This window comes from Ylistrum balloti, unplaced genomic scaffold (genome assembly GCF_031769215.1).
Source record: "Ylistrum balloti isolate Yb309-2 unplaced genomic scaffold, AGI_CSIRO_Ybal_v1 Utg370898, whole genome shotgun sequence".
Lineage (NCBI taxonomy): Eukaryota > Metazoa > Mollusca > Bivalvia > Pectinida > Pectinidae > Ylistrum > Ylistrum balloti.
The window spans coordinates 147,767-266,087 of record NW_026782510.1 but is presented as its reverse complement, the minus strand read 5'-3'; the positions used below and the strand labels follow the sequence as shown (position 1 = coordinate 266,087).

General features: G+C 35.8%; 2 protein-coding genes and 2 pseudogenes across 2 annotated transcripts; 2 read left to right on the top strand and 2 right to left on the bottom strand.

Moving 5' to 3' along the window:
• Window positions 1-38,898: 38,898 nt before the first annotated feature.
• On the bottom strand, window positions 38,899-64,409 carry LOC132559362 (caspase-2-like). The gene is made up of 9 exons (XM_060223972.1): window positions 64,336-64,409; window positions 61,643-61,875; window positions 60,821-61,067; window positions 50,258-50,349; window positions 49,806-50,009; window positions 48,016-48,235; window positions 46,525-46,698; window positions 43,725-43,834; window positions 38,899-42,106 (listed from the first exon to the last, which is right to left on the bottom strand). Exons 2-9 carry the CDS (start codon window positions 61,775-61,777, stop codon window positions 41,960-41,962), a joined length of 1,329 nt encoding a protein of 442 aa, XP_060079955.1. The 5' UTR covers window positions 61,778-61,875; window positions 64,336-64,409; the 3' UTR covers window positions 38,899-41,959.
• Window positions 56,315-57,455, top strand: LOC132559364 (uncharacterized; annotated as a pseudogene).
• A 5,078-nt stretch (window positions 64,410-69,487) lies between the features above and the next one.
• On the bottom strand, window positions 69,488-75,946 carry LOC132559369 (uncharacterized; annotated as a pseudogene).
• Window positions 75,947-89,555: 13,609 nt separating this feature from the next.
• Window positions 89,556-91,677, top strand: LOC132559371 (uncharacterized). Its single transcript, XM_060223978.1, has 4 exons — window positions 89,556-89,657; window positions 90,449-90,481; window positions 90,681-90,780; window positions 91,195-91,677. Exons 1-4 carry the CDS (start codon window positions 89,621-89,623, stop codon window positions 91,382-91,384), a joined length of 360 nt encoding a protein of 119 aa, XP_060079961.1. The 5' UTR covers window positions 89,556-89,620; the 3' UTR covers window positions 91,385-91,677.
• Window positions 91,678-118,321: the final 26,644 nt, after the last annotated feature.

Genomic DNA, 118,321 nt, shown 5'->3' with positions numbered 1-118,321 from the left:
ACTCAATTAACACCGAAGTCCGTATTGTCACTACAATTGACCAGAGATATATAGCAGTAATACAGGAATTTAGACAACCTGACACCCGTGAAGAAAGAAACATAGCCGAGAAATCTTGTAGTGTTGAAGAAGTGTACATATATAAACTTGTCACTTTTAAACCCAACCAACGAGGAAAAGTGATAGTTTTTGTGTTTACTTTTCAACAAAAATACTCAATTAACACCGAAGTCCGTATTGTCACTACAATTGACCAGAGATATATAGCAGTAATACAGGAATTTAGACAACCGGACACCCGTGAAGTAAGAAACATAGCCGAGAAATCTTGTAGTGTTGAATTAGTGTACATATATAAAAGAGCAAATTAACCAACGATCAAACTTGTCACTTTTAAAACCAACCAACGAGGAAAAGTGATAGTTTTTGTGTTTACTTTTCAACAAAAATACTGAATTCACACCGAAGTCCGTATTGTCACTACAATTGTAATTACAATTATATAGGAGTAATACAGGAATTTAGACAACCTGACACCCGTGAAGAAAGAAACATAGCCGAGAAATTTTGTAGTGTTGAAGAAGTGTACATATATAAAAGAGTGATAGTTTTTGTGTTTACTTTTCAACAAAAATACTGAATTCACACCGCAGTCCGTATTGTCAGTACAATTGTAATTACAATTATATAGCAGTAATACAGGAATGTAGACAACCCGACACCCGAGAAGAAACATAGCCGAGAAATCTTGTAGTGTTGAAGTAGTGTACATATATAAAAGAGCAAATTAACCAACGATCAAACTTGTCACTTTTAAAACCAACCAACGAGGAAAAGTGATAGTTTTTGTGTTTACTTTTTAACAAAAATACTGAATTCACACCGAAGGCCGTATTGTCATTACAATTGACCAGAGATATATAGCAGTACTACAGGAATATAGACAACCTGACACCCGTGAAGTAAGAAACATAGCCGAGAAATCTTGTAGTGTTGAAGTAGTGTACATATTTAGAAGAGTAAAGTAACCAACGATCAAACTTGTCACTTTTAAACCCAACCAACGAGGAAAAGTGATAGTTTTTGTGTTTACTTTTCAACAAAAATACTCAATGAACACCGAAGTCCGTATTGTCACTACAATTGACCAGAGATATATAGCAGTAATACAGGAATTTAGACAACCGGACACCCGTGAAGTAAGAAACATAGCCGAGAAATCTTGTAGTGTTGAATAAGTGTACATATATAAAAGAGCAAATAAACCAACGATCAAACTTGTCACTTTTAAAACCAACCAACGAGTTTTTGTGTTTACTTTTCAACAAAAATACTCAATTAACACCGAAGTCCGTATTGTCACTACAATTGACCAGAGATATATAGCAGTAATACAGGAATTTAGACAACCGGACACCCGTGAAGTAAGAAACATAGCCGAGAAATCTTGTAGTGTTGAATTAGTGTACATATATAAAAGAGCAAAGTAACCAACGATCAAACTTGTCACTTTTAAAACCAACCAACGAGGAAAAGTGATAGTTTTTGTGTTTACTTTTCAACAAAAATACTGAATTCACACCGAAGTCCGTATTGTCAGTACAATTGTAATTACAATTATATAGCAGTAATACAGGAATGTAGACAACCTGACACCCGTGAAGAAAGAAACATAGCCGAGAAATCTTGTAGTGTTGAAGTAGTGTACATATATAAAAGAGCAAAGTAACCAACGATCAAACTTGTCACTTTTAAAACCCAACCAACGAGGAAAAGTGATAGTTTTTGTGTTTACTTTTCAACAAAAATACTGAATTCACACCGAAGTCCGTATTGTCACTAAAAGATATATAGCAGTAATACAGGAATGTAGACAGAGTTTTTGTTGTTTGTACTTTTTAACAAAAATACTTTTAAACCCAACCAACGAATTTTTTGTGTTTTTTTAACAACCAGTGTACATATATAAAGAGTAAAGTAACCAACGATCAAACTTGTCACTTTTAAAACCAACCAACGAGGAAAAGTGATAGTTTTTGTGTTTACTTTTCAACAAAAATACTGAATTCACACCGCAGTCCGTATTGTCAGTACAATTGTAATTACAATTATATAGCAGTAATACAGGAATGTAGACAACCCGACACCCGAGAAGAAACATAGCCGAGAAATCTTGTAGTGTTGAAGTAGTGTACATATATAAAAGAGTAAAGTAACCAACGATCAAACTTGTCACTTTTAAAACCAACCAACGAGGAAGTGATAGTTTTTGTGTTTACTTTTTAACAAAAATACTGAATTCACACCGAAGGCCGTATTGTCATTACAATTGACCAGAGATATATAGCAGTACTACAGGAATATAGACAACCTGACACCCGTGAAGTAAGAAACATAGCCGAGAAATCTTGTAGTGTTGAAGTAGTGTACATATTTAGAAGAGTAAAGTAACCAACGATCAAACTTGTCACTTTTAAAACCAACCAACGAGGAAAAGTGATAGTTTTTGTGTTTACTTTTTAACAAAAATACTGAATTCACACCGAAGGCCGTATTGTCATTACAATTGACCAGAGATATATAGCAGTAATACAGGAATTTAGACAACCGGACACCCCCGTGAAGTAAGAAACATAGCCGAGAAATCTTGTAGTGTTGAAGTAGTGTACATATTTAGAAGAGTAAAGTAACCAACGATCAAACTTGTCACTTTTAAACCCAACCAACGAGGAAAAGTGATAGTTTTTGTGTTTACTTTTCAAAAATACTCAATTAACACCGCAGTCCGTATTGTCACTACAATTGACCAGAGATATATAGCAGTAATACAGGAATTTAGACAACCGGACACCCGTGAAGTAAGAAACATAGCCGAGAAATCTTGTAGTGTTGAATTAGTGTACATATATAAAAGAGCAAAGTAACCAACGATCAAACTTGTCACTTTTAAAACCAGCCAACGAGGAAAAGTGATAGTTTTTGTGTTTACTTTTCAACAAAAATACTGAATTCACACCGCAGTCCGTATTGTCAGTACAATTGTAATTACAATTATATAGGAGTAATACAGGAATGTAGACAACCTGACACCCGTGAAGAAAGAAACATAGCCGAGAAATTTTGTACAGTGTTGAAGAAGTGTGTATATCTACACACGAGAAGAGTAAAGTAACCAACAATCACACTTGTCACTTTCTCAAATAACCAAGGACAAAAAATGATAGTTTTTGCCTAGTTAACAAAAATACTGAATTCACACCGAAGTCCGTATTGTCACTACAATTGTAATTACAATTATATAGGAGTAATACAGGAATTTAGACAACCTGACACCCGTGAAGAAAGAAACATAGCCGAGAAATTTTGTACAGTGTTGAAGAAGTGTGTATATCTACACACGAGAAGAGTAAAGTAACCAACAATCACACTTGTCACTTTCTCAAATAACCAAGGACAAAAAATGATAGTTTTTGCCTAGTTAACAAAAATACTGAATTCACACCGAAGTCCGTATAGTCACTACAATTGTAATTACAATTATATAGGAGTAATACAGGAATTTAGACAACCTGACACCCGTGAAGAAAGAAACATAGCCGAGAAATTTTGTAGTGTTGAAGAAGTGTACATATATAAAAGAGCAAAGTAACCAACGATCAAACTTGTCACTTTTAAACCCAACCAACGAGGAAAAGTGATAGTTTTTGTGTTTACTTTTCAACAAAAATACTCAATTAACACCGAAGTCCGTATTGTCACTACAATTGACCAGAGATATATAGCAGTAATACAGGAATTTAGACAACCGGACACCCGTGAAGTAAGAAACATAGCCGAGAAATCTTGTAGTGTTGAATTAGTGTACATATATAAAAGAGCAAAGTAACCAACGATCAAACTTGTCACTTTTAAAACCAGCCAACGAGGAAAAGTGATAGTTTTTGTGTTTACTTTTCAACAAAAATACTGAATTCACACCGCAGTCCGTATTGTCAGTACAATTGTAATTACAATTATATAGCAGTAATACAGGAATGTAGACAACCCGACACCCGAGAAGAAACATAGCCGAGAAATCTTGTAGTGTTGAAGTAGTGTACATATATAAAAGAGCAAATTAACCAACGATCAAACTTGTCACTTTTAAAACCAACCAACGAGGAAAAGTGATAGTTTTTGTGTTTACTTTTTAACAAAAATACTGAATTCACACCGAAGGCCGTATTGTCATTACAATTGACCAGAGATATATAGCAGTACTACAGGAATATAGACAACCTGACACCCGTGAAGTAAGAAACATAGCCGAGAAATCTTGTAGTGTTGAAGTAGTGTACATATTTAGAAGAGTAAAGTAACCAACGATCAAACTTGTCACTTTTAAAACCAACCAACGAGGAAAAGTGATAGTTTTTGTGTTTACTTTTCAACAAAAATACTGAATTCACACCGCAGTCCGTATTGTCACTACAATTGTAATTACAATTATATAGCAGTAATACAGGAATGTAGACAACCCGACACCCGTGAAGAAACATAGCCGAGAAATCTTGTAGTGTTGAAGAAGTGTACATATATAAAAGAGCAAAGTAACCAACGATCAAACTTGTCACTTTTAAACCCAACCAACGAGGAAAAGTGATAGTTTTTGTGTTTACTTTTTAACAAAAATACTGAATTCACACCGAAGTCCGTATTGTCATTACAATTGACCAGAGATATATAGCAGTACTACAGGAATATAGACAACCTGACACCCGTGAAGTAAGAAACATAGCCGAGAAATCTTGTAGTGTTGAAGTAGTGTACATATATAAAAGAGCAAAGTAACCAACGATCAAACTTGTCACTTTTAAAACCAACCAACGATCAAACTTGTCACTTTTAAAACCAACCAACGAGGAAAAGTGATAGTTTTTGTGTTTACTTTTTAACAAAAATACTGAATTCACACCGAAGGCCGTATTGTCATTACAATTGACCAGAGATATATAGCAGTACTACAGGAATATAGACAACCTGACACCCGTGAAGTAAGAAACATAGCCGAGAAATCTTGTAGTGTTGAAGTAGTGTACATATTTAGAAGAGTAAAGTAACCAACGATCAAACTTGTCACTTTTAAGACCAACCAACGAGGAAAAGTGATAGTTTTTGTGTTTACTTTTTAACAAAAATACTGAATTCACACCGAAGGCCGTATTGTCATTACAATTGACCAGAGATATATAGCAGTAATACAGGAATATAGACAACCTGACACCCGTGAAGTAAGAAACATAGCCGAGAAATCTTGTAGTGTTGAAGTAGTGTACATATTTAGAAGAGTAAAGTAACCAACGATCAAACTTGTCACTTTTAAACCCAACCAACGAGGAAAAGTGATAGTTTTTGTGTTTACTTTTCAACAAAAATACTCAATTAACACCGCAGTCCGTATTGTCACTACAATTGACCAGAGATATATAGCAGTAATACAGGAATTTAGACAACCGGACACCCGTGAAGTAAGAAACATAGCAGAAATCTTGTAGTGTTGAATTAGTGTACATATATAAAAGAGCAAAGTAACCAACGATCAAACTTGTCACTTTTAAAACCAGCCAACGAGGAAAAGTGATAGTTTTTGTGTTTACTTTTCAACAAAAATACTGAATTCACACCGCAGTCCGTATTGTCAGTACAATTGTAATTACAATTATATAGCAGTAATACAGGAATGTAGACAACCCGACACCCGAGAAGAAACATAGCCGAGAAATCTTGTAGTGTTGAAGTAGTGTACATATATAAAAGAGCAAATTAACCAACGATCAAACTTGTCACTTTTAAAACAAACCAACGAGGAAAAGTGATAGTTTTTGTGTTTACTTTTTAACAAAAATACTGAATTCACACCGAAGGCCGTATTGTCATTACAATTGACCAGAGATATATAGCAGTACTACAGGAATATAGACAACCTGACACCCGTGAAGTAAGAAACATAGCCGAGAAATCTTGTAGTGTTGAAGTAGTGTACATATTTAGAAGAGTAAAGTAACCAACGATCAAACTTGTCACTTTTAAACCCAACCAACGAGGAAAAGTGATAGTTTTTGTGTTTACTTTTCAACAAAAATACTCAATTAACACCGAAGTCCGTATTGTCACTACAATTGACCAGAGATATATAGCAGTAATACAGGAATTTAGACAACCGGACACCCGTGAAGTAAGAAACATAGCCGAGAAATCTTGTAGTGTTGAATTAGTGTACATATATAAAAGAGCAAAGTAACCAACGATCAAACTTGTCACTTTTAAAACCAGCCAACGAGGAAAAGTGATAGTTTTTGTGTTTACTTTTCAACAAAAATACTGAATTCACACCGCAGTCCGTATTGTCAGTACAATTGTAATTACAATGATATAGCAGTAATACAGGAATGTAGACAACCCGACACCCGAGAAGAAACATAGCCGAGAAATCTTGTAGTGTTGAAGTAGTGTACATATATAAAAGAGCAAATTAACCAACGATCAAACTTGTCACTTTTAAAACCAACCAACGAGGAAAAGTGATAGTTTTTGTGTTTACTTTTTAACAAAAATACTGAATTCACACCGAAGGCCGTATTGTCATTACAATTGACCAGAGATATATAGCAGTACTACAGGAATATAGACAACCTGACACCCGTGAAGTAAGAAACATAGCCGAGAAATCTTGTAGTGTTGAAGTAGTGTACATATTTAGAAGAGTAAAGTAACCAACGATCAAACTTGTCACTTTTAAACCCAACCAACGAGGAAAAGTGATAGTTTTTGTGTTTACTTTTCAACAAAAATACTCAATTAACACCGAAGTCCGTATTGTCACTACAATTGACCAGAGATATATAGCAGTAATACAGGAATTTAGACAACCGGACACCCGTGAAGTAAGAAACATAGCCGAGAAATCTTGTAGTGTTGAATTAGTGTACATATATAAAAGAGCAAAGTAACCAACGATCAAACTTGTCACTTTTAAAACCAGCCAACGAGGAAAAGTGATAGTTTTTGTGTTTACTTTTCAACAAAAATACTGAATTCACACCGCAGTCCGTATTGTCAGTACAATTGTAATTACAATTATATAGCAGTAATACAGGAATGTAGACAACCCGACACCCGAGAAGAAACATAGCCGAGAAATCTTGTAGTGTTGAAGTAGTGTACATATATAAAAGAGCAAATTAACCAACGATCAAACTTGTCACTTTTAAAACAAACCAACGAGGAAAAGTGATAGTTTTTGTGTTTACTTTTTAACAAAAATACTGAATTCACACCGAAGGCCGTATTGTCATTACAATTGACCAGAGATATATAGCAGTACTACAGGAATATAGACAACCTGACACCCGTGAAGTAAGAAACATAGCCGAGAAATCTTGTAGTGTTGAAGTAGTGTACATATTTAGAAGAGTAAAGTAACCAACGATCAAACTTGTCACTTTTAAAACCAACCAACGAGGAAAAGTGATAGTTTTTGTGTTTACTTTTTAACAAAAATACTGAATTCACACCGAAGGCCGTATTGTCATTACAATTGACCAGAGATATATAGCAGTAATACAGGAATTTAGACAACCTGACACCCGTGAAGTAAGAAACATAGCCGAGAAATCTTGTAGTGTTGAAGTAGTGTACATATTTAGAAGAGTAAAGTAACCAACGATCAAACTTGTCACTTTTAAACCCAACCAACGAGGAAAAGTGATAGTTTTTGTGTTTACTTTTCAACAAAAATACTCAATTAACACCGAAGTCCGTATTGTCACTACAATTGACCAGAGATATATAGCAGTAATACAGGAATTTAGAAGTGAAGTAAGAAACATAGCCGAGAAATCTTGTAGTGTTGAATTAGTGTACATATATAAAAGAGCAAAGTAACCAACGATCAAACTTGTCACTTTTAAAACCAACCAACGAGGAAAAGTGATAGTTTTTGTGTTTACTTTTCAACAAAAATACTGAATTCACACCGCAGTCCGTATTGTCAGTACAATTGTAATTACAATTATATAGCAGTAATACAGGAATGTAGACAACCCGACACCCGAGAAGAAACATAGCCGAGAAATCTTGTAGTGTTGAAGTAGTGTACATATATAAAAGAGCAAATTAACCAACGATCAAACTTGTCACTTTTAAAACCAACCAACGAGGAAAAGTGATAGTTTTTGTGTTTACTTTTTAACAAAAATACTGAATTCACACCGAAGTCCGTATTGTCATTACAATTGACCAGAGATATGGAATGACAACCCGTGACACCCGAGAAGAAACATAGCCGAGAAATCTTGTAGTGTTGAAGTAGTGTACATATATAAAAGAGCAAAGTAACCAACGATCAAACTTGTCACTTTTAAAACCAACCAACGAGGAAAAGTGATAGTTTTTGTGTTTACTTTTTAACAAAAATACTGAATTCACACCGAAGTCCGTATTGTCATTACAATTGACCAGAGATATATAGCAGTACTACAGGAATATAGACAACCTGACACCCGTGAAGTAAGAAACATAGCCGAGAAATCTTGTAGTGTTGAAAAGTAGTGTACATATTTAGAAGAGTAAAGTAACCAACGATCAAACTTGTCACTTTTAAACCCAACCAACGAGGAAAAGTGATAGTTTTTGTGTTTACTTTTCAACAAAAATACTGAATTCACACCGAAGTCCGTATTGTCACTACAATTGTAATTACAATTATATAGCAGTAATACAGGAATGTAGACAACCCGACACCCGAGAAGAAACATAGCCGAGAAATCTTGTAGTGTTGAAGAAGTGTACATATATAAAAGAGCAAAGTAACCAACGATCAAACTTGTCACTTTTAAAACCAACCAACGAGGAAAAGTGATAGTTTTTGTGTTTACTTTTTAACAAAAATACTGAATTCACACCGAAGTCCGTATTGTCAACAATTGACAAGAGATATATAGCAGTAATACAGGAATATAGACAACCTGACACCCGTGAAGAAAGAAACATAGCCGAGAAATCTTGTAGTGTTGAAGTAGTGTACATATATAAAAGAGTAAAGTAACCAACGATCAAACTTGTCACTTTAAAACCCAACCAACGAGGAAAAGTGATAGTTTTTGTGTTTACTTTTTAACAAAAATACTGAATTCACACCGAAGTCCGTATTGTCACTACAATTGACCAGAGATATATAGCAGTAATACAGGAATTTAGACAACCTGACACCCGTGAAGTAAGAAACATAGCCGAGAAATCTTGTAGTGTTGAAGTAGTGTACATATTTAGAAGAGTAAAGTAACCAACGATCAAACTTGTCACTTTTAAAACCAACCAACGAGGAAAAGTGATAGTTTTTGTGTTTACTTTTCAACAAAAATACTGAATTCACACCGAAGTCCGTATTGTCACTACAATTGTAATTACAATTATATAGGAGTAATACAGGAATGTAGACAACCTGACACCCGTGAAGAAAGAAACATAGCCGAGAAATTTTGTACAGTGTTGAAGAAGTGTACATATTTAGAAGAGCAAAGTAACCAACGATCAAACTTGTCACTTTTAAAACCAACCAACGAGGAAAAGTGAATAGTTTTTGTGTTTACTTTTTAACAAAAATACTGAATTCACACCGAAGTCCGTATTGTCATTACAATTGACCAGAGATATATAGCAGTAATACAGGAATATAGACAACCTGACACCCGTGAAGTAAGAAACATAGCCGAGAAATCTTGTAGTGTTGAAGTAGTGTACATATTTTTTTAAAACCCAACCAACGAGGAAAAGTGATAGTTTTTGTGTTTACTTTTCAACAAAAATACTCAATTAACACCGAAGTCCGTATTGTCACTACAATTGACCAGAGATATATAGCAGTAATACAGGAATTTAGACAACCGGACACCCGTGAAGTAAGAAACATAGCCGAGAAATCTTGTAGTGTTGAATTAGTGTACATATATAAAAGAGCAAAGTAACCAACGATCAAACTTGTCACTTTTAAAACCAGCCAACGAGGAAAAGTGATAGTTTTTGTGTTTACTTTTCAACAAAAATACTGAATTCACACCGCAGTCCGTATTGTCAGTACAATTGTAATTACAATTATATAGCAGTAATACAGGAATGTAGACAACCCGACACCCGAGAAGAAACATAGCCGAGAAATCTTGTAGTGTTGAAGTAGTGTACATATATAAAAGAGCAAATTAACCAACGATCAAACTTGTCACTTTTAAAACAAACCAACGAGGAAAAGTGATAGTTTTTGTGTTTACTTTTTAACAAAAATACTGAATTCACACCGAAGGCCGTATTGTCATTACAATTGACCAGAGATATATAGCAGTACTACAGGAATATAGACAACCTGACACCCGTGAAGTAAGAAACATAGCCGAGAAATCTTGTAGTGTTGAAGTAGTGTACATATTTAGAAGAGTAAAGTAACCAACGATCAAACTTGTCACTTTTAAACCCAACCAACGAGGAAAAGTGATAGTTTTTGTGTTTACTTTTCAACAAAAATACTCAATTAACACCGAAGTCCGTATTGTCACTAGAACTGACCAGAGATATATAGCAGTAATACAGGAATTTAGACAACCGGACACCCGTGAAGTAAGAAACATAGCCGAGAAATCTTGTAGTGTTGAATTAGTGTACATATATAAAAGAGCAAAGTAACCAACGATCAAACTTGTCACTTTTAAAACCAACCAACGAAAAAAAAATGATAGTTTTTGTGTTTACTTTTCAACAAAAATACTGAATTCACACCGAAGTCCGTATTGTCACTACAATTGACCAGAGATATATAGCAGTAATACAGGAATTTAGACAACCGGACACCCGTGAAGTAAGAAACATAGCCGAGAAATCTTGTAGTGTTGAATTAGTGTACATATATAAAAGAGCAAAGTAACCAACGATCAAACTTGTCACTTTTAAAACCAACCAACGAGGAAAAGTGATAGTTTTTGTGTTTACTTTTCAACAAAAATACTGAATTCACACCGCAGTCCGTATTGGTGTGTAATCTACACATATATAAAAGAGTAAAGTAACCAACGATCAAACTTGTCACTTTTAAAACCAACCAACGTGGAAAAGTGATAGTTTTTGTGTTTACTTTTTAACAAAAATACTGAATTCACACCGAAGTCCGTATTGTCATTACAATTGACCAGAGATATATAGCAGTAATACAGGAATATAGACAACCTGACACCCGTGAAGTAAGAAACATAGCCGAGAAATCTTGTAGTGTTGAAGTAGTGTACATATATAAAAGAGTAAAGTAACCAACGATCAAACTTGTCACTTTTAAAACCAACCAACGAGGAAAAGTGATAGTTTTTGTGTTTACTTTTCAACAAAAATACTGAATTCACACCGAAGTCCGTATTGTCATTACAATTGACCAGAGATATATAGCAGTAATACAGGAATTTAGACAACCGGACACCCGTGAAGTAAGAAACATAGCCGAGAAATCTTGTAGTGTTGAAGTAGTGTACATATATAAGAAGAGTAAAGTAACCAACGATCAAACTTGTCACTTTTAAACCCAACCAACGAGGAAAAGTGATAGTTTTTGTGTTTACTTTTCAACAAAAATACTGAATTAACACCGAAGTCCGTATTGTCACTACAATTGTAATTACAATTATATAGGAGTAATACAGGAATGTAGACAACCTGACACCCGTGAAGAAAGAAACATAGCCGAGAAATTTTGTACAGTGTTGAAGAAGTGTGTATATCTACACACGAGAAGAGTAAAGTAACCAACAATCACACTTGTCACTTTCTCAAATAACCAAGGACAAAAAATGATAGTTTTTGCCTAGTTAACAAAAATACTGAATTCACACCGAAGTCCGTATTGTCATTACAATTGACCAGAGATATATAGCAGTAATACAGGAATTTAGACAACCTGACACCCGTGAAGAAAGAAACATAGCCGAGATAGTGTTGAAGAAGTGTACATATTTAGAAGAGTAAAGTAACCAACGATCAAACTTGTCACTTTTAAACCCAACCAACGAGGAAAAGTGATAGTTTTTGTGTTTACTTTTCAACAAAAATACTGAATTAACACCGAAGTCCGTATTGTCACTACAATTGTAATTACAATTATATAGGAGTAATACAGGAATTTAGACAACCTGACACCCGTGAAGAAAGAAACATAGCCGAGAAATCTTGTAGTGTTGAAGTAGTGTACATATATAAAAGAGAAAAGTAACCAACGATCAAACTTGTCACTTTTAAAACCAACCAACGAGGAAAAGTGATAGTTTTTGTGTTTACTTTTCAACAAAAATACTGAATTCACACCGAAGTCCGTATTGTCACTACAATTGACCAGAGATATATAGCAGTAATACAGGAATCTAGACAACCTGACACCCGTGAAGAAAGAAACATAGCCGAGAAATCTTGTAGTGTTGAAGTAGTGTACATATTTAGAAGAGTAAAGTAACCAACGATCAAACTTGTCACTTTTAAACCCATTTGACCAACGAGGAAAAGTGACCTTTTATTTTTCAGTTTCCATCACTCCTGAACATTTGTATTGGGTATATCGCTTAGGAAATTTGGATTTTTCGAAAAGTTTCGAACTTTGGTTTCTTCATTTTCCATCACTCACAGGTATTCTTCGATGCTGCCCTATGCTGCAAACACCGAAGTTTTGCTATTTGGATTAATAGAAAAATTAATACAGGAAATTTTTTTCGAACAAAAATACTTCCCCGGTATTACATACCGAAGAAATTTTGTATTGTCAAAAGTAATTGTAATTACAATTATTAGATAGAACAAATTTCGAAAACAGAATCACATAGCCGAGAAGTTGAAGTGCTGTGCTATTACAAACACCAAAAATTGTAAAAAAATAAACTCGTTCCTTTTAGTTACAAGTCGTCCAAACTTGGGTTTTGCGCCTAGGAAATTTGGATTTTTCGAAAAATTTCGAAATTTGTATTCTTCATTTTCATTCACTCCTGAGGCTTCCCCGGTGCTGCACTACCTGCAAATAACAAATTTTCCGAATTTAATGAAAACAAATTTGACAAAAAATATAGTTTTTGTTTAGTTTTCAAAAATACTTTTTATTTTTCATTTCCACACCGAAGTATTGGGTATATCGCTATTGTCATTTTTCGAAAAGTACAATTTTCCATCACTCACAGGTATTCTTCGACGCTGCCCTATGCTGCAAACACCGAAGTTTTGCTATTTGGTGTAATAGAAAAAACAAAAGCCAAAACTTGTTGTTAAGTTTCAAGTCATCTAAACATCTGTATAGGTGATTGCGTCTAGGAAATGTGGATTTTTCGAAAAACCTCGAAATTTGGATATTTCCTTTTCATTCACTCCTGAGGCTTCCCCGGTATTACATCAGCCTGCAAATAACGAAATTTTCCGAATTTAAGTAAAAAGCTAATTTTTTGCAAAACAGATCAGGAATTTTATGATTTTTAAAAAAAATTTAAAATTTTTATTTTTCAGTTTCCATCATTCCCGACACTTTCCTGGTGCTGTCCTGACTTGCAAACACCAAAAATTGTAAGAAAATAAAATCGTTCCTTAGTTACAAGTCGTCCATGTTTGGGTTTTGCACCCGAAAAGTTTCGAAGTTTCTTCATTTTCATTCACTCCTGAGGCTTCCCCGGTGCTGCACTAGCCTGCAAATAACGAAATTTTCCGAATTTAATGAAAACAAATTTGACAAAAAATATAAGGAAATTTTGAATTTTTCGCAAAATTTGACCTTTTTATTTTTCAGTTTCCATCACTCCTGAACATTTTTATTGGGTATATCGCTTAGGAAATTTGGATTTTTCGAAAAGTTTCGAACTTTGGTTTCTTCATTTTCCATCACTCACAGGTATTCTTCGATGCTGCCCTATGCTGCAAACACCGAAGTTTTGCTATTTGAAGTAATAGAAAAAACAAAAGCCAAAACTTGTTGTTAAGTTTCAAGTCATCTAAACATCTGTATAGGTGATTGCGCCAAGGAAATGTGGATTTTTCGAAAAAAACCTCGAAAGTTGGATCTTTCCTTCTCATTCACTCCTGAGGCTTCCCCGGTATTACATCAGCCTGCAAATAACGAAATTTTCCGAATTTAAGCGAGAAATTTTTTAAAAAATATCAGTGTTATGAAGAAAAATTTCGTTTTTATTTTTCATATCCATCACTCCCGAACTTTCCTGGTGCTGTCCTGACCTACAAACACCAAAAATTGTAAAAAAATAAAATCGTTCCTTAGTTACAAGTCGTCCAAACTTCTGTTTGGGTTTTGCACCTAGGAAATTTGGATTTTTCGAAAAATTTCGAATTTTGTATTCTTCATTTTCATTCACTCCTGAGGCTTCCCCAGTGCTGCACTAGCCTGCAAATAACGAAATTTTCCGAATTTAATGAAAACAAATTTGACAAAAAATATCAGGAAATTTTGGATTTTTCGAAAAATTTGACCTTTTTATTTTTCAGTTTCCATCACTCCTGAACATTTTTATTGGGTATATCGCTTAGGAAATTTGGATTTTTCGAAAAGTTTCGAACTTTGGTTTCTTCATTTTCCATCACTCACAGGTATTCTTCGATGCTGCCCTATGCTGCAAACACCGAAATTTTGCTATTTGGAGTAATAGAAAAAACAAAAGCCAAAACTTGTTGTTAAGTTTCAAGTCATCTAAACATCTGTATAGGTGATTGCGCCTAGGAAATGTGGATTTTTCGAAAAAAAGCTCGAAATTTGGATCTTTCCTTTTCATTCACTCCTGAGGCTTCCCCGGTATTACATCAGCCTGCAAATAACGAAATTTTCCGAATTTAAATAAAAAGCTAATTTTTGCAAAAAATATCAGGAATTTTATGATTTTTAGAAAAATTTCGAAATTTTTATTTTTCAGTTTCCATCACACCCGAGACTTTCCTGGTGCTGTCCTGACCAGCAAACACCAAAAATTGTAAGAAAATAAAATCGTTCCTTAGTTACAAGTCGTCCAAACTTCTGTTTGGGTTTTGCGCCTAGGAAATTTGGATTTTTCGAAAAATTTCGAAATTTGTATTCTTCATTTTCATTCACTCCTGAGGCTTCCCCGGTGCTGCACTAGCCTGCAAATAACGAAATTTTCCGAATTTAATGAAAACAAATTTGACAAAAAATATCAGGAAATTTTGGATTTTTCGAAAAATTTGACCTTTTTATTTTTCAGTTTCCATCACTCCTGAACATTTGTATTGGGTATATCGCTTAGGAAATTTGGATTTTTCGAAAAGTTTCGAACTTTGGTTTCTTCATTTTCCATCACTCACAGGTATTCTTCGATGCTGCCCTATGCTGCAAACACCGAAATTTTGCTATTTGAAGTAATAGAAAAAACAAAAGCCAAAACTTGTTGTTAAGTTTCAAGTCATCTAAACATCTGTATAGGTGATTGCGCCTAGGAAATGTGGATTTTTCGAAAAACTTCGAAATTTGGATCTTTCCTTTTCATTCACTCCTGAGGCTTCCCCGGTATTACATCAGCCTGCAAATAACGAAATTTTCCGAATTTAAGTAAAAAGCTAATTTTTTGCAAAAAATATCAGGAATTTTATGATTTTTAGAAAAATTTCGAAATTTTTATTTTTCAGTTTCCATTACTCCCGAGACTTTCCTGGTGCTGTCCTGACCTGCAAACACCAAAAATTGTAAGAAAATAAAATCGTTCCTTAGTTACAAGTCGTCCAAACTTCTGTTTGGGTTTTGCGCCTAGGAAATTTGGATTTTTCGAAAAATTTCGAAATTTGTATTCTTCATTTTCATTCACTCCTGAGGCTTCCCCGGTGCTGCACTAGCCTGCAAATAACGAAAATTTCCGAATTTAATGAAAACAAATTTGACAAAAAATATCAGGAAATTTTGTTTTTTTCATAAAATTTGACCTTTTTATTTTTCAGTTTCCATCACTCCTGAACATTTGTATTGGGTATAGCGCTTAGGAAATTTGGATTTTTCGAAACGTTTCGAACTTTGGTTTCTTCATTTTCCATCACTCACAGGTATTCTTCGATGCTGCCCTATGCTGCAAACACCGAAGTTTTGCTATTTGAAGTAATAGAAAAAACAAAAGCCAAAACTTGTTGTTAAGTTTCAAGTCATCTAAACATCTGTATAGGTGATTGCGCCAAGGAAATGTGGATTTTTCGAAAAAAGCTCGAAAGTTGGATCTTTCCTTCTCATTCACTCCTGAGGCTTCCCCGGTATTACATCAGCCTGCAAATAACGAAATTTTCCGAATTTAAGTAAAAAGCTAATTTTTGCAAAAAATATCAGGAATTTTATGATTTTTAGAAAAATTTCGAAATTTTTATTTTTCAGTTTCCATCACTCCCGAGACTTTCCTGGTGCTGTCCTGACCTACAAACACCAAAAATTGTAAAAAAATAAAATCGTTCCTTAGTTACAAGTCGTCCAAACTTCTGTTTGGGTTTTGCACCTAGGAAATTTGGATTTTTCGAAAAATTTCGAAATTTGTATTCTTCATTTTCATTCACTCCTGAGGCTTCCCCGGTGCTGCACTAGCCTGCAAATAACGAAATTTTCCGAATTTAATGAAAACAAATTTGACAAAAAATATCAGGAAATTTTGGATTTTTAGAAAAATTTGACCTTTTTATTTTTCAGTTTCCATCACTCCTGAACATTTTTATTGGGTATAGCGCTTAGGAAATTTGGATTTTTCGAAAAGTTTCGAACTTTGGTTTCTTCATTTTCCATCACTCACAGGTATTCTTCGATGCTGCCCTATGCTGCAAACACCGAAGTTTTGCTATTTGAAGTAATAGAAAAAACAAAAGCCAAAACTTGTTGTTAAGTTTCAAGTCATCTAAACATCTGTATAGGTGATTGCGCCTAGGAAATGTGGATTTTTCGAAAAACTTCGAAATTTGGATCTTTCCTTTTCATTCACTCCTGAGGCTTCCCCGGTATTACATCAGCCTGCAAATAACGAAATTTTCCGAATTTAAATAAAAAGCTAATTTTTGCAAAAAATATCAGGAATTTTAGGATTTTTAGAAAAATTTCGAAATTTTTATTTTTCAGTTTCCATTACTCCCGAGACTTTCCTGGTGCTGTCCTGACCTGCAAACACCAAAAATTGTAAGAAAATAAAATCGTTCCTTAGTTACAAGTCGTCCAAACTTCTGTTTGGGTTTTGCGCCTAGGAAATTTGGATTTTTCGAAAAATTTCGAAATTTGTATTCTTCATTTTCATTCACTCCTGAGGCTTCCCCGGTGCTGCACTAGCCTGCAAATAACGAAATTTTCCGAATTTAATGAAAACAAATTTGACAAAAAATATCAGGAAATTTTGGATTTTTCGAAAAATTTGACCTTTTTATTTTTCAGTTTCCATCACTCCTGAACATTTGTATTGGGTATAGCGCTTAGGAAATTTGGATTTTTCGAAAAGTTTCGAACTTTGGTTTCTTCATTTTCCATCACTCACAGGTATTCTTCGATGCTGCCCTATGCTGCAAACACCGAAATTTTGCTATTTGAAGTAATAGAAAAAACAAAAGCCAAAACTTGTTGTTAAGTTTCAAGTCATCTAAACATCTGTATAGGTGATTGCGCCTAGGAAATGTGGATTTTTCGAAAAACTTCGAAATTTGGATCTTTCCTTTTCATTCACTCCTGAGGCTTCCCCGGTATTACATCAGCCTGCAAATAACGAAATTTTCCGAATTTAAATAAAAAGCTCTTTTTTTGCAAAAAATATCAGGAATTTTATGATTTTTAGAAAAATTTCGAAATTTTTATTTTTCAGTTTCCATTACTCCCGAGACTTTCTTGGTGCTGTGCTGACCTACCACCAAAAATTGTAAGAAAATAAAATCGTTCCTTAGTTACAAGTCGTCCAAACTTCTGTTTGGGTTTTGCGCCTAGGAAATTTGGATTTTTCGAAAAATTTCGAATTTTGTATTCTTCATTTTCATTCACTCCTGAGGCTTCCCCGGTGCTGCACTAGCCTGCAAATAACGAAATTTTCCGAATTTAATGAAAAACAAATTTGACAAAAAATATCAGGAAATTTTGGATTTTTCGAAAAATTTGACATTTTTATTTTTCAGTTTCCATCACTCCTGAACATTTGTATTGGGTATAGCGCTTAGGAAATTTGGATTTTTCGAAAAATTTCGAACTTTGGTTTCTTCATTTTCCATCACTCACAGGTATTCTTCGATGCTGCCCTATGCTGCAAACACCGAAGTTTTGCTATTTGAAGTAATAGAAAAAACAAAAGCCAAAACTTGTTGTTAAGTTTCAAGTCATCTAAACATCTGTATGGGTGATTGCGTCTAGGAAATGTGGGCTTCCCCGGTATTACATCAGCCTGCAAATAACGAAACTTTCCGAATTGAGGTAAAAAGATAATTTTTTGCAAAAAATATCAGGAATTTTATGATTTTTAGAAAAATTTCGAAATTTTTATTTTTCAGTTTCCATTACTCCCGAGACTTTCTTGGTGCTGTGCTGACCTACAAAACACCAAAAATTGTAAGAAGATAAAATCGTTCCTTAGTTACAAGTCGTCGAAACTTCTGTTTGGGTTTTGCACCTAGGAAATTTGGATTTTTCGAAAAATTTCGAATTTTGTATTCTTCATTTTCATTCACTCCTGAGGCTATAAAGAATTTAATGTAATGACAAAAAATATCAGGAAATTTTGACATTTTTCGTGAAGTTTTAGAAACATTTGTATTGGGAAATTTTTATTTTTCGAAGTATTTTCCATCACTACAGGGTTTCTTAAAGTAACCAAGTAGTCCGTATTGTCACTATAATTGTAATTACAATTATATAGGAGTAATACAGGAATGTAGACAACCTGACACCCGTGAAGAAAGAAACATAGCCGAGAAATTTTGTACAGTGTTGAAGAAGTGTGTATATCTACACACGAGAAGAGTAAAGTAACCAACAATCACACTTGTCACTTTCTCAAATAACCAAGGACAAAAAATGATAGTTTTTGCCTAGTTAACAAAAATACTGAATTCACACCGAAGTCCGTATTGTCACTACAATTGTAATTACAATTATATAGGAGTAATACAGGAATTTAGACAACCTGACACCCGTGAAGAAAGAAACATAGCCGAGAAATTTTGTACAGTGTTGAAGAAGTATACATATTTAGGAGAAGATTAAAGTAACCAACAATCACACTTGTCACTTTCTCAAATAGCCAAGGACAAAAAAATGATAGTTTTTGCCTAGTTAACAAAAATACTGAATTCACACCGAAGTCCGTATAGTCACTACAATTGTAATTACAATTATATAGGAGTAATACAGGAATTTAGACAACCTGACACCCGTGAAGAAAGAAACATAGCCGAGAAATTTTGTAGTGTTGAAGAAGTGTACATATATAAAAGAGCAAAGTAACCAACGATCAAACTTGTCACTTTTAAAACCAACCAACGAGGAGAATTCACACCGAAGGCCGTATTGTCATTACAATTGACCAGAGATATATAGCAGTACTACAGGAATATAGACAACCTGACACCCGTGAAGTAAGAAACATAGCCGAGAAATCTTGTAGTGTTGAAGTAGTGTACATATTTAGAAGAGTAAAGTAACCAACGATCAAACTTGTCACTTTTAAACCCAACCAACGAGGAAAAGTGATAGTTTTTGTGTTTACTTTTCAACAAAAATACTCAATTAACACCGAAGTCCGTATTGTCACTACAATTGACCAGAGATATATAGCAGTAATACAGGAATTTAGACAACCGGACACCCGTGAAGTAAGAAACATAGCCGAGAAATCTTGTAGTGTTGAATTAGTGTACATATATAAAAGAGCAAAGTAACCAACGATCAAACTTGTCACTTTTAAAACCAGCCAACGAGGAAAAGTGATAGTTTTTGTGTTTACTTTTCAACAAAAATACTGAATTCACACCGCAGTCCGTATTGTCAGTACAATTGTAATTACAATTATATAGCAGTAATACAGGAATGTAGACAACCCGACACCCGAGAAGAAACATAGCCGAGAAATCTTGTAGTGTTGAAGTAGTGTACATATATAAAAGAGCAAAGTTAACAACGATCAAACTTGTCACTTTTAAAACCAACCAACGAGGAAAAGTGATAGTTTTTGTGTTTACTTTTTAACAAAAATACTGAATTCACACCGAAGGCCGTATTGTCATTACAATTGACCAGAGATATATAGCAGTACTACAGGAATATAGACAACCTGACACCCGTGAAGTAAGAAACATAGCCGAGAAATCTTGTAGTGTTGAAGTAGTGTACATATTTAGAAGAGTAAAGTAACCAACGATCAAACTTGTCACTTTTAAAACCAACCAACGAGGAAAAGTGATAGTTTTTGTGTTTACTTTTTAACAAAAATACTGAATTCACACCGAAGGCCGTATTGTCATTACAATTGACCAGAGATATAGAGCAGTAATACAGGAATATAGACAACCTGACACCCGTGAAGTAAGAAACATAGCCGAGAAATCTTGTAGTGTTGAAGTAGTGTACATATTTAGAAGAGTAAAGTAACCAACGATCAAACTTGTCACTTTTAAACCCAACCAACGAGGAAAAGTGATAGTTTTTGTGTTTACTTTTCAACAAAAATACTCAATTAACACCGAAGTCCGTATTGTCACTACAATTGACCAGAGATATATAGCAGTAATACAGGAATTTAGACAACCGGACACCCGTGAAGTAAGAAACATAGCCGAGAAATCTTGTAGTGTTGAATTAGTGTACATATATAAAAGAGCAAAGTAACCAACGATCAAACTTGTCACTTTTAAAACCAGCCAACGAGGAAAAGTGATAGTTTTTGTGTTTACTTTTCAACAAAAATACTGAATTCACACCGCAGTCCGTATTGTCAGTACAATTGTAATTACAATTATATAGCAGTAATACAGGAATGTAGACAACCCGACACCCGAGAAGAAACATAGCCGAGAAATCTTGTAGTGTTGAAGTAGTGTACATATATAAAAGAGCAAATTAACCAACGATCAAACTTGTCACTTTTAAAACCAACCAACGAGGAAAAGTGATAGTTTTTGTGTTTACTTTTTAACAAAAATACTGAATTCACACCGAAGGCCGTATTGTCATTACAATTGACCAGAGATATATAGCAGTACTACAGGAATATAGACAACCTGACACCCGTGAAGTAAGAAACATAGCCGAGAAATCTTGTAGTGTTGAAGTAGTGTACATATTTAGAAGAGTAAAGTAACCAACGATCAAACTTGTCACTTTTAAACCCAACCAACGAGGAAAAGTGATAGTTTTTGTGTTTACTTTTCAACAAAAATACTCAATTAACACCGAAGTCCGTATTGTCACTACAATTGACCAGAGATATATAGCAGTAATACAGGAATATAGACAACCTGACACCCGTGAAGTAAGAAACATAGCCGAGAAATCTTGTAGTGTTGAATTAGTGTACATATATAAAAGAGCAAAGTAACCAACGATCAAACTTGTCACTTTTAAAACCAGCCAACGAGGAAAAGTGATAGTTTTTGTGTTTACTTTTCAACAAAAATACTGAATTCACACCGCAGTCCGTATTGTCAGTACAATTGTAATTACAATTATATAGCAGTAATACAGGAATGTAGACAACCCGACACCCGAGAAGAAACATAGCCGAGAAATCTTGTAGTGTTGAAGTAGTGTACATATATAAAAGAGCAAATTAACCAACGATCAAACTTGTCACTTTTAAAACAAACCAACGAGGAAAAGTGATAGTTTTTGTGTTTACTTTTTAACAAAAATACTGAATTCACACCGAAGGCCGTATTGTCATTACAATTGACCAGAGATATATAGCAGTACTACAGGAATATAGACAACCTGACACCCGTGAAGTAAGAAACATAGCCGAGAAATCTTGTAGTGTTGAAGTAGTGTACATATTTAGAAGAGTAAAGTAACCAACGATCAAACTTGTCACTTTTAAACCCAACCAACGAGGAAAAGTGATAGTTTTTGTGTTTACTTTTCAACAAAAATACTCAATTAACACCGAAGTCCGTATTGTCACTACAATTGACCAGAGATATATAGCAGTAATACAGGAATTTAGACAACCGGACACCCGTGAAGTAAGAAACATAGCCGAGAAATCTTGTAGTGTTGAAGTAGTGTACATATATAAAAGAGCAAAGTAACCAACGATCAAACTTGTCACTTTTAAAACCAGCCAACGAGGAAAAGTGATAGTTTTTGTGTTTACTTTTCAACAAAAATACTGAATTCACACCGAAGTCCGTAAAGTGTACATATATAAAAGAGCAAAGTAACCAACGATCAAACTTGTCACTTTTAAAACAACCAACGAGGAAAAGTGATAGTTTTTGTGTTTACTTTTCAACAAAAATACTGAATTCACACCGAAGTCCGTATTGTCACTACAATTGACCAGAGATATATAGCAGTAATACAGGAATTTAGACAACCGGACACCCGTGAAGTAAGAAACATAGCCGAGAAATCTTGTAGTGTTGAATTAGTGTACATATATAAAAGAGCAAAGTAACCAACGATCAAACTTGTCACTTTTAAAACCAGCCAACGAGGAAAAGTGATAGTTTTTGTGTTTACTTTTCAACAAAAATACTGAATTCACACCGCAGTCCGTATTGTCAGTACAATTGTAATTACAATTATATAGCAGTAATACAGGAATGTAGACAACCCGACACCCGAGAAGAAACATAGCCGAGAAATCTTGTAGTGTTGAAGTAGTGTACATATATAAAAGAGCAAATTAACCAACGATCAAACTTGTCACTTTTAAAACAAACCAACGAGGAAAAGTGATAGTTTTTGTGTTTACTTTTTAACAAAAATACTGAATTCACACCGAAGGCCGTATTGTCATTACAATTGACCAGAGATATATAGCAGTACTACAGGAATATAGACAACCTGACACCCGTGAAGTAAGAAACATAGCCGAGAAATCTTGTAGTGTTGAAGTAGTGTACATATTTAGAAGAGTAAAGTAACCAACGATCAAACTTGTCACTTTTAAAACCAACCAACGAGGAAAAGTGATAGTTTTTGTGTTTACTTTTTAACAAAAATACTGAATTCACACCGAAGGCCGTATTGTCATTACAATTGACCAGAGATATATAGCAGTAATACAGGAATTTAGACAACCGGACACCCGTGAAGTAAGAAACATAGCCGAGAAATCTTGTAGTGTTGAAGTAGTGTACATATTTAGAAGAGTAAAGTAACCAACGATCAAACTTGTCACTTTTAAACCCAACCAACGAGGAAAAGTGATAGTTTTTGTGTTTACTTTTCAACAAAAATACTCAATTAACACCGCAGTCCGTATTGTCACTACAATTGACCAGAGATATATAGCAGTAATACAGGAATTTAGACAACCGGACACCCGTGAAGTAAGAAACATAGCCGAGAAATCTTGTAGTGTTGAATTAGTGTACATATATAAAAGAGCAAAGTAACCAACGATCAAACTTGTCACTTTTAAAACCAGCCAACGAGGAAAAGTGATAGTTTTTGTGTTTACTTTTCAACAAAAATACTGAATTCACACCGCAGTCCGTATTGTCAGTACAATTGTAATTACAATTATATAGCAGTAATACAGGAATGTAGACAACCCGACACCCGAGAAGAAACATAGCCGAGAAATCTTGTAGTGTTGAGTGTACATATATAAAAGAGCAAATTAACCAACGATCAAACTTGTCACTTTTAAAACAAACCAACGAGGAAAAGTGATAGTTTTTGTGTTTACTTTTTAACAAAAATACTGAATTCACACCGAAGGCCGTATTGTCATTACAATTGACCAGAGATATATAGCAGTACTACAGGAATATAGACAACCTGACACCCGTGAAGTAAGAAACATAGCCGAGAAATCTTGTAGTGTTGAAGTAGTGTACATATTTAGAAGAGTAAAGTAACCAACGATCAAACTTGTCACTTTTAAACCCAACCAACGAGGAAAAGTGATAGTTTTTGTGTTTACTTTTCAACAAAAATACTCAATTAACACCGAAGTCCGTATTGTCACTACAATTGACCAGAGATATATAGCAGTAATACAGGAATTTAGACAACCGGACACCCGTGAAGTAAGAAACATAGCCGAGAAATCTTGTAGTGTTGAATTAGTGTACATATATAAAAGAGCAAAGTAACCAACGATCAAACTTGTCACTTTTAAAACCAGCCAACGAGGAAAAGTGATAGTTTTTGTGTTTACTTTTCAACAAAAATACTGAATTCACACCGCAGTCCGTATTGTCAGTACAATTGTAATTACAATTATATAGCAGTAATACAGGAATGTAGACAACCCGACACCCGAGAAGAAACATAGCCGAGAAATCTTGTAGTGTTGAAGTAGTGTACATATATAAAAGAGCAAATTAACCAACGATCAAACTTGTCACTTTTAAAACAAACCAACGAGGAAAAGTGATAGTTTTTGTGTTTACTTTTTAACAAAAATACTGAATTCACACCGAAGGCCGTATTGTCATTACAATTGACCAGAGATATATAGCAGTACTACAGGAATATAGACAACCTGACACCCGTGAAGTAAGAAACATAGCCGAGAAATCTTGTAGTGTTGAAGTAGTGTACATATTTAGAAGAGTAAAGTAACCAACGATCACACTTGTCACTTTTAAACCCAACGAGGAAAAGTGATAGTTTTTGTGTTTACTTTTCAACAAAAATACTGAATTCACACCGAAGTCCGTATTGTCACTACAATTGACCAGAGATATATAGCAGTAATACAGGAATTTAGACAACCGGACACCCGTGAAGTAAGAAACATAGCCGAGAAATCTTGTAGTGTTGAAGTAGTGTACATATTTAGAAGAGTAAAGTAACCAACGATCAAACTTGTCACTTTTAAACCCAACCAACGAGGAAAAGTGATAGTTTTTGTGTTTACTTTTCAACAAAAATACTCAATTAACACCGAAGTCCGTATTGTCACTACAATTGACCAGAGATATATAGCAGTAATACAGGAATTTAGACAACCGGACACCCGTGAAGTAAGAAACATAGCCGAGAAATCTTGTAGTGTTGAATTAGTGTACATATATAAAAGAGCAAAGTAACCAACGATCAAACTTGTCACTTTTAAAACCAGCCAACGAGGAAAAGTGATAGTTTTTGTGTTTACTTTTCAACAAAAATACTGAATTCACACCGCAGTCCGTATTGTCAGTACAATTGTAATTACAATTATATAGCAGTAATACAGGAATGTAGACAACCCGACACCCGAGAAGAAACATAGCCGAGAAATCTTGTAGTGTTGAAGTAGTGTACATATATAAAAGAGCAAATTAACCAACGATCAAACTTGTCACTTTTAAAACCAACCAACGAGGAAAAGTGATAGTTTTTGTGTTTACTTTTTAACAAAAATACTGAATTCACACCGAAGGCCGTATTGTCATTACAATTGACCAGAGATATATAGCAGTACTACAGGAATATAGACAACCTGACACCCGTGAAGTAAGAAACATAGCCGAGAAATCTTGTAGTGTTGAAGTAGTGTACATATTTAGAAGAGTAAAGTAACCAACGATCAAACTTGTCACTTTTAATTAACACCGAAGTCCGTATTGTCACTACAATTGACCAGAGATATATAGCAGTAATACAGGAATTTAGACAACCGGACACCCGTGAAGTAAGAAACATAGCCGAGAAATCTTGTAGTGTTGAATTAGTGTACATATATAAAAGAGCAAAGTAACCAACGATCAAACTTGTCACTTTTAAAACCAACCAACGAGGAAAAGTGATAGTTTTTGTGTTTACTTTTCAACAAAAATACTGAATTCACAACATACAATTGTAATTATAGCACCGTGAAGTAAGAAACATAGCCGAGAAATCTTGTAGTGTTGAAGTAGTGTACATATTTAGAAGAGTAAAGTAACCAACGATCAAACTTGTCACTTTTAAACCCAACCAACGAGGAAAAGTGATAGTTTTTGTGTTTACTTTTCAACAAAAATACGGCCTTCGGTGTGAATTCAGTATTTTTGTTAAAAAGTAACCAACGATCAAACTTGTCACTTTTAAAACCAACCAACGAGGAAAAGTGATAGTTTTTGTGTTTACTTTTCAACAAAAATACTGAATTCACACCGAAGTCCGTATTGTCACTACAATTGACCAGAGATATATAGCAGTAATACAGGAATTTAGACAACCTGACACCCGTGAAGTAAGAAACATAGCCGAGAAATCTTGTAGTGTTGAAGTAGTGTACATATTTAGAAGAGTAAAGTAACCAACGATCAAACTTGTCACTATTAAACCCAACCAACGAGGAAAAGTGATAGTTTTTGTGTTTACTTTTCAACAAAAATACTCAATTAACACCGAAGTCCGTATTGTCACTACAATTGACCAGAGATATATAGCAGTAATACAGGAATTTAGACAACCGGACACCCGTGAAGTAAGAAACATAGCCGAGAAATCTTGTAGTGTTGAATTAGTGTACATATATAAAAGAGCAAAGTAACCAACGATCAAACTTGTCACTTTTAAAACCAGCCAACGAGGAAAAGTGATAGTTTTTGTGTTTACTTTTCAACAAAAATACTGAATTCACACCGCAGTCCGTATTGTCAGTACAATTGTAATTACAATTATATAGCAGTAATACAGGAATGTAGACAACCCGACACCCGAGAAGAAACATAGCCGAGAAATCTTGTAGTGTTGAAGTAGTGTACATATATAAAAGAGCAAATTAACCAACGATCAAACTTGTCACTTTTAAAACCAACCAACGAGGAAAAGTGATAGTTTTTGTGTTTACTTTTTAACAAAAATACTGAATTCACACCGAAGGCCGTATTGTCATTACAATTGACCAGAGATATATAGCAGTACTACAGGAATATAGACAACCTGACACCCGTGAAGTAAGAAACATAGCCGAGAAATCTTGTAGTGTTGAAGTAGTGTACATATTTAGAAGAGTAAAGTAACCAACGATCAAACTTGTCACTTTTAAACCCAACCAACGAGGAAAAGTGATAGTTTTTGTGTTTACTTTTCAACAAAAATACTCAATTAACACCGAAGTCCGTATTGTCACTACAATTGACCAGAGATATATAGCAGTAATACAAGTGATAGTTTTTGTGTTTACTTTTTAACAAAAATACTGAATTCACACCGAAGGCCGTATTGTCATTACAATTGACCAGAGATATATAGCAGTACTACAGGAATGATACAGACACATTATACAATAGTGATTACAGAGATACAGATATATTATAATACAATAGTGATTACAGTGATACAGACATATTACAATACAATAGTAATTACAATGTGAAACAGACATATATAATACAATAGTGATTACAGTGATACAGACATATTACAATAAAATAGTGATTACAGAGATACAGACATATTACAATACAATAGTGATTACAATGTGAAACAGACATAGTATAATACAATAGTGATTACAGTGATGCATATTATAATACAATAGTGATTACAGTGATACAGACATATTATAACACAAAAGTAATTATAGTGATACAGACATCGTATAATACAATAGTGATTACAGTGATACAGACATATTACAATACAATAGTGATTATTGTGAAACAGACATAGTATAATACAATAATGATTACAGTGATACAAACATATTATAATACAATAGTGATTACAGTGATACAGACATATTATAATAAAATAGTGATTACATTGATACAGACATACCATAATACAATAGTGATTACAATGGTACAGACACATTATACAATAGTGATTAAAGAGATACATAAATATTATAATACAATAGTGATTACAATGAAACAGACATATTACGATACAATAGTGATTAGAGTGATACAGACATAGTATAATACAATAGTGATTACAGTGAAACAGACATATTATAATACAAGAGTGATTACAGTGATACAGACATATTATAATACAATAGTGATTACAGTGAAACAGACATATTATAATACAATAGTGATTACAGTGATACAGCAATATTACAATAGAAAAGTAAGTAATTACAGTGATATAGACATATTGATACAGACATATTATAATACAAAAGTAATTATAGTGATACAGATATATTACAGTGATACAGACATATTATAATACAATAGTGATGACAGTGATACAGACATATTATAATACAATAGTAATTACACTGAAACAGACATATTATAACACAAAAGTAATTATAGTGATACAGACATAGTATAATACAATAGTGATCACTGTGAAACAGACATAGTATAATACAATAGTGATTACAGTGATACAGACATATTATAATAAAATAGTGATTACAATGATACAGACACATTATACAATAGTGATTACAGAGATACAGATATATTATAATACAATAGTGATTTCTGTGATACAGACATATTATCATACAAAAGTAAGTGATTACAGTGAAAGAGACATATTACAATACAATAGTGATTACAAAGATACAGACATATTACAATACAATAGTAATTACTGTGAAACAGACATATTATAATACAATAGTGATTACAGTGATACAGACATATTATAACACAAAAGTAATTATAGTGATACAGACATAGTATAATACAATAGTGATTACAGTGATACAGACATATTATAATACAATAGTGATTACAGTGATACAGACATATTATAATAAAATAGTGATTACAATGATACAGACACATTATACAATACTGATTACAGAGATACAGATATATTATAATACAATAGTGATTACAGTGATACAGACACATTATACAATAGTGATTACAGAGATACAGATATATTATAATATGATAGTGATTACATTGATACAGACATACCATAATACAATAGTGATTACAATGGTACAGACACATTATACAATAGTGATTACAGTGATATACATATTATAATAAAATAGTGATTACAATGATACAGACACATTATACAATAGTGATTACAGAGATACAGATATATTATAATACAATAGTGATTACAGTGATACAGACATATTACAATACAATAGTGATTACAGTGATACAGACATATGATAATGCAATAGTGATTACAGTGATACAGACATATTACAATATAATAGTGATTACGGTGATAGAGACATATTAAAATACAATACTGATTACAAAGATACAGATATATTATAATACATTAGTGATTACAGTGATACAGAAATATTACAATATAATAGTGATTACAGAGATACAGACATATTATAATACAATAGTGATTACAGTGATACAGACATATGATAATACAATAGTGATTACAATGATACAGACATATGATCATACAAAATAAAGTAATTACAATGATACAGAGATATTACAATACAACAGTGATTACAGAGAAACAGACATATTGTACTACAATACAATAGTGATTACAGATATACAGACATTATAACACAATAGTGAGTACATTGAATACAGACATATTATAATACAATAGTGATTACAGAGAAACAGACATATTATACAATAGTGATTACAGAGATACAGATATATTACAATACAATAGTGATTACAATGATACAGACATATTACAATACAATAGTAATTACTGTGAAACAGACATAGTATAATACAATAGTGATTACAGAGATACAGAGATATTATAATGCAATAGTGATTGCAGTGATACAGATATATTATAATACAATAGTGATTACAATGATCAAGATATATTACAGTGATACAGACATTTTACAATACAATAGTGATTACAGTGATACAGATATATTATAGTGATACAGACATATGATAATACAATAGTGATTACAATGATCAAGATATGTTACAGTGATACAGAAATATTACAATATAATAGTGATTACAGTGATACAGACATATTATAATACATTAGTGATTACAGAGATACAGACATATTATATTACAATAGTGATTACAGTGATACAGACATATTCCAATACAACAGTGATGACAGTGATACAGAAACATTATAATACAAGTGATTACAGTGATACAGACATATTACAATACAATAGTGATTACAGTGAAACAGACATATTATAATACATTAGTGATTACAGTGATACAGACATATAATCTGACAATAGTGATTTCAGAGATACAGACAAATTTCAACACAATAGTGATTACAGTGATACAGACATATTCCAATACAATAGTGATTATAGATATACAGGCATATTACAATACAAAAGTGATTACAGTGATACAGACATATTACAATGATACAGACATATTAAAATACAAAAGTAATTACAGTGATAGAGATATATTATAATACAATAGTATGTGATTAGTGATACAGGCATATTATAATACAAAAGTAATCATAGTGATACTGACATATTGATACAGACATATTACAATACAATAGTGATTACATACATACAGACATATTATAATACAATAGTGTTTACAGTGATACAGAGATATTACAATAAAATAATGATTTTAGACCTATTACAATACCATAATGATTACAGTGATACAGACATATTCATAGAAACATACTATAATACAACAGTGATTTCAATGATACAGACATATTGTATTACAATAGTAAGTGATTACATTGATACAGACATATTATAATACAATAGTAATTACAGTGATACAGACATATTACAATACAATAGTAAGTACAATGATACAGAAATATTCTACTACAATAGTAAGTACAGTGATACAGACATATCATAATAAAATAGTAAGTACAGTGATACAGACATATTACAGTGATACAGACATATTATAATACAATAGTGATTACAGCGATACAGACATATTATCATACAAAAGTAATTACAGTGATACAGACATATTGATAACGACATATTACAATTCAATAGTAATTACAGTGATACAGAGATATCATAATACAATAGTGATGACAGTGATACAGAAACATTATAATACAAGTGATTACAGTGCTACAGACATATTACAATGATACAGACATATTGAAATACAAAAGTAATTACAGTGATAGACATATTATAATACAATAGTATGTGATTAGTGATACAGATATATTACAATACATAAGTAATTATACTGATACTGACATATTGATACAGACATATTACAATACAATAGTGATTACAGACCTACAGACATATTATACAATAGTGATCACAATGATATAGACATATTATTATACAATAGTGATTACAATGATACAGACATATGATAATACAATAGTGATTACAGTTAAAAAGACATATTACAATACAAGTGATAACAGTAATACAGACATATTATAATACAATAGTGATTACAGTGATACAGACATATTACAATGATAAACACATATTATAATACAAAAGTAATTACCGTGATACAGACATATTATACAATAGTGATTACAGAGATACAGACATATGATAATATAATAGTGATTACAATGATACAGACATATTACAATACAATAGTTATTACAGAGATACAGACATATTACAATACAATAGTGATTTCAGAGATACAGACAAATTATAATACAATAGTTATTACAGTGATACAGACATATTATAATAGAATAGTGATTACAGTGATACAGACACATTATAATACAATAGTGATTACAGTGATACAGACATATTACAATGATACAGACATATTAAAATACAAAAGTAATTACAGTGATAGAGACATATTATAATACAATGGTATGTGATTAGTGATACAGACATATTATAAGACAATAGTGTTTACAGTGATACAGAGATATTACAAAACAATAGTGATTACAGTGATACAGATATATCACAGTGATACAGACATATTATAATACAATAGTGATTACAGTGATACAGACATATTACAATACAATAGTGATTACAATGATACAGACATATTACAATACAATAGTAATTACTGTGAAACAGACATATTATAAAACAATAGTAATTACAGTGATACAGACATATTGATACAGACATATTACAATACAATAGTGATTACATACATACAGACATATTATAATACAATAGTGATTACATTTATACAGACATATTATAATGCAATAGTGATTACAGTGATACAGACATATTATAACACAAAAGTAAGTGATTACTGTGATACAGACATATTATAATACAATAGTAAGTACAGTGATACAGACATATGATAGTACAATAGTAAGTACAGTGATACAGACATATCATAATACAAAAGTAATTACAGTGATAGAGACATATCAAAATACAATAGTACGTGATTAGTGATACAGATATATTACAATACATAAGTAATTATTGTGATACTGACATATTGATACAGACGTATTACAATACAATAGTGATTACAGACATACAGACATATCATAATACAATAGTGTTTACAGTGATAGAGATTTTCATTTCAGTAATAATTACCATAACTTTAGTATGCATATACAGTACCTACACCCATCTTTGTATCCCAACAACAAAAGATTCAAAAGAAAAACAATCCCGCCCTCCCTACGATCCATGAGCCATCACGGCAGGAACGCAGAGTGATCTCCCTTCCTCTTACCTTAATGGCTGCCGACGAGTGCGGAGGTGTCTGAGCTTAGTGCTTTTCTTACTCCTTCTCTTCGTACTGCCATTGTCGTTTGAGTATATTGTTACTCTATTAGTAGTCTATAAAACCATCTCCCAACTTATATTGTGAAATTAAGTATTGTCATTTGTTTATTTTGACCGTATTTCCGGCCGTTTTTTCCTCCACGTATTCGAGTGCGTGACTACTTGTCTCGTTGCTCGGATTTGCGTGAAGTTGGAATTTGTTTTCTTGCTGCTTTGTCGGCCGTGTTGTACGGCCGTTTTATTTATGCAGTGCAATCTTGCTGCGTACGGTAGGCTTTGTGCTCTCGTTCGTAGTTTTTTTATTGTTCGAGAACTTCGTTTCCGGCCGTGTTTTTCCTCCGCGTGTTCGAGTGCGTGACTACTTGTCTCGTCACTCGGATTTTCGTGAAGTTGAAATTGCGGAGATGGCTCCTCTGGCGGCCCCTGTTCCTCCCAAGGGGACTTCGGTCTCTATTGAGGAGGAGATGGACATCGAGGGTGCGGGCTCGGCAGAGGAAGACGATGTCATTCATCTTTCTCCTGGGCCAAGAGGGTTCACAAGGGGAAGATGGCCCTGAGACTGCTGAAGCCGAGGCTCAGCATGTGCTTTCTGGGATGCGGGTCCTCCGGGCCAACATCTCCCGGATTCTCAGGGCGGAGGTTTGCCCACCGCCTCAGCATCGTCGGCGCCTGAATCCACCATCCTTCTGGGTTCCCTGGTGGCTCCTCGGGCTTCCGTTCGCTCAGATCGGTCTCTGCCAGAAGGCAATATCATGTCTTCGGTTCTGGCCACGGCCCGGGCTCCGGTTTTAGAGAAGGACTCCTTCTCTACCCGTGCTCCCGGGTTTGTCGGTCTGCAGCTCAGTGTTGGTGAATTGTCGGAGGCTTCAGCTTCCGACTATGCCACACATGATGGGCAGCTGGCCTCTCAACCAGCACAGCTGGAGTTGAGACAGCTGGCTGCCTGGCCTGGCAAATCAGTGGACCAGGTGGTGCTCGATCCCAAAGAGCACCACAGGATGGAGAGAATGTTGCACCTCTCCATCCAAGTTCTGTCATACATAGACTTCCTGACAGTTTGCCTATACAGGGTATCCGATTTGCCTGAGTGTCGGTTATCCGAGACAGAACAGCCGACATACAGGACACGGCAGCCTTGCAGGTTCTCTGCTCGTCAATGCCGTGTTGGCTAGGCAGTTTTCAGTTCTGAAATTCCGCCCAGTCCAGTAACCCTACCGTTTCCGCTTGTTGAATGCCCCCTTCTAGGGCTCTACCCTGTTCAGGGGAGCTCTTCCTTGGGTTCAGAAGGATATGAAGGAGGACTCGGTCGCCTCAGCACTTCTGGTGAAGAGGTTTCAGGCTGAGAAGGCCAGTGCCTCGCAGGGGTCAGTGCCTCCTAAGAAGAAGGCGAAGTCTTCGGCTGCTCAGTTTTCTGCACAGCCCAAGTCCCAACCTCACTTCAACGGCAACAAGGGGAAGGGTAGGAAGGGTAAGAAACCTCCTGGGGGCAAGAAGAAGGGTTCCTGACTATTTCTGCTTCTTGGCCGCGAAAGGCGAAGGGTATGGCCGGGTGGACGGTGGTTCTCCTTTCCCGGGCTCATGTCCTTCTCCTGCAGGCTCAGGCTCCGGGTGGGCAGACGATTCTCTGGTCTGGCAGGGGCTCGATCTGCCCCATCCGGAACTCCCTGTGGGCGGACGTCTCTCTGCTTTCCTTTCCTAGTGGCAGGATATTACAGAGGACGCTTGGGCTTTTGTCGGTGGTCAGGGAGGGTCTAGGTATTCCCCTTCTTCAGGATTCGTCCCTCGCCTCCTGGCCGTTTTTGTTTCTTTCCTCCTCCCGGGGATTCAGAAAGGGCACAGGTGCTCCAGGAGGAAGTAGGGACCATGCTGCCAAGGCAGAGATGCCCTTGGGGCTCACGACAGCTCCTTTGGTGTTCACCAAGTTGCTGCTGGTGTTTCCTTCACTCATGCAGAATAGACGTCCACATCTATTTCGACGACTCCCTCATGCCTCTTGGTGTGGGAATCGTTAGTGAAGGACACTCGTCTGGTCCTGAAACTCTTGCTCAGAGTCGGCTTCATTCCTTCCAGAGAGAAGTCAGAGGTTCCTTCATATTAGGACTTCTTCTTCCTGGGGAACCATTTTGACATGGTTCGGGGCTTAGCCCTTCCACCTCTGGAGAAGTTTGAGAAGGTCAGGGCTCTGGCTCGGACTTTCATCACTTGGTCGCTTGTCCAGGTACATTGGTTCCTCAGTTTTCTGGGGTATCTCAACTCCTTGGCATATGTGGTCCCCCTAGGGAGGATTCACATCGGACCTCTCCAGATGTTCCTCCTGTCTGACTGGGTTCCGTCATCCAGGAGGCCTGGATCCCGCTTACCCAGTCGGTCAGGGAGTTCTCTTGCTGGTGGACCATTCAGGAGAACGTTTTCCACGGGGTACCTCTGACCAAGCCTATCCCCTCTATGATCCTGTTCATGGACGCGTTCATGACAGGAATGTGAGCTTACCTCGATGGCCAATGCCGCTTGGGGGAGTGGTCTGGCGAACAACTCTCGGAGCACATCAGTGTACTCGAGATGAGACTGTTCATTTGGCTCTGCAGTCCTTTAGGGGTATCCTGCAGTCCAAAGTGTGGCTACCGACAACAGTTGTCGCGTATCTGGAGAGACAGGGGCCACCAGGTCTCATGTCCTGTGTGCCCTCTCCATCCACATCCATCTTCTCTGCCAGGACATGCAGTTGACCATAGCGGTCAAGCATCTTTCTGGCAGGCTGAGTGTGTTGGTGGCCACTCTCCAGGCGCCACCAGCCGGTGTTGACGGAATGGCAGCTGTGTCCCTTGATTTTCAAGGGGAATTGTCAGGCGTGGGACAGACCTATTATAGACCTGTTTGCCACTTCCCTGAACAACCAGCTGCTAACCTTCGTCTCCCCGGTCCCAGACCGTAAGGCGTGGGCTGTGGACGCCCTTTCTCTGGAATAGGAAGGGACGTATGCATATGCATTCCCTCCCTTCAACCTGGTGGGCAGGGTTCTACAGAAGTTCTGGGAGCATCACTGCTCCTTACTTCTGAGAGCCCCTCTGTGGCCGAGGCAAGCTTGGTTTCAGGAGCTCTTGTTGTTTCTGGTGGAGGAGCCCTTGGCTCTCCCCACCAGACCGAATCTCCTTCGCCAGCCTTGGCCCAGAACGACACACTCTTGACCAGAGATCCTCCACCTTCACGCGCTGAGGCTATCTCTGGAAGCCACGCCAAGGCAGGCTTTTCTCAAGAGGTGTCAGATTGCATTGAGCAATCAATCAGGGCTTCCTCTTCTGCCGTCTACCAGTCACGTTGGATGATCTTCTGTGATTGGTGTGTCGGCAAGGAAGCTTATTCATTCGAAGCCTCTGCATTTGATTGCGGACTTCCTAATCTCTCTGTTTAGGTACCGCTATCTGCCACCTGGCACTATTGCTGGCTATCGTACAGCTATTGCCAGAGTTCTTGCTTGTTATGGCAGGAAGGAGATCGGTTAGTCCTCCTCTCTTTCTGCCCTAATCAGAGGCTTTGCTATGAATAGAGTTGTTTTTAGCGAAGAATCAGGTTCCGGGGTTCTCGCACGATCCCATCAGGATCCTGGCTGTGACTAGCTCGGAGGAGCGAGATAGGTTGCTTTGTCCTTGTCGGGCTCTTAGGTTTTATCTTGATAAAACCAGGGGGGGGCGGGGCTCTCGATCCCGTCTGTTTTGCCCATTAAACAGGGGCAACGAGATATCTCCTCCCAGTCGGTTTCCAGGTGGGTTTGCCAGGTGATTTAGTATGCTTACGAGCATTTTGATGATCTGGCTCGGGCGAGAGCGAAAGCACGGTCTCACGAGGTCAGGGCCCTTGCTTCATCCTGGGCCCTTCTCTCAATGAGTCCTCCTTTCAGGAGGTCATGTCTGCAGTATTCTGGCAGGGCAGGGATACCTTAACAGATTTTTATCTGTGATCCCTAGCTTCCCACTCAGAAGGCCTGTATTCATTGGGACCTTTGGTGGTGGCATAGTCAGTGGCTGGGCCTCCTCGTTAGCCCCGGGCCATGTCTTTCCGTACGGCGGCATGTGGGTACACCTGCTCTTTCACAGAGAGGTCCCTTCCTTCACTTTAGCACTCTGTTCTCCCTCCCTACTACTTTGGTTGTGCTGAAGGGGCTGCCTGGCTTCTAGTCACCACTACGGTAAGACGAATTCGCATACTAAAGTTATGGTAATTATTACTGAAATGAAATTGAGGTTTTTTAATGTAAAACCAATTTTCATGATGTAATACTTACCATAACTTTATGGAGTCCCACCCTATCCTCCCCTCTTCCTTATCTGCCTGGCTGCCCCTCTGTGGGGTTTACACCATAAAGGTTATTAGAGGAAGGGAGATCACTCTGCGTTCCTGCCGTGATGGCTCATGGATCGTAGGGAGGGCGGGATTGTTTTTCTTTTGAATCTTTTGTTGTTGGGATACAAAGATGGGTGTAGGTACTGTATTTGCATACTAAAGTTATGGTAAGTATTACATCATGAAAATTGGTTTTACATTAAAAAACCTCAAATTACAATACAATAGTGATTACATTGATACAGACATAATACAATAGTGATTACAATGATACAGACCTATTATACAATAGTGATTACAGAGATACAGACGTATGATAATATAATAGTGATTACAGTGATACAGACAAATTACAATACAAGTGATTACAGTGATACAGACATAATATAATACAAAAGTGATTATAATGAAACAGATATATTATAATACAATAGTGATTAAAGTGATACAGACATATGATAATACAATAGTGATTACAGTGATACAGACATATTATAATACAATAGTGATTTCAGTGATACAGACATATTTCAATACAATAGTGATTACAGTGATACAGACATATTATAATACAATAGTAATTACAGTGATACGGACATATTACAGTGATACAGACATATTGAAATACAAAAGTAATTATAGTGATACTGACATATTGATACAGACATATTACAATACAATAGTGATTATAGACATACAGACATATTATAATACAATAGTGATTACAGTGATACAGACAAATTACAGTGATATAGACATATTATAATACAATAGTGATTACAGTGATACAGACATATTACAATACAATAATGATTACAGTGATACAGACATATTCATAGAAACATATTATAAAACAACAGTGATTTCAATGATACAGACATATTATAACACAAAAGTAAGTGATTACTGTGATACAGACATATTATAATACAATAGTAATTACAGTGATACAGACATATTGTACTACAATAGTAAGTGATTACAGTGATACAGACATATTATAATACAATAGTAAGTACAGTGATACAGACATATTATAATACAATAGTGATTACAGTGATACAGACATATGATAATACAATAGTGATTACAGTGATACAGACATATGATAATACAATAGTGATTACAGTGATACAGACATATTATAATACAATAGTAAGTACAGTGATACAGACATATTGTACTACAATAGTAAGTACAGTGATACAGGCATATGATAATACAATAGTAAGTACAGTGATACAGACATATGATAATACAATAGTAAGTACAGTGATACAGACATATGATAATACAATAGTAAGTACAGTGATACAGACATATGATAATACAATAGTGATTACAGTGATACAGACATATTATAATATAATAGTAAGTACAGTGATACAGACATATTGTACTACAATAGTAAGTACAGTGATGCAGGCATATGATAATACAATAGTAAGTACAGTGATACAGACATATGATAATACAATAGTAAGTACAGTGATACAGACATATGATAATACAATAGTAAGTACAGTGATACAGACATATTATAATACAATAGTAAATACAGTGATACAGACATATTGTACTACAATAGTAAGTACAGTGATACAGACATAGAACTAATCTTTGAACTATTTGAAGTTCATTTTATCATGAAGTTATTCTTCAACATCGTCAGATGGCACAAATGGAGTTATCAAATCTGTTCATTTAACTTCTCCAATGGCAGCATTTCAAATAACTTGCTAAAAGGCTCATGCCAAAAAAGGCTTTCATTTTGAAAAACTACAAAAAAAACAAATCTAAAACTCTGTTAATTTTGGTCAGAATTTTATTAGAAATCATAAATACATGTATAATCGATCTTAAGGTCAATTGCAACAAGAGATCACCACGATGTGGTTTTCTTAGTGTTCTTTAAAAACATCACTCTAGTGAGATAGGTCAGATAACAAATTCTTTCATGTTATTTATATTTTTATTTGTATTGAACATACAACACTCATAATCTCCTAGAAAAACACTATGTTAATAAGTACCAAAGAATTATCATGAAAACCGATCTTTGCATACATAAAAATTTCCACACATACAGTGTTTACATCAGGCATTAGTTTTTATATCTTCTTACTTGGAGTGTAATCACTGTTACTGTGTCAAAAATCATAATGGAAAAGTTATACAAATACTTTAGTTTTACATAAAAAAAAAATGTAATCAATTATAAAATGTAGAAGTGCAAAGATGATATTCAACATAGAAGTCACTTCATTCTTGATATCTCAAATTTTCAATGACTGACTGGGATTAAAAGTCATTTGTTAATATGGTCAGGCTGTATCAAGTTTGCTGTACTGTCATTTTTGATGAATTTTGGACTTAAATCCTGCTTCATGACCCAAGCGACATAGCTTGATGAATTCTATGGCTTTACCATGGCCAAGCTGCATGTAAGAGATCACTGACAATGATTTTACTGATATAAAACACATAACAGAGTATTATTCACTTAACAGCTTTATAGTAATGCCCCTTTCTCTCTTATATGTAGGTGAAATGAGAATTGAAACAAACAATGGAAAACTCATTTCACTTTTTATCAATTTTAATGAATGCAACAAAAAAGAACTGAAGATGATCTACCAAATTTTGATCATGTGAACAAAACTTTGGCATTGATAAGCTGGAGACATCCAAGGCATCAACCCTTCATATATAGTAGTATGTAGCATGACTAAATAGTCAACCCTTATACATACTGTAGTATGTCTACATGTGTTAAATTTGATTACAAAAATTCACAGAATTGATGTATGTATAAGCCCAGATACATATACAGAAATGTACATTGTATTATAAAAACCATTAACAGCCTTAATATTTCATATCTATGTACATTTACGTAACATCCACCAGCACTAAAATTTACTCTTCTAACAAATGATCACCTTTGACCTACAAAATACTTTCAACCTATGAATGTAGATATATAACCATGACTACAAATATAATAACAATACATTTGTGTTCTTCTACAGACATTCTCAGCTTTAGATCATTCTTATGTAACTCATTACCTGAACCAATAATTTTAATATTCAATCTTTTTGTATTTGGCAGTTTCATTAAGCCATGTATCTATACCCCAGGTTTGACTGGCATTAAATCTGAATGACAAACTCAATGCAAAAGTTTAGAGTACATTTTCTCAACATCCCTATGCTGGACCATAATACCTGCAAGATATTTTTGTAAATGATGGATGTGTTGAGCTGTACACTAAGTGATCTAAGTTGGACAATGGATCTATACACAAAATACGCTGAAATTTTTACAGCACTTGATCCATTCATTATATACACTTAAACATGATTATCACTGTGAATCAGCATATCTAAATGAGCCTAGAAGAATCTCAGTTTTATTTACAGCATTGCTGATTCTTAGCTTAGAGTCACAGTACCCTATAGCCAGACCTTAGCCAAGGTAAACAATACATTAAAAATCTGAAACACTGGTCTAAAAAATACACAACTTCTTCATTCATTTTTTCTTTTCAAATAGGATGAAGAAATTGATTTGATTTGTCATATCATATTCAACAACCAATCAACAGATTGGGAATTTTTTGGCTGAACTCATATGCAATGTATGATAAGGAAATATGTAAGAAAACATTTTATTTGGGTTTTTTTCTTTTCTATCCTCTGTACTTCTTCTTAATGATACAAAATCTAAACATTCCTTTGGTGATAAAGCACAATTAATCTTTAAGTGCCAAATCGCCTGTCAGCTATTTTGTTTTTGAGTTCCAAAATTATACTTTCAGAACTAGAGATATAAGGGAAACCTACATATGAAATTAGAGAGAGATCCATACAGTACTTCTCAAGAAATAGCCATAATAAACTTTCATTGTTGAAATATAAGATGGCCTACTATCAACCATTTTGTTTTTCATATCAATCTCAAACTCAAATGAGAACAACTAGGGACCATGGGAAACCTACATATAAAATGAAAGAGATATCAATCCAGGACTACTAAAGAAATAATGATTACAATATTTAACAAGCCATCCTGTCAGCCATTTTGTTTTTCCGATAACTTTCAAAACCACACTTACACAACTAGGGACCAAGGGGGACCTACAATACAATTCAGTGCTTCTCTAGAGATAGTGATAACAAGTTTTACAAGGTAAAATTCAAGATAGCTGTCTGTTAGTCATTTTGTTTATCTGATCAGTCCTAAATACCCCGGAAACAACTAGAGACCAAGGGGAGCCTCCATTATGAAATAGGAAATCAAAGATGGCCATCTGTCTGCATTTTGTTTTTCTGAGCAGTCCCAAAATCAAATGGCCATAACTAGGAACCTAGGCAAACTACATAAGAAATGTGAGAAAGATTCATCCAGTACCTCTCAAGAAATAGCCATATTTACAAACTTATAAAATCAAAATCATAGATCACTGCTCGTTGGCCATATTGTTTTTCTTACCTGCCCAAAATCAAATAGGCACAAGTTGGGACAAAGAGAAATCACCATTATAATTTTAAGTGAGATCCATCCAGCACTTCTCAAGAAATAGTGATAACAAAAATTGTTTACAGACAGATGGATGGACAGATGATGGTAGGCTAAGAGTGCACTAAGTAGTGCAAAATTTTTAATATATAGATGAAGAGTTTATCTTTGTAACATTGAAAGTATTTTAGTTTTTTTTTTTTTCTCCCCAAAACAGCTACTCAGCTAATAATACTACTTTACAAATGTTCTCAGATTCTTAATATTATGCTGATGACCATTGGACAAGGAGGCCACACTGTATACTGTAAGCACTTTTTGGCCATAAACACATACAAAGTTTGTCAATTTTGTGGAGAGTGAGTGACAAGCTCTGTCAATCCCGGAAAAAAACATAACTGGAGCCTAAGTGTACTGTTGAAGTCCGAGACTGCCACTGCAATTCTCTTTTGAGGATCCCGGGCTCGACCTTTGGACACTAACTCATTTACCTGTAATTATCAAAACATATTATCATTATGTATTAATCATTCATTAGCAGTTTGTTTGGGTTTTTCTATGTGCTGGGTTTACCATCCTGTGAGCAGCCAACTTAAAGTTGTTTGTTTGTGTGTTTGCCAGATTTTTCATCCCATGAAAAGCCAGTTTTTATTTGTTTGGGTCTGTTTGTGGTCTAGGTTGATCACCCGTGAACAGGTCCCAGTTTCACAAATCTGCCTTAACTTCCATAGAAAAGCATCACATAAGTTAAGGAAAAACCTAGATTTAAGGAAATTTCCTTAACTTATGTAAAGCTTTGCTATGAGGAATTATAAGTTAAGGGAAATTCCTTCAGCTAAGGAAGAGTCATGAAACTGGGATTAGCTGGCTGTAACTGTCTACCCTTCTTTTCTCTGTGAACAGCATGATACAATGGGTTTTGAACCCATTCAAAACATGAAACTTGATAGCTATTGCTTTTTCATCCTAAAACCATGTCTTACTACACTGGGTATAGTGTAAATTAGGGTCAAAGTCAGAACCTGTATATCCAATGCTAAATTTCATTTTTACCAAAAACTAGAATTAAACATATCAAAAGGAGAATATCATTCCCCAATATATAATTGAATACACAAGAGACTTCAGAGGGGTACAACATTGTTTGATCTTTATTTGGTTTTCAAAAGTTTTTATCTTTCCCCTTCCTCTCTCTTCTTTTCCTCGACTTTGCTCTTCACTATAAGAAATTTGAAAATGAACCATCTTTGTACTTTTGAGGAAATAACAAATTACTACTGACCAAATTCAAGTCGGCCATCTTTTTGCTATTTTGAAATTTGAATCAGTCCCAAAATAAAAAGACGTACAACTAAATATCAAGGTTATCCGTACACATGTAATGTGAAAATAACCTTCCCTATGCTTCTAAAGAAATAGCGAAAACAAGAAATCTTTACGGACAACAGGATGGATGAACAAGGTAATATCTTTATCTTCCATAATTAGAAAAAGAATTTTACAGCATCTTTTATTTTAGTTAGAAAATGTTTAAAAGACATTAATGCCACAGCTTATACGATAACCTGATTAAAATACAGATCTTAATTTAACTGTGTTACTTTCCACATTAGTGTCTGTAAACATACCATATCATAAGTAGACATGTTATGTCAAAATTACTTAATGCTCTAGTAGGATTATGCAAGCTGCTTCACCTACCTTCATTCACTTCCAAGAATTAGTAAGAAGTAATTTGATTGGCTAATGAAAAAGATCACCAGAATATGACCACTTACCACTTGTTGTCAGATCTTAATGTAGACAGTACTGAAGCAAGAATTCTGCACTGCATTTTAATCAAACTGATGTTAGTCAGATTGCAAACACTACATGCGTAACCATGAAGGAGACAAAGGTATGAGAACCAGTTTTAAATTATTTCTTGGGGTACATTTTGTTTTATTGTTAACACCAATCGAGAGGAAGACATTGAATCAATGCCCCTGTAGTCAGGGAAAGACCTATTTTAAAGAAAGAACACATGAAACTGATGTGCTTTTTATGGGACCTGATAATGCTGATTAGTACAAAAAGATTGATAATTAGATATCAATTTTGTATACTTACAAGTGTGAACATTGTGAGAAGGTCTGTCTGACAGGCATAGTTCCTGAAGACATAAACTAGTGCCTGAATGAACCAAGATCCAAACAGAACATTTCGAAAAGACACATTATCTGTGAAAAACAAAAACAAACATAAAATGAATAAATACATTGTAACTGTATTATCTTCATTTTCAGGTAAACTACTATTACAGTGTAACAGAGGTCATTATTCATTTTGATGCCTCCACAAGGATTAGAACTGGGACCCCTGGCCTACTAGTCTGACATTAACTGTAGCACTACTTTCCTGTATACAGTAACTGTATATTTTCATCTCATCCAATTCAAAGTCAACCACCTGTACCACCCAACTTCTTCACCATTGACAAGAGATTCCAGAGGGATCTTGGAATCCACCATTGTATATTAATCTTTTTTGTTCTTAAAAAGTTGGATATTTTACCAATCTTGTCCCCATTTCTACTCTTCATATTAGCTCATAAAATTTTAAATTTCTTATTATGAAGAGTGACATTAATCTTTGTCTTTCAAATCCATGAGAGTTGCCTATAAGCCATTTTGTTTTGCTGATCTGTTCCAAACCGCACATTCACAACTATGGACAAAGTGGATTTTACATATAAGATTAGAGAATGATACATCCAGTATCTCTAAAAGAACTGTTAAAAGATGAATGGATGGTAGACCACAGACAACTTGTACAGCACAGCATTGCATATGCTGCATCTAATCCAATTGACCTGTATCCCTTTCTCATATTAAAAATTTTTTCACAAACACATTAATTAACATTATACATCACTGCTTTCAAAGGAGTTCTTATTCTAATCCACAAACAAACTGTGAAAAAATGCTTATGCTGCATGATAAACCTTATTTGTCTTCAATAGAAACCAATATATACATTAGAATCATTTATAGACAACTGATGGATCCTATGTCAATAAATACAATAGAATCATTTATAGACAACTGATGGATCCTGTGTCAATAAATACAATAGAATCATTTATAGACAACTCATGGATTCTGTGTCAATACATACAATAGAATCATTTATAGACAACTCATGGATTCTGTGTCAATACATACAATAGAATCATTTATAGACAACTCATGGATGCTGTGTCAATACATACAATAGAATCATTTATAGACAACTGATGGATCCTGTGTCAATAAATACAAGAGAATCATTTATAGACAACTCATGGATTATGTGTCAATACATTCAATAGAATCATTTATAGACAACTCATGGATTCTGTGTCAATACATACAATAGAATAATTTATAGACAACTCATGGATCCTGTGTCAATAAATACAATAGAATCATTTATAGACAACTCATGGATTCTGTGTCAATACATACAATAGAATAATTTATAGACAACTCATGGATTCTGTGTCAATACATACAATAGAATCATTTATAGACAACTCATGGATCCTGTGTCAATACATACAATAGAATCATTTATAGACAACTCATGGATCCTGTGTCAATAAATACAATAGAATCATTTATAGACAACTCATGGATTCTGTGTCAATACATACAATAGAATCATTTATAGACAACTCATGGATTCTGTGTCAATACATACAATAGAATCATTTATAGACAACTGATGGATCCTGTGTCAATACATACAATAGAATCATTTATAGACAACTCATGGATCCTGTGTCAATAAATACAATAGAATCATTTATAGACAACTGGTGGATTCTGTGTCAATAAATACAACAGAATCTTTTATAGACAACTGATGGATCCTGTGTCAATACATACAATAGAATCATTTATAGGCAATTGAAGTTATTTGGAGTGTTTTAACAACTTTGACCCACATGACCTCTAAAATAGGTCAGGTGATTATTTGTTTTGGAAGATTTGTTCAGCTTCACCTCAGAACCAAATACCACATTCCAGATCATTTAGTTAATTTCACCCCTTAACTTACAATACAGGTCAAGGTAATTTTTTGTTATATATTGGTCAGGAGGAACATATAAACTAGATATCTTTATTCTAAGTCTTTCAGTTAATTTGTAATCAGCAGTTAGTTGTATGAGCATTTTAAGAAATTTTACTCATGTCACTTTGATTATGGATCAATGTAATTTCGTAAATTTTCATCCCATGCAGGAACTCGCAATTTGACAAATATTGTGATTCTTTGCCTGTCAGATAATTAAAAGAATTTGTTTATCAAATACAATCCCTGTGACCTTTGATATTGGTCAAGCTACCAGCTAAATATGATGACTTTTGGCCCTTTGGCTATTGAAAATAAGTAGTTAAATTTAAAGTTGATGCTAGCCAGATGCCACTTGGCATTTGGCCTTTCAGGCCAAGAAAGCTAATAAGAAACAAAAAGAACAGGGGGAACACATTGATATATTCCCATGTTCAGGGTTCATGAGATACCTTGCGCACACACTTTTTATTTCAAAAGCAGTCATGTTAGGGTCACCTTACACCATAAATCTGATGTATATGAAGGGACACATATGTGTAAACTGCCCATTATACTTCAGAACATTGTAGAGGATTAACCAACTTAGCAGTGAGGAACATCCAGTGAAGCAGTAAATTTTACATGCCTTAATCTGTCTCAATCCGGGGACAGAGCCTTCAATTTTCCTATACACAGATGTTCAACTATATTGCTGTTATTCGATAGCAGATAAATACATAAACCTTCTTTTTATTATTATATTTTTTATCATCATAGATTATCACAGAATTAGAAATGTTCTGTGAAAAGTTCATTCATCTTTCTAACTTACCTTGTGTTGTAGCATAAGCTATAAACATGTCTGCATCAGATGGTGATTTCTCTACTTGGCTGTCGATCTGGTCGATAGTCTCAGTTTGAGGTACTGCATTGAGATTTAGGGCAGCCATTGACTTCTTTGCATCAGCCACATTGTCAGCCACGTTCGCCCCACTGTCATAATTATCTGCGAGGAAAAAAGAACACAATCATATACATCTCCAGTGGAGACAGGCCAAGTAAGAACATGAGGCCATAGAGCCCTGCATTGTTCACCTGGCTAATTCAGCTATTCAGTTAACAAAGATTTCCGAATATGACAAATAATGTCTGAAACAATTTCCCTCTTGGGTCTTGGCTTTGTATTCAAACAGAAGTCAGATTCATCATTCATAAAAATTTCTTTAGACCAACCTAGGAAAATATACTTGTACAAGAGAATGATTTTTAAAAAGTAACATTTCCCCTTTTGGGCTCCACATCACTGATGTCAGACTCCTGGTAGACAAAAAGTCATGTTCCTTTCAACAATATATAGGTATGCTTCAGACCACAATAGGACAGAATCAAGGCATTCCAACAAAAAAAAACCCCAATTTTTAGAGAATTTCCTCTATTTCCACTATTCTGCCTTACAAAAGAGTGCCAAGACCCAACATTTATACAAAACTGATTCCCCTTCACCTAAGAATGATTTTGACCAAATTAGGACAGAATTCTGATATTTCTACAGAAGAAGATGGGTTTTAAAGAATTTGCTCTATTTCCCCTATTGGGCCCTGCCCCTCTCGTCCTTCGGAAGACGAGACTCATTGTTGGTACAGTTGATTTCCATCCAGCCACACATGTTTTAGACCATTATGGAACAACATTCAAGCATTTCTACAGAAGAAACAAATGGTTTTTTTTTAAAGAACTGCTCTATATCCCATATTAAGTCACACCCCTCAAGCCCCAGAAAGCCAAGACCCACCCCTTATACATGCTTTACTCAAGCATTATTCAGACAGAATCCTGCTATTTCTACAGAAGAAGGATTTTACAGAATTTGCCTTATTTTCTGAATTGGTTCCTGCCCCTTCCATCCCATGGGGCTGAAACCCATCATTTATAAAAATTGATTCCCCTTCATCAAATTATGGTGCAAATCATAAAAAAATTTCATATGGACCACAGATTTTGAATTGTTTAGCCAATGCTCATTCTAAGAATATAAATTTGGAATCACATTTATGCCATTTAGAGGTTGCACATGTGCTTTGCTTATCTTGATGTCAATATGAAGGTTGCTCCATATCTCTTTCACATGACTTCATGCAAAGTGCATATGAAGTCAAATAATCACTGTGATATTGGTTGCAATATGCAACAATGTTATATTAGTATGTATGAGACCTGTACTGAGTAGGTAATGATGAAATTTAGGTACGGAATGAAAGTTGATGCATTACTGAAATTTAATATCAATTGTGATTCAACAAAGGCTGTAGAAGACCTGATTTACCTCCACGACAAGCCTGTATGAAAATTAGTTTAGGCTTGTCCGTCATACTGGTGAAGTTCCTGTTATTGAAGGATCTTTTCACTTCAGCAGTAGGAAGGATTTTACCATCTATTCCATAGATCCCTTCAGTTGAACCATGACTCAGGAAAACTAAGATGAAACAGTCAGCAGACTTATGGAAAGGATGTGTTTTCTCTTCTTCAATGTCAGATTTCATTTGCTAAAGGAAACAAAGACAAGATTTCTGAATCAAAAAAATAAATCTTATATTCTTTTAGTGTTTCATATGACATAAACTTTTGTATGTGTATTTTTTAAAAACATTTTACCAGTTTCTTCTTTCCATTACTTTTTGCTAAAATTTTGTTTTCATCAGAATCCTTGATTTCTGATTGGGAAAATAAAAGAGCATAATGGATTAGTCTGGTGATAATTCCTTTATCCAAACTCCAGTAGGGGATTTTTACACTTTTTTCTAATTTGACCCTGCCCCTCTCAAACTAGGGCCTTGATTTATACAGATTTTATTCTCCTTGACCTAATTATGCTTCAGATCAAATTGCATTTTAAAGATAAACTTTTTTTTGCCTATTAATATTCACTGAGATGCCAACCTGTGGTGACTGAAAAATGGGGTCTTTCCCCAGTGCCAAATTTTGAAAATCACATGCTCAGAAAAGCATTCTCCTGGCTTAAGAGTGTATTCTGCAGTACAAATACGCAATAATCAAGTCCTGGGCAATGTTTGAATGCAAATAAATGAAAAACAAATCATGAAATTAGTACCACAAATCATGCAGAACACATGGTGTACACTAATTTGTGATGTAACAATAGACAGATATTTTTCCATGAATTCCTTTTTGAAACTTTGCACATGCTGTGCTTTCAATTTCATGTTCACAGTGGTCCAGTTGATGTGCCGTCCTTGTTTGCTGCCATCTTGGCACATTTGTACACTCGTGTTTATCCACGTGGTAATTAAACAATTGATACTTTAATGTTGCACTCTGCCACACAAAACAAGAACCAGTGTTAGAAGAATTTACATGCAGTGGCAATGCAATTTCTGTACAACAAAAAACATGACAAAGATATCTTTTTTTTTAAAGAAAAGAGAATTAAATATAAAATAAGAGGCAGGATTTGGACACTAAAAACGGAAAAACTTCGCCAACATCATAGTGGTTGGCATCTCTGTATTCAACCCTTCTGCCACCAACAGAATGCTCTAGACCAAATTTGTTCAAAAGTGTGGGAGATATGTAATATGCCAAAATATAGATCACATTGACTTACTTTTGAAACATTTATTTACTGCCTCACAAAGAATAACTCAACCCATGGCTAAATATTGAAGGAAATGAAGCCCAGACAAGCACATTCTTTTATATAAATAAAAGATCTTAATCTAGGTGACAGTGGTACCTGAGACAATGCCTGATCAAAATTCACCCAAAACCCAAGTATAAAGTTCCAGTAAACAGACGTACTGTGTAGAATTTGGATCCCAGACCAGCTTTCCTTTGATGTACATTTGTAGGTCAAAAGTCAAAATATAGGTCAAAGTGAGTTATTTTTGGTTATACAAGGCACATTGCCCCACTCACATTGACTGATGTTCTAGGAATTACCGGTAAGCCACATGTTCGGTCACAAGTTGTGTATGATATTGAGGACAGAAAAGATAGAGTGAAAAAGGATGGAAAGATGGATAAAAGGACAGGTGAAAGGATGGATGGACAAGACTATAAACCTTCCCAGTTCCTGTAACATCATGTTTTATTTACCTCAACTTTCCGATCTTTTTTTACTTCAACATCAAAATGTAGCTGCTCAAATAATCTCCTAACACTCTGTTCATCTTTATCAGTTCCATCTCGCCTCTGTAGCTTCACTACCCATTCTAAACCTTTCTTCACTCTAAAATCTAAATCTACGAAGTTGTTGAACAGTAAGACCCGTCCACGAGGTTTACTCTTCATTCTGTAGTACTGAAAGGAGACAAATTAAGCACATAATCTCACAACAAACTCTTCACAACACTTGAGGGAGTTAATAAATGATGGGAGAATTCACTAGATGATCTTTACTTCATTTTAGTTTTTATCTATCTTAGATATAAAAAAAAAACCCTAGATAGTGGTCTATTATCAATAATTTTTTTTCAAACTTAAGAGGCAAATTTATACATAAATGCAATTTGGTAGGAAACCTCACCAGTTACCATAGCCATACTTACCCTGTCACTGTGCCATAATTTTTGTGTTGTACTGGTTTCACTACATTTTTTAACTAAAAAGTCTGTCATACAGTCTTGTTCAGTCGGCCATTCTGAAACAAATTATAAACATTACTATTTATATCACACATAATCAAACTTAAAATTATGCATGATCATACTGCTGCAAATACAAAAATCATTTCTTATTGATTTAAAGAAGCCAGCAGAATGTTTTGTCTTAAATGGATATTCTGCAGTAGTTGGCAAATTTTTGGTTGTTTTGTACTTCTAAGAACTCTTTCTAACAAAAAAATTTAGATGAAGATACCCTTAAAAAAGATATCCAAACTCTTGAAGAAGAAGACAACACAGATTTAGTTCAATTGGAATCTAAAAAGAAAGAACTGGAAAGAATTAGAGAACATAGAATTAAAGGCAGCTGTATAAGATCAAGAGCTAAATGGATTGAAGAAGCAGAAAAAACCCACAAACTATTTTTTCAATTTAGAAAACAGAAATTTTGTTTCAAAAATAATACCTAAATTGCAATTAGAAGATGGGAGGATAATTGTAAAGCAAAAGGAAATTCTGCATGAAGTTCATGATTTTTATGAAAAGCTGTATACAGCTGATAGGGAGATAGAGGATGTTAATTTACATGAATTATTCAAAGATCACAATGTATACAAACTAAATAAACAGGAAGCAGAAACATTGGAGGGTACCATAACTCTAGCAGAAGCAGGGAAAACATTAAACAACATGAAAAATAACAAAAGTCCTAGAATAGACGGTTTCACAGTTGAGTTTTTAAATGTTTTTGGAAATACTTAGGCAATTTTATTGTCAGATCTATAAATTCTGGATATGAAAAATGTGAACTGTCTATTTCTCAACGACGTGGAATTATTACATGCATACCAAAGGGGGATAAACCCAGACACTTTATAAAGAACTGGAGACCAATCACATTACTTACATATAAAATAGCTTCTGGTACAATAACACGTAGAATTAAAACTGTTTTAGACAAAATTATAGACAAAGATCAAACTGGATTTCTAGCGGGGCGATTTATGGGGGAAAATACAAGACTAATTTATGATTTATTGCAATATTCTGAAGAAAATGATATCCCTGATATGCTGTTAATGATAGATTTCGAAAAGGCTTTCGATTCTGTCTCTTGGGTTTTTGTGGAAAAGGTCTTAAATTTCTTTGGTTTTGAAACTGGTACAATAAATTGGGTCAAAGTCTTCCATAAAAATGTTAGTGCAACTATCAATGGTTGTGTGCCAGTTTGCCAACACCAGTTAGATGAAAGAAAATGGAGAACAAAGGAAAAACAATTATAGTCTGCTCTTTAAAAGTGCCACCTGTTACCCGTAAAAATTTACCTGTACAGATAAATATACCTGTATATAACATATCTATATTTTCAAATTACTATGTAGTAAAAAGATGATATACATATGTATATAGAACTTTAGTTTCTTAAAATAAAAATAAAAGAAATTAATACAGTAAAAAAAAAATATTTTTAATTTCATCTTATACTTCATAATATATACTTACATTTTAAAAAACATATATACAAGTGAAATAAGTAGCACTACCAATATTAATTAACATAAAAAATGACTAATATTGTGAATGATAAATACAAATAGCACTTATATCATTAATGTAATTGTATAATAAACATGTAACACAAAATAGCATTAAAAGTTATTAAATTGTCATACTTTGAAGTATCACACTTTTAGTACACAGAGTCACTTGATAACACTTATTCGTCGCCGAGATGAACAAGGTGAGAAGCTGCGTTGGCGTAATCTATCAGGTCCATTGTGTTGTTGTGGTTCGAGCCGTTGTTGTGAAGACGTTCCTTCAGCTGTGCGAGTATGTGTTCAATGGTCCAGTATTTCTTGGCCCATAGTCTGTACGATCCTCCTGCACTGCGCTGTATCCTGGTAATCTCGTTGACTGCCTGTATCTCCTGAAATATCCGGATCAGTGTGTAGATATTCAGGTGGGAGTGTTGGTTCTTCTTCAGCTTTTTGTGCCAGGCTTCCAGGTGGTTGGTGGTTCTGGGTCCTTCTGTGTCGCGATGGTTCCACATGTGTTTGTTTCCTTCTATCCAGTGAGTGACGACGTAATCAGTGAAGCGGGTTTTGTCGCAGGGTACATCAGCATCCTCCAGTTCCTCCAGGGCATTGAACCAAACATGCTCAACGCGGTCCAGTGGTACAAGGGGTTGTACTGTTGCTAATCTCACAAGGTGGTTGATGTAGTCGTTTTCTTGGTAGGGTATCTTTAGGCCAATGGTCAGGACGTTCTTCCAAATACACTGGGTATTGTGGAAAACACATCCACTGATGTTGAGTGCAGGGAAGACTCGTCAAAGGGCGTTGTGGACATTTATCTCGAAGTCCAGGAAAGCAGTCGTCAGGTTGAGTGGGAGGTTGACGTTGGCCATGGTCGTTTTCAACAAAGTGAAAAATCTGGTGTAGATCTCCTGTGTCTTTCCTGGCAGTAGAGCGTAGACCAAAGGATACATGTGTCGTCTATCTGTGCATGTATTGAGTAAATCTGGTAGAAGAGTTTCGGGCAGGTGTAAAATGTTCCGTCACAATAAATAAATTTATCATTTTTATAAAATGCTAAATAGAATTAATGTAAATGTACAATTTCTAAAATTAACCAACTATATTAGCCTACAATAACCACTGTATAAGTCTATAGTCAAAATGTTTGCCCACTAAGTATCTCCCACAGGTAAACAGACATTCTACAGGTAACCTGTAATGGCTGTTTCCCTTTACGCCAACTCTGCAGAACATCAAAGGGATTATTTTTCTATTGTTCAAGATAATTGAGGGGCCCCAAGAAGGGGTACTTGGGGTGGTATACAGGTAAACTCAGGTAAATATATCTGATAAATACTTGTAACAGTTTTTAAGGTAAGTAATAAGAAATTCAGACATAATATAAACTTAACACATTTTATTTATTTTATTAATATGACATTAATGATAGACCATATGAAGATTACAATTAATAAACATTAATAAGCATATTATCATTTAAATTAAGCACAGAAATCACTTTTTTATTTTTAGTTTTATAATGTAGCACTAAATTCAACATATACATACTAAACTAAATTTTATCAATTGATTTTCAATTTTCAATATTTGATATACAAGCATTATTTTCATAAATTAAATACCTAACAGCACTAATTATTAGAATGTTCATAAACACGTATGTAGCACTAATTAATATTCACATAAAGCACAGAGTCTATTTATCCAAGATGAAGTAGCTGTGATGCTGAATCAGCGTAGGTCATCAGGTCAATGGTTCCATTTCCGTATCTTTCTTTGAGTGTTGTAAGGCGGGGGTCAATGTTGCAGTGCTTCTTCGCACGCGGTCGGGTGGTTCCTCCAGCTTCTCTCTGCATTCTGTTGATGACGTCGGCATTGTCCATTTCCTTGAATGTCTGTATGATGGCAAATATAGTCGGATGAGCGTGTTTCACCTTCTTCTTTAGTTTCCCGTGCCAGGCTTCTAGGTTGTTTGTTGTTCGTGGTCCATCTGTTTGGAAGTGATTCTGCAATGGTCTGTCTCCTTCCACCCACTGCTCTGTAACATAGTCTGTGAAAGGTGTTGTGTTCTGTGGTATTTCAGCGTCTTCTAGATCTTTTAGTGTCTGTAACCATACGTCTTCTATGCAGTCCATGGGTACCAGTGGTAGAACAGCTGCACGGCGGATGAGGGTCCTAACATCTTCGTTGTCACGGTATAGAGTTTGCAGTCCAGTTGTCAGTGCTTTTTTCCATACACTCTGGGTGAAATGAAAAAACAGCCTTTCATGGTGATTCCTTGGAATGTCTGGCGAATGGCGTTGTGTACTGCTACTTCAAAGTCGGCGAATGCATGGGTTGGGGCGAAAGGCAGGTATAGTTGAGTCATGTGTTCCTTGAGTAGGGTAAACAGTCGAGTGTAGATTCTTTGACTCTTTCCTGGTAGTAGCGCAAATACGACTGGCGTCATCCTTCCATCAATAACCACATGGATGCTGTAGATCTGATGAAACAAGCTCGGGCACATGTAAAATGTTCCATCACAGTAGAATGTGTCGGCAGTTGAGAGATATCATAGGTTCTCCGTAGTGGCGAAGGCTATAATTCGGTTCTGCTGGTATCGGTCGTCAAAAAGAAGAAATCTGTCTCCGGTTGATGTTTCTGTCCACTTCCCTTCCAGTCTGAAGTCAGAAAGAGTCTTTGGTAGCGCTGGGGTCTCCTTTCGGCGGGCTCTGTAGAGTGACGACTTGGCTGTATTGAAGGTAGGCAGTCGCTGTACCACCGCTTTGCAGTCTTCATCCCATTCTTCATCTCGGAGCTTGTGGAGTTCTTCTTTGTATATTGCTGGTATGGGTCTGACTTCTTCAAGACATCTCTTGGTGATGCTGTTTCTGATCTGCTGTGCTACAACTTCTGCATGATCTGCTGGATGGTTGTGTTCCTGTCTTCCAAAAGCAACTGGTATGTTGTTAAGGGCAGAGAGGGATCCTCGACAAGATTTTTCACCATTTCTGCGTATGATTCTGTAGATGAAACCATTATAGGCTAAATTCTGGCCCCCTTTCTTGTTGATTACGAACTTCAAATTCAGCTGTGCGTTTGCCATGTTACTTGATATGAGTGTTTCACTATGAATGTAAAGTATGATGCAGTCGCTGTATTTATACAGAGTGCAGTTGGCTTGGAGTGTTCAGTGTGATAAGTATTCAGGTTATCAGCTTGGACTTCTCATCATCAGTTATAATCTGTGCTACAGTAGTTAAAACAACTAAATATAACAATAAATGGTGTGAAAGTATGAATATAAAGTATGATGCAGTCGCTGTATTTATACAGAGTGCAGTTGGCTTGGAGTGTTCAGTGTGATAAGTAATAATGGTTTTTTTCTATTGTTAAATGATATAATTTTCAAATAATTCTTTTTTTTTATTGAACAATATAAATTTCAAATAATTCTTTTTTTGTCCTTAAATTTAAATAATGTAGCATTCAAAAACATCTTCTTTTTTCCTAACATTTCAATTTAATTCTCAATTCAAAATCTGAAAATATCCCCATTTAAGGCTAAATACTATCAAGTCACAGGTAACTACTCCACAGTAGCTGTTCCCCAGAGCCCCCATGAGGTACCCCAATTTTGTTGACTTAAATGGTAAAAACAACACCAACTGCCATATGTGTTTTTAAGAAAGTTGGCGTAAAGGGAACACACCCCCGTAATTTAGAAACTGACTTTAATCCCTTAAAATAACATACCAGATAATTGGTGTTGGCAAACTGAGAACACCCCCTATCAATCAGGGGGGAAACTTATCATACTTTTTCAATATACAAAGGGGTTGTCATCAGGGTGACCCAATTGCTCCATACATCTTTATTCTTTGCGCAGAAATTTAAGCTTTGAAATTACAAAATAATAATAATATAAAAGGTATTGAAAAAGACAAGTGTCCAATTTTGTTTTCACAGTATGCTGACAATTCCTCTTTGGCATTAGACAGTTCTGAGCGATCTCTTAAAGAATCTATTACTGAATTGAAGTTTTGTGGTCGAATGTCTGGTTTGAAAATGAATGTATCAAAAACACAGGTAGTCTGGATCGGGAGTAAGATATTTTCTGAAGACACATACTTATCTTCCTGAGCTAAATTTAGAGTGGGGCAGACATAAATTTACACTTTTGGGTATTGAGTTCCATGTTAATTTACACGAGATTCCAAAAATGAATTTTGACAAAAAACTTACAAAGCTGTAATCTGTAATAAAAATCTGGAATAGGAGAAATTTAACTCCAATTGGGAGAATGCATATTATCAAATTACTCCTCATTTCACAACTTAACCACCTATTTATCTCATCACTAGATCCAGATGAGTCTTTTATTTCAAAGTTTAATACTATTCTTTTTCAGTTTTTATGGAACAGCAAAATTGACAAAGTTAAAAGAGAAGTAGTTTTTCAAAGCTATTTTAGTGGCAGCCTGAAAATGATTAACATTAAAGCTTACATAGATTCTTTAAAACTAGGTTGGATTCGAAGGCTTTTTCAGACCACAGCTAAATGGCAAGTAATTCTGAAAAATACTGTTAATATAGACCTATTAGCAAATTGTGGTGTTGACATTGTACAATTATGTCAGAAAAAAAATTAAAATAAGTTTTGGATTGATTTTTTTAAAGCCTGGAACAAATTAACATTGATTAATGAAAAAAATACCCGAAAAAGGAGATTCTATTTTAAAAACACCTATTTGGTACAACAGAAATATAACTGTTGGTAAGAAATCAGTTTTCTCTAAGAATCTTTTTGAAAACAATATTATTGTCATAAATGATTTGATAAAAAATTATGAATTAGGGAGTTTCTACAGTTATCAGGAAATTCTTCACACATATGATGTGACAACAAACTTCCTTCATTACCACAGCATTTTATCAGCTGTGAAAAAGTTTCTATCTTCAAATGAAATCCCAAACTCAAAACCTCCATATCCTTTTATACCAACAAATTTAGAAATATTTATGATGAAAAGAAAAGGCTCTAAAGATTTTTACAACATACCAACAGGGAAAAGGAAATGGAACAAAGTTTTTGATCTGAATGATTTAACTTGGGATCAAATATACAAAATTCCTTTTTCTGTTACTAGAAGCACAAAGCTACAATGGTTTCAGTACAGAGTTAACCACCATATCTTAACAAGAAATTCTTTCTTTTCAAATCACATCTTGCTATTTCTCCGTTGTGTACTTTATGTTATGCAGAAACTGAAACAATAATACATACTTTGTGGGAGTGTAAAGAAGTTCAAAACCTACTTGATAGCTTTAAAATTTTACTAGAAGCTCTATTCATTCCATTTGATTTCAATAAACAATCTTTCATATTTGGACTGACATCACCAAACCTCAATAAAGACAAAGTTGACAATGAAATACTTCTTCTAATCAAACAATATATATACAAGATGCGATGCCTTCACAACTCTCTGAACATTAATAGTCTTATTATCACAATAAAATACCATTATAATTCACAAAAATACACTGCAAATAGTCAAGGTGAAATTGCCATGGAAAATTTCAAAAAGAAATTGGAAATAATGGGAGAAAGTTTGTAATTTGTGATTTCAAGAAAAATATATTGACCCACTAATGAAGTGCTGATAAACTACATTGTATATATAGTATTTTGAAAATGATTTTTTTTTTTTTAGTATTATGCCATCCCCCCCCCCCCCCCCCCCCCCCCCCCCCGGCCCCCCCCCCCCTCCCTCTCTCCCTCTCTTTTTCTCTCTGTGGGTGTTTGTTTGTTGGTGAGGGTGTGTGTGTGTAAGAGAGTGGGTGTGTATGTGTGTGTAAGGGAGCATGGGTTGGTGTGTATGTTTATATATATATATATATATATATACTGCAGATGAATTTTTATACTGATGCACAAATGATATAATGGTCATGGCAATTATGAATAGTGGTGAGAGGAAGTGTGTGTCATGTTTTCTTGTGTATGTTTGTATTTATGTGAAAATTTCCAAAAAATAAACAAATACAAAAAAAAAAAAAAAAAAATCTTTCTAACAACTTAATATTAGAATTATTGTCAGCATCAGAATATCTTTCCTAAGGCTTATCATTTTGGACAGGCAAAATTGGTGGAAATACACCTCTGGCAATATAAAATTAGACTGTCTAAATATAGCATGTTGGGGAATCCCAAACTCAGTCACTGTCTGGATCATATATTTTATGCAAAGCATTGGCCACAGGTCTGTTAACTATTTACTTTCTCTTGGGATTTCCATTGCTTTGTCAATTTCAGAATATATACAAATATTTTACACTGTCCAGTTAATCAAAAGCAAAGCTGTTGTTGCTCAGTCATGGTCAAGCTAGTGATTGTAAGTGTAAGTGATTATTATTGTTTATTCAGTCAAAGGCATAATAAAATTACACATTACCAATATTACATAAGCAATTCCATAACAATTAAAATCAGTAATAAATTATTGTGGATTTCTTAAAATTATTAATTATAAAATATAAGATATCACAGAAGAATTTCACATACCTTAAAATATCACAGTTTAAACTAGTATCACAGAAATTAAATTACACTGCGCTTGCAAATCTTCTAGGTAAAATAGTTGAAAATTTAGAAATATCAATAAAAAAGAGAGAAATTTGATAAAACCAGATGAAAATGCCTTTGGCCTTGGATTACCCATAAAGCCTATAAAATAGGCTTATTTCCAATGGGGTTCATTTAAGGTGTAATCCTTCCGGTTGGGATGTAAAGCCATGGAAATGAGATTAAATTAATTTTCTTTATTTAATTTTCAAAAACTATAAATGAAACAGAGCACTACATTTGAAAGAAAATTACATTTACATAGAAGATATGAAAACAAATACTGAAAGTGAATAAAATGTTTTGGCACATTTCAGGGCATTTATGAAAAAGGATGGGATTTGAAGAGGTATTACATAATAATATAACATGATCAATAATATAACATAATATGAACAACAATATAACATCACTACCCGTTCAACCAGACGCAAAGAAGTGGAGGTTGAGCTCAATAGTAGACGAAGGGGTTGTCAAATTCGCCTTTTGATTGTAGCATCAGAAAATGTTTTACTTTGTTTTTAAAATGATATTTATTTTTAGAATTTTTAATATTTTCTGGAAGGGAATTCCAATCTTTTGCGGCCGAAGTAGAAAAGGAAGAACTTTCTATGCTTTTTACGTTTTTTATTGAGAAGTTCATTGTTCCAGATCTAGTACCACAACAGTTTTTGTTTAGAGAGAAAAGTTCATATAAATATTGTGGACATTTACCATTATAGATGTTAAAAGTATGGTTGAGGCGAAGTTGACGGACCCTTCGTTCTACATTTAGCATGCCTAGTTTTTCTAATTCAGTGACAGTGATCCTTGTTCTGTTATCAAGGTTAAGAATAAAGCGGACCATTTTGTTTTGGGTAGTCTGGAGTATACCTTTGAGTTTCTTAGTAATTCCTTCATACCAGGAGGTGCACGCATAATCAAAGTGGCACTGAATCAGAGCAGAACATAAAGCTTTTCGAGATTTTAGAGATAGACATTTACTATTTCTGTACAAAAATTTAAGTCTTTGGTTGATTTTGTGGATAATGTTGGAGACAATTTCCTCTCCAGATAGAAATTTATCTATCGTAACACCGAGGTATTTTACTGAAGATTGCGAAACAATGTTTTGACCGTTACATGAAATTTTGAAATCATCCTCGGGTACTTGTCCTAATTTTCTCTTTGGTCCAAATAAAATACTTTCTGTTTTACCTAAATGTAATGATAGTTTGTAACAAGCCAATCATGACTAGATCTATATAGAATTTCCATAAATAGTGTATCAAATGTTTGTTTATATGGTAAATTGTGATGTACAATTTCTATATGAAATAAATTGATACTTTTTTATTTATAAAAAAAACCATCACATGAAATCTTGTGCTGAATACCATTTAAGTTTCTTAAACTAGTAATGATAGCATTGTGATTGACCATTAGTCTTAGTTTGTCCTTGTTTGTCACATACCCTACACACAGAGCGGTATACATACAAGGAATGTAAGAAACCAACCAAATCTTGATTTTGATTAAAGTAAAGGAAACAACTCTACTCCTGAGACTGTATAAAAATACAGTTCTTTTCTAAATGACTTATCTCATTTGAATAGAAGGAATCACCACTTATAAAGGTTATATGCTTTTTCTTTTTTGACACTATAAAACACATCTGCCAATGCCCCATCATCAAACATGATGTTTATTTCCTTGTTATGTTAAGAATTCACATCTATTATCCATTATTCTCATAAAAGTTTTATTTTCTTCATAAAAGGGAATTAAGGTATTTTATTTTGTTTAAAAAAGATCACACATGTATATACATGAACGAAAAAGAACCAGCTGCTTATACTTTATTTACCTAGGAACTCAACTAATTTTTCTTATAAAGTAAAAAAGTAATGTTTATTTCTCTGAACTTTACTTATTTTACTACAAATACACATAAGTATGGTAACTATATATATCTACCAGTCACTCCTTATGGCCTGAGTGGAAATATACAAGAAGGTGTTTGTAACAGAGGACACCAGAGATCAATCAAAAATCACATGGCAAAAGGTGTGTAAGTTACACTACACCACCTCACCACCACTGATAATCAACTGCATGGATTCATTAAACTGATATTTTTTCCCTATATATTACAAGATTATAAACACACAGTTTATAATTACTTTTGTGACATTTGTGATTTATTTTCTGTCTGTAACAAAAAAGTACTTTGGGGAAAAAAAAGAAGAGACAAAAAGGAAAAATATTTTTCATTGCAAAAGCAGGTCAGAAATTTCACCTACCTAGTATGGTGAATCATGGATTTTGGAGGTAAAAATTCCCTTCTTTTCCAAAAGGAAAATAAACATTACAGTATAAAGCTTACTTGTAGGGAGGACAATGGAAGAATTCTGCATTTGTTGATGGTTTTCTTCTTCTGGAGAAACCATCCCTTTCTGACTGGAGGTCATCACCACTTTGTATTTTTTTCCAGCTCCTTCACATAATTTCTCTGCAGCAAAGTCATTGTCTGATTCAACAAGAGCTTTGAGGAATCCTTCAAATGCTTTTGGTCCCCTTCTTGGAATGATATCTAACAGTTTTCTGTTTTTATCATCATTGGTACGCTCTGCCTGTAAGTTTAAATTTTCAGTCATGATAAGTCTAAGCTATATAAGCTGTTCGTTAAAGGACATATTGTATATAATTAATTGTCTTATATAGTGTCGCACATTGAATCATATGATATAACTCTATTTGAAAATGTCTTCCAAATTATTTTACAGACAATCTTTTAGAAATATCACACAACAAATATGGTGTAATTATTTGTAAATGGGAAAGGAGTAAGCATTTATAAATTTACAATATCTTTCACAAGAGTTGCTGTGGTATGAAGAAAGATAATTGATGCAGCAATTACAACTAGTAGATTGAACTTAACTAATATACATGTGTCAATAACTCACATTTAAAATAACACAAGCTGCAGACTAAAATTTGTACCATACACAGAACAGAAGAATGAAAACTTATCAATTTATTTGTACGATGTATCAAGATAAGCGCTGACTGTTACCATCAATGTGCAAATTAGGTATACTATGTGCATGACCATTTATCAAACAATAAACAGACTGCAACAGACATAGAGGTATGATAGTTTCAGATAATGACAAATTTTAACTGAAAAGAATTTAATGCAAACCTCAATGTCCTGTTTCATTCCATCTGTAATAATTCCATCATCCATCAATTTGTCTACCACATTCATTGTTTTATAAATATTTTTCACCAGATAGCTCCTATTAGAAGTCAGTTTTTTCCTGTCCACATCTTCCATTTTATAGTCAATCAGCAGTTACCAATAGATATGTTATATTTCATTTCTCTTGTTAAAAGCTTTCTTCTTTTTGTCCTATGACATCAGGGTGTTCGCATCTGAGAAAATAGAATATAATAAGTAATAATAATAAGTAAATAATGGACGCTGGCAAAACAAATGCCTCTATATCCATATCTAAAGTTATATGATGATCAGGAGATGTTTCCTATAACAAAGAATCTCAATTATTACATATGTATAGCCAATTAAATGCTCTTTATATATTGTTTCTGGGAAGGCACACAATTTTTCTACTCCAAGGCGGTCCACGGACACGGTATACATAATCCTCTGTTTCATTGTTTTCTTTCTGCTTCGCTTCCTCGTATAATGCCTTCTCTGATTCTCTTTCACAATGTGTTAAGTCATTTCTTATTCCTACTGAGGAAAGTTGGCTATGATTTCTTACTTTTCTGGTATTTTTAAAGATTCCTTTCTTTTGTTGTTGTGACTCAAAATGAACTAGAATAGGCCGGCTGTTATTGGTTACGTTACTGGACTCTGGTCTCTTTCCCAATCGTATAATTTTTCTAGGCCTATCTTTCTTTGACACTCCACAGACTTCTAATAAATTTCCTGCAACTTTAGCATCTTCTTCCATATGTTTCTTTCTGTCATGATGGGACTGTTTCAGAACTCCAAATAGAATTATGTTGTTTTCTCTCTCTGCTCACTCTTTAATTTCAGCAACTATTTCGTCTTTGCTTGGTGCAGATTTCTCAGATTTCAAGCTCATTTCCAGTTTAGAGATTAACCCTTTTACCTCTCTTTCAAGTTCAGTAATTCTATCGTCAAATTCTTGCGTGATTTGCCTACACCTCTCTTCAATTTTTCTGTCCGTGAGAATATTCTTTCAACTGTCATTCTGCATGGTGGGCAAAACCACATTGTATCTGATTTTGATAGGATGTCATATTTCTTCGAATCAAAATCCTGACATCTGATGCAGAAAAGGTTCTGGCATCGATCACACTTCATGTACTTCTTTGCTTCCTTCGAGCATATTTTGCGGTTATACTGTTCCTCCTTCAATGCGTCGTTGAAGGACTCTTTCGAGTTGGATCCCAGTTTAGAAGCCGATTTCTTGCTACTTCTTGCACTTCCAGTTTTGCCTTTAGTCATTTTATCTGTTATTTCGCGTATATTTTCGTATCCATGAATTCACACTAAATCTAGGATGGTTTCCTCATCACTTTCATACTATATGTATCGATAATTACCTCCTTATCGGAAAATTATCCACGAAATTTACCCCGTTGGCTATGGCGCATCCTCGAGTACGACTGTATCCATGGCGTGATGTCACAATCATTTTTCGAAGTTTCTATACATGAATTCAATCCTAACTACAAACACAGGATTATTAAAAAAACATACAGTGAGACCTTACCACAGATGCCTTGTAACCTCAGATTTCCCAAAATAAATTTACTCCATGCTGACAGTCAATTCTGACCTTTGATTTTTCAAACTTCAGATTTTGATAATATTAAGGACTTTTGTATCAGTTTAAATGTTCAACAGCTCAAAGCAATTATTTCTTTCTAAAAAATTCAATGACAAAATCACAAATTCTTTCATGTAAAAAATGGATAAATATTTATTTCTCCTTTTTGACGAAGAAAAAAACGAAACATCAGCACATCTCCACTAGTTATGAAATGTCATATGGAAAAAAATTATTATTATTATAAGATAATAAGAACAGAATAAAAACATTTAAATATTTTCCTTTCATTAGTTTGTATTCATTTTGTATTATGCATACATTTATATATTGCATTTAACAAAAAATTGAAAGCTAGTTCAAGAGATGGGATGAAGCTGGAGTTTCTCTTGTGATAAATAACTATTTATATACTATATAATAGTGATTGAAATATTTAGATTGTTTGAGTGTATTGTGCTGTGTTCTAGGTCTTTCACTCGTTGTGTAAGCATCTCAAAATAAATATCCATCAACAAGATTGTATGTTTCTTGTTCCACAACCTACAGAGGCTTACATCTACAAGCAAAGTGTACAAATACATAGTTCAGTCTCTGAAATGACAATTTAATGTCAACAGACCTAGTCATAAAAGTGGTAGAGACGCATCCACCATGGATGTGGTGAATTAAAGAATGATTCCCGCAACATGCCCAGAAACCTTGGGTCCACTTCAAAACAAAGCAAGTTAATGTGACTCGCTAACCTTCCACTCTAACTAGTGATTATGAGGCCGTTTTCATTTATCGCTTCGACCAGTTTGACAAGGGGTTGTTCGTTTACGAAACAAACGTGTACCTAATGATCTTATTTTATTTCTGGTCATCTTTCATTTTAGTAGTAAAATAGCGATAATTCCAATAAAGATCGTTCGATTACTCCTGTGCCAAAGGGTAAAGTAGCAACTGGTATAGGTCCCCCCACAAACAAAACAAAAAGTGTCCAGAGTGACTCTATATATATAAGTTATTTAAGTTAAAACCTATTGAAGAAATATATCATCTCTAGTTGTAAACTACAAATACTTACCATACGCAGGCAATGCCAACAATGCGGATCATTGATGTCAGCACGGTAGAAATATGGTGTTCAGTGGTTCCGGTATTAAAGTGAAAGTACTAAAGAATGTAAATGACGTCATTGATGCGTGTGTACTCTACGAGTTAGTTCACTTCCTGCGCGGTGATTCAATCGGAACACCTCGGCCGACTTCTATGAGGTAACCATCACTTGTTCCGAATAATGGTGAGTTTGTAAACAAAGGTTAAATATTGACGGACAACACCGGACTGTTTTTTAAGTCATTATAGATAACAAAGCCGTGTACAGTTATAACGGCGATAAACTTATACAAAGCAAAACAGACAATGATGATAATGCTAATAACTCAATACAGAGATGGTAACTAAGATACATAGATAAGATCGTGCTCAAATTTCACGCTGAAGTATTCGAAATAGTAAAATATATCACGTTACATAATAACGAGATATGACGCTTTGCTATTAAATGCACTTTGTACAAAATTCACGTGTTACGGTAACTAAAACATGTGAACTGCTTGCGATTGCATACGACCTGCAAGGTTCATTACAAATTGGTGTCGGATTGTTACATTTTGAACCTGTCATACCTTAAAAACGTTTGAAATGTTGGTCGATGATCTAGTGTGGTCATGATGTTATGTATCATTTCCACCAAGCTGTGGATAAATTTAGATATTTATGGGGTTTTTTTTATATACGATTCAGGATACGTGTACCTGGATGCAGGGTACATAGAGACTCCGTTACTTTGTCCTTTTGCTCTAAGACATAGTGCATCCTTGTTGCTTGTCAACAGAAACCTTGTATGGAAGAGAAATCTTGTAATCTTGACATCTTTTTTCTACCAGAAAATTGTTCTACTTTGTCCAGAATGTAGTCATCAGACAGAGTAACAAAGTCAAGATGAGAAGTAGAATCTTATCACTGGAGATTTAAACAGCAGATATTTCTCAAACACAGATTGTCTCAATCTTCTTCATTGATGTCGTTAGAAATGTTACAGTTTCCCTCGATCAGATGATCTATGTATAAACGGATACCAGAGAAAGGCCAAACCCTAACCTTAGCTGAAAAAAATGAAAAGTTGTCATCGAGTGCACAACATAGTAAATAACAACAATAAACTTGACACATGTATTCTTACGAGTTGAAGAAGCGATACCATTTAGGATCTTTTCTCTTCCATTTCCCTGAAGTTTCCCTTGGCATTGTTTGTCGTTTGAGGAAATTGAGAACTAGCTATGTACGGAAAACTCAGATTTTTAATTGTGACCGAGATATACCAGATTTTTTTTAATTGGTAGCTACAACTCTCTGCCATCAGCTTCATCAACATGCATTTTTGTCCTGCTAAAGTATCAAAGATATGATCTATACCTCGAGCTCTGTTTGCTCTAAATGTCAAGAAAAGCATACCAAACAATCATTTTGGCTGTGAAATCTTGGCATACCCTTTTTATACGCCGTCGGAGGCGGTCGTATATTGGCGTCATCTTCTCCGTCTGTCCGTCCGTTTCTTGTGAACGCAACTCCTCCTAAACTAATCATCAGATTTTCATGAAACTTGCTCAATGTCACTACTACAATGGGTAGATGTGCATGAAGGGGCGATTTTACGGTTCATTGATTTTTGTAAGATTTATGCCATTTTCAACTTTGTGTCTGTAGCTTGCTCACAGTGGAGCCTTGTGAATGTAACTCCTATACTAATCATCAGATTTTCACGAAACTTGCTCAATGTCACTACTACAATGGATGGATGTGCTGGAAGTGGCGATTTTACGGTTCATAGATTTCTGGAAGATTTATGACATTTTCAACTTTTTCTCTGTTGCTGATTTTGTGGCAGCCATTGCCATTTTTCGGTTCGGCCATTTTGATAGAGATCCGAATAATCTGCCAACATCTCATATGCACTGCTGTGGCGGCGTATATTGTGTCCACGACACTCTTGTTTAGAATAGGAAAACCGTTTATTTTCAACCTAGTTTAATTAAGATGTACATATAAAAATTTCATAATAACAGATTTGGAGCAAAGGTGAGCGAAATTACGCCATACTGGCCTTGGAGGCCAGGCGCCATCCGAGAGGGATGGATCAAATCTTTAACAAAACCAGCCAACAAACTACACAAAAATAGGGAGTCGAAGGTACATGGAAGGTATACTTTATGAAATAATAACAAGTGTATATACAGAACAAAAGTGACATGGAATATGTAGTGTATGACAGAGTTACAAAGGGCAATTAAAGTTCAGTGGCTAAATATGGTCAAACTAGTGAAAAGGAAACTGTCTTTGAGCCTTATACAACAAGGCTATGGCACAAAGTGGACAGCATGTCTGTTTATAAGATACAAGAACATCACAGGCCATATTCAGCACAGTTAAAACGAGTTAAACCTGCTACAAAGTTCTTCACAGGGATAGTCAATACTAATCATTTCCTCGAAAAACAGACGCCACTCTGGCAACACAGTGTACAACATAAAACATAAAAATGTTTGCACACTCCTGGTATAGCATTTGTGTGAAGTACTGCTGAACTAAATAATTGTTAGCACAAGCATAAAAAATATAATACCCTAAGTAACAATGCTAACAGCAGGACCCACATGCAACTCTCCCTTAAGAGACCCCCGCATCAAAAAGGAGAGGTATATGTACCGGTGTCCTGGACACCAACCTGTTTAGTGGAACCTAACAACCCTATAACCAGACAACACCATGCAACTCTCCATGATGTGACCCCCGCAACAAAACAGAGAGGTACAAGTATTAGGTGGTGTTCTAATTCTAATTAATGCTTAGCATTCAGTTAGATAAAGCAGGTGTACGAATGTACTTTTTAAAAGCATCAGAATGCCACCTGCCTAACATACGAAGTTATGAATCTGACATTCACCTATTTGCAGCTAAGGTCGCCCTTCCTATCCTGAAGCTATGCCCCTTGTAGCGTGAACTATCAAGCCCGGCGACATGCAGACACTTTTTAGTGACATCATCAAAATATTTCCGTTGTAACGGTATACCAAGGCTATTCATGAATAAGACCCCAGATTTGGGACCTCGTAATTTGAGGTAGCGTAACATAGCCTCAACGGGACACGAATCTTTATTGCTGCTGCTCGCAACAGGGACTGTATGAGGCTTTCCACTTTGATTATGCTTGAAGGTTCGGAAACATACATATAGTTGGAAGTGGTTTTCGTGTTGTGTGAATTCTATGTCACCGATTTGTAACACTCGTGAATGCTGAGAAGATTAACTGGGCAAAACCTCGCCAAGACGTGAAAGGCTGTAAAAGGCTGTAGTAAAAACGGCCTTAAATGACACTTTGTCAAAGGTCAAACTAACCGTATTGTGCAGAGCCTGAATAAATTTACATAAAATTTATTCTGTGATGGGAAGTCGAATATCGAACGATGGGGATATGTATGCTGATTCCTGTATGGCTTTTTAAACAATGAAAGCTTTTGTTGGGTCTGATTAACCAAGAATATGATGTATACACGCTATAGCAAACATGTGAGAATTGATAGTTGTTGAAGCCAACTTAAGCAATGTGCGTGAGCTACTTAGAGAGCAATAACCGAAAAAGGAACAGGTACGACTATGGGAGAGTTTAGAACTTCGACTGAAAAGTTACTGAGAATCCGCCATATCCGTGAATACATTCTATGAGTTGAAGGTGCTAAGGATGCCGCCAAAAGAGTGGTTAAGGTAGAAGTAATTTCTCTTGAGCCATCGCTATGGGAACTTGAGAGGGGGCCGCTGCGGCACATGAATGTAATGTTTTGAACTTGTCTACCTGTAAACGAGATAAAGCCTCAGTTTCGTCATTATGTTTTCCAGGAACATGAAAGGCCTTGAATAAAATATTATGCTGGAGGCAGAACAACACAAGCATGCGCAACAACCGCACCAAGATCTTGTTTTTGGCTGTTTGCTTGTTGATCACCGACACTAAAGCCAAACTATCAGTAAAAAAAAAGCTACCACATTTGTCTTGTAAAGTGTCTCCCCAGGTAAGTAAAGCTGCAATGAGACCGAGATAGGTAAATTGTGACTTTTCACATCGGGTACCGATTCCTCAGATCCACAAACAGCACCAAAACCTATTGTCGAATATGCATCGGTATGAAATTGGAGATGGTCGCTGTACAACCATTTTTCCTCAAGGAAAAAGTTCCTCAAATTAAAAGTGTTCAAGAAAGAAAACCATTGTTTTCAAATCTGCTCTGCTCTCAGACGTAAGTCCAACTTTAAAATACGGTTGTTGGACACCAATTGTCAGATCAATTAACCTCCGTGAAAATGGACGGCCTGGACTAACCACTGAAGTGGCAAATTGTAAGGTACCGATAAGGGATTGAAGTTATCTTAAGGTAACTTTCTTACGAGACTTCAAAGCTCTAGCGAGTTCTTTGCAACAGCGCACTTTGTCTGGAGGTACTTCATACTTTTATGTGTCAAGAATAATGTCTAAAAATGGAAAGACCTGATCTGGGACAAATGTCTTATCTGGGACCAGAAGAAGCCAAATTGTGTGGTACAAGTTTTGAAAATCAGACAAAATTCTATCACACCTGGACTTGGAAGGTTCAATGAATAGAAAATCATCTAAAACATGCACTACACTAGAAGCCCCCAACTTGTTCATAGCCACCCATTCTAATGCTGAGCTCAAATCCTCAAAAATCTTGCTGCTTTCAGACAGACCCATTGGAAGACATTTATCAAAATAATATTGTGAAATCCACTAAAAACCTCAAAAGGGGCGGTCAACTGGATGAACCGGTATTATGCGGAAAGCTGACTCAATGTCACACTTGGCTTAAAAATGGGTTTGTTTTTTATAATATATGATATGACAGCCTGAATTGTCGAATATTCAACTCTACAATGAGAATCAGGAATTGAATCATTGAGTGACGACCCTTGTGAGTTGCTTAAATGATGGATGTTTTTTTTTTCTTTTCAACGACACCGATGGGGCTGACATGAAAACGGTGATAAGGAGGGTTCACATAGGGCCCTGCAAGTCTGCCACAGTCATATTCCTTGTCAATCTTTTCAGCAACTGCTGAAGGGTATGTGCCACTAGATCATAACCTGTCAACACGGCAATGAGCTCAGGAATGACGGGGATGACGATGTCCACGGAAGGCAGGGGGTATTGGAGTCCCGAAACTGGGGGTTAGGTGGACGAAAGGACGATGGCGGGTTGGTGTTTCGGTAACGAAAAGGAAGGACTGGTCTGAGGCGAACGTATCTGTGCAATTTGAAGAGGGATGTGGACCTTGGCACTTGGAACACTTATGGGGGAAACGACAGCCATGACAGGGTCTCCCTTGTATGAAGCGCCAACAGGCACCCTTAGGTAGTTGCGCAAGGGAAGGGCTGGGTTTGGCCCTACTTGTCATAGCATCCTGCCACAACTCCCACTCAATTGACCCCCATGACACTGATTTGTTTTGCGCCCTCAAAAGCCGAAAAGATTTATCGTAAAGTTGCCAGTCTCCCTGCTTTAAGGCCAGCTTTCTGACTACAGAGATATGTTGTAACATCGCTGGGAAATCCCATGGCTTCCGTTGTGTATAAATGGCAATTAACGTATGAAAAGCATTTGTCCACTGCGCTAATGACAAGGATGAATTCCGGGGTTTTGGTGCCCAGTAAACCATAGGTGAAACCTCAGATCCATTCTGTACTACCATCTCATATTTTAGTGGTTCCTGATTGGACAGTGTTGACAAGTCAACAAGCTCACCATTCCAAATCTTTTCTTTAATTCTTTCATTCACCAAAGAGTCTAAAGGTATCACAGAAGAAGTAAAAGAACTGCTGGGTACTGGCACTGAGGGGTTACCTGTAGTCCTGAGGCCATGACAATGCCAGAAATTGAAGACGCACTTATGACACTGTGTGTTGCCAGGGGTGCAGATGAAATAGTGTCTGTACTATCACTGGTCACCGTTGGTATTGGGGCCACATCCGAAGAATCCTGTGCAGTAGCCTCGACCTGTACTGAACTGGTGGGTGAGACCTGCTCTGTAACAGTGTCGGTAGCAGACATCCTCGGTCCTTCCTCCAGACCCTTCTGGAATGCCTCCCGAACCATATTCCGGAGCTTCAGGGAGGACACTGTCAAATGGGATGTTCCACAAACTGGCAGCCCTTGGTCTGAAGTGACATTGGTTTCAGTCCGACAGGTGCGTTTGGACCTAGCCGGAGTTTGGATGGCTGTAGTGGCCAGGGCAGCCTTTCACGTTGAAGGCATCTTCAAGAAAAAAAGAGTAAAAAAACAGCAAAATCAAGCAGAACAATAGTCAAGCTAAGTTAGACCCTACAGTGCGAGATCATGTTAACGGTAACGTATCAATTTAATTCACAAGTTAATGGAGGAGGGAACAAGTAACGATAGCCAGTAAACAAAGAAAAAAGTACACAAAATACATTAACAGTGGAAATAACTGGCAAGACAATCCAGCTGCATAAATGAAATAAAATTCATAGATATCTGTCAAATTAAAAAAGTAAACCATATCGATAAGAGGGCATGATATAGCATTGATGTTGAAATATCTAATGTAGTAGACATACCGGTTGATAGAAACTAACTGTAGAATTTTTGATTGTAAAATACAATAGTGAAGAAATCACTGAAAGCAGCAAAATAAATAATAAAGCCAGCAGCCATCACTGATGGCAGCCACCGCCATGGCAATAAAAACGCGTACTACATGCGTAAACCAACATCTGGTAAATACACATCAACTTACACCACTGTCAGAAACGGTATATGGCAAAAGACATAAACAGGAAAATGGGTTTTTTTTTTAATCATAAGAATGGAAGAAGTGAAGATTCTCAAAAGAAAGATAAAGTGATAAAAGCAGTTAACTGTTCACGACACGTCAACTGTGATTTTCCTGAGCTGGACAAATAAATTGTAAACTGGCAATTTATGAAAGCTTGCAAAAATTAAACAATCTGCAAAATAGTATAGAACATATTTTTTTTAAATTTTGAAATCAATGAAAAAGAATGACATGTCAATAGTGATAGATTATTGAATAAAATGACAAGAAGGGGGATAACTCCTACGGAAACGACAAACTCAAGGAGGCGACTGGGGTAGCCTAAAGGAACAAATTCAGTGGAGACAAACTATACAGAAGCCTGCAAAAAGAATAATCAACAGCCCTGCAGACTGAGCAAGGGAAGGTAACGGGAAGATCTACTCAGACCAGATGTGTTAAACCAAACAAGATACAGCCCCGTAGGGATTTGAAGTAAGGGTGTTGGTTCACAAAATGGACACCATCCTGGCCACAATACATTGCCCATACGCCGGTGAGACGTTTTACACTGAGGCATGTCTGTAGGGTGCTGAGCTAAAAAACGTTTTCCCAACCCTAGTGTTGTAGACCGCAACGGGAACGTCACCTTTAATTGATGAATACGACTTCTCGTGAAAAGCTCGCATACCAACACTAACTTGACAAATTCAGTGTCCACTAAAAGATCAATCAACGTCTTGATTTTAGAATACAACAAATCTGGAGACATATCTGGAGAGCTCAGATCATTACCGCCCATTTGTAAACAAACTATCCGTGGTTTACGAGAAAAATGGGGTAGGGGTAAACCACGAAAAGGACCGAAAAGGAGTTAGATATGACGAAAAGGAGTAGTTTGGGAGATTTTCCCCGCGAAAAGGACCATTACATTACTAATTTAGCACATAAATAATACATCCAACATATATCAAAGGTGAACATTGATTCCTTAACATGCAAAATCGTTTTTTTCACTCGGTCACGTCATACGCTGATAGCGGACATCAATAATGGGAAAATGGAGCAGATTGGTAACGCATTTTCGCAGGATACTATCTATATGTATTTAATAACCCTGTTTGAAATATACAAATGAAGTTTAATCTATTTCTTATGATTTTCGATTTACACATCAACAGTCGGAAAGTCTTCTGAATTCCTTCGCTGCAACCGAAAACGGAGCCGAAAAGTATTGCTGAAAATGACTGCTATACAATATCCCAAAACAAAGAAGGACATTCTTCTGTACTTTTGGATATTACAAATTTATTTGTTATACAAATTATTGACTTTAAAATTATAAAGAACTGTCTTGTGGGCTTCATCTCTCCATCGTAATTCTGAAGGCGGTGACAAAAATGGAACCGGATACAGGAAAGCCGGATTTGTTAAACTTAATTTTAGCTTCTTCTATTGAGGATGTACATATATATACCAAACATAATTATTTTTTCTAAATTTTATATACTTGAAACTTCATTTTCAGAACCAAGATTTATATGAATTACTATATTATCCTCAATGTATTATTGCTTAATTTCCACCTGATTATTCTCTTTTATATCTGTTCAGTCAGTAAGTGATTTGAATGATCGAAATTAAAAAAAAAAATTTTCTCTGAATTTTTATTGCATTCAACATGAATAATAATAAGTTTTCTTGTGTGGATAAATGAAAATGTTGTCAATATTGCAGGTTTCTAGAATTGAAATATACACATATTATTATGGGTGATATTTCATGCATGTGGTGTATGTAAATTTTATCAAACAAACTAAGAAGAGATGATGTTAAAACTTTGCCAAAAATTGCTTCAGAATTGGTCAATAGATAAAACTAGTCAAACATGAATTACACTACATGATGATAGCATTTGCTGTCCACTGATATTTTATAAATTGATTGTTTTTCCCAATAACTGTTACAATAACTAAAGAAAAAGAATTAAAACTGCATTTTACTTCTCTGATGATGCAATAGAAAATGCCTGTGTGTATGTATTTACCTTGTGATAATGGATAATAACTTTGTAAAGGATAGGACTGACCTGCAGGGATGTGAGGGACAGGGCAAAAAGGGTGGAGTTTGGCTATATTGAATCATTGACTTTTCCAGAACAAGGTATTGATAGTATGGAACACAATGATTCTATGAAGAAAAGCAATGAATATGTATTTACATATATAATATTCATTTTAGCACTTTCTGTGTTTTGGCATCAATATCTTAATAATACCAACCTTTTTGGTGCCATATTTTATCTTTTGCTATATTTCAAATATCACTAATTGTCAATATATATATATATATATATATGTACTAAACAAAAAAAGAAAGGTAACACTACTTTATTCTGTGATTAATTGATTAACCCCTTCATAAATCCTTACCAATCATGTACGAATAAAGTAATTGATAAATTCTGATAAAACTGTAGTTATGGTTCATTTAAAAACTTTGCGTTCAGTTGATTTTATTCGACTGTAAAGGACGTTGGGGTCAATTTCAAAGGTAACACCATTAGTAAAGGGTATGGCCACTGTTTGCGAAGTAAACAGTATTTGCAGCGTCGTCGCATGGAACTCGTAAACCGGCGGATAATTCGAGAAGAGATGTTTCATTCAGCGATCAAGGCTTGGGCCAGCTCCTGCAAGTTTGACGGCTGATTTTGACGTTCTCTTACGTGTCGCCTAAGAACGTCCCAGACATGCTCAATCGGTGACAAATCAGGTGATTTAGATGGCCAATCTAACACCTGTACGTTATTCTGCTGCAAGAAAGTTCTGCTGACGCGACTGGTGTGCGCTGGTGCGTTATCCTGTTGAAAAATGGCGCCAACGTCATGGCGTCTTAAGAATGGCTGAACCACTGGTCTTAAAATTTCGTCCCGATATCGAATGCCGGTTAAATTGCCATTTAACTCAACATGTCTGGTCCGAATCCCCCCACAAATACCACCCCAAACCATTACACTTCCGCCGCCAAAGCGGTCCCGTTCTGCGACGCAGCAGTTCGCAAAACGCTCCCCTCGTCGCCTCAACACTCTGCGCCTTCCGTCACCGTGTTGCAGACAAAACCTGGACTCATCTGAAAACAGAACATTGTTCCATTGTCGTAAGGCCCAACGACGGTGAACACGGGTCCAGTTACGCCGATTATTACGGTGACGTCGCAACAAATTGGGTCCAGTGTAGGGACGCCGCGCTTTCAATTGGTAGGCCCTTAACCTGTTGCGGACAGTTTGGGGAGACACACGACGCCCAAACAATGTCCTTGTAGTCTCTACTGCGGCTACGAATCGGTTGCGCAAGTGTATCAATCGTATACGACGATCATCCCTGGCGGTCGGTTTACGGGGTCGGCCGCTTCGGGGAAGATTGGATGTTGACCCAGTTTGGTTTAAACGACTTACGAACTGGCAAATTGTCTTAACACTGCAACCAAAATGCCGTGCAACTCGACGGCGAGACTCCCCAGCCTGGATCATGCCTACAGCCCTTTCTCTCTGTACTTGTGACAACCGGGGCATAATGATAAAGTTAATAGATAGCAAGATTCGGTTATTTCTAAGTCCTAAGGATCTAAGGAACAGTTGTCAGTTTGAATGTTTATGAAATTCAAGCGAAGATACAAGTTAGTCGCAGAAAACCTCGTGCAGCTCTTTCGCTAATACAGACTTTCACGCTTGAATGATTTTGATAACCCCCTAGGATTTTGTAATGTAAAACATTACCATTTTCTTATATTGCACAAACGTCATTTTGTTTTCACTCATTTACAGGTATTCGCCAAGGAAACATGTTAACCTTTCTTTTTTTGTTGAGTATATATGGACATAGTAAATAGCACTGGTTATGTAAACAAGTATCTGTATAGATAAATTGGAAACGCACTTTGATAACGCCACTGAATTATTGGCAACAGTATTGACAATAAAATTAAAAGCAGAACACTGTTTTTGTATGAATATGTACAATTCAGACATGGATCTACCAACAACTTTGTGTATCATTTAAGTATAAACAAATCAAAATGTCACATTAACAACATATATATTGATAAAAACATTATTGGTTTGTAACTTACCAATTTTATATTATTTTATCAATTATATAGAGGTTCTACAACGAGTGGCAGTTAATTATCATCGTTATCTAAGCCTCGTGTCTTTTCTAAATTTGAAAATTAACTAACGAGAGTTTGATAACGATGATAATCAACTGTCACAAGTTGTAGTTCTTTCTACCATAACCTTTTAACGTAAATATACATGTATTGTGTACAACATTGTTTCGCCCCCCATTGACACTTTCGCGTAAGAATGCATCGTATGTTATCTGACTGGCTCATTAATATGCAAAAAGAGACAAAATCGCTATTTTTGATGCAAAAGACTTATTTTTTCAGTAATATTGTTTGGAAACATCCCGTAACATTAGTTCATTGAAACACGTTACAAAATTACACAAATTGTTTATCTTTCAAAAAAAATAATTTGGAACTAGATTTTGTTGCGGATAAGACTAGTGCTTCTTCGCGTGAAAATGTGAATGCAGACACGATTAAGATGGCGTGTAATTTCGAGAACCTCTGATCACTTTCATCAGAACTGTACATCACAATATCAAAGGTTGGGAAATCAAAATTACTGCATTTAGCAATTACTATCCCCTTTCCCCCTCCACACAGTTTTGCCGCATCACCGATCTTGACCGCCGGCAAGAATGACAGATCGTCACTGTCAGCCATGTTGATGATGGACAGCAGACGATGAAAATAATCGCACGTGGCGAAAGTAGTTCGGGGTCACAGATCATTGTTGGGTCAAATGTCAATGCCTCGTCCAATAGATTTGGCTGTCACGTGTGTATTATGCGTATGAATAAACAATGGATATGGTGTTTAATGAATAGTCTGGGCGTGAGATAACATACGCAGGTTATGGTAGAAAGTGTAGAAAGCATTAGCTACACATGATACTCTATATAGTTTTATTGTGTATCCAGGACTTGGGAGCGTGGACCCTGCTTTCTTAAGTCCCATATGTTATTTTTTTTACAGTTAAACATTTTAATGGTGTAATATCACTACATTAATCCAAAGAAAAATCTGTAACAAGTTTTCATAAACCTTGTGATAAGGTACTAAAACTGTTCAAAATTGCCAATTTTGTTCTTAATTCAGATTGAAGATTGATGTAAGATTCACTAAGAAAATAAGAACCATCTACTTATTCCTTTAAGCTGATAGTAATTTGATAAACAGAGGTGAACATATATATTTTCAGGTCCGCTCTGGTTGAATTTTTCAATAAGATACATATGACAATGAATATTGACTTCTATGATTTACATATACGATCCATCATATATAATGGGTCTTAAACATCAATATATGTTAATAAATATATGACTGGCACTGATGACTAATTAATATAGGCTATTATTATTTACACTCATATTTTGTTGTTATTAAGTTACTGGATAACAGTGGTAAATATATACACATAATGACATTTAGTGGTATTCCAACAGAAGAGCCCTACTGTCTCCAGACAGCGCTCTAGGTATGAGCCCGAATCTAAGCTGATTGAACTCACATTATGAATTTGGTTAAGATGACAAACATTCCACATTTTCCTCTTCTTTGGTGTTGTTATCCTCTGTCTTACCTCTTTTCAGTTGATTAAGATTCTTACTGCGCGATGCCCTTACTGGAACTGTGATAGGGCCATCCCTTGATGTTACTAGTGTGGCAGACTTCACCAACTTTGCGTCTTCCAACAGAAAGAAAGTCTTTTGTGAAGCACTCCATTGACCTCCCCATGACCCGAAATCCTCCCAGAACTGGCGTTTTCTGTTCGATGTATTATTTAAAAGGAAATAAACATTGTTTTTGTATCCAATTGGAATGCTTAGCAAGCAAGCATCTGTCTCTGTTAAGAGCCCTGCGACATTTTTTGCAGTAGAGAATGTGGAATTCCCATGACTGTTCCGTTAATCGTTCAAAGAGGGGAATCTTCCTGCATTGTATCAGGGTCATTCTGAGTCTCACCCTAGTCATCTTGATCTTTCCAATCTTCATGGTTACCAGCTGTCATTTTCTCATGCAGTCTTGGGATGTCATTATCATCATTCGAGATATATTGCGTCTCTTCAAGTGATGGTGATTGCCATCGCAGTGGTACAAAATTATTTGGATGGAACTTAGTTCCGCGATGAAGGGCGCTTATCTGTGTCTACATCACAATAGCGTCTCTGGATGGCAGTGGTCGAAAGCAACGTCCAATTACACTTCTTGTGAAGGCTCTGGAATAGTTGTTCAGTGGATCTGACGGTGGATAGTACGACTGTAACGTAACTCCAGTAGCAGCAGAGTGTGCAAACATATACATTAACTCGGCATAATTTCCATAAGTAGAACTGTTGAATACAGATTCCTGTTTGCTAATGTAGATATCTCATAAGAAAAATAGGAATGCAACAGTTTGTAATTTATCCATGTATTACTTAACAGTATATGTAGTATCACATCAATGACAGCAATATTAAGAACAAAATCTTAGAGACGTTCCAACAGGTCAATTTCAAAAGCAAAATAACTAAACTTTCCTATACTTAACTTTTTTTACTCTTAATCATATCATTGTTTGATAATTAACAGTGTTATCTTCAGTATGCTAACAGAATAGGCAAACAACAAATTATAAATATACAACTATAAAGATATCGCCAAAAGGATACTAAACAAATGTTTTGATGTAAGATATTTTCTCGTTTTCTCTTTCAAAACTATTCGTCGATTTTTATACCTATATATATTGAACTCAATATACTAAAATATTTTGAAAAAAAATATATATATACACTCAAAGGTTATTTACCCATCCCATAGGAGTACGATATGTTTGCATAATAATGTTGAATATTGATCAAAATATTGTTTAATGCATAATAATACTGAACATTGAATAAAATATTGTTTAAACTAAAATTATTTAAAGGATCCTTTCGTATATCCACAATTAACATCTATTACTGTCACATGTTGTTGAAAGTGTTGAGAGCAATATTAACACTTAGACACTTGTGACAATCAATATAATGTCAATCAAATCATACAATCAATCACTTGTAGACACCTAATATTGTATGATTATGTAGGCACCAATGACTACTGTCCATAAATTATCCTGTGGCATAACAAAAAGCATTGACAAATGAAAATGTTAGACTTTTCAAAACAAGTTTAATAAATACAACTGACCACAAACAATTTTGTATCATGTTGTTATTCCATTGAGAAAAAAAAAGAATTCTACTGTGTCCATGTCTCAGACAATCACTGAACAGTTTGCTTTGAGGATACTCCTTTTGAAAAGTCAAAGGCAATTCTTTCTATTGCTTTTTTTGACTATAATAAATTTGGTTTATTTCAGTTAATTCAATGTATAAATGAAGCATTTACACCCACTAACAATTGTTTAAATAAATGTTCATTTTCTTTCTGAAGTTTCTTTCAATTGTTGTTTTAAACGATGAACAGCTCTTTATAAGCACAGAAAACATTGTCAAAAGCTGGTTGCAAACAGTTAACGGAATTGTGCAAGATTATTGTATGCATTTATTTCTTTGTGAATTGTTAAAATGTTGGGAAACATGCTTATGATCAATAAAAAGCAACATGTGGTATAATCATTGTGATTGATAAGCGATACAGTTTTATGCTAACTAAATATAATGATAGTGTAGCCCAGACAAGTCTGAACCTAAAAACAAAAATGTGGTATAATCATTGTGATTGATAAGCGATACAGTTTTATGCTAACTAAATATAATGATAGTGTAGCCCAGACAAGTCTGAACCTAAAAACAAAAATGTGTTAGTTTATTGACTCAGAATCAAAAGGCCGCGTCACATACGGGTACTTATTACCTCTCTTTACAGTCTAAGATAGCAGTCTACCGATTCTCAACAAGAGTAAAGAAAAAATGGTACCCCTCCCAGGCGAGGACCTGAACTTAGCAAAACTTAAACGAGTTATTAGATCTTTTTATAATGAAAAGACCCCATCAGAACTGTATCATACGATCCTGTCCTTGAAGAGTCACAATGCGAATGCCACTGGATTTAGAGAGGATGTTCTTAAGGCAGACATACAGTCGGCACTGAATAGATACACCGAAGATGATGAGCTTATCCTGTCGGTCTCCAAACAGCATGATGAAAGGAAGCAAAAACTAGGAGGTGCCTGCCGGATTAAAGGAAATATTGCAGCAGTAGGTTTGGATACCGACCTGAAGAAAAAATTGAGTGCCTTGCGTGTTGAAATCAATGAATTCAAAGAACATTTCATATCAAGTGATGGTGCTCATGCACTGAACAATAACACTCGTTGGGAATACAAGAAGGTTAAGCGGTACAAGACCTGTACTCAACAGAACGTAGAATATTGTAAACATCGTTACAAGTGTGGAAGTGGGGGACATCTACAGAGAAGCTGTCCGCTGAGGTAACAGGGAAACGGACAGGGGTCAAACTTGGAGGGGGAACGTTGCCCCAGAAATATTGACTAAATCCCCCTGTAATAGTGGGATTTTCATGGACAATATTTGTGTAGTATGTGAAAAACAACAGCTTGAACAGGTAAATGGGTTGAAAGTTTGTGGAGGTTGTCATGGGGCAAAATATTGTACTGTAGTGTCAGCAAGAACATTGGAAAATTCACAGTAACACTTGTAAGGCTATACAGTATTTAGGAAAAAGGGTAGATAACTTTCATGGAGAGACATGTCCAGATTCCAAGAACATGGATACAGTGTATGAGTTGAACGCAAGGCAGCGTGAGAAAATTTGCAAAGTAGTTGGTGAGAAGAGTGTCGTTAATGTGAAATTTGATGGCAAGTCATGTGATGCACTATGGGATACCGGTGCCCAGGTTAGTGTATTGGGTGCTGATTGGTTACGATAAAACCTGCCCGAAAAGCGATTAATAGGTTTGGTTGAGTTATTTAACCATGATTTAATTATCAAATCAGCTACTGGAGATGAAACACTTTTTGAGGACTGGGCTTGGTGTGGATGTGACCCTTGGAGACTGTTCAAACATTCATGTACCTTTTCTTGTCAGCAGGTGTTATTTTGATAATCCAATATTGGGGTATAATGTCATATCACATTTTGTCGATGATGATGCCCGCTGTTCTTAGAAACAGGAAGGTAGGTCCAGTCCAGTAAAGGTAAGTGGTCAAAAGGTCGTGATACCCTAGGGGACAACATAGTCTGTCAGGTACGGTCACAAAAGGTATTAGGAGGTGAATTAGTTCTCTTCAGTCTAGGTAGCTCATTAGTATTATCAGATGAATTGGGTAAGGGAACTATAACATGTGTCAAAAACACAGTTAATCATAGTTGTAATGGTAATATCGTGTTGTTGCCAGGAATACAGCTCGCAGAGGTATCGTCCATTAAGTCGCTGATTACACTAATATCGCCAAATGATGGGACAACAGATTGTGATAAAAACCCAGGTAAGGATAACACTACGAATGACATATCCACAACAAAGCAAGATGTCCTGAACAAGGGAGACTACCAGTCAGAGTTATGGGATCCACCTGTAGAATTCGACACATCAAGGTTGAATCTGGATCAACAACAATGTATTCGGCTGAAGGAGAAATGTTTTGCGTTTTCCAAGAACGAGAATGACGTGGAATCTGCAACCAGCCTTCAGATGTACATTGGTTTGACCGATGAGAGTCATGTACAGCAGCCATATCGTGTTATACCACCACCACTATACCGAGAGGTTAAGAATTATTTTATTGACTTGGTGAACAACGGTTGGATTAGGAAATCTTCATCCCCATGTTCAAGCGCCTTGGTATGTGTTCGCAAGAAAGATATGAGCCTCAGATTGTATGTGGATTATCGCGCCTGAAACCAAAAGATAGTTGCAGACCTATCCAAGAATTCAAGAATAGTGTTGGAAAAAATGCATGGTTTACTACGCTTGATCAAGACAATGCCTACCATCAGGGATATATGAGTGAAAAGTCTATTCCATGTACAGCTTTCATAACGCCATGGGGATTGTACAAGTGGTTGAGAATTCCTTTAGGCCTCACCGGAGCGCCAGGTGCCTTCCAGGAATTTATGGAAGAGACGCTGTCGGACCTACGAGATGAAATCTGTATTCCGTATCTCGATGATGTACTGGTGTTTAGCAGAAGCTGTGACTAGCACCTTGAAGATGTACGTTGGGTATTAAAAAGACTTGCTGGGAGTGGAATAAAGTTAAAACCTTGTAAATGTGCTTTATTTCAGCATGAGGTCCGTTTCTTAGGACAGGTCATTTCAGCAAAGGGATGTCGTATGGACCACAAGGATATCCAGGCAGTGAGCATGCTGAAAGAAACCAACTTCTGATGGAGAGCTACGGAAGAAGTTTGGATTGATTGGGTATTATCGTAATTATATTTCCGATTTCAGTCGTCGGGCAAAACCTTTGATTTGTTGAAAATGGAAGGAAGGGGAAGATCCTCCAAAGGGAATAAGAAGAAGAAGCAGAAAGTCTTACTACTGCTCCAGTTATGGCATTTCCGAAAAGTGATTTGTGGTTCATTGTGATGCTTCTCGAGAGGGGCTGGGGGCTGTACCAAGTACAAGGAGATGGTAAGTTGGCTGTTATCGCTTAAGGTTCTAGAACGCTTACCCCTGCAGAGAAATATAATCATTCCAGCAAGTTGGAATTCTTGGTTTCGTGATTTTCTGTACTATGCGCAATATTTTGATGTCTATACAGACAACAATCCCCTTACCTACGCCTTAACTACAGCAAAACTAGATCCACAAGGCAACGGTGGGCAGCAAAATGAGCTGACTTTAAGATTCATTATAATCCGGGGCGATGCCTTATCCATACTTCCACTGAACATTACTGACTATATGCAGGAATGTACAAATACTTCAGTTGTATAAGAAGTTGTTGTTACCCAGATGACTGAATGTGCTATGCCAGTTGGGTGGTCACCCAATATATCATCGGCTTCTGCGGAAAGTAGAAAGGAGGACAATGACAACTTAGCAGGTCTGTTGTCAGGGACGTCATTTACCAGACTGGATTTAGCCAAAGCTCAAGACCAAGATGACACTGTGAGGTAACTGAAACGATTGCTAGTAAAAAGCAGCTACAGCAGCTACAGCAGTTGGGGACAAAGGTGAAGTTGTGGGTTCGTGATTGGGACAGGTACAGTATTGACAATGGACTGGTATACCATTCATGTAAATTCACAGATGGAAGACAAGTACGACAACTCTGTCTTCCTGATGCGTTCTGTCGTTTATCGAGAACTTCAAGAGAAATGGGACATTTGGGAACAGACCGTGTAGTTGCCTTGGCTAGAGATAGATTTCATTGGATGACTAAAGACATTGGACATTATGTTAGGAAGGTGTGTAGATGCTTAAAAGACAAGAAACCCAATGTGAATCGGAGGGCCGAGTTAAAATTTATCCATACAAGTTACCCATATGAGCTCATTTCCATTGACTTCCTACATCTTAAACGTTCTAAAGGAGGATACGAGTATATTCTAGTGATTGTCGACCAGATTTGCGCAGGCGGCGTACGCTACGAGATATAAATCTGCCAAGACAGCGGCTGACAAAATCTTTAACGATTCCATCCCCAGATTTGGATTCCAGCTCGCCTTCACCATGACCTGGGTCTCGTTAGTAGTACAGTGGCATTGTGCACTCCAGGACCACACCTTATCATCCATCTTGAAACGGACATCCTAGGCATGCTTCGTACTCTGTCTCATGATCAGAAATCAAACTGGAAGGTGCATCTCGACCAATCGTCCATGCATATAATTGAACAGAACACAAAGTAACCGGATATGCTCCATTCTTTTTCCTCTATCGACGTTCACCCAGATTACCCATAGACATATTATTTGGACTACCGTGTGAAGGTGTACCAAAGACTGTTCAAAGCTGGGTTGAGGGATTAAAAGAGGCACACGCATTTGCTCAGAAGAGGATATTTAGAACATAGGGGAAGTCAAAGGAGTACTATGATCGAGGGCTGAAAATAACTGTCCTGAAACCTGGTTACCGTGTTTTAGTTGGGAACATATCGGAGAGAGGAGGACCCGGAAAATTGAGATCCTTTTGGGAGCGGAAAGCTCATGTGGTGCAGCGGAAAATGTATGGAGACTCGCCCGTATATTAAGTGAAAGCAGAAGATGACTGTGGGAAGATAACGATATTACACTGCAATTTGCTTCTACAGTGCGTCAACTTGCCTTTTGAGAGAAAAACTATGGTTACAGTGAAGCAAAAGTTCTAGAGGAGAAGAACTCTGAGGACAAGAACAACTTTAATTGGTAAGGATGAATTCAGTTCTGGAAATGGCTGAAGCTCCGATGATGCATCAAGACCTGGTGACGAGTTCCACACCCAAAGAGCCTGTGTACCTGGATCTGTTTGCCCCGGAGTTTGTGACAGGAGACTTCTCGTCGAGTTACCATAGCGTTCAAGAGGATGATGTGCCTCAGGATGGAGAGGATGTTGAGCATACTGTTCCACTAGACGAATTTCAAGATGCAAATTCAGAGTTGAGTGAGGGAGACCCAAACTATAGCGAAGAGAACACTGAGGAATCTGGCGGAGAGGGCGAAACAGAATCTTTCGAAGCCTTTTTTTTCCACTTGCCACAACAGCACATTATGACAGTCAGTTTACCCCTACCGGAAAAAAATTGCGGTAAGGTTCAACCACGAAAAGGACCGAAAAGGAGTTAGATATGACGAAAATGTGTATTTTAAGGGCGTTTCCCGCGAAAAGGACATTGTTTCGCTTTTATTACATTACACAGGACACATCTTTAAAGTTACAGCGAAATTCTATTGCACGGGTTTAATTTTCGACTTTTTTAAAGTCATAACGATGTCTTACGGCGGAGAATTGGATTTGCTCCGTCAGTCGTGTCACAAAAAGGGATGCTAATTATCATAAAGGAGATTGTCATGATGTGCTGATATAACATTTAGTTAGCATTATACTGTATCGCTTGTAAATAACAACAGATATACCACATGTTGCTTTGTATTGATCATAAACATGTTAATTTAGCACCCTACAGGCCAGTTTCGCTGTTGGGGTGAGCGTAATTAAAACACGGAAACTGGACCGGACCAAGAAAGTCCGGATGAACATAAAGGCATTATAAAAAAATGTCCAAGATCCCATATTTTCCAACGTTTTAACAATTGATAAAGAAATAAATGCATACAATAATCTTGCACAATTCAAAGTTGTTCATCAAAAGAGGCGTGGAAATGTGTCACCTGTACAAAGGTATTTAGCGATTCTGAAGCTAAAATGCTGGAATGCCAGCGTTGTGTTCAGCACTTCTTTATATATTGCCTGAATAAGTCAAACGTGGAATACAAGTTTCTCTAGAGCACTGACTCTATGTGGTTCTGTGGTATTTTTAGGGAACAGGTAGAAAAGAATATCTTCACTGAACCCAAAATTGAAGAAAGATGCCAGTCAGTTGTGCAGGCATATGAACAAGGGATCATTTCTTTAAAGTAGAAAATCGAACTTAAAGTTGATGAGGTAAAAGTGCAGGAGTACGCAAGGAGCTGAACCAGGTAACAAACAAAGAACAACTTCAAGATAATGAAGAGATAACTGCAGCAAAGGAAAATAAATATGGAATGTGTACTGTCAAATATAAATAAGAGGAAGGTCAGAGAAAATAATATTGTGATTTATAGTATACAAGAGGTCCAGTCAAATAAAACAGATGAGAGGAAAACGAAGGATGAAGAGTTAACTAAGGACATTTTGAAAACATGCAGGATCACTAATCCTTAAAGTGGTTAGATTAGGCAAATTTGAGAAAACCCAAGGGAATACCAATGAAACTGAACAAAGTAGGAAAAGAGGAGGGAGGCCAGTTCTTGTATCACTCAGCAACAATGAGCTGAAAAATGAACTGTTCACATACGGTAGAAGAGAACAAGTAAATGAGGATTGCAAACGACATGAGGGAAGGAAGGGAAAGGTGGCAAAAAACCTCTTTCTAAGGGGAAGTCGCTTCTTTCGTCTGTACCACTTCCAACTGTTGTGGGTCTGCCAGACCTTGGTCTGGTTTCCGCAGGGCCGGTGTCCGGTGGGAGGGTTTAGACGTCCCGTTACCGGCAGGCGGTCTGGCCTCTTTTCTCACACAGTCGAAGGAAATTACTCAAGACAGTTGGGCCTTTTCATATAAAATTCATATAAAATGGGTAAATTACAAACCAATTATGTATTATCATTATATATGTGTGTGTGTGTGTGTGTGTGTGACATTTTGATTTGTTTATACTCAAATGATACACAAAGTTGTTGGTAGACCCATATCTGAATTGTACATATTTATACAAAACAGTGTTCTGCTTTTATTTTTATTGTCAATACTGTTGCCAATAATTCAGTGACGATATCAAAGTGCGTTTCTAATTTATTAATACAGATACTTGTTTACATAAACATAATTTATACTCAGTGCTATTTACTATGTCCATATATATATCATATTGACAATTAGTGATATTTGAGATCAGTAAAAGATAAAATATGGCATCGAAAAGGTTGGTATTATTAAGATATTGATGCCAAAACACAGAAAGTGTTAAAATGATTACTATATATGTAAATACATATTCTTTGCTTTTCTTCATAGAATCATTGTGTTTCATAATATCAATGCTTTGTTCTGAAAAAGCCAATGTTTCAATATAGCCAAACAGCATCATCTCTTCTTATTTTGTTTGATAAAATTTGCATACACCACATGCATGAAATATCACCTGTAAATAATATGTGTATAGTTCAATGCTAGAAACTTGCAATATTGACAATATTTTCATTTAACCACTCAAGAAAACTATTATCATTCATGTTGAATGCAATAAAAATTCAGAGATCTTTTTTTTAAAATTTTGATCATTCAAATCACTAACTAACTGACTGAGCAGATATTAAAGATAATAATCAGGTGGAAATTGAACAATAATGCATTGAGGACATTATAGTAATTCATGTAAATCTTGGTTCTGAAAATGAAGTTTCAATAGTGTAAAATTTAGTAAAAGATAATTGTGTTTGGTATATATATGTACATCCTCAATAGAAGACATAAAAAATAAGTTTAACAAATCCGGCTTTCCTGTATCCGGTTCTAATTTTTGTCACCGCCTTCAGAATTATGATGAAGAGATGAAGCCCACAAGACAGTTCTTCATCTCTTTAAAGTCAATAATTTGTATAACAAATAAATTTGTAATATTCAAAAGTACAGAAGAGTGTCCTTTTTTGTTTTGGAATATTGTATAGCAGTCATTTTCAGCAATAAACTGTACTTTTCGGGTCCGTTTTCGGTTGCAGCGAAGAAATTCAGAAGGCGATGATATGACTTTCAGACTGTTGATTTATAAGTCGAAAATCATAAGAAATAGATTAAACTTCATTTGTATATTTCAAACAGGGTTATTAAATACATATAGATAGTATCCTCCGAAAATTCGTTATCAATCTGCCCAGTTTTCCCATTAATGATGTTCTTTTCGTCGACTGACGCATCGGCGCTATCTGCGTATGACGTGACCGAGTGAAAACACGATTTTGCATGTTAAGGAATCAATGTTCACCTTTGATATATGTTGGATGTATTATTTATGTGCTAAATCAGTGATGTAATGGTCCTTTTCGCGGAGAAAATCTCCCATATCTAACTCCTTTTCGTGGTTTACCCCTACCCGAAAAAATGTCGTAATCAAACGATATATCGACAGTACCGCCAGGATAACCAACGAGAGCTACTAAATCAGTGTGATGGAGTCAACTTTATTTGTTTTTAGCATTGTAAATAATCACAGACCTCAAGAGAGGGTGAAAAACTGGAAAATACAGAATTAAACAATTTGTTAAAACTTTAGGAGTAAATATAGAATGTGCGGCTTGAAATTAAACATTTTATACTAATCACACTAATCTCATCTTTTAACTTTGAGTGGTTTGTATATAAATGTACTATGTAATCCGGTTACCGTAATCGGGGGCAAATAAATTTAGCATCTATGTCAACCTAATCTAAATTGTTAAACTAAATCCACTATTTTAGAATTACACTTTGTTAAAAGAAACGACATTATGATTAAATATTCAAAAGCATGTTATAAAAAAATAAACGAGCAGTGTACGACGGACATACCGAACGGATTTAACCTGAATATCTATTTTTAAATCTAGGCATTAATTATTACATTGCAGTGTATTACTGATAAACTGAATTTAGCTGGAACCAAATATTTGAATATAAGCTGATATTAGATGGGAATGATATAATATACTTACACGATAGTTACCATAAGATGTTTTGAGTGTCAAGAAGCATGCACGGTGCAACTATATAACAAAAAAGTGATAAAAAAGGAGATAACTCTGAGTACAAACTGAAAAGGAAGGTAGCAAGACAGCACAATCAGACTTAAAACCAAAATTGTGGCGATATGGGTCCTGTGACCAATATTGATCCATTCGCCGAACAAAGTTTTGGCCCCATAACAACACATGAGCGCCTGAGTAGTGCGTCATTTTCTCTCGAACTTATAAAAGGATGTTACGTATAGGCTTACGATACCGCTTACCTTAACCTTGTCTGTCAAAACAAATGCACGTGGTTCCTTAGGCGGGCGAACGACACACACAATCGGGCGATCAAAAACACTAACGCAGTTGGTACGGAATGTTTCTAGTTCAGTGAGACGCCATTACTCCTGTAGCAAGTGTAATAAACGGGCTTACAAAGCCACCAACGGCTCCAGATCCAGCAGCAGAAAAATTGTCCAAAAGTATTGTAAAATAAATACAGTTTAATAATAAAGTTACGTTGCAAATAAGAAGAAAACTGCTAGAGAAAATTTTTAAAAAATCAATATGGCGTCGAGGTGTTTGAAAAATGCTGCTGAAGTGGGGTTTTCAATAGCCCCCAAGGGCAAACTGACCCCAGGTCAGACAAACGGGGATCACCGAAGCCCTATAGGGGCCAATTATACTGATCAATAAGTGATCACCTGACTTAATTACCATACATACGTTTACATATAAACTGAAACATCATGTACATAATTGCTGCTATCTAGAAATGGAAAATTCACAATAGGAAATTTGAAATCATCACGTTTACGATACCGATTGATGGAAAGCTTTGCATGATTGTTTCATTGGAGATCGAGTTAAGCGGCAGTGTCTGCCCTATCCCCGCCTCCAATTCTGGCGGGTATATACGACGGACGTGGTGTATAGATTTCTTGTATTTGAATCAAAAGATAAATTCGGTCATTTTTATGACTTCGCCTCTTTATGTTCAGTATAATCCCACAACTACATATTTGTTTCGCCGTTCAAATCTCTCTTTAAAAAAGTGGAATATGATAGTATACATAGTTGGAAAAGAAAAGTGCTCCTACGTGATAATTTTTTATCAAGATTGGTATAAATCAACATACCATTAATTGCACCTCTCGAGTAAAACTGTAGATCTGATTTAATGCTAAGAATATGAATGATAAGTTTTTACAAATGTTTGGTTGAACAACTAGACAATCCAGTCATTAATTGCTTCTTATATTGATTCGTGTGACGTTACGAAATCCAGTACAAACGCATCATACGTGTACCGGAATAATCTGTTATTATTTTCCTTCTAGACCATTTCTATACCGTAAAAAGTTTCACGAACGGACCTTCACTTTCCATTAGACTTTGAAGAAACGAAGGTTGAACATTGCTTCAAATTTAATGTACTCATTGTATTTTTGGTCATGCGCAAATAGTAATTAATTTCAGCAATGCTAACACTGCATGATACAAATAATCAATAAACGCAGGAAAAGCGACATTTTGAGTTAAGGTTGTTATCTTTTAGAAACATGTCTGTATTGTCTGTTTCCGGCAAACATAAATACAATTTATTCGGATCAGCTAAGTAAACTTAACACACACCATATAGTCGTTTTATCCTATGTAGACTTATCCCCCCGAAACTTCTGAAATTGGTATAAGCACATCAGAATAGGTTCCAATACACTTGTAAATAGTTTTATTGTCCCCGTGTTTCAGCTATGCAGTGTGTACCAAAATAAGTAACGACAACAAACATACGATTAAGATATATGGAAAAGTGAAGAGGTGTCCACTTGACATCAACATATTTCCGGTCCAGTTCAAATAACAGAACACTATTCAATGGATACACGCCAGTCACACGACAAAATCTCATAACTTGATCCGTATTTACATCGTCAGCTTAGGGAAACACACACAAGTAGGTCTTCGCCTGTCTCAGATGCAAAGAGAAACATGCAGAAGGCGATGTTGTTCTGTTTTGTGGTACAAGGTATGGAATTTGTTACTTTGATTCTTTGTTTGTATATATATCATTAATTTTAATATGTGATTTCATTAAATATACCTTGTTGTTGTCGCCGTTTCTTTTATGTATATAAAAGACATCTATACATTGTGACATGGACGTCTTAGTACGTATTAGAACGGGTTCCATATGTGCAACAACTCTTTCTATAGAACTGATTATAAAGATGTCGATAGATCCTGAGTTTTGTCGGCTCATGCCCTTTAGATTATTGGCGTTGAGCTCTGGTATTTTGCGATTTTGTTGTGATTCTATATCCAGTATAAAACAGAGATCGCATTAATATTTGATATTCGTGTTACATGTATTTAGTATATTTGGAACTTCGGGGACCAATTGAATACAACTGATGTTAAATTAGATAAAATCAGTATCGTAATTTTTTTCGTTTATCGTTTTCTTAAAAACAGTTTTTTTCCTAACAAAGTGGACTAAGGACCAGCTAACATTTAGTTACCTTCTGTCTATCTACCCATCTCTTAACTTTTGAGTCATTTGTATAATCATCGAGAGTACTGATGTTAGGCATTGCTGGTCGCCCTTTATTATGTGTAGTTTTCTCAAACGTGCACGCCACGTTTCATTCCATACACATGAAGTTGACGTTCTTCTGATATTTTCATATCTATGAAATGTATTGAATTACGAGGCTAATGCACCTCCCGATCTAGAATTTATGTTACATGAAACATATATCATATCTCTTGCAATGCGTATTGGTTTCAAAATGTATACCTGCCATTTCGTCATTTCAGTGACTATACTGTCAATCGAAGGAAACCCACATTGTAAGTATGAAAAAACGCACTCAACGAAACAAAAAAAAATTAATAAATGATAATAATAATAAAAAAATGGTTGTAAAAATGAAGAAAGATTTGGTTATGACAAATTCCCATATTGAAATTAGAAAATTGTCGTAGATTTTCTTTTTACATAAAATGGGGCGATATATTTTATCACATGTTCTAATATTTCGTTTTACAGCTGTCTGTCCCGGTGGTAGAAGACCAGTACACTGTTTTATTAACCCATGTGATCTACCACAACTGAAGTCTTGTAATAACAACCCCACATTGGAATGTCGGTACGTTATCATCAATAAACGCAATAGGTTACACTGATTTATATTAATGATATAAAAATACTGAATAAAATTTTGAATGTACCGATTATCCAACTTGTATCCGAGTTTCGCAAAAGTATGCTTAAATGATACGCGTTATCCGAAAATTAGCATAAAATTAATGATTGGAAAAAAATAAAACAAAAATATGATTGTTCCAAATACGTTATCAAGACGTCCTAATTTTGGACGTCATTGTAATTCAACCATACGTTCTTTTAGTGTGCGATGTAATTTGTTGCATATGTAAGAATAATGTCACGAACAAATAAGGAATCAAAAATGATTTCCTTCGTCACACTTGTATGGAATTTTGTGACAATATGTGTAAAATTTCAGGTCACTTCTAACTTTGTTATATTCATATTTCAACAGTGCCAACTACTGCAAAGGTTGTGAACATGTAGAGTTCTATGACGTCACTGGTGTTAAGGTCAATTGCAATGAAGGCTATATTGCCCAAAATGACGAGCAACAAATCGAAGATGTCGGTGAACCGCCAAATTCAAATGATTGGCCCTTCATGGATCTGTACTTAAGTATCCGGTCTTTATTTACGCCTTAAAATTGATTTAAAGGACCATGTTGAGAGACATTTTCAACTGTATGCAACATTCGGACAAAATGAATTAATATGAAAATTAGAAACTGTAATCAGGAATGTTGTTCAACCTTGTCGGTAACAGGAAGACGCAACTCAGTGACATAAAATCCAATAGATAAGCTGACGTCACTGTATTTTCAAATATGTATAAGAACGTTAAACACGACAATACTGCCGCTGATATCGATATTGTATGCATTGCCTCGAAATTAAATGTTAAACAGCTTCCTCAACCAAAAAAAGAAAAACTAAATAAAAATACAATAAATCAATGTATTAAGGTATTATGATTTCTTTACTTTCCTCGAGACGAGAAAGTCCCTATCAATTAAACAATTATATAGGGGTCTCGACTTCGTCTTGTATAATCTGATGAAAAAGCACAATTCTGGGACTAATTTCTTGATATTTGAACATTGGTGAATAGCAGTCAATCAATTGATTACAGCACCATTTACTGAAACCCCATTCGTCATGAATAATGCAATCAATGTGACCTGTGGTGTCTTCGATGTGACTACAGTTCGGGTTACGTTATATTTTTACCGAGTTGTTTCTTGGTGACAGAACAGCTGCCTCCCTAACACCACTGAAAGAAGGACTTCACCCAACAAACCTTTCAATCAAACAGGACAGAATCTAGCAACAATATCCTTAATCACCCACTATATCTCTTAAATAAGGCTCTTAACATCACTGACAAGGAATAGAAGAACGAAACAAGTATATGATCCCCCTCCCATATTCATTTGTACATTTCTTTTACTGAAAGACATTGCGAATTGAATTTCCAGAAATATTAGCTATCACCAGGGCATTTCTTAATATCATAATTACATTACATGTAATTTCTTACATGCTCGCCCACATACACAAATAGGTTTACACACATATATATATATAATTATCTAAATTCATCTCTATATATAAATTTATATATATACACATATCTAGGATACAGAAATGCATACTTGTGCAGACAGTAGCACTAAGACTGGCGTGGAGCTGATTTAAAATGTCACTGTGATTTCGTGTCCATAGTGTCCTGTCATGATAAGGAAAACAGTGTATATTGAGAGATATGGACAGTAAGAAGTTGCTTAAATTTCTTAGTTTACAACCTTCCTTTTATAATGTAGGACATCAAGAAAATACCAACATGGCAATAACTTAAACCGAAGATAAAATATACGTTTATATACCCTTTAAAACGTACAGGCAGTAAAAGACCAGGCGTCGTAGGAAGGTTAGCGCCGTCTTTTTAATAAATTTGAAATGTGAACAAAGTCAATATAGAGACTCGTGAAGAAGTGCCGGTAGAATTGGTGCTTCGAAAAGACAAATGTCTTTTGCTTCATACCAGCAACGCAAATTGCACAAAAGACACACAAGTGAATTCATTCAATTTCATAAGGAAGTAGACAATATAAAACTGATAGGTAAATGAACTAAAGGACTTGGACAGGACTTTCTTACCATTGCTTTTTAATTAGAGACTATATATTTTTGTCTCACGTATGTCATTCAAACTGCAAGAGATTTCAAGACAAGCAGCGTCAACGTTTGTACGTGAAAACATGAGGGGTTCTATGATATTCTGCTGTTTCCTGCTAGGTAGGTTCTGCTTCATTAAGTTTGTAAAATATTTTGACGTAAGATTATCATTATTTGATGATTCAGTTATCCACTTATTATCCTCTTTTTCACTGCTGCAAATTTTGATAATAAGAGATAAAACACATCAGATGTCACAGGCGCTCAAATGTATAATCAAGTGAAAATTTGCAATGAAACAACATTGGATCGAATCTTTACTTTTAAATATGGTAAAATTGTAACTGTATTAAAACACTTTCTCTCCAGCTGTGTAATTCATATACATGTAACTGCTAAGCACTATACCACAACGATGTAGAGTGACATATTATGCTCCGGGAAATTTTGAAATTCCCTATATAAATACTGTGTACAATCTTCTGTTAGATGATTTTATACTAATGTTAATTTGAATTCAAGGTAATTGCTGTCTTTCTGTCTTTCCAGTGAGACCCAAGCTGAAGTTGTTTTTCCAGAAATTCTAGTCTAGTGATTGTTACAATTTTGTTAGTCCAAGACATTTCTATACGTGCAAATGATAGTTAGCAGCGAGGAAATTCAAGAACCAATGCATTACTCTACAATGAATGAATGCTGTAACGAGAGGAGATGCTAGCATAATTCTTCAGTGAATAGATGCTGTAATGATGTAACGAGAGAAGACGCCAGCATTATTCTACAATGAATTGATGCTGTAACGATGCTATGAGAGGAGATGGCAGCATTATTCCACAATGAATAGATGCTATAATGATGTAACAAGAGGATATGCCAGCAATATTCTACAGTGAACAGATGCTGTAACGATGTAACAAGAGGATATGCCAGCATTATTCTACAATGAATAGATGCTATAATAATGTAACAGGAGGATATGCCAGCAATATTCTACAATGAATAGATGCTATAATAATGTAACAAGAGGATATGCCAGCATTATTCTTCAGTGAATAGATGCTTTAACGATGTAACGAGGGCATATGCTAATAATATTCTACAATGAATAGATGTTGTAATGATGTAACGAGAGGAGATGCCAGCATTATTCTACAGTGAATAGATGCTGTAATGATGTAACGAGAGGAAATGCCAGCATTATTTTACCGAGAATAGATGCTGTAACGATGTAACGAGAGGTGATGCCAGCATTATTCTACAGTGAATAGATGCTGTAATGATGTAACGAGAGGAAATGCCAGCATTATTTTACAGAGAATAGATGCTGTAATGATGTAACGAGAGGTGATGCCAGCATTATTCTACAGAGAATAGATGCTGTAACGATGTAACGAGAGAATATGCCAGCAGTATTCTACAGTAAATAGATGCATTAACGATGCAACGAGAGGAGATGCCAGCATTATTCTACAGTGAAAAGATACTGTAACGATGTACCGAGAGGCGATGCCAGCATTATTCTACAGTGAATAGATATTGTAACGATGTAACGAGAAGATATGCGAGCATTATTTTACAGTGAATAGATATTGTAACGATGTAACGAGAGGAGATGCCAGCATAAATCTACAGTGAATTGATGCTGTAGCGATGTAACGAGAGGCGATTCCAGCATTATGCTACAGTGAATAGATGCTGTAACGATGCTATGAGAGGAGATGCCAGTGTTATTCTACAGTGAAAAGATACTGTAACGATGTAACGAGAGGCGATGCCAGCATTACTCTACAGTGAAAAGATGCTGTAACGATGTAACGAGAAGATATGCGAGCATTATGCTACAGTGAATAGATGCTGTAACGATGCTATGAGAGGAGATGTCAGCATTATTCTATAGTGAATAGATGCTGTAACGATGCTATGAGAGGAGATGCCAGTGTTATTCTACAGTGAAAAGATGCTGTAACAATGTAACGAGAAGATATGCGAGCATTATGCTACAGTGAATAGATGCTGTAACGATGCTATGAGAGGAGATGTCAGCATTATTCTATAGTGAATAGATGCTGTAACGATGTAACGAGAGGATATGCCTTCATGTTTCCACAGTAAATAGATGATGCAATGATGCACCTTTAGATATATACAAAGATATGGATGCACTATATATCAAATAAGTATTGATTTGGCATTCTTGGACTCATCTAACAGTAAGATATTCACTTGGACATAAGTAAGGGATCGTTAACATTAGCATAAAAAGTAACCAAGACTCTTTTTTTCCTTTTTTTGTAAAAATAAACTTTGTTGCACTCCTTGCATTGTCTTCGTTTGTGCTTGTTGTCATAACCAAGCGATGCGATATAGAGATGCTACCTGTAATTTCACACCTGACATGAACCCAGTGTTGTACTAACTCGGACAAAAAGTCAATGCACACGGGATTCACAATTGCAAACGGTTGACAGAGATTTCCCCCAGAACAAGCTTCATCGTCTTGCTAAAGGTATGAAACGAAAAAAAAGGAAAACACATAGCATGGTTGGCGTTTTATTACTGGTACGTTGAAGTAATAAGTTTTAGAGATTTGATAACAGTTAAAGTCAAACCAGTTCCTATACTTTGGGAATGACTTTCCGAGCACGTCTTTTCACCTTCTTCGTAACGCCTGTTTTGAAAACCATTGTTCGCCTCGTATGACTTCCACGAAAATGACATTGGTTTACCTCAGGATTGCGATAGAACCGCGAAAATGTGAACCATAGAAAAACAAATTTTAATTATTGACGTGTTCATTGGATGTCTAAACTGAAGCTATCTTTCTTAGAACTATCAATGTTAACTTGTTATTTACTAGGAATTTCATGTTTGGATTTTACTGTATGTCTGTTTTGTTTTGTTTCTTTTCTTATTATTATTATTTTTTTTTTTTTTGTTAGCGATCGATAGTGGAAACTCATCATGCCCTTGTTATCCCTTCAAAAAGAAAATTCTCTCGAGGTTGAGGGCAATGAGTCCCGAGGGAATCTACAGTGTCGACCGTTTAGAAGTGATGGAAGCTTTTAATGAAAAAATAAGTGGAAACACTTACTTTGCAACATCGTATAGCTTCGACACTATTTCTTCGATGTATGATTTACAGCTATCACGCTATTGGTATTTTTTTCTTGTACTTTCTTGATATTGCTTGAATTCCGACCCTTGCAGAGGTCCTTAAACCGCGCTATATTCAAAAGAGTTCTTGGTATAGACTGAAGTCAAGGCAAAAATAAAATCGCGAATTTCAGAAACCTTCAGACTTCTAAGGAATTTGTTTCTATATTTTAGTCGAATGATTAGTATGTCATTGATGTATTTCCTTTCAAACGATTACAAGTAACAAAAAATCATATCCAAGAGCTATGACAGCATTGTTATTTAGGTCATAAATATATGTTTACAAAGATTTTGATTGACAAAACAAAATCACGGTTTTAAATAATGTTGAAAACAATCCTTCATAAACACATATTGTTGCATACCTGGGGAATAATAGAGTTAGAAATGATGATAAAAACTCGACATGACAAAATATACCGCTGTATGAATTCATCGTATTTGCTTTAGCAAGAAAGTGGATGTCCGAATGTTGTCCTAAATATTACATAGACCTTTGGCAGCTGGCATACCAAATCAAATTAAATTTAAGATAGTTAGGCCCGATACTTACTAAACCACTTACGATTTTAGAAGATAATGACAATATCACTTACACTGGTGTCATTTAGACATACCATTGTGTATTATTACCCATTAGGTCGTGACTTTCGAAGAACTCACTATTCTGTATATGTCAAGTGCTAAACAGGAGAGGTACATACATGTGTATATATTATAGTCTAATGTTAATATTAGGCAGGTTTAAACATATTTGGGGTCTGCCATCTAATCCCAGTCACTTACACACGTGAAAAGTTACACTTGAAACTTTGGGAGATTTATGCTCTCGTTTATTAACCAGTTCATCCCGGGGCTAAACTAATATTATCACAGGACACCATACATCTGCATGTCAATTGCACACAAGTGCAAATCTATTCTCCCGTCTGCATGTAATGGGGCACAGATGAGATCTCCAGACAGCCCATTATCATGAGCGTATTCTAATTATTCTTATTTCTCATTCTGGCACTGAGCCTTCATCTCCCTGTCTCAACAGCTATTTAATGAACTGAGCCCCTCTTCTTCCGCCTGATTTACATATTCCATTCAAGGGATAGCCCTTATTTACAAGGTAAGGAAGTTAAGTATCCATTCTATAGTCTGACATTCCTCCCTCTTTGGTTGATTGAATCTGCCTCCTTCTTCGTCAGCATTTGGGCCTATGCAAGTTAACTGGTATCATGTAAAAACATTGCAATTTACCATGGCAGTCTGCTGGCATATACCCCAAGTCAGTCAATCCAATCCCATAACAAAGGATTAACTGGACTGCATACATCAACTTTTTGCGGTCTAGGGTAAGGCAATCAAACGAAACCCTGGTCCAAGTGATGTCACCCCCTTACAAAGTCCTGGACACTTGTATGACCAAGCTATGGTATCCCTGAGTTTCCGGTCATACACAGCTCCATGTTATGTTCGCCACGGGTTGTTGGTCATAGCTACTCAGCACCATGCTCATTAGCACTACGGGGATCATAGCTCTCGGCTATAACCCATCAGGTCCAAGGGAGGTAACTGATATGGTGACATGCATCCCTTATGTGCAAAACTCGTTAATAAACACTGTAAAATTTAGTTTTATATTGTTATTTGTTGTGTAAAAATATACATTTACATTTTGTTTTCATACATGGTGCAGAGATATAGCATGCTAAATCCAAGGCCACAAATGTGTGTAGCAACAGTAAACAGAAGTTTATATCTTATTATTAGAGTTGTATAATTTTATGTATTGTTCATCGTTCATTTCTGTTCACCATATGAATGAATATTTGCTATGATTTAACGCTTTCATAATGTAACTGGTTGGAACAGAATGGTATAAACGGTAGTAGTTTTAGATGGCAATGGTGACGGGAACCGAATATTTCTTTTGTAAATTTGACCAACCCCTACATCGAGACGAATTGCGATGACCAGTGGTCCAAATTGTGCTGGCGCCATAATAGCGGGGTATTACATCACATAACACCATTCGCGTGAGCAGAACTGCTCCACCTGATTTGTCATAAATCGGTCCTAGCGACGAGTTGGCCCAAGCCTTGACTAATGATAAAACAATAATATCCGGCGACTTTTATCGATTTAATCAATGACATCAAACATGAATTATCTCAGCATTGTTCTTGTTATTTTTGTGCAGGTTGAACATTGGAAAAAACCCAATGATGGATGGAGTGTGATATTGAATTGATATGATTAATTGTATTTCTATGACCTTGTTGTAAAGAGACTTAATTACTTCAGTCGGTAGCGCATCATATAATTAATACAACATCAGGCAAAAATCCGAGGTCTGTGATACGATCCTTATACGGAGCAGTTGGTGTTTACCAGGAAGCTGACGTCACGGACGACGTTGCTTCCGTTGGACGAGACACTTCCACCCCAAATAAGAAGGACAGTTTACGGTGGATCTATGACAGCATATGATATTCCTTGATGTGTCTGCAACAGATATTCTTTATTTCCTCATTCATTTTAGATTACAAACAATTTAACATAGTGCAGTGCATAGAATTATGGTATATGACAAAAGAATGACTTTAATATTTAAAGATGAAAGTAAAGTTTTTTCCCCAGTTCAATATTTCGTCAGTTCATGATTTAATTGTTACGATATCATTTCATTCAATTTCATGTACGTTTTAGGAATCACCTTTGCAAGGCATCTCATCATATCAGCCCAATGATTGTTCGATATATCAATGTCACTTGAACGTTTTCCAAGAATGAGTTCTGTTTGTTGTCTTTCACTCATTTCTGTGAATTTTATACAGTCGTTTACCTGTAGGAAGTTAACAATTATTTCTAGAATCAAATCTCTTTCAGCGAGCAGGATGTGACATTCTATGATAAAATGTACAGCTATGTCAGCGACAGTTTTACCACATAGTTCACAAACAACGGGATCAGCTTCGGAGACAAACGATAGATAAATTAGTTCAGACAATATCCATGTGTCCTTCCCATTAAGCTTGGACAATCTCCACAGCGGATGTATACCTAATTTTACATGAACATTTAAGAAAATTTGTAGGCTATCCTTTATTGCCAGAATTTCCCTCCATTTGAGCTCTTCTTTCGTCTTTATAACTCGTTTCACAATTTTTTTCCATGAAGATTTTAACGGAATTTCTTCTTCAGGGTGATATGATCTAAAGAATGTTTCTATATTGCAGTTTTTCATAATTTTTTGAATGTCCGGTATGAAACCTAGAGATTTGTCTTTGTTTGTTGTATATTCGTATTCTCTAAGCCTTGCAATGAATAATTGTTTCCACAGAAATAGATCGTCTCCTAAACAAAGCTTATTCCAAAGAAGCGGTTTTGCTTTATGGATCTCTCCGCTTATTTCTTGTAATCCCAAGGAAGAAATAGTTACGGCATTCGGAGACCGTGTATCAAAACCTTGAATACATCGCGCCGCTTTACGTTGAAACGCTTCCATGTCATTCAACGTAGTGTTGGAAAAGTTACTCCACAGTTCACATCCAAAAAGAAGAGACGGTAATATTACTTTACACCATATTGACAGACTGGCAACAGGATTCATTCCATTATAATGAACACCAATTGATATAAGGCTATTCAATTTCTTTCGATTTTTATTAATGGCTTCGCATATCGCTAAGTCGCTTTTCAAGTTCTTGTTGAATAACATACCGGCGTAAATTTTGGAAGTCTGAGTTGGAATTATGTCTTTCCAAGGGTCAGTTCAGTTCTTTATTACTTTAAACCAGTTGGTTCATCAGTACATGAACAAACTATATACAACAAAAATACACACACACACACACACCATCACATTTACCCATAACACACAGATACCACTCTCTGTTTCATAATAATTAAAGTGCAGCGAGATATCTCACATTCGACATATCATTCACACTCACGCTTTTTGTTACATAATGCAATAAACTTAGCTAAATTTGATAGATCTTTCTTGTTATTTGTACTCAATAATTGAATAAATTTACACATACTTGGTATATTGTAATAAGATTTTTTGATAAAATGATTTCTCAGATCTTTAAAACATTCACAAATTATTATAAAATGATTTTCGTCTTCAACATCACCACTATTGCATAATGTACATTCCCTATGATTACGATCAACATTACTAAAACGACCCACCTCAATGTTCAACTTATGCGAAGACATACGAATTTCAGATATTTCTTTCAAATAATTACAACCGATTGGTTTGGTCAAATAATTCTGTAAACAAAATCTATCACATATATATGTATACAAAGTACATTTTGTAGAAGTCTCAATCTTTTCTTTACATTCTTTCTGAAACATATCGTACATTCTACACTTAATAATATCTATATCCCTACCTACCGGATTACCATTGTGCAACATATGCCCTAATCCCATCTGAGCCGTTGGAGTGCTGCATTGCTTCCGGATATGACACAGGTATAACCTGCTAATAGTATACAAGGAACATGTATGTTTCCAATCAGTATTCCATTTTGAGACTCATCTAATTCTTGTGCGAGACCGTCTATCATTACCAGAAACATCCAGGCGGATAGGATTCGGCCTTGACCGACCCCCTGTGTGACGTCATAGGGTCCGACATTTTCCCGTCATAGAGTACCCTAGATTTTACTCCTTGGAACGAGTTGTACAAAAGTCTCCATGCTTTCGAATTTATTCCTAGCTGATAGAGTTTGTGAAATAGCCCTGCGATCCAGACACCGCTAAATACTTTCTGGTTATCTAGAAAGGCTACACATGTGGGGGAGGAAGTCTCAATATAACGAGCTATGCATTCTTGTAGGATAAATCCCGCTGTAATACTGCCGCAACTCGGAGGAAACCCTTGTTGGAATTTTGAAGGAAAATCAATCATCTCCGAGAACAAACGTAGTCGTCTATAAATCACTTTCTCAAACAGTTTTTGGATAACTGACATCAGAGTTATGTCTCTATAACAGTTGACATCAAGTCTGTCTTTATTATGTCCTTTATACAATGTAACAACTGTTTAAAATGTTCTGGACAGACTTCATTTTGTACGATACTATTAAAGATTTTAACTAGTAATTCTATTATAATATCAGCCACACATTGAAGATGTTCAACTGTTATTCTGTCGTGGCCAGCCGCCTTACCTTTGCTCATCAGTTTGAGTTCAAACAAAATGTCGTCTTTAGTTATTGGTGTATCTAGATTTGTTAAAACATGACTAAACGACCGTCCGCGAATATCATCTATTTCTGTTTCGATTCGATTTTTAAATGCATCATTAAAATGTTCCATTTGTGCAGGATTACTTAGAGTTTTGAAGTGTTGGTACCTTACATTCCTTAGTGCATTGGTGTCACGTACAATTTCGCCATTTACGCGCAGTTCACGGCATGATTCTTTCGGAGACTTTTTTGCACGAATTGCCTTAAAGAATGTCCCAGTGTCTATTTCTGCGGCAGACATAAGATCATCATATTGCTTATTTATGTGTAGATCTCTGGCATTATCCAACTCTCTTCTGAAGAGGCGCTTTGATTTTTTTATATTCCGCAAATGTTATGTAGCAGAATCCTCGCGGCCGTCCATCTGCGATCCATATAGCTCGCTTCTCACTCATTGATTTATGTGCCGATTTGACATTTCCATATTTCCAATAGGGTTTCAGATAGAACTTGAATTTTTTGTGGGGTAGATAATCCTTTGCAGCTCGGTTTATCAGAGAGCAAACCCTTGTCAACAGTGTATCAGTGTCGTTACAATTTACAGAAGTAATATTGTCAAGTTCTGTAATGCCCTTTTGAACTTCTGATCGGAAGGTGTTCAAAAGGTCCCGGGTAACTCTTCTCCAATTTATTGTGAAACCCTCGGTGCGGCGCGTAGTCGAGTCTAGCCTATGGTATGTGACTGTAAATGATACGCTGATCGGTAGATAGTCGAATGTATTTGTAGCACACTCGTCTATAACTCCACTTCTTTGCAACATATCTATTTTGCATTTCGGAAATAAAATATTATCTATAAATGTTCTATGTATGTAGGACCAAAAGACAGTCTTGGCTATTTACCGAGCAAAGTTGACGTTGTTACATATACAATTGTAGAGCAGTCCCCTTTTCGTTCGCAATTTCGTGGTTCTTACATCCGCAGTCTTTGGCTAAATGAGCGTTAAAATCTCCAGTTATTACTATCATACTGTCGGTGGTGTATTTGTCATAGAGACTTTCCAACGTTTCGAGAGTGTTTACGTAATCCGCTTTGCTGCAGTTGGATGAAGGCATCAGCACGCCGATTATGTATATAGACATATCATTACATAGTAACCTAGTGTTTATTATTCGATATGTACAATCTACTGATATTATTGTAATACTTAGGGATACTTTCCACATTATACCGATACCACCGTATCCTGATGCGCGGGATCGCTCCTAAATCTTTATTGGTATTCGACTGTCAGTTAAAATGTAGCTACTGAAATGTTCGTCGATGCTTTTCAAACAGTCTGTCTGCTCAGAAAGTAAACAAGTTTAAGTGATAATTACTAGGTCATTCGAAGATAGAAGTTCACTCTAGTATGGGGCACCATACATAACATCTCGCGCAATCCAGGCAACTAGATTTAAGCTTGTAGCAGTAACCATCAGAAGTTTTATTAATATAGACATAGTAGAAGTGTGGTCCATTTTACGAGAATCCATCAATTTGCCTGCTTGTTGCGGTTTCCCAAGCACGAGCTCTTATGCAAGACGGCCAGAAGTTTTCTGAGAGGGATCGCTCATGGAAATCAGCGCGTATATTTAAGCATAACGTGTAGTTTGGTGGTACCCAGCGATTTCCTTCCCACTTTTTCAACACACGAACGAACGTAACAATAACTCCCCGGGATAATGCATCTTCTTTTATGCTTTGACTGACGAACTCAAGCGAAGCATTGCCTTTTACACGTGATAGCACAATACGTTTTAATCGCGGAGCTGTCCTAACTCCGCAAAATTCATATATCGACGAAATTTTGGTAGGTATAGCCTGACCAACTTCATGATCAACGTCTGCTGAGAAAGCATTCGAATAAGGTTTTGTAGAATCGCTGCCTTTGTCGTGGTCTTTCCGAGACTGTGACATGTAGGTACTGAGATACTGATCTGGTTCTTTCGCTGTTGGTAGAGAAGAATGATCTGTTCCTGGTGTTGTAGTCATAAGATTTGGATTCGAAACAACGTTTTGTCCTGGTAAGGTTAGATTAGTAGCGGGTGTGTCCGGTTCTGAGTCCGAGTGTACCTCACTATACCGATCAGTACTGTCAGCACTTTGATGTTTCGTTGATTGACTATCACCGAGAGGGCTTTTCCGTTCGGTTAATTCTTTTTCGTTATTTTCCCTGTAATCTTTCCTGTTTGTTTTCATTTCATATGTGATAGTTTTGTCAATTTTTGTTTCCATTGCATTTAGTCTTTTGAGCAATTTTTCGAGAGTGTACATTACTTTGTCTTTTACGCGTTTAAGGACGCATTTATGGAGACATCAGTGATTTTGTTTTGTTCTCGTACAATTTTTAGTTCATTCCTCAACATCACCTCATTTTTCTCTCTCTCGTCCTCTATTTGTAGTAGGCTAATGATCGATTCTTTCTCTACAATTTCGTGTTTACAGCGTTTTATTTCGTTTTCTAGTTTGCTTGTTTGTTTCAACAATTCATCTTTAATTTCATCCATCCTCAAATGCAATTTGAATATTTTTCAAAACTCAAGATTTCAAGATTTCAAGATTTTTATTTCTCTCAGACAACAACAATGTGTGACAAGAGGTCATACATATTGAAACATTTTTAGTACATGACAGGCAGCCATAGTTATAAACATGTTATATATTTGTTGATTTTCCGAAAACATACATTGTAAGCAGCTCAAACATTTTAATATCTAGGACAATCAATGCTAACAATTAACGCAGTCGCATTATAAAATGTATGACAATCGTTGGATAAACATGCTTACATTCATCAATTACTTTTTATTAAAGACTGTGAACATCCCTTTCATTTTGTATCGGTTAGGATATTTACAGTAGTATCCCGGGATATACTTCAGTCTTAGCTGTTTTACTTCATCATTATTACACAAAAATAAAAAATGAAACTCATCTCCTATACCATTATTACACATGGGACATACTCGATCAAGATGTTGTATCCCTCTCCATCTACCTAATTCTACCGGTAATTTAACATTTGCTGTTCTGAATTTACAGATAAATTCTGCATCTTTTTTATTCAACCGTAATAAATAGTCTTCAATATCAAATTCATTTTTGAAAATACTATTTACTTGTCCTCTGGACGATTTTTCCATTTCGTCAAACCAAGATTGGACAAACTGGTCCTTCAGTCTCTGAGCAACTTCAGATTTTAAAAAATTGATATGTGGTAAACAAGTTTTCTGAAACATCCATACATGACCTAATCCAACACTGTTTAAAATATTTTTGATGCAGTTTATCCATTTGAATTCTATTTGGCCTGTTTCGTTGAGTGAATACATCAACTTATACATGCAACTTGATAATTTATTCTCATTCAGGATTAGTGAGTACCAATATTTAACCATTCTTAATTTAATATCTATAGTAATAGGGTATCTTCCGATTTCTCCGTAGACCATAAAACGGGTTGTACTTTTCTTCAACCCCAAAATTCTCTTACAAAATTGTAAATGTATTTTTTTACAATTTTGATTTAAACATATTTTATTTGTACAAAGTATACAAGCAGGATTGGGCACAAGTTTTCTAACTTATATAAAGCCCTTTCCTATAAAATTTTACATAATACATATTAGCAAGACAAGACGACATGTTTAAATACAATTATAATATACGGGAAAAAAATGAGAGAGAGAGAGAGAGAGAGAGAGAGAGAGAGAGAGAGAGAGAGAGAGGGAGAGAGAGTGAGAGAGAGAGAGAGTTTAAATTACTTCATGTAGAGCGGTCTCTCCTGATACAAACAACACAAGTAAAAATACAAAACGCTTTTCATAACTTTCAAACTTTTCTACAGTTCATCACATCCCGTGCGAATATCGCTTTCTCCTGGCATCCGGGTCCTTCAGAAAAAAAAAAAAAAAAATGTCACCACTTGTGTCGGAGCAAGGAGAGACCAAATATTTTTACATTTATCACGGAAGGAGATAGAGGGAGGTAGATAGAGAGATAAAGATCAAAACCTGTTTGAATTAAGTATATATTGCTGAGTGATTTGACATATTTTTACATTATCTTCATATGAGTAGATAATACTACCATGTAGGAGTAACTGCAGGTCTAGAGGGATAAAATTATTTAGTTCTCGGTACAGAATGGCTCTCTGGTCCGAATAAATATTACAAACAAAAAAATAGTGGTAAGTATCTTCAACAGGGTGTCCACATTGACAGAAACGATGATCTATTAGATTGGATCTGAAAAGATCATTATTTAAGGTACTGGATTTATTTCTTAACCTAGCGTGTAGTATATTAGCCTTACGACTACCAAGCAAATAATAATATGGAACTAGTGTAGTGGGTCGAAGAGAATGTTTAAAGATAGAGTAAGAAACACTTTGTCTAAGTTCAAGTTCAAGTTGGTTCCAAAGTCGGATAGTGGACGGAAAGTAAGATAAGTTTGTTAGTTGTAGTCTGAAATTTAGTAAAGAATAATTTTGTGCATTACGGAGGTTATATTGTGAATTTTCAGATACTAAAGGGGGCAATAGAGTAGACAGATAATTTGGAGAAAAGCTGTAATCTTCTTCTAGTGCGTCTTTCTGATAATGGTTCTAGACCACTCTCAGAATACAGTGATTCTCTACTGGTATAAGAGGGTAAACCAGTGATAATTCTGATAGATTCTAACTGAAGTTTTTCTAGTTTGTCTGCATCACTGAGAGAACACCCATCCCAAACTTCACAACAGTATTCTAATAATGGAAGTATATAAGCCTTATAGATTTTGACTAAAGTTTGTCTATTTAACATGTATTTTAATTTACGTAGGATACTTACCTGTTTAGATGCATCTTTACAAATGTTTTCTATATGTTTACCCCATTTACAATTCTCATCTAAAGTTACACCTAGATGTTTATGATGTTCAACAAAATCGACACTCACATTATTAAATTTAATATCTATGACATGATCATGCTCTATGTTTGAAATAAGTAAGGCTTCCGTTTTTAGGGGATTAAATTTTACAAGCCACTTTTCTGCCCAATGTTGAATTTTAGCTAGGTCGTTATTAATTTTGGTTTCAATGTCCAAAAGGGAAGTACTGGAACATAATAATGAAGTATCATCGGCAAACAATTTAGAAAGACTTTCAAGGTTATCAGCTATATCATTTATATACAAAATAAAGAGTAAGGGGCCTAATACTGAACCTTGTGGAACACCTGAACTTGTAGATTTAACGGAAGACTTACTATTTCTTACACAAACTTGCTGTTTTCTGTTACTGACATAGTTGTTCAGCCAAACTAAAAGTTTTCCACATATACCATGATTTTCTAATTTCACATTCAGTCCCTTGTGCCATACCCTGTCGAACGCCTTAGAAATATCACAAAAAAACTAAACATGTTGACTCAAAATTTTCCATATTTTCACAAAATATATTATAAATTTCAATAATTTGATGAACAGTAGAATGACCAGGCTGGAAACCTGACTGGTATTTAAAAATCAAAGAATTATCAAGTAAAAAGTTATTTAGATATTTTACAACCAAACGTTCAAAAACTTTGCCAAGAGTACTGAGAAGAGCTATTGGTCTATAATTAGAAGACTCATTTATATTCCCTTTTTTGTATAATGGCATAATTAAAGCTAGTTTCCATTGTGACGGAAAGATACCAGTATCCAAGGAAGATCTAAAAATTAGAGATAATGGATATGCTATCGACTCCGCAGTATTTTTTAACATAATGTGACTTATTGTATCACTGCCAACAGCTTTATTAACATGTTAAGATTTTAGAATGTCAGTAATGTCGTCTAATTGAAATGGTATATCTGATAGAGTAGCGTCCGTCCGTAGCTCTATTTCTGGTATGTCAACGTCAGTATCGTCAATGGTAGAAATGGAAACAAATAATCATTAAGAATATTGGCTTTACCTTCATCTGTCATTTCAAGATTTCCAAAATTGCTAATAAGGGGAGGTATGTTATTTGTTGAGTCAGATGTTTTTAGAAGTCTGCGGACAATTTTCCAAAAATTTCTGGGGTTCGAGTCAGAATAACGATCTAAAATACCATTTATGTCCGCATAGAAATTTTCTTTAGTACGTTTCTTTAAATTATTAACATGATTACGTTGTTTCCGGAAGTTAGTCAGATTGCCTGGAGTGCGGTTAGTTTTAAATTTTTTTAGTAGTCTGTTTCTTTTCCTAATTTCACGTCGTAATTCCGAATTGAACCAGGGCTTGTCGTTAGGTCGGATAGTAACAGTTTTTGTCGGTATGCATTCCCCGGCAATGTCTAGGTATCTGTTTGTAAATGATTCACACATATCATCCGGGGAATGCGACGTCGTAAATAAATCTAACCAGTCAGTGTCGTTTAGTTTGTCATTAAAAGGTTCAAAATTTGCTTCTCCATAACAAGTAATTTTGCGTTCATATGCCCTTTTAACAGCAGTCTCAACAGTCAGTTCAACAGATGTCGCTTTATGGTCAGAAAGGCCGTTATCTATGTCAATTACGTCAGAAAAATTAGAAATACACGTGTCGGAGAGAAAAATTGGGTCAAGTAGTGTAGCAGTCGTGTGTCCAATGCGTCTCGGGCTGTCTATAACGTTGGTCAGGTGAAAAGAGTGAACAATGTCAGTAAGTGCATGTGTGTTTTCTATGGTCAGGAGATCAACGTTAATGTCACCAACAACAACTATATGCGTAGTTTCATGAAAAGCGGATTCTAGAGAAAGTCGAAGTGATTCCAAAAGGCGTGTGAGATATTCGGAGGTCTATATAAAGTACACAACAAGTATTTCTTCCTTGGAAACTGGATCTCCGTCCAAATAACTCCACCCACCCGAAATTCTAAATCAGCTCTACGACGGGTGCACAAGAGCCTGGATGTGTATACAGCTATACCCCCACCCGGAGATCCCCTATCCTTACGGTATAATTCATAACCATCTAAGAGTACGTCAGCATCCGCTATAGATGTATCAAGGTGAGTCTCAGTGACACAGACAATATCAAAATCAGATGTCAAATTTTCTAATTGAGATAATTTAATCCTCGAACTACGGATGTTAAGGTGAAAGATAGATACGTCGTTATTTTCAGAGGGGCCAGGGTTAGGATGGATATCATTACAAACTAGTAGAAGGAGATGCAGTATTATCAGGAAACATGAATTATCAGTTATACAAGAAAGAAGGACATGAATGAAACAGCACAATCTTGTTAAGATAAATATCACTCTAAACCTGAAGTCATTAAAACACTTAAACATATTTATATAGATGAAAAACTTTTGTGAAATAGGTATACCGGTGATACGAAGATAGAAACAACCGATAGCCGCCCGATACTGGGCTAGATCATTACCCTTGATCGTCAAACAATAACTTAAACATCGAGAGGCCATCGGTCAAATAAACCACAGTTAAATTAAACATGTAATTGTCAAAACACTCAGTCTTGAGGGATGATATATATAGGTCGTGACAGGAAAGGTGAAAGGTGAGAAAGAAGAAAATATAGAGAAAGGACACATAAACAAAACACCTAAGTATTCTTATGTGGAATGTCATAATAGGATTGATGGAGAGGAAAAATAGAAAATGGTGAAGTACCTAGATTTGTTATAGAATAATTCTATAAAACAATATGAAAATTCTTTAGTCACTAAGTGAATATAGCTTTCTTTAAAATGAATTTCTATGTACAATAATATGATTCCATCTAGACATGAAAATATTACAGTAAGATAACAGTTCTCATATCCCCATATTTCACTTGAATATAATAAAATCGGGGATACCAATGCATCAAATAATTTCAATTTCAAGTCAAGCGGTAAATCAATATTTCTTATTTTTCGGTATACTACAAACAGGGCTTTTCGAGCTTGCTCAGACAAGTGTTTTTTTGCCGCGGCAAAACTACCATTGTAATTAAAAAGAACTCCTAGGTAGGGAACGAGCTTTGTGTATCAAGTTCATTATTGTAAAGTAAAAAACTATTTCTAGATTTATTCTTTCTTTTAGAAAAAATGACAATTTTAGTTTTCTCGGTGTTCACTCCTAATTTCCAATTTTGGCAGTACTGTTGGAAATGAGTTAACATAGCTTGCAGACCCTCTGGTGTTTCAGATATTAACACCGTATCATCAGCATATAAAATAACAAACAATTTTATAAAAACACCAATATTATCCCAAACATAATTCATTTAGTTTCAACAAATAGTCGACATTTTTTCTGATAAAAAATCCTCCAAATCATTAAGATACAGGGCAAACAAAAATGGTGAACAATTTTCTCCTTGTTTCAATCCGACATTAGAAGCAAACATCTGTGACATATCACTACCATTTCTAACACAAGATTTCGTGTTTGAATATAAATTGTATAACACTTTAAGTATTACCAGTAATGTTATTTTTAAGCAATTTCCTCCACAATCCTACACGCCATATTGAGTCGAATGCTTTCTTAAAGTCAATAAATGCACAATACAATTTTTTCCCAGACGATAAGTATAATGATATAAGTAGATGTAAGATAAATATGTTATCAGTTGTTGAATGCCCTTTTCTAAAACTTGCCTGGGCATTACTAATAAGGCCGATCTGGTCAGATAATTCGTATAACCTAGTATTTAGTACTGATGTGAAGACTTTTCCAAGACAAGATACTAGCGTTATCGCCCTGTAATTATTTAAGTCATTCTTGTATCCCTTATTTTTATATATTGGGATAATTATTCCGGTGTTCCAGCTTTCTGGTATTATTCCAGTGTCTAATATGATGTTAAAAAGGTTTACATAAGTAGGTAACATGATATCAATAGAACTCTTTATATATTCGTTAATTATGTGTTTGGTTGCAATTACACATACATTTACACGTTTGCCCGGGTGTGCCGCTGCACGGACTGTGCGTACCGTCTACCTGTGTGTTTACCTGTAATTGGTTATCGATACCCGTGGCTTCCAACGTGGGACCACTACCGTGTGATTTAGCACGATCTTTCATCCGCAACAGATCGTTGACATCAGTGTTGTTAACTATTGTTCCATCAATGTAGTGAAAAAGCACATATATGTCATCTAACAGTTTATCACTTGCTTGTGAATTACCCACAGTCTTTCTACGTATTAGTTGACCTTTACGTGTGTCTGGCCTTCTCTCCAGTGCGAGTTCATATAGACTGGTCCGTATACTACAAAGTTCAGTCAAATTACCATCTAGATATTATTTAGTTTATCCCTGAATTTAAAGCGATCAAGATTTCCGGTAATATCAGACAGATGGCTAAAACATTTCAGTGTTGCTTTGCGAGAACACCAATTCGTCGTCAATCTCTGAGCTACCACCTCTGACGGGCTCCTCGGGAGCCTCCCCAGGTGAACACGTAATACTGCTCATATCGACTGTACGTTTCGAATCAATATAATAAAGTACACAATTCAGATTTTCAAATTTTCATGGAAATTGAGTTTCAGTATTATTACAACATTATCATCACTCACATCGTTTTTGAAGCACCTCAGTTGCCGAGAGTTACCTTAATTTCATTGAAACTTTCAGAGCCGATGTAGATAACGTCCGTCCAGTCGGTAACCGGTATGGTTTACAGGACACTTTAAGGTAGATCTATGACAGCATATGATATTCCTTGATGTGTCTACTACATTGGAGTGTACCTAAATTGATTTCCATCTTTCACATTGAAATAAACCCATCAAACAAACGAAAACAAGTTTTTTAACTTTCTGATTTATGATCAACTATCATGGTACGAGTTTTATATTTCAGCGTATCCTACCATCTGTATGTATTCCTTCACATAAAATATTACGAAACAAATCTGGCTTTATATCTATCTAATATTTAATTCTTTCGTTTCAGTTTCGATATGGTTAACAGAAGGGGATCCTATTGGTGAGTATATTGTGTTTGGTTTCGATATCAATGTGCAAAAGCACAAACAAGTGAATAGAACCTTTTGAAAAAATGAAGAGTTAGAATAGAATTAAACAATGAATTAAACTTTATAATACGGCTGTTTCGTTCATCTAGGACTCTTTAATGATGAAAAGTGCCTAAAGTGTTGAAATTATATAGTCGATTTCGGGAAATCATTTGAATATAATCATACTCTAAACTGACACTAGGGCAAAATATAGGGGAAAAAATCCTGAAATTTACATGAACACTCCAGAAAAAACATCAAGAAAATACCACCTTGGCAACATAATCATAATTCAAAATCGAATTTATCAAACTAGGGCAAAATATGAACAAAAGAAAGATGTACACCGAAACTTTTGAACAAGAATCAAGAATAAGACCAGGTGTTTAAGAAGAGTAAGCGTCTTCTGTTTCATCGACGATGTTCAAGGTTATATCATGCCATGTCTCATGTTCAGGGTTATGTCATGCAATGTCTCATGCTCAAGGTTATGTCATGCAATGTCTCATGTTAAAGGTTATGTCATGCTATGTCTTATGTTCAAGGTTATTTATACCATGCCATGTCTCATGTTCAAGGTTATGCCATGCCATGTCTCATGTTCAAGGCTATATCATGCCATGTCTCATGTTCAAGGTTATGCCATGCCATGTCTCGTATTCAAGGTTATGTCATGCCATGTCTCATGTTCAAGTTATGCCATGCCATGTCTCATGTTCAAGGTTATGTCATGCCATGTCTCATGTTCGCCATGTCTGATGTTCAAGGTTATGTCATGCCATGTCTGATGTTCAAGGTTATGTCATGCCAGGTTTGAGATTTTCCATTTAGGTGACGTTTCTTTTCCTTTGATTACGGTACATAGACTTTTTTGCGTTGTTTTTTCCTCTCTAGTTCTCCTTCTATGTCTCTTGGAAATTTTATTTTTCCATTAACGGTTTATAAATTACACGTATAAACCATTCTCTAGATCACGTCTTTCTACTCCTTTATACATTTGTAACTTATAACCCCTTCTTCACAGGAAAGAGATAACAGACTACATGATGTTTGGACAAGGTGAATATCAAAACGTCGAAACCATGAAACAGATCGTAGGATTATAGGTGACCAATGATGGAAAAACAGCATCAAAAGTCCGAGCACAAGGAACACCGTCGCCAAGGACGCGAGAATCACAGAGAAAGTGTCGGTATATCTATAGGTTCTGATATACATGTATACTGCAGCTGTAGGACTAGCTGACATACAAAATATACAAAACAATATGTTTAACTTATACACGGTAGCAGAGCCATCATACAGATGATACAGCCTGACAGATCACTCTAGTTCTGTCACCAGGGACAGCCATTACCAATATTGTTCATATCAAAAACATCAAGAAAATACCAACTTGTTAACATAATTATATTCCAAAATCAATTTCCATAAAACTATGGCAAAATTTGAACAAAGGAAAGATTTATACGGATACTTCTTAATAAACTACAAAGAGAATAGGACAGGGTGTGCCGGAAGCGTAAGCTTCTCCTGCTTCATTGACAACACCCACAGCCTTGAACAATCAAGGTCAATGTCATGTTCTCAAATGAGAGCAAGATATGCAACAACGGAACCAAAAGGCAAAACTAATGGTCATCAAACACGTCCAGCTTCATATCGCAAAAAGAAATACAATATTTCTTAATGATATCACTGCGACGACCGTAACACTTTTCTATAATTGTTATCTAACTGCATATTTTGAAACCCTGTGTTACGAGTTTGTCCGTCAGTTGTCGATTTTTTGCACTCAAATCGTGAAATTGGGAGGGGGCCTTGAAAATTGAATCAGCTATGACGTGTAAATACCATCGGTTAGGGATGCAGAGAAATAGCTGTCCAGAAATGGAAATTTCACAATAGGGAATTTGTAATCATCACATTTATCATACAACTTATTGGACAGCTGTCCATGTTGGTTTTGTTTTAAGAAAAGATCAAGTTAAGCAGCTAATGCAGAACATTCTGTCGTGTCTTTGATTTCCGATTCTGGTAGAAATATAAGATGAACGTCATCAGTGAATTTGTATTAACGACAAGATGTTGTCAACAAGAAACTCGATCATTTTTCTGAGTTCGTCCTCCGTATATTTCCTCTTTGGATTGGACTTATTTTTAAAATTAACCATCACTTTAATTGTGTTCCTACCGGAATTTATTACCATTCTTGTCATTTTTGCTCTCACAGGATGCTTTTTCAGATGTGAAACTTTCGAGGACGTTGTCTTTTCTCCTATGCCATGGAGCAGAGACGCAAGGACTAACCTTGATGACAGGTTTTTCACAATGAAGTTAGAAGTGTGTAACATTACACTGTCTGCAATGACGTTTTGTATCATGTTTTCTCAAATGCTTGTTTTTAAGGGTTTAGTTCATGTTAACAAAAACTGGTAAACAATCGAGAACAAAAAAAAACAGTTAAAGTGTTCACGTGTAAGTCATTCCTAGTTCCTGTATAGACACAAGTGTTCATCAAGTTTACAAGTAAAACACATGCCAAATATGAAAGTCTGACCTTTTACGGTGCAATAGTTATGGTCAAGGCTATTGACAAACAAACTGACAAACAAACAGACAAACAGACAGGCGGCATGAAAATTTCGAAGACCATGGGTTGGTTGGTACAGGTTTAAACAGGGTACATAGATAAAGTAGTGTGAATTATCACACACGTGACTATTTCAAACACTTTTCAATACAATTTAGTGACAATAACTATTTCGTGGGGGAAGTTGTCATTCGACGATCATTCTCATCATTTCTTACTGTTTTAGGAGAATTCCTGTATGTGGACGACGTTTTGAAACTTCCATCCTTGCAAAATTATGGACATACGGACGTCAAAAGAGTTGTTGAAAACGACGAGTAAGACAAATTCACTCTCAAGAAAAATCATAAAACCAAGAAAATGATGATAGTGGCAATCATGGACACGCCCTAGACGTAATCCCGCAAACACTTCGCTCCAATCAAGAACACATCCTAGAAGTAATCCCCGTCAACACTTCGTTCCAATCACGAACACACCCTAGACGTAATCCCCGCAAATGCTTGTAACATAGTAGCGTATAGTGACTACACAAATGCATTTGATAACACTAGACTGGTTGTTCATTGTTTATTAAAAGTCATAGTACATAACCATCCTAGATGTTTCTCCGGCTCTCTAACTCGGGCCCATACATTGCCCCGCTCTCCTCTCTGCTCAGTGTCACGACTTCAACTCCCTCTCGGACTCTCTCGCAATCCCTAATATCCCCTATACTTAGGTTTTACAACTTTCCTACTATCACGCCCATTGTGCATATAATTAAAAGGGCACGTACGTCTAGGAGTACCTGTTATCAATTCCACACCATTTTGATCTACCTTGTACATAGCTTATCTTGTTTATTTACCTATATGTTCGAGAGCTCGAGACATACAAATGAGAGCATCTATCTGTCCTGATCAACCATACTGGCGATATTCTGCCACGGTGCTTCAACAATGGGGTACACACCCCGCCCGTTATCAGACGTTCATCATTACCTATCACTCACGCGATTTTTACCTCGGTCAAGCATTGACTGACTTTTGACCTGATGTACTTTAAACAAAGATGCTGCTCTCTACGATACACACCATTCCAAAGTTACCGTTGAACCCATTTTTTACTCATTTTGTTATAAACTTCGCTCCAATCACGAACACACACTAGAGATAATCTCTTCACAAACCTCGCTATAATCACCAACACACATCAAAAGTAATTATCTCACATACTTCGCTCCAATCACGGACATACACGAGGGGTAATCCTCTCACACATTTTGCTCCAATCACGGACATACCCTAGAGGTAATCCCCGCAAACATTTCGGTCCAATCACGGACACGCCCTAGACGTAATCCCCACAAACACTTCGCTCCAATCAAGAACACATCCTAGAAGTAATCCTCTCACATACTTCGCTTCAAACACGAACACACCCTAGAGATAATCCCTTCACACACTTCGCTCCAATCATGGACAAACCCTAGAGGTGATCCCCGCCAACACTTCCCTCAAATCAGAAACATACACGAGGGGTAATCCTCTCACATGCTTCGCTCCAATCACGGACACACCCTGGAGGTAATACCCGCAAACACTTCGCTGCAATCAAGAACACGCCCTAGACGTAATCCTCTCACACTCTTCACTCCAATCACGGACACATCATAGACGTAATCCTCGCCAACACTTCCCTCAAATCAGAAACATACACGATGGGTAATCCTCTCACATGCTTCGCTCCAATCACGAACAAGCCCTAGACGTAATCCCCGCAAACACTTCGCTAAATTCACAAACAAACTCTAGAGATCATCCCTTTACACACTTCGCTCTAATCACGAACACCCCCGGAGGTACTTCAAGCAAACATTTCGCTCAATTCACGGACATACCCTACAGATAATCTCTTCACACACCTCGCTCCAATTACGGATACACCCTAGAGGTGATTCCCGCAAACTCTTCTCTCCAATCACGAACACAACCTAGAGGTAATCCCCGCAAACACTTCTCTCCAATCAAAGACACACCCTAGACGTAATCCCCACAATCACTTCGTTCCAATCACAGACACACTCTAGAGGTAATCCCCGCAAACTCTTCTCTCCAATCACGAACACACCCTAGAGATAATCCCTTCACACACCTCGCTCCAATCACGGATACACCCTAGAGGTGTTCCCCGCAAACACTTCGCCTCAATCACGAACACATCCTAGAGATAATCTCTTCACAAATCTCGCTCTAATCACCAACACACATCAAAAGTAATCATCTCACAAACTTCGTTCCAATCACGAACACACCATAGAGATCATTCCTTCAAACACCTCGCTCCATTCACGAACACAACCTAGACGTAATCTCCCCCAAACACTTCGCTCCAATCAAGAACACACCCTAGAGATAATCTCTTCACAAACCTCGCTCTAATCACCAACACACATTAAAAGTAATCATCTCACACACTTCGCTTCAATCACGGACACGCCCTAGACGTATTCCTCTAACATACTTTGCTTCAATCAAGAACACATCCTAGAAGTAATACCCGCAAACACTTCGCTCTAATCACGAACACACTCTAAAGATCATCTCTGCACACACCTCGCACCAATCACGAACATACCCTAGAGATAATCTCTTCACACACCTCGCTCCAATCACGAACATACCCTAGAGATAATCCCTTCACACACCTCGCACCAATCACGAACATACCCTAGAGATAATCTCTTCACACACCTCGCTCCAATCACGAACATACCCTAGAGATAATCTCTTCACACACCTCGCTCCAATCACGAACACCCCCTGGAGGTACTTCAATAAAACACTTTGCTCAATTCACGGACACACCCTAGAGATAATCCCTTCACACACCTCGCTCCAATCACGAACATACCCTAGAGATAATCTCTTCACACACCTCGCTCCAATCACGAACATACCCTAGAGATAATCTCTTCACACACCTCGCTCCAATCACGAACACCCCCTGGAGGTACTTCAATCAAACACTTTGCTCAATTCACGGACACACCCTAGAGATAATCCCTTCACACACCTCGCTCCAATCACGAACATACCCTAGAGATAATCTCTTCACACACCTCACTCCAATCACGAACACACGTCATTAGACGTCACCGAATTGGACTGTTCGTCCTACGCGCACACCCGCCGATATGACACTTTTTAAGTTTTTGAAGATAAAAAGTTTGCGCTTCGTAGGCAAGTTACATTTGGTGCTCATGATTTATGAATAATATATTTTTAATACTGTACTGATCATGATGTTGACTCTGTTATAACTTATATTTTTTGTCTTTTAGTTTTATTTGATGAAGGCTGTTTGTGCTGATTTCTCAAGGTTTGTTAATGTGTATCAAAGTTCCTTGAAATGAAAATATTCCTTCAAACAAAGCGCGTATAAAAAAAACCAAAATATTCATGTTTATAATTATCAATTAACTAGAACGAAATATTTTCATAAAATATTTATTCATTTAGCGTGTCATGGTGACATTATCTAATGCGTTGGAGATCAGAAATAGTAGTAGCTATAGTGAAAATATTGTAAATTTTGTATATATATGGAAGTCTGGTTTAATCTCAAAGAACTATGTCTTTATAGACATAATTACTGGAAGAAAAGTCTAACCATGATACTTCAAGGAAGATAGGCATGTAAATACATTTAATGTAATTACTTACACTTTAATCTATCTGAAATGCTGTTTACACCTTATTTACTTTCCTCAACTACAAATATAATTATAATAAGTAAGGACTATTACTTTGCAGTACATTCAAAATAAAGAAGTAGGTATAAAGTCCTTCCGATTTGTCTAAATCCTCATATTGATAGGATAGTAATTGCAACATCTTGGGTATTTCAAGGGTTCTATTTAGTTAACTTCATCATAGAGCTATTTATCATTTGGCTTATTGGCGATAAATATATGGTTGTGTGTATTTTGTTATTTTTTTTTACCTATTTTGATTTGTTCACATTATTGTCGTCAAATTTGAAATAAGAATTAAAGAAGATATAAAATCGCTTAAAATTAAGAAAAATAGCCTCTGGTTCTCTTATTTTAGTAATTTTTGCATTCCAAAGTGTAGGAGTATGGGGAAAGTAATATAACTTCGCGGTTATTTGTGAACATTTTTTCAAAACGTTTAGCCTCTCAGTACTTTCAGTACTTTGATTTTATTTAGTCTGTGTTATATTTCAAGAAAATCTTATTACTTTCATACGAAATTCATGTAAGTTTCAATATGACTTCCATCCGGGTCAATAGAGGGATTGAAGTACCTTTACATAACGAATACAATGAAAAAAAAGATATACAGTGAACTCAACATATAACGAGATCGGTTCACAAACACAACATATCGGCGGAGACCACTTCAACTGACACTGCAAATGAGGAAATATAT

Excerpts from the sequence above, each read along its gene's own strand:
- LOC132559362 (XM_060223972.1), bottom strand. The coding sequence starts at position 61,777 with ATGGAAGATGTGGACAGGAAAAAACTGACTTCTAATAGGAGCTATCTG. Across the intron at positions 50,010-50,257 it reads AATTATGGCACAGTGACAGG|TACTACAGAATGAAGAGTAA; the intron begins GTAAGTATGGCT and ends GTCTCCTTTCAG. Across the intron at positions 48,236-49,805 it reads AAAAAGATCGGAAAGTTGAG|CAAATGAAATCTGACATTGA; the intron begins GTAAATAAAACA and ends TGTTTCCTTTAG.
- LOC132559371 (XM_060223978.1), top strand. The coding sequence starts at position 89,621 with ATGCAGAAGGCGATGTTGTTCTGTTTTGTGGTACAAG. Across the intron at positions 90,482-90,680 it reads AATCGAAGGAAACCCACATT|CTGTCTGTCCCGGTGGTAGA; the intron begins GTAAGTATGAAA and ends TTCGTTTTACAG. Across the intron at positions 90,781-91,194 it reads AACCCCACATTGGAATGTCG|TGCCAACTACTGCAAAGGTT; the intron begins GTACGTTATCAT and ends ATATTTCAACAG.